The sequence below is a fragment of the Symsagittifera roscoffensis genome, chromosome 4 (genome assembly GCF_963678635.1).
Source record: "Symsagittifera roscoffensis chromosome 4, txSymRosc1.1, whole genome shotgun sequence".
Lineage (NCBI taxonomy): Eukaryota > Metazoa > Xenacoelomorpha > Acoela > Convolutidae > Symsagittifera > Symsagittifera roscoffensis.
Window position 1 is genome coordinate 12,048,597 of NC_087065.1, and position 144,179 is coordinate 12,192,775.

The 144,179-nt window shown below is 36.2% G+C and overlaps 8 protein-coding genes and 2 non-coding genes across 19 annotated transcripts in view; 7 read left to right on the forward strand and 3 right to left on the reverse strand.

Moving 5' to 3' along the window:
* LOC134845071 (uncharacterized) overlaps positions 1-6,183 on the forward strand; it is a 9,201-nt gene extending 3,018 nt beyond the window's left edge. Inside the window, exons 2-3 of the mRNA XM_063861915.1 lie at positions 3,020-3,163; positions 5,965-6,183. Of these exons, the coding sequence (XP_063717985.1) occupies positions 3,020-3,163; positions 5,965-6,158 (338 nt within the window). The 3' untranslated portion in view covers positions 6,159-6,183. The remainder of the gene's footprint in view (positions 1-3,019; positions 3,164-5,964) is intronic.
* An 11,794-nt stretch (positions 6,184-17,977) lies between these two features.
* On the reverse strand, positions 17,978-49,481 carry LOC134844741 (centrosomal protein of 162 kDa-like). The gene is made up of 11 exons (XM_063861554.1): positions 49,462-49,481; positions 48,843-49,280; positions 47,977-48,137; positions 39,237-39,334; positions 38,119-38,316; positions 37,737-37,848; positions 28,511-28,804; positions 22,721-22,923; positions 22,106-22,330; positions 18,958-19,107; positions 17,978-18,388 (listed from the first exon to the last, which is right to left on the reverse strand). The coding sequence occupies exons 1-11, from the start codon at positions 49,479-49,481 to the stop codon at positions 18,080-18,082; spliced, it is 2,208 nt and encodes a 735-aa protein (XP_063717624.1). The 3' UTR covers positions 17,978-18,079.
* LOC134843963 (uncharacterized) lies at positions 29,428-33,390 on the forward strand. 2 transcript variants are annotated; one of them, XM_063860345.1, is made up of 6 exons: positions 29,428-29,528; positions 29,759-29,887; positions 30,094-30,963; positions 31,265-31,664; positions 32,007-32,454; positions 32,742-33,390. In XM_063860345.1, exons 2-6 carry the CDS (start codon positions 29,760-29,762, stop codon positions 33,284-33,286), a joined length of 2,391 nt encoding a protein of 796 aa, XP_063716415.1. In that variant the 5' UTR covers positions 29,428-29,528; position 29,759; the 3' UTR covers positions 33,287-33,390. The 2 variants fall into 2 exon arrangements, with proteins under 2 accessions (XP_063716415.1, XP_063716416.1); XM_063860346.1 differs by lacking the exon at positions 29,428-29,528 and adding an exon at positions 29,533-29,631.
* Positions 43,577-43,649, forward strand: Trnak-cuu (transfer RNA lysine (anticodon CUU)). Its single transcript has one exon. It is a non-coding gene; the product is annotated as a tRNA-Lys (tRNA).
* A 3,826-nt stretch (positions 49,482-53,307) lies between the features above and the next one.
* LOC134844149 (uncharacterized) lies at positions 53,308-57,582 on the forward strand. 4 transcript variants are annotated; one of them, XM_063860685.1, is made up of 4 exons: positions 53,308-54,715; positions 55,311-55,411; positions 56,373-56,715; positions 57,281-57,582. In XM_063860685.1, the coding sequence occupies exons 3-4, from the start codon at positions 56,501-56,503 to the stop codon at positions 57,579-57,581; spliced, it is 516 nt and encodes a 171-aa protein (XP_063716755.1). In that variant the 5' UTR covers positions 53,308-54,715; positions 55,311-55,411; positions 56,373-56,500; the 3' UTR covers position 57,582. The 4 variants fall into 4 exon arrangements, with proteins under 4 accessions (XP_063716755.1, XP_063716754.1, XP_063716756.1 ...); XM_063860684.1 differs by having other exon boundaries at positions 53,308-55,411; positions 56,393-56,715; XM_063860686.1 differs by lacking the exon at positions 55,311-55,411.
* A 1,066-nt stretch (positions 57,583-58,648) lies between these two features.
* On the forward strand, positions 58,649-62,785 carry LOC134844150 (uncharacterized). 2 transcript variants are annotated; one of them, XM_063860688.1, is made up of 6 exons: positions 58,649-58,923; positions 59,154-59,282; positions 59,489-60,358; positions 60,660-61,059; positions 61,402-61,849; positions 62,137-62,785. In XM_063860688.1, the coding sequence occupies exons 2-6, from the start codon at positions 59,155-59,157 to the stop codon at positions 62,679-62,681; spliced, it is 2,391 nt and encodes a 796-aa protein (XP_063716758.1). In that variant the 5' UTR covers positions 58,649-58,923; position 59,154; the 3' UTR covers positions 62,682-62,785. The 2 variants fall into 2 exon arrangements, with proteins under 2 accessions (XP_063716758.1, XP_063716760.1); XM_063860690.1 differs by lacking the exon at positions 58,649-58,923 and adding an exon at positions 58,928-59,026.
* Positions 62,786-67,098: 4,313 nt separating this feature from the next.
* LOC134844742 (centrosomal protein of 162 kDa-like) lies at positions 67,099-108,747 on the reverse strand. Its single transcript, XM_063861556.1, has 17 exons — positions 108,726-108,747; positions 102,805-102,949; positions 101,978-102,243; positions 101,540-101,793; positions 100,872-101,123; positions 100,384-100,527; positions 100,027-100,311; positions 99,345-99,614; positions 98,706-99,151; positions 96,249-96,362; positions 95,715-95,943; positions 95,270-95,414; positions 78,262-78,699; positions 77,396-77,556; positions 68,631-68,728; positions 67,513-67,710; positions 67,099-67,242 (listed from the first exon to the last, which is right to left on the reverse strand). The coding sequence occupies exons 2-17, from the start codon at positions 102,895-102,897 to the stop codon at positions 67,099-67,101; spliced, it is 3,537 nt and encodes a 1,178-aa protein (XP_063717626.1). The 5' UTR covers positions 102,898-102,949; positions 108,726-108,747.
* On the forward strand, positions 72,987-73,059 carry Trnak-cuu (transfer RNA lysine (anticodon CUU)). The gene has a single exon. It is a non-coding gene; the product is annotated as a tRNA-Lys (tRNA).
* On the forward strand, positions 82,543-90,532 carry LOC134844520 (gamma-aminobutyric acid receptor subunit rho-2-like). 5 transcript variants are annotated; one of them, XM_063861237.1, is made up of 8 exons: positions 82,543-84,134; positions 84,729-84,829; positions 85,791-86,133; positions 86,699-86,976; positions 88,489-88,704; positions 89,211-89,446; positions 89,877-90,038; positions 90,332-90,532. In XM_063861237.1, exons 3-8 carry the CDS (start codon positions 85,919-85,921, stop codon positions 90,461-90,463), a joined length of 1,239 nt encoding a protein of 412 aa, XP_063717307.1. In that variant the 5' UTR covers positions 82,543-84,134; positions 84,729-84,829; positions 85,791-85,918; the 3' UTR covers positions 90,464-90,532. The 5 variants fall into 5 exon arrangements, with proteins under 5 accessions (XP_063717307.1, XP_063717305.1, XP_063717306.1 ...); XM_063861235.1 differs by having other exon boundaries at positions 82,543-84,829; XM_063861236.1 differs by having other exon boundaries at positions 82,543-84,829; positions 85,811-86,133.
* A 568-nt stretch (positions 108,748-109,315) lies between the features above and the next one.
* On the reverse strand, positions 109,316-121,400 carry LOC134843711 (probable tubulin polyglutamylase TTLL9). Its single transcript, XM_063859950.1, has 8 exons — positions 121,069-121,400; positions 117,689-117,850; positions 116,257-116,403; positions 115,592-115,749; positions 113,607-113,798; positions 112,927-113,113; positions 110,472-110,598; positions 109,316-109,931 (listed from the first exon to the last, which is right to left on the reverse strand). Exons 1-8 carry the CDS (start codon positions 121,297-121,299, stop codon positions 109,696-109,698), a joined length of 1,440 nt encoding a protein of 479 aa, XP_063716020.1. The 5' UTR covers positions 121,300-121,400; the 3' UTR covers positions 109,316-109,695.
* Positions 121,401-144,179: the final 22,779 nt, after the last annotated feature.

Here is a 144,179-nt window from a genome sequence, read left to right on the forward strand (position 1 = left end):
GTTTGTGCAGATATGGATCAGCACCTCTTCGGCTTAAACCTCAGATTCAATAGAGAGCTCCTGAAAACATGATGAATCTGATTTTGGTCTGTTGCGGATCCCGCTTACAAGGCACAGAAGGCACAATTTGGCCTCGTAATAAACAATCAATCTAAACTTTTTTGAGGTGGATTAAAATGCCGCCTAAGCAGCCCGCTTACAGAAGACCAAACGTTTTTTGCTATTGGTTTTTCCCAAATTGGCCAAATTTACCATTAAATTTCAAAAAACGTTCGAAGCTAAAATATTTCGTCTCAGCCCGAGATTTACATAGCTTACAGAACGCATGCTAAAACTCCAGACTGAAAATCCTCAACAATGTTTCTCCAAGCTGTTTCACAAAAAATTAACAAATAACAAGAGGGGCGGATCTAGAATGTTCTTGAGGGGGCGATTTGCAAATACTTTGTCGACCTTTTTTTTAGATCGGCTCAATTGATTTTCTGAGCACTCCCAAAGCCCCAATTGGGCCCCATTTTGGCCAAAAATTTGGCGCCGAAAACCCTAATTTGTAAAAAAAAAAAATTGCCAAAAAAGGCGTTTTTAGACAAAAATCGTGTTTTCTCGGCGCGCGCTCCCCCTCAAAATTGGTACATTTTGGTGCCAAAGGCGCCCTTAGAAACTTTTTAGAGTCCGTCGCCAAAAATGGATACCACAAGATAGTACAAAGAGGGAACCTTTGGGTCGGCAGGGGGTCGTATCCCTCCGGAGAAGAGTCCCCCTAAATCCGCCCCTGAATAAAATCTTTCCAGGAATCAAAGTTACAACTGAGAAGGCTTCAAATGATACCCATCTGTATAGTGTACAAAGAATAATTAATGTAAGCAAAACTGCTCATATCAGGGCAAAGCCCTGAGTGTTGCGATTGCCTTTTAAGGTCTATGGGGCAATAATATGATAGAAAAATTAAATGTAATAAAATAAACTGAAAAAATATAAACAAAGAAATTGATGTTTTTTTGTGAAAATCATTTCCCCACATGCATTATAAAGTACAAAATTATAATTTTTGCTCCTTAAAACAAACCAAATATGACAAGTAATTCTTTCTCAGCCAATTTGGAACGATTTCTAAGACGGATTATATCTCCGCTTAGGCGTTAATAGCGCGAAATAAATTGCGCGTTGATTGTCCCGAATTGACCAAAATGGCAACCGTTAAGCCCCCTAAATTTTAAGAAAAATGATCTTAAGTTAAAAAAATTCAAGTCTAACTGACGCAAAGTCCTGACTGAAGCATTCAATATCTTTTCATTACACAGTTTTTAAATGGTTCAGTGCTTCTGGGGCTATTTTCAGCTCCTATCAGGATGAATTAGGTAACAGTTTTTTTATATTGAAAAATTGATCAACTGCAATAGTGGTACCACGTAATAATTACAAACGCAAAAAAAAAACAGCCTTGAGTTACTTAAAAAGGAGCTTCGCGCACTTAGCCTGGCTGATGGGATGAAAGCGAAACAGTCTGTTCTTATGCGGGCTGAATATTTTTTCCAAGATAATTTGCAAATCGCAGAAAGCACCAGTTTTTTATGATTTTTTTAAATCTTTATTGAATTTTCAAATGAAAATTGCGTTTGTTTCATTTTTGTTACCAAAATTAGAGTCTAAAATTGGCATCACTCAATAGTAGAAGCGGCGAAACTACAATTGAGTTGTGATAGGTTTTATGTTAGCAAAAACAACATGTTGTTCCTCTGCTTAGGAGAAAAAAACAAGGTTTTTCGTCAACTGCGAATTGAGACTACCATCAATTTGCTTTAAACATTATATTCGCCCATCGGATTTATTCAGAGACGCACCGAAAGCTCTTATTTCTGGCAAATGTAATAAAATCACAATCAAAAACTGAAAAATCATCCATCTAGGTTCAAAATTTGATATTTCACTTAACAAAAATAAATTTTTGATATTAATTTTTTTATTTTTTTTCAAAACGCGGATTGCTTTTCAAAACTGTCAAATGACCATTGCATAACAAAACTCAGTAACACCCAATCAGGCTTATATCAGCAGACGCCAGCAGATATATTACCGCGTAAAATGCTGGTCTATTTAGTCATTCTTTTCATCGCAGAGAAAGGTTTTAGGAGCAGAAACCTTTTGAAACTTTTTGAAAAATAAAAAACTTGTTTAATGGTTTGTAATTTTTAACCAATTTTTTGCCCAATCATTTACGTGCATCGTTTTACAGATATCGATCAGCCCCTTTTCGGCTCAAACCTCAGATTCAATAGAAAGCTCCTGAAAACATGATGAATCTGATTTTGGTCTGTTGCGGATTCCGCTTACAAGGCACAGAAGGCACAATTTGGCCTCGTAATAATCAATCAATCTGAACTTCTTTGAGGTGGATTAAATTGCTGCCTACGCAGCCCGCTTAAATAAGATTGGACGTTTTTTGCGTGCATTGTTTGACAGAAATGGATCACCGCCGTTTTGGCTCCAACCTCAGATTCAATGGAGAGCTCCAAAAAATCTAGTCATTTTTTTCGCCACCTCTTCAGAAGTCGAGTTAAAACCTTCTTTTCTCTCTCTCTCTCTCTCTCTCTCTCGCTCTCTCCTTGCCTTGCCTCTTCTCCATTGCTCTGTCTCTATTTGAAGTTTATAGTTTCTGCCTGATTTTGTTTTTCCTGTTTCACGGTCACAAAAATATCATTTACTTAAGGTGGTCTCAAGAAACCAGAGCTGCAGAGGCGAAAAAAGGATGTTTTTTTTTTCCTTTTTTGTGAATTTTTTCTTTAAATTTTTAAAAGTTTCATCAATTTTAAGGGGCAACAAAACAAATTCAGGGCCAGTAAAAAAAATTCAGGGCCAAAAAAAAATTCAGGGCCAGTAAAAAAATTCAGGGCCTTGCCAATCTTGTTATTGTTCAGCGATAAAAGTAAGCAAAACTATTCGAAACAATTATACCCAATTGATGTTTCTGCATTTTTGTAACAAGAACCCACAGCGCATTTGTGAAACCTTTTCGATTTAGGCATAATCGTGATCGGATTATTCGGTCTGGTGCTCGGCCCCCTCTGCTTCAGCAACCCTGGATCCCCAGACAGTATCTGCAAAGTGGTCAGATCACAACTAGTCGCAGCAGCCCTTCTTTCCATTGGAGTAACTGTCGCAACAGGTACAAGTATTTAAGATGTGCTGGCCAACTGTAAGGAAAAGTATATGGCTTCTTATCGACAAGCATTGGCTTTTTACGCCTTAACACGCTATGATTTTAAGAGTTTTATAAACGCCATAGTAATTCAAAATTGAAAAATTAGACCTCGAAAATTAGAAACTGCATTACTTAAACGATGTTTCACCTAGAAATTCGGAAATTGCATCTTTTAAGGTAGGGCGACAATTCGTCACAGGCGACAATTTGTAACCGGTGACAATTTGTAACGGGCAATAATTCGTAACAGGCGACAATTCGTAACAGGTGACAATTCGTAACAGGCGATAATTCTTAAAAGGCGACAAGTCGTAACAGGCGACAATTTGTAACAGGCGATAATACGTAACAGGCGACATTTCGTAACAGGTGACAATTTGTAACAGGCGACAATTTGTAACAGGCGATAATATGTAACAGGCGACAATTCGTAACAGGCGACAATTTGTAACAGGCGATAATATGTAACAGGCGACATTTCGTAACAGAGGACAATTTGTAACAGGCGATAATATGTAACAGGCGAAATTTCGTAACAGGGGACAATTTGTAACAGGCGACAATTTTTAACAGGCGATAGTTCATAACAAGCTACATTTCGTAACAGGTGACAATTTGTAACAGGCGATAATTCGTAACAGGTGACAATTCGTAACAGGTGACAATTTGTAACAGGCGACATTTCGTAACAGGCGACAAGTCGTAACAAGCGACATTTCGTAACAAGGCATTGGCAAGTAGTATACGCTTGCTCTGCAGCGCTTATATCCGGCACGAGAGGATTACTTCGCGTGAATCAGTGTTCAACGCTTAATCTGCTGTTACGAATTGTCCCGTATTATGAATTGTCGCCTCACGATCTCTCAATCTGCGTTTTTAATACATGAATTTTTGTCGGCTTAATATATGAAGTTTTGTACTGCATCAGTTTTTGGAAGAGTGACCTTGAAGGACGAATTAAGATCTGAAATTAAATATTTTAAGGTGCTAGATCTAATTTTCGGTTCCCAAGCCTATCATCCCGCGTTTTTTAACCCCTTCTTCTTAACCCGCTCTCATATAACCCCGCTAAAATTTAACCCCTTTCTATTACAATTGCTAGAATCAAAGTGAAATATACTTGAAAGGAATTCGGAACCATAGCATCGGTAAACTTCAAAGCTTTAATTGCGAAAACTTTTTCCTTCTTGTAAAGTAGGGGGTGTAAACACAGGGAGTTAAAAAACGTGGGGTTCAAAAGTGGGGTCCAAGTTGTTTTAATTTATCTTTGTGCACGAAAAGACGTGAGCGGCCAAAAATCATTTCATAAATTTTCAGTGTGCTTAAAAAGTTTGCGTCTTGGGGAGTTTTGTTTCACTGGTTAGTTATAATGCCCATTCTGAGAACCAGTTATTTTTTCAATCTTCTCTAGGATTGTGACAGAGCTCAAAAATTAGAAAACTTTGACCAAAAATCAGCTGTTTTTTTTCACCTTTACTTTGTATAACTATATTATTATACATGTCCTTTTGTATTAGTCTTGATTGTCATCATCGTCATGAATGAATTCCATAACCTTTCGAAACACTTCAGTAGTTTTTCCATTAATTTTTTCATCGTTTTTTTCTATTCTCTTTGAACTTGTCTGCTGTCAAGAATTGTATGATTCAACATTTTTTTCTACTTCATCATCACCATCACCACTGAAATTAGTAAGCGCAGATAAATTTCTTTTTCGAAGATTTGGTACTACATTACTCAGGGTTAAAGGAATAGGAGATATTGGGTTTAATGGTGGTGGAGACAATTTGTAACAGGCGACAATTTGTAACAGGCGATAATTCATAACAAGCTACATTTCGTAATAGGTGACAATTTGTAACAGGCGATAATTCGTAACAGGTGACAATTCGTAACAGGTGACAATTTGTAACAGCCGACATTTCGTAACAGGCGACAAGTCGTAACAAGCGACATTTGGTAACAAGGCATTGGCAAGTAGTATACGCTTGCTCTGCTGCGCTTACATCCGGCACGAGAGGAATACTTCGCGTGAATCAGTGTTCAACGCTTAATCTGCTGTTACGAATTGTCCCGTATTACGAATTGTCGCCTCACGATCTCTCAATCTGCGTTTTTTAATATATGAGTTTTTGTCGGCTTAATATATGAAGTTTTGTACTGCATCAGTTTTTGGAAGAGGGACTTTGAAGGACGACTTAAGATCTGAAATTAAATATTTTAAGGTGCTAGATCTAATTTTCGGTTCCCAAGCCTATCATCCGGCGTTTTTTTAACCCCTTCTTCTTAACCCGCTCTCATATAACTCCGCTACAATTTAACCCCTTTCTAATACCAATTGCTAGAATCAAAGTGAAATCTACTTGAAAGGAATTCGGAACCATAGCGTCGGTAAACTTCAAAGCTTTAATTGCGAAAACTTTTTCCTTCTTGTAAAGTAGGGGGTGTAAACACAGGGAGTTAAAAAACGTGGGGTTCAAAAGTGGGGTCCAAGTTGTTTTAATTTATCTTTGTGCACGAAAAGACGTGAGCGGCCAAAAATCATTTCATAAATTTTCAGTGTGCTTAAAAAGTTTGCGTCTTGGGGAGTTTTGTTTCACTGGCTAGTTATAATGCCCATTCTGAGAACCAGTTATTTTTTCAATCTTCTCTAGGATTGTGACAGAGCTCAAAAATTAGATAACTCTGACCATAAACCAGCTGTTTTTTTTTTTTTCAATTTTAATTTGTATAACTATATTATTATACATGTCCTTTTGTATTAGTCTTAATTGTCATCATCGTCATCGAAGTGTATTCGAGGAATTTCGCCCCTCGTGAAGACGGAATGAGTGGCATGCTCGTCTACAAGTCGCCTCTGAAGTTTACAGATGAAGAAATAGGTGAATTGAAAGGCAGCAACTTTTGCACAAATTTTGAAGTTCGAAAGAAGGAGAATAGAATTGGCCTGCCTTCATAAGAACTCCTTTTATCTTCTACCGTCTCCCCACCTTCATTTTTTGCTATTTCTGTTTTTTGTTCATGGATTTTCATACACAACTTCGAAAAATCAATGTTTACACCGTAAAAATTTGAATCTGGTGGGCGAAAACGATAGAAAAACTGAACTTTTTACATGATAGATTATTAGAATTAATCATTCACTACAAATTGTTTTTAAAACAAAAGGTTCAGAGTTGAAAATGTAGGTGATCAGAGAGGTGGTTGTCCTCGATTTGCTTCTAAAACTGGGATACAAATGGCAATTTTTTGTATTACAAAATTGATGACGTTTAGCAGAGGGAGCCTGAGACGAAGCGATTCTTACTGAAAAAAATCTAACATAACAAGAAAACCCACCCCCCCCCCCCCCTAAAAAAGGAGGCTTTGGCCGTTTCGAAGCTGGATCTGCAGCAGGCTTGATGGCTTCTACCTTGAAGCAAAATATATGTATAGCGGTTTACAGAAATGTATAACATGAGTTTTCTTGAATTCCATGGTTTCCTTTTCTCGAGAAATGGATCATCGCAAGCTGTATTTGTAAGAAAAGCAATCGCGCTGTAGGGAGATCATTGGAGCCATGTTAGTAGGGCAGACGACAGCGCTGACAATAGGTCTGAAATGAAGTAGTTAGTTCATAGGTCCAAGCTTTTAAAAGTAATGACTGGCCATAATAAAACGAAGTTTGAGCAAGGTTCCGATATATTTTTTCCAAAAAATTTGCTCCGTGTACATAAAATTTCTTTGGTGCCAAAGCAACTGAAATTGAGGGGGAGCGGGTCAGAAAAACCCATTTTTCGGTAAAAAATATTAAACAAGTACTCAAAGCGTCATTTTTAAACAAGCACTCAAAATCGTTTTTTTACACTATACTTATCAGCTTCAAATGTACTAAGTTCGATGATTTAATGCTTGTAGAAAAACTAGATTCAAAACTGGCTTACGATAGGTCAACTGCCGGCATACTTCGAATGAAACTTGGTGATTTGTTCTTCCTACCATTGAAAAGGGTGAAGAACTATGTATTCGGGTGTGTTATATATATATTTTTGGCTCTTTTCCAGTCCCCCCTTTCAAAATACCGAGTTTTATGTTTGTTTTACGTGCTATTACGGCTAAATGCGTAATGTTACGCTGTTAAGTATGAAGAACAAATCTGTTCAGAATTGTCGATTTGTTCACCACGCCAAATTTCATTGCATTATGACAACGCTAAATAAGCTTTTCAAAATTGAATTTGAAAGGTGGGGGGGGGAACTGGAAAAGAGAGAAATTTTTTTGTTTTCCACACAAAATCAATTACCACAAATAATTTTTTCACAGTGTCAAGAAGAACCGGCCTGAAATTTTTGATTTTTGATCTAGATTTGTGCTAATAATGTGACCGTGTAAGGCTTATAACAGCTTACTTAAAAACTCAAAAAGACATGAAAACTCAAAACATTTCTGCTAAAAAAATGTGAACATTTTTTTGAATTTTTTCAAATTTTTTTAATTTTTTTTAGTTTTTCTCAAAAATTGGTTTCTAATTGACATATTTTACTATGATTCTCAAATATGCCTAAACTTTAATTTTTTCGTTCAGATCTTTTTAGCACAACATGCAGAAAAAAACGACACGAGTTTGAAAAAACTTTTTTTTATAATTTCTAGCACTGTGGTCGGAACATTCTGTGCTACTTGCACATCAACCGGCTATCCTTGTTTTTAGTGTTAGCTTGTTAAACACCGTTCTTTTACAACCAACCCAACTTGAAAAAGTTGGGGGATGATAGTTAAAATTGGCCCAAGTGTTATAGAACGCCCAAATACTTTTGTGGTATTAATTGGTAGTGCGTTTCGACGGAGATACTATTGTATGAGAAGGACCGAGTAGGCCAAGTACTTAATCAATCAGATTTCATTTCTCCCATAATTTTTATTTGTTGAATCAAACTGGCGGAAGTATATCTGTTAATCAAAATAAATGAGCTGATTTTGTTTTCAACACAGTGCGACTCGCCAGCATTGAGCACTCATTTTTGCGCTTTTTTTACTTTGCATGGTTAAAAAGAAAGAGAGATAGGCAATTTTCAAAACACTCTCAAAATAAGAAAAAATGTGCATTAATGATATAAGTAAAAGAGTGAAGAGAGGTTGGGGGATGGTGGGAGACCCCCATGTTTTAAGAAAAGGAATAGAACATCAGGTCTCCCAGCTATGTAATAACATTAGGTATAGAGTCCAAAAGGTATTAAAATAGGTTAAAAAAGTTGGTAAGGTTTCATGCTTTGTGAAATGGTAAGAGAATGGAAAAAAAATAGTGTTTTTTGGTTTTTCTAAAGTTTTTTGAAAAAATTTTGGCGCGCGTTAGCTAATTGAAAAGTATCAATATTTAATTACATGTGGATTGTAGAACGAAGGTATTATATTAATTTTTTTAGTTTATGGTAAGACAATGCTAAAAATTTTTGCACAAAAGATGAGACTTTTTATCAAAAAATTGAAATTTTTCCAAAAAAAATCAAAAACATGATTTGATCTAATTTATGCAATGACTTGTTTTTATATGATATTCTCAAGCTCGACCTAGCAGAAACCTGCTGAAACTTCCAGTAACTTAAGTATTTGAAAAAAAAATTAAATTTAACAGATGAAATAAATCACTGCATTGAATTTAGCTACTTTGTCAGTTATTTTACAAGCTCAAAGGTTTAGTGTGTATTCTGTCATCCTAAACTAGCTTTTTCGGGTAAAAATAGCCCAACCCCTTCTTTGTTTGCTCATAAGTAGCAATCATGTGATTGATAGTTCTTAAATCTCTGTTTGTTGATGTCAAGTAGATTGCTTCGTTGAGTATTTTCCTGTATTTTGCTATAGGTCCATCGCCGGAACCCTCTAGAACCCTTTTTTCAATCTTTTGCTGCTAAACTTCATCGTATTTGGTTTGTTCTCATGGCAACGGTAAGTCTTTCTCCATAACAATAACAACTCCGTACACCTGAATTTTTCTTCAAATAGTCCAGGCTCTCGTTTAATGTGTTTCTTGTGAACGCTGCAACATGTTCATGGAAAAAAAATCGCCTTTGAAGCTGCTTTAAATGAATATCTGCAATCATTTTCTCCCAATTTTTCTTCTGGACAAATACAATCATACAGTTTTTTCTCAATAAGAGGTAAATACAGCGAACGCGTGTCCATTTCTAATTTCTCAGAATTATTTACATCACAAAACTTGTCAAAAAAATTAAAAAATATGAAGCTCCAGCATTCTCAGCTTTGCATACTGCAGAATGAAAAACCGACAATTGTGAGTTCTCTGTGCTCAATTGTTGAATTTAACAATTCAATCTCGTACAAATTGTTTTAAGCAGTGTTCAAGCAATTAAAGAGTGGTTTATTAATTGCTTTTTGAGTTGACTCGTCATTTATTTTAATAACTTATGATTGTATGTCTCGATATGTCTATTATCTGGTAATCATAGGATGAGTTACCCAAACATTTCATAGTTTCTGCAACAACTCCGGATAAAAGATCTCATCTCCATCCCTTCTAGCATCAACAACTGAGTGAAAAAACTTGTTAAAAAAGTTTCGAGGAGAGCACTCAACAAGGCGCTAAGCTTTTGTAAACTGTAAACCAAGTTCCATATAAAAATTGAAGCAAGGAGTAATGATAGAACCATTTTCTAGTTTAAAGCTAGATAATAGCATTTTTTTGGGATGGCATAATTTCGCATTTATTTCCCGATATCATTCCGTCAGCTTCTGTATTTTTGAAAATTAGAGGAAAATTAGCAAAATTGGCTTTCATTTCATTTGGAACAACTCACTCACACTGAATATAGCCAGAAAAAGGATCTTTTGTTTTTTCCATAATGATTCAGTAGAGAGAGGTCTGATGTACAGAAAGTTGGTTCGAATATGATTTTTAAAATTTTTTGTTTGTTTTGAAGTTTTGCCACCACTCACATGCCCACATCTCTTCAGTTTTGTATCCTTTTAAGGTTTTTATTCCCGTCACAAACCATCCTAGTCTCCTCTTTTGTTTCCCCCCTAAAAATCCTCATCACTCAATAAAGGTCGAGTTTCCTGACAGGGACAGAGGTGGTAACAGCATCATACAGCTTCAAACACTGTTTTGCAGTGATCGCAATATCCGCTTACATTGAAACCGTCATTTTTTTAAATTTCCAGATGTGTGAAACTCTCAACTGTGTCATCTGGTCTGTTTTCTTGATAAAAAAACATAACCATATTCTCGAAACTGCAAAGTCGATTATATCTAGCCTTAAAATTTTCGCATATCGAAATCAAATTCCTATTTTGTGTACAGTCCCGACTGATTTGTAGATATTTGATGAACTCCTGATAAATGCTTTGTCCACAACAGCTTTTCGCGTGAACACAATTGATGGTCCACCCGTCATCTCTCCTTAAATTTTTTGCACAAATCTTCATCATTTTCACAAAATGGGTACCATGTTTAATGGTTGATATGTGCAGACAAATCTTTGCCAGATTTGAAAGAGTACATTTAAGTTTTAGCACATTTTCTTCGTTCTGATGATCAAACTGAACCAATTTTTGCATTGCTTCAAGGGTTGAAACAAAATCTTTGTTGGTAATCCACTGCAAAATTCTTCAAGGAGACTCATTTCATGTTTCTGCCAAGTCTCCTGTGAATATTTGTAATTATTTTATGCAGATGCAGCTACTGTCTTGATTTGAATTTTTTTAAAGTGCTTATTGCTCATCAAGTCCGCTGGATCTTAAGGTCTGATAATTTATTAGAGTCTTTATCAAGTGGATTTTTTCTCAGCTTCTTAAAAAGGGCTTTGTATGGAGATAATTCTTGATTTTCGAGCTTGTCTGCACTGTCAAAACACTCGTAAGGGAAAAACTCTTTTGTCTCACTTGTTTTATAGATTTTGAGAAAGGAGTCTAAAGGTGTTGCTCCGCCCAAAAACTTCATGATTTCTAAAAACTGTATGTCTCCAAAGTTGAAGGACTTGAAATCGTTAGCTTTTTAATAACGATTGGCTCAGCTTCTTCATGATTGATTAGGTAGCAAAACAGACAGGACTTGATCAAGTTTAAATCATATCAACAAAAAATGATCTAAGTATTTAACCAAATTTTTGTTCAGACCGTAAAGAATAGTAGGAACATTTAGGGCCTTGCCTTGATGCAAGCCGCCTTGATACTGTTTAGACGACTTCTCAGAGTAATCGCAAGCATCCAAAAATGTATATTCTCAAATGTACAAATACATATTTGGGCTGCAATTCCGCACTGATAACCACACCCCCTATTTGGGGATTCGTTACCAGGTATTAAATTCACATATGTCTCACCATTGAATTATTTTTTATACTTTTATCAGGGTGGCAATTCGTTACTATAGGTACCATCGGGGGGATATTTAAAAAGATCCATGATAATTTTTTTTCATCATAAATGTTTTTGGCTTTTTAATGTTTTAATAATGTTTTCCATGATTAATGCTTTTGGTTTTTTTCGACCCCTCCCCCTCCCCACCTTTGAATTTCAATTTTGAAAAACTATTGTAACATTGTTTTAATGCAGTGAAACTTGGCCTGGTGATTCTAACAATTGTAAACAGGTTTGTTTCTCTTACATGAAATGGAAACTGTACGCGTTCTGCCATTATTGCATTTAAAACAACAATAAAATTAGAAAATTTGACACAAGGAAGGTAGGGAAGGGACATTTTGTGATCAACAAGGGAGACTTAGTAAAAAAAAAGGCAGCCAGAATTGAAGGGAGGGCAGGATGTTAAAATGTATGAGAAACAATGTTGTTGACATTTTGTTACTTTTTTCACCATTCCACGTTTCATTGAATTATGACTGAAAGGTTGGAGGGAGGTGGGGGAATCGCATTTTTAAATTGAACAGTTTTTTAATTTTTATAATACAGTTCGCAAAAAAATGATGAAATGGAAAAATTAATTTTTGAAAGTCATCGCACCACACAATATTTAAGGTAAAAGGTGCTATATTTAGCGTATAGAAACGTATCAACTACAGTGTGCTTTCAAAACCCGTTTTTTATGAATCATTTCTCATCTCACAAATTTTTGTGTTATTGAAGTGATTTTTTCAGCAGTTATAACAAACGGATCAAATGAACTAAAACAGAACTTTTAAACACGTTGTTCTCAAATTGGGTATATTTGGTCGAAAAATGACAAGTACATAAAGTTCTTGAAATTTCAAAACTTTTACGGTGCATTTTTTTGCTAAACTTGGAACCAAAGATACACCTTAAAAACGGGTCATTTCAATTGGTTCAAAATTATGGAGGTAAACAGGGTCAATGTATTGTTACATAAATTATTCAAGTTTATCTCTTTAATTTTGAACCAATTAATTGACCCGTTTTACTGGCGTTTTGTTGGTTCGAAATTTTTTGAATTGTTCTTTAAATTTTTTTGTCCCCACGGAGTTCATAACTTTGGCTGAAAATATTCAAACCTCCAAGAAGTCAAGACTGTTCATAGCGAAATATTTTTTTTAGTTTTGAGCTCCAAGCTTCATACAGACAATATTCTGTCTACTCAAATGAAAAAATATGTCAAAAATTCGACTTTGAAATAATCAAATAAAGGGACCTTGGACTCCTTCTGGCAGTGCTATTTTAATGAAATCCAAAAATCACCAAAAAAGTATCAATTGGCACAAAGAAAACTTCTCAGCGTCGCTAATTGACGATTTTTGATGGCCACACTAATCCATTCATTTATCTTTTTCTGAGTTTAATATTTATTGAATCAGGTGTTTTCTATCGCTCCAACTGAAATATTTGTCAGAAATATATTTATATTATAATGAGAACAGCTGAGGAAAAGTAATTGCAGAATTACTCCAAACTCCATATTTTCTTCAATCAGGTTCTCTGCCCCATCACGAGCCTTCGAGAATGCTTTCCATTTTTCTGAAATTTCTCGTCATACTCACCGACAAGGGCGCAACTTCTCGCACTACAAACAGGTTGACTACAAGTTGATTTTACAATTCTTTTAAATATATTTGTTGTGAATTTTTTGAAACTCACCTTTTGAAACTTTTCAAACTCACCTTAACATTTTGCCAAGAAGTTTTAAGAAAAATTGCGTGCTAAACATGCAAATTTTGGTGACCTTTTTGTAAACTCAGGCCAAAAAGCCATTTTTGTGCACTTTTTGGATGATTTCGGTCGAAAAATAGCATTATTTCGAGCTTCCCTCCCTCCCCTCAAAATTGGTATATATTGGCGCCCAAGGCTCCTTTAGAAAAAATCCAGGGTTGGTCGGCCGAAATGTATGTCGTAAAATAGTACCATAGGGAGTTCGAGGCAAAGGAGGGAATCGAACCCCTCACCACCCAAAGGTTACCCCATTTGGTACTATTTTACGACATACTTTTTCGGCCGATAGGCCCTGAAAGTTTTTAAAATCAGCCCCTGCAAGCACCCCATGAAAATTTTTGGGCAAAGATTGACGATAAAAGCAGATGAACCGACAAAAAATCATAAAGCGCTCAATCTAAATCTGATTGAAAAAAAAAACCTTCGTATTTTTTTCATCTGTAACTGTTAATTTTAGAAATTTATAATTTTTTACAGATAAATCTAAATATATGACTCGGTGATCTATACGGTTGTAAATATGTCAAAAAAAGTATAGTTTCTAGTTTTGTTTGGTGAAAAAACTACCTAGAGCACATGTTTTCTATTATTTTTTCGATACATCATTTTTGCAACTCAAATCCATACATGCTACGCAAAGGCAGATTTAGGGGGGGGGGGGCATTACCTTCTACCAACTCAAGGGCTCCCCCTTTTAGTACTATTTTAAACATCCATTTTTTGCTGACTGATCCTAAAATGTCTCATAAGGTGGACCTTGTCGCCACCATCTACTAATTTTGAGGATCAAAGTTTTCCAAAGAACGCCAAAAATTCCGCCTTTTTAAAACTTTTCAAATTAACCGCAATGCAGAAAATGTAATAAAAAAGGGCCACTTTAATGTTTTGAGAGCTCGGAAAGTCAATTTGGTCGACCTAAAAATAGATCAATGAAGTTTTCGAAAGTTAAAATCCAACTCCGTTCTCGAGAAAATCTTAGATCCTTCCCTGATGCTACCGGCAAAAAAGTTTATTGGAAAGCCAATTATCATCTGCATACCAAATATTGCCAATAAAGTTAATGCTAATTTTGGAAAAGACCCGCCATTTTTCCAAATTCACAGTTATCACTTTTTAGAATAGTGTTATTCGACGAAGTCAAGGTCGACCAGCGGCTATTCGGCTTTGTTTCCCAGAGTTATTTTGCCACACACAGGCCACTTTGTGCTCAACTATGCAACTCAGAGCCATCGTGCAAATCTCTCAATTGGTGTTTTGGTGGTCTCTGCGAGCTGAACGCGGCTGATATCTATGACGTCGAAGTCGAAAAAAGAAAGGAATATATGGACCATGTTCTATCAACTGCGAGAGGATGCTTATACCTGGGTATGAAGAGACACTCTAAACCCCTCTGTTTTGATGGTGGAAATCAAAACAATATTTCTGATGACTCATCTCTCGACACTTGTCAAGTGAAAAAGAAGAGAGAGGACAACGAATGGTCAGAATGGGTTGGGTTTGAACAAGACAACATTACCGACTGGTACGAAGCTGAAGAAAGAAATTGTTCGAATGAAGTATCACACGGCGGTTTGCAGCGATGCTCTTTTGGAGTGAAACAAGTTCACTATCTCAGGTGGTTCAAATGGGTAAAATACACAACACGGGATTTCAACAGTGCTCAAAAATATTGCGAAGATGTTTCGGGCGAACTTTTCCACAATTTCGGATCTGAATTAGTTCCCGGTTTTCCACACTGGTCCGAACAAATTATGTTTCTGATGCGTCATATGATGTCAAATGAATCTGGATACCAAAAGCTAAACACTTTCTGGATTGCTTACAAAACAAATGCTGAACGGGATCTGGAATCTCTCAAAATTTTTGATATCGATGGTAAACATGAACAGAAGCTCCAGTCTTTTTGGAATGATAACCATGATACTCGTGAGGGGTTTGTTGTCATTCTTGGTGATCTAGAGAACACGCCAATGTACAAAGCGGTCCAGGACATCCCAGGTAATCGACAACAATACTTTGTGTGTTTCATTACCGATTTGACTGTGACTGTAAGTGAAAATCTTTGAGCGACGCATTTTATTAATAAAATAATCAAGTTCGAAATAAATTATCAGAACTGATAATGTTTTGAAACGGGGCAAAAGTCGAGCGTAATTTATTTTCTTTTGAGCTGCCAAAAACATTCTCCTCGCCACCATTTCAGATTTCAGAATTAAATGACACCTTCTTAGATGTGTTCTTGTTTTAGTGGTTTGAAGCGAGACTTTTTTTTAAAATTTCAAATGTACGATGTGGTTCATTTGTACAATGAATGATGGTTACGTGGCAGTAAGAAGAAAATTGCCTATTTGCACTCGTCCGTAAAAGACAATTACTTTAAAACCCAATCAGGTTTGAAAAAAGAAATTAATGAATAATTAAAAATAATTTATTGGATTTTTTGTCTTGTCTCAATTCTGATTGATTAACATAGTATTTTTCTATTTACAGTTCGCACACGATTTGTTCAACAGATCATCTTCAAAACTCTTTATCTTAGGCAACAGGACGTATTTTAATAAATAGTTCACCCTAAACTAAAATGAATTGAAACCTGAAAAAGCAAGTCAAGATAATTTGCTACGAAAAACATCAAGCAACAGTAAAACTGATTATTTACTGTTTTTATTTATGCGGGTGAATATTTTAGTAGATATCGTAGGAGGAGAGAGAGTTTAAATCCAATAAATACCAAAGATAATAGGCCTAAAAGCTCTTTGAATTTCAATATATGTTTTTGAATGTATTTTTTTGATAAAAAAAACCCAATTTAAAAAAATAGGATCAATAATTAAATGTTTCATTCCGCTGGGAAATTTAAATCCTCTTTCGAAACTGAAAAAACTCAAGTTTTCTTGCGCTATTTCGGCTTGCCTAAATGACCAGCACAATTGAATTTCTTTTTTAGCAGTCGAGTTTGAAGTCAACTTTAACAGATATCAGAAGTCCAACCGCAAAAAAAATCAAATTTAGTGTGATCAAACTTTTGAGTTTCGAAAAAAATTATTAGCACGATCTATATACGTGTTCTCACTACGTTCATTGACAGTTCAAAAAATCCGAAGTCAAAGTGCAAAACACCATATTTCAGCATGAACAGTTTTTCAAGATTTTGTGCTAAAAGGTGGAAAAAGTTTACACGAACTGCCAAAGCTTCTTCAATTGACTAAAAAGAAATTACAACTCTTACTTTCAAAAGAAAGTATTTTCCTTAACATCTTCGATAAGAGAAACTTTTATGATTGAGCTTTTACAATGAGCAAATTCATTTTGAAAAGCCTAACTATGGCCGAATTATTACACAGGCAAAGATTTGCTTCACAAACACAAACGAAAAAAACGCCAATAAGTTTTCAGAAAGAGAAAAATGAAAAAAAAAACAATGAAAATTTACAAAATCTTGAAGGGAGTTCAATTTATCCTTGTACATTTAAGTTTTACCGTTGACTGCCCTGCATATTTGCCACTGACGCTTAAAGAAACCAAAGACAAGCGGGAAAGCAGCTAAACAGAGTTTTAAAATGCACAAACTTTGCGTGTGATAATTTGAAATGAAAGGAACTGAATTAAGACTGCAACTTGGCATGTAACAAAATGGAAAAAAAAACAATTAAGTATAAATTATGCATTTCAAAAGTTTCCGGAAAAATTCTAAGTTAGAAAATTTCTGAATTGGACTTTTTACACAGAAGCGAAGCTGTACTTTGCAAACACTAGCAACAAAACGACTAAAAAGCAGCTCTATAAGTGAAACAAGAAAAAAAAAGAAATAAGCCTCAAATTACTAACAGGAGCTACACGACGGCTTCGAACCAGCAACTTCGAGACAAGAGTCTCGCGCCGCTCCAACTCGACCATGAACGCTTAACAATTTTCGAAAACTAGCCTCAAATAAAGCATTGAATAGATGCTTTGAAGTTTCCACTGCTACAGATCGTAATTATAGCAAAAATGCCGCTAAATGAGTATGAAACAAAGTTTTCTTCAGTTTATTTGTAGATTAAAAAAGCTTCAACTGTGTTAACTTATTAGTAATCAAATGACAAAACCAAGCTATTTCCAATTTAGCCTCCTGCTTGTTAAGTATCACTAACATTTGTTGGACTCAGGTTGGAAGAAAAGAAGCCTTGTATGACATTACGTTGGGCGTATGTAAAAACCCACCCACTCTCGGCTTCATTTTCACGGTTTTCGCATTTCTTATAAGAAAAACAATTTGCAGCAGGTGAAATTGAAGATAATTACATAAAAAACAAAGATCGAACCCCAGCTATAATAAAGAAAGAGACGTTTTGCTGAATAAAAAGACAGACGAATCGCTAAAAAATTTCTTGCCTTACAATTTACAGGTTTCAGTAACAAACAAAGTGGCAGCAATTATCTCACCGATCTCACGATGTCTTACGTAGTCGCACTAACATCCAGATTGGAAATGAAAGTCAACGGCGTTTTTCTAAACCATTTGTCGTGTTGTATCTGGATTTGTCGTGTTGTATCTGGAGAGCGTAATTTGCCGCCCATTTGATAAATGAATTAGTCTGTGAACTTCAAAAAAATCAAGTCAAATTGAAAAAAAAAATTAGAACATTTTTGGAAAAACCGGAAGATTTCGCGGTGAGTCAAATTAGATAATGAGAATCAAACTGAATTTACAATTTTAACACTTTTTACAAATCACTCTATAGACTAAATTCACAAAGACAACCTAGAATTAAAATCGAAAATCACCAGTCACGTAATCATTTTTGTGTCCAGTTCTTGTTCTTTCAACCTGGCTAAACTCATCGGCAATTTCACATTCTGAGTTTTCAGTGAATGCAGTAGTTGCAACATTGTGTCTAATTCGACCTTGAACTTGGCCGTCTCTTCTGATTTATGTTTGAGTGCCACTTTCAGCCTCTCATTTTCCTTTGCCACTTCTTCCGTGGCTGCCAAGTGGCTATTCGATGACATAATCGCCTTCAGTTCCCGGTCACGTGAGTCGTACTTCTTCTGGAGAGCGTCCAGCTTGTCCAGCACTTTCTCGTACTGCTTTGAGCCCTATATTACGCAACAAAATCATTCAAGAATCTTTTATTCAAAACCAATGATACTGAAAAACTCAATTTCACAGAGGCGAAGTTGCATACACATACACACTTCACTTGAATAAATAATCATTTGAAAAATCTCAAAATCTGATTTGAAGTTGCTTTTGAAGTTCTCGAACCAATCCCGGTTCAATCCTCTCATCGACAGCCAAATGCGGCCAAAAAGTAACATACTTTAGTTTAGCCGATATGTAAAGGCTATATACAATCTCGAAACAAAAACTGTACAATAAAACAGTGCAACAAAATGTGCTACTTGTAGTGGAAAAAGTCTATTAATAAGTTGGGTTCGTTTTCTCTCAAAAGCAATGTTTGGAACTCTTTTTCATCGCAACCATATCAGTGTAAATCCATATGTAAGAAAATCGTGCAATATATCATTAGACGAGGCTAATTTCTGCAGTTCTTACAAATAGCATCCTGCAGATCCATTTTAAATAAAATGGCGCCACTTGTTACTAGGAAATCTCTTAAAACTCATGAAATTTGTTCACAAACTTCACTTGAGTTGGGACTAACAGGTGTCTGTGCCTCCTTGATCCGTGCAATCTGCCCTTTGAGAGTGTTCATCTTCTGTTCCATCTCCTTCTCCCTATCCTTGTACATGGCCACCTCACTCTCCTGGGCTGCAGAGGCCAACATTTGTTCACGCAAGTGTTTGATCAGCACCTAACGCACACATGCTCACACTGTATGTTAAAATTTGTATCTTAAAGTTACTCGAGTTTCATTGTCGTCTAAATTATAGTGCGAATTTTCTTAATTATGCCCCCTATGGTACCTACTAACGAATTGCAAACTCTATAAAAGACCAATTCAGTGGTTAGACGTATGCAATTTTTGTACCTTTTGAAATAGTGGGGGGGGGGGGTATTTAACATGGTTCCATCGTTCTTCCCATTTTTAGTTCACCAATGTTATCTATCATGCAAGAAGTTACTTTTTATATGTAAATAATTAGACTAGACGTCGATTAGCAGCGTAGAAGAAATAAGTAAGAAGAAAGGGCGATGTGAAGTGAAGTTTCTCGCATTTGCTATCTGTCCTTAAAAATACGTGTTCGCGAAACATAAAAAAAATAGAATTTGAATTTGATCACTACGAAAAGGCCTTCAAGACCAAACCATCGAAACATCCACAAGAGTAAATTTCAAACACAGATGCAAAACTTCGCAACACTTGTGATAAAAAATGAATGAATACCACTACTGGCAGATGAACCAAATCGGAAAACTAACTAACTTCAAAAAATATTGCAAAAATCGGATATCTTGGAACTGAACTACCTGCATCATTATAAAAAATTACAAACAGAGGTGAAGCGAAGCTTCGCATTAGTTGCGATACCACAAATACATAGCATGACAAACTAACCGACAGAATAGAGATAAATCCGTAGAAAACAATTGGAATTTGTTTTAAAAATATCCAAAAAAAATTGATCTACCAAAAACATTTGTCTTAATTTTCACTTGCTTAACACTCCTTTCAGTAAAAATGCCAAGAAATAAAACAATTGAACGTTAAAAAGCATCGAAACAAAACCTACAAAGCAGAAACAAAGGCAACAATTCATGAGCAGACACACGTTGCGCCGAAACAAAAATTATTGTAAACTTTGAAATTCAAAAAAAATTTTAAGTCGAGTCAAAGAGGCCTCTTAGCCAATATAATAAAATTCGAAACATTTTAAGCCGAAGAAAGAGAAAAGGAGGCATAAACAAGAAAAATATGACTGATATACTGAGCTATAAAGTTTTAAGAATTTTTACGACCCATTGAAATACATCGAACATAAAATTGTGCTTTGCCCTCAAAACTACGCAAAAAAGTAGAATATTCCAAAATCATAAACCTAAACCGTTTATTGGAAAGAAACGAACAACAAAAACAAATAAAACTACATGTATTTGAAATCAGACTTGACAAACTCACAAATTACAATTATAGAAAGAACTGTTTAAATTTAAAATAAAACTCATGCATAAGAATTAAGCCAAAAAAACCAAACCATATATTACAAATGACATTTACTGACAAGGATAACCGGTTACTGTGCAGAATGTTCCGACAAGTCTTTAAAAACTAACAAAAAATTTTTTTTTCAAATTAGTGAAGTTTTTTCTGCGAGGTGTGATACAAGGATCTGATGTATAACTATAATTTAGGCATCTTCGACAGTCATAGTAATATAGGCCAATTGGACAAAAAAATGTTCTAGAAAAATGACCAAAAAAAGTTTAAAAATCAAACTTTTTTTTTCAATTTATTTTGCAGAAAATGTTTGAAATTTTCTGAAACTTTCGGTTCTCAAAATGGAATTTAAAAAACTCCAAAAACTAAATTTACTTGCTTGAAACTTTTAGGCATTAAACTAGGCACAATTAGGCTCTTGCAAGCCTGATTTCTCGCTTTATTCGCTCGGAATAAAACGAAAAATAAAAAAAATCAAACCAATTTTTCTCGACATTGGGGAACTCGTTTGGCAACTTTTAACGTTGTTCGAATCACGACTGTAATGGCTTTAACATGATATATCACTCAACCCAGTCCGATACTTATTTGCGGTACCTGCTTTCGCGTGGAAAACAAAAAGAAACAAAACTAAATCACAACTGAATACTAAGTTCCTCCCCATTTTCAATGGTCGGAACAAAAACGGAAAATGAACCAACGAAAAGCACGAAACCGAAAAAAACTCAAAATATTTAAAAAAAAAACATTTGAAAAACAAATTATTGCCTGAAGCGGACTCCAACTAATTACTACCTAAATGATACTAGCTTAAATTATCAAGAAATAGCATGTCAAGTATTGAGGCTGAAATTCACCATTCCTGCTAAAATAGACCACTCTGTAAACAAAGTCTAGTACGCGGCAAAAAAGTCTAGTGCCCGATTGCAAAACCCTTTTTTATTGCACGGGTAACAATGGTAATTCGGAACTTCCAATGGTGCAGAAGAAATCATTAATTGCAAACACAAGCAAGAAAACGACAAAAAAGCACCTCTATAAAGTGAAATAAGGAAAAGAAGAAATAAACCTTTTTTAGTAAAACTTTTTCTATGTATCGCATTCGAACCTAAAATCTCGAGATTTGTAATCTCACGTTCACGCATCTGCGCCAGGCGCTCTTGAAATTTTGCTGACATTAGCCACCCTGAGGAGGCGGATGACACTGATATCCCTCCAGCCGTGACCGCAGCGGGATTCGACCGCATGACCCTCGTGTTGAGAGATATGTGCCAAACCCACTCGACCACAACTGCTCCGATACGCTTCGCAACACTCCGCTAAGATTCGCAACACTAGCGAAAAAAGGACCAAAAAGCAGATCTGTAAAGTTAAATAAGAAAAAGTAGAAAAAAGCCTCGAAACACTAAAACTTTTGCTACGTGCCGGATTCAAACCTGCAACTCCGCGATTAGGATTCTCCCGTCTTTCCATCTCATTTACGAACGCTTGTCCTTCCCTCTCAGTCACGGACGCTTAACTATCGGCAAACACTAGTAGCCGATAGTTAACAAGCCTCAAATTAAGCATAGAACAGATTCTTTGAAATTTCCCATGCTAAATGTCGTGATTATAGCAGAAGTCAACCCAAATAACCACTTTTATTTGCGAGTTAAGTTGGAGAATCAGAGTGTAATTATTGTTGATGATTCACCTCTTGAGTGGATACTTTGCTCTGCATTTGTGCCATTTTACTAGTGCTGTAGTCTGATGCATGTTGCAACACCAGTTGTTTAATTTGAGCCTCGTGGGCTGCCATCAAATCAGAGGCTTCTTTCACTCTCGTCTGCTGCTCATTGGCCAGTTTCCTCTCAGTCTCGGCCAATCGCGTTTCGAGAAGTTTCAGTTGGTCTTGATATGTGTAGTCCAGTTTCTCAATCTATGCATTACACACACAACTAATTTTCAGATAGAAATTTCAAGTTTAATTTTTTAAGTTAAATATCAAAATGAGGCTATTCTTCGTCATAACTTACGCGTCTGAGAATTACCAAAAATTACTTATAAAAGAGCATCAAATTTAAAGCAAAAAACATGACTTGCAACTTACAAGACTTGCAAGTTCACGCAGTTTCTCTATTTCAAATTAGCTGTCTTAAAATCAAAACAAGTTTTAAAAAAGCCATCACTTTTTTCATAAAGCTCAAGTAAATTTCAAAACTCTTGAAAAGCGCATTCACAGTTCATAAAAGGTCATCACAATTTCATCATATATTGTTGTACGCGCATGTCGAAACAAAGATCAGCTGAAGAACTAGACGACACTTACTTTCAATTTCAATTGTTCGTTCTCGGTCATCAGTTCATGTGTAGTAACAGTAGCTCCTGAGAACTCGGAGGGGTCGTATGTTTTGTTAGAATTGGGCTGATCTTCGGACAACAATGGAGCTATGGCTTCATTTGCAGTTCCATCCTCTGATGAACTTAAGGCCTCTAACTGCAACTGTTTCGACTCAGAGTTCTTCAGGATTCCTGCAATCATATCAAATTTTAACTCGAAAGTTCTTTGTCAGAATTAATACCTCCAACTCCATTGTCATTAACGGCTCTTAGAGGTCGAATGATATCAGTAAATAGGTCATTGAGTTGTCTTTTTTGCTCAACAAAACACATGCACTGCCCTTTTTTCTGCTTAAAATGGGATAATCGTAGGTATCAACAGATCCTGTTAACAACACTCCTTATCGTTACTCATAGTTTAATTCGTAAACGAATAAAAGATGGACTAGCGTGTAACGCACCTCCGGTGCTTCAAATAGATTAGTGAACATGAAAGCTGCTTATGCATAAAAAAAATGAAAAACATCGAAATGAATGTAACCGAAAATAAGACGAGGAAATACAACAACGCTTTTAATTTCATGAACGATAAAATACAATTTTGACTTCAAGGTTGAAATCTCCATAACTACTGATTTTCAGATCGTCGTAAACAAAACCCTAAAACAGCCAGCATACAACTGCTTTTTCCAAACTGAAAAATTGAACCAATCAATTGCAAAATCATCTATTTCATAAATGGGATTCATAAACCTTCGTAATTAATTTTAAAATATAAAATTTTTTTTCTTTCATTAATATTAAGTTCAATGAAAAAAATTGAGCAGTTATATCAGGATGAGAGGCCCCAAATTTTTATAAACAATTTGAAAAAGCATAAAAACGGCATATCTCAGAAAAAAAAGATTATTTGAGCAATCAAACTTTGAAGCAAGACCTCCAACCTCTGAGAGTACCCAGAGAACAACCCAGTGTAGGGCTGGGAATTTCTCATTCTGAAACATTTTTTTAAAACTCAAGTCTTTTTTCGGAAAAATTTGAAAAAACGTCATATCTCGGAAACCAACAGCATTCGATTAGTTATCTTTTGAGGAAAGATTTTCAACCCTTGAGAGTACCTCGACAGCACTGTTGGCAACTTCAAATTATGTGGAATTTATTGAATCTAACTTTTCTGAAAATTTCTGAAAAATCATTAAAAAGTCTCATCTCGGAACATCAAAAAATTTTGAGCAGTCACATTTGGATGCAATATTTGCAACGACTGAGAGTACCCTGAAAACCACTCACACTATAGAGTTGAGAATTTCAGCTTTTAATAAGTTTTTTAAATCTAAGTTATTTGAAATTTATTGAAAAAATCATAAAAAACGTCATATTTCGGAAATTAAAATGATTTGAGCAGTCATTTTTGAGGCAAGATTTGTAACCTCTGAAAGTAACCTGACAGCACCCAAGTACAAGGTTGAGAAATTCAATATATGTTGAATTTTTCAAATCTGTTTTCAGAAAATTTTCGAAAAAGTCAAAAAAAAATCTCGTAACTTAAACTGGCGTAACAATGAGAGGATCCAATTTTTGGGTTGCTAATTTCAGACTTGACAAAAAACACTGAATTCAAGCTGGAAAATTGAAAGAAAAATCTTAACCATTGCAATATATGAAACAGCTTTCGTTAAAAATTCTTTCGTTAAACATGCAAAATTAATACGTTGAAAAAAATTAAACATGGTAAGATAGTGAAGCCGGCTTTTAAATATATAAACATAGCCAATCGAACATTGGAAAAGAGTAATGAATGCAAGTAAACCAAAAGAAAACCCTGACTTTGTTGAAAAAATCTCAACTTTCGAATTTCAAAGAAAAAAAAGATGCCCTTTAAGCTCTTTGAATTTCTAGAACAATTTATGATTGGCGCTTTTTTGATAATCTGAACCCAACTTGAGTAAACTGGATCAATATGTAATGTTTTTATTCCGCTGGAAATCTAAAATTTAAATTCCACTTTCGAAACTAGAAATCGTTCACGTTTTTTCGCGCCATTTCCACGTTCATATTTGGAGAAAGCTATTTATGTCACTTTCAGGAGATGAATTTCAATTGAACTCAATTAAGACTTTTACTGAATAAAAAAAATCAGCAAGACCTACATGAGAGCAATGTGGAATTTCGCACCACTTGGGATGCATCAGAAACGTAGCATTGCAAGTTAGCAGACTTGCACGGAGAGCTTGAATCGATAAGGCCCGTTTCTGATTATGTTTAACCATTGGATTGTATAACTTGCATGCAGGATGTTCGGGAGATATTTGAGACATGTTTTTGGAAGACCACAATAAACTATCCATCAAACTTTCTACAGATTATTTATATTGAATTTAAGCAACCTCCAATTTCCCTCCCATCCACCAACAGATAAACTAATTACACGTGAACACAGAAAGGAAGCAATGAGAAACGTTTTAGATCATTTCAGCCTAAAGTGATCAACCGATACGTCTTCTAACCTCAATATTTATTAGCAAAATCCACAAGTACTCAGGGATCACAAGAACCATTTGGTCCATCGTCAGACTACATCCTTTTATACATTGAAAACACCAATCACATTATCCGCAAGAAAAGTACTTAAGAAACCTTACAAACAATAATCTTTGATTAATTCTAATTCAACTGAGACATTTCAAACTTAATGGAGATACACTTAAGTTCAAATTAACGTCTTGACCGATAACTTTTAAGAGCATCAAATATATCAACTATTCCAAACAGCTCAGTTCAGACAAACAACAACATCAACATTCACAAACGACTCGGCATTTAGTGCGTCGACATGGCAAAACTGATCAAAATGTTTCAAAGATCAAAAACATTTTCCAGATAATTTTGATCCAGTAATTTTGATATGACCGTAGAGTTAATTTTGGACTCAATTCCAGGCATTTGAATCCAGGCGATATCATCAGTCCAATTTATTCCGACTCTGTCTACAAATTCGGTCGAGAATTTCAATAAATCTTCAGCAATTATTTCCTCATCACCAGGACCAAAAACTATACTATTGAGTCATTATTGAAGGACGGTTACCAATTTTTTTGCTCCTATCATTTAAATCAGTTTGATTTCCGCGTGTTCATTGTCTTTCTTTCGACAATAAAACTTCGCTTATATGAAATTTAGAAAACGCTGCAGAAAAATTAAATTTCTATGAGTAAACAAGCGAAGCCAGACTAGAACAGTTTTGATACTTCTGAAGAAATGGAATGCTCAATGGAAAGCAGTGGGACATTTGGAACCGAAGGAGGGTCAAATAACACTCCAACCAGCAGTAAGAAAACTAAGAAGAAAGGAAACACGAAACGCATGCTATCTCTCACTGCTTACTTCATCGGAAGAAATCACTTCAACCACAACAAGTAAGACAAAATCTTTTCAAAAAACGTTTGAAAATACAAACTAAATTTATGTTTTTTTTTTTTAAAATTTTCGAAGAAAAAATAGCTCATCTTTAAGCTCTTTGAAAGCTGAAATTCTCGGAGTGAGTGATTGGACTTATATTTAGCAACTTATATTGAAATGAATTAAGAAGAACTCAGAAGTTAAAACGGGTTTAAAAAACTGAAGATAAACCTAAAAGAACAAAAAACCACACGACCTAAAATCAGTGCTAGCTAGTTAAGCGCCACCGAAATTAGTGATTTAGCTACTAGTGGTTTCAGAATTGCAATCTCAGATACCTGATATAAGAAAGCACTGTTATTTTTGCAACTTTCGAAGAAAGTGCGGATTATGTATGGTTATGGAGGTTGTTGTTTATCTACTAAAAATAAGTGAGAAGATAAAATTAATTTTGCACATAAAAGTTTTTGGGTGTGGAGCTTGCTTAGTTGTTTCTCTACTAAAATAAGAGTGAAGTTACATTCAATTTTTCATTAACACATTCTTTTAACAAATAACTAATGACTCACCGCTTCTGTTGTAAAAATTCTCTCGCAACCGGTTCTTTCGATTGAACTTAATTTCAGATTTCATAGGGTAGTTTTTAAGTTAAGAAGTTTAAAAAAACGGTCAAAGTTCAACGGTCAAAAACGTTTTTAAAAAACGGTCAAAAACGTTTTTAAAAAACTGTCATAACACTTGATTTTCCGAAATCAATTTTTTTTCTGCAATAGGAAGGCCGTGGCCGCTTAAGCAGAGAAGTTTCCCAAAACTGGTTTTCTCGATTGAAACCGAACACTTAACTTAAAAATGTGCAGGATAAATTTGGAGAAAAGTCACAAGGTTTCCAAAAATCGGTCAATATATCAAAACTTGAATTTTTTGCGAATCAAACCTTTTCGTGTGAAAAAAATTTGGGTGTGGCCGCTCATGCAGAAGATATTCACACAATCTGCTTTTTTCGATTGAACGCAAAAACTCAAGATTTGGGAGGGTAGTTTTCGAGAAAAATTAAATAGTTTCAAAAAACGTAACAAAAACCAATTATTGACTTTTCCGAAAGCCAAATATTTTATGTAATAAAACAATGGACGTAGTAAATTGTGCAGGCGAACTTACCGCAACCCGGTAGTTATCGAGCAAAGTCGAAGAATTAAAAAACGGTCAAAAAATCAAATATTTGACTATTCCGAGGACTATTCCTTCAGAACGATTTGGGTGTAGCCACTCAAACAGGGGAACTACTCATAACCATTTCTGTCAATTGAACTTAAAATCTCAGATTTGGGAGAGTAGGTTTGAGAAAACAAAAGTAAAAATGAGTCAAACATTACCCCGCAGACTTTTTCGAAGACTGTAGACAGTAGAGTAAAGTAAAAAGAGACTAGATGTTTATGGCGGCATACAGGGGAGTAAGCGGTCTTTCCATTGTTACGGCTTTTTTTTTAAATATGGTAATTTTCTACTGAACTATAACTTTTACAAGTGTCTCAAAGAAGTTAGAAAAAACCCAATCCCATACAACTTCATAAAACCTAACTTTGTCAAACAGGAACTTTTGGGCCGCCAAAACTATACAAAATAAGTTGACTAAACCGCTTCCACATCAGCCGAAACCATTTAGTCGAAAAAAAAAAACGAGTAAAAAAATTATTCTAAATCAGACTTGGTAAAATGACAAATTACAGAACATCCAATTATATCTATAAAAACTCGAATCAAAATAAAATCTACATTTTACAAAATAGGCCGATGAAAATTAGTACCGGATAACAAAAATGATAATTTAAAAAAACGGAAAATGAACCAACACTGACGGAAACTAGGCAGAAAACCAAGTCTAGTACCCAATTGCAATGCCCTTGCTGATCAGAAGGGTAAAAATCATTCGAAAAATTGTATTGCCATTAGCTCGAATTTAAAAATATATTTTATCTATGCTCTATTTTATTTAAATCATGGGGTTTAAATATTGCCAATTTGGGACAATTAACGCGCGATATACTTTGTCCTATTTGCGCATACGCGGAGATTTCATCTGTCTTAGAATTCGTCCTAAATTGTATTGAGGCATGCTATTTGGTCTGTTGAATTCTTTGCATGCGAAATATATAACTGTTGTTTACAAAATAGGGAGGATGATTTTCAAAAAAAACTCGAGAATATGAGTTTTATTTGAAAACTTTACCGACTTTGTTTTGAAATAAGACTGCGAAACACTACTCTATAGAACTTAAAGAGCTGTAGGAAATTCAGGGCTTCGCCCTGATAACAAGCTGTCTCATTTCAAAATTAAACGTTTTTGATGCGAACTTTCAAAACTTCACGGGAAAACCCTCACCTTTCAAAGCCTGTTTCTCCGCTCCTTTGCTGTAAGTCTTCCCGAGACTCCCATTCGATGGCAGTTGCCTTTCGGCTAACGGAACCATCGGCTGTGTAGAAGCATAACAAGTTGAACCAGACTGAGCTCGTTTCAATTGTATTCTTAACTGGGCAATTTCTCTGTTTTTTGCTTCTAATTCGCCCAATAGCGCCCTCAGTCTGTTTTCCACGTTTTCTATCCGTTTCTTTTCAAATTGGGCACTTTTGCTCGTGTACAAATTTTCGCTCGATTGATCGGGCTGCTTACCCGCCTCTAAAAAAACACACAAGGAAACTTTGTGAATATGAAAAACTAAGCAAAACCAAAAAATCCTCAAAAAAACGTCAAAATCTACTAGATTTTTTACTATGCCCAGCTCGATTATTCGTCGTTCAAACCACGAAAAATGATTTTGAATGTTGCATGGGTTCTCTATCTGCGTTTTGTTCAGCCACAAATCAAAAGCGACATCATAAAAACCTTTTTCAAAGCTGGCACTGGTGAGTATTTCAGTACTGGGAACATTTTTACACAATGCTCATCCGAAAAAAATAATGAACAATTAAATATTAATACATGCAGATTTTTGATCCGATAACATCTGCTGCAATGGCCTTTTTAAAAGTGTTGTTTTGAGCATGGAACACTTCAAAACTACTTAAGTGGTATTTCAAACCTTTTTTATCGAGACTTCACTTTAAAATTTACAATACACCATTACTCGTTTGGTCTAATGAACGGCCAGTCACGTTTACATGACAGGCAGTAGCAAACAATAGAACTTATGATGATAAAAACATCGACCATTATCAAATTTGCCATTCACCTTTTTGGTGTCCACCAAAAACCACATAACAACAAAACATTACAAATCGCAGTTGAGCCTTCAGTTTTTATTGACTATTGTTTGATGCTGTAAAATGGCGGATACTCGATAAAATTCTGGCATGCCTTCAAACATTTGATTCAATGTACACAACTTCAAACATTCAATTACGTAAGCCAGTTTGATTTCAAAAATGCCACATTTTTGATTAAAAAGTATCTCTATTTGTCTCGCTCGAATGAAGTGACTAATAATTATTAGTAGATGAAACCATGTAAGTTTTCTCAGTTTCTTACCAATGTAATGTGTTTGATACTCGTGTTTGCTTTACTGACTCAAACTTCTAAATTTACATTATTTTCATAACTTCAAAAATTTATATAGCCACTGCATGTTTCTAGAATGGACAGCGGAACTGCACGTCCAAAACCCGAGATAAAAACGGACTCGAAAGGAGGTCGGAAAAACACCGACTTCATTGACCGCATCTCTCACATACGACACATGTTGACCACGCCTCAAATGTACAGGTAATGGGACTCCCTTCCACTCCGTTCCCCCATTTGTAATTTTTTTGGTTGGACCACAGATTTTCAGAAAAAACGCGAGGCCAAACGCAAAATCAAAACTGGAAAGAGGGTATTGCACTAATTTAATCTACCTTTTTCCCCCAATTTCGCACAAGTTAGCTGAAATAGTTTCATCCTAAACTGCTTAAAGTAGAACCCATGTTTAGGTTGCGGAAAGAAGGCCGCAGTACGACTGTGCGTCCCGAGAGCGCACATGCCGAGATCGACGCCACTCCAGTTAGACCTGGAACATCCGTCGGACCCTTTAAGTGCAATACCGCATTTGAGCCAATCAGAAAGATAGAGCAGTCACGCGAGGCAATCAATGTATTCCAACCAATTTCAGAGAACATAAACCCACAAGAAGACGAAAGTCCACCGAGCCGAAGAGATTCCAAGAATTCGTTCAAAATTCGGGACTCCAGGAAAAGCCAATCAACTATACTACGCAAAAGATCTTCCGGAAATATTATGAACTTCGAAAGCAGTGATAAAAATTCCAATAATAATGTCATGTTTTGCCAGTCTAAAACTGGAAGGAATCTGAGCATATCAACGTCATCATTTATGAAATCTGGATGCACAAATTTGGATAGTTTCGAAAATTCAACCTCAACCTTTGACAACAGCGGCACCAGCGACAACAACTCACGAAACTATCCCACCCTTCGAAAACCAATTTTCACGCCTGTCCGTCCTAAAAGCGTGAACAATTTAGTACCTACAAACACGCAAGACATGACATCTGCGGTTAGTAACTTGAACACTTCGGGGACGATGCTGAGTTCGACTAGACATCTCGGAGGAGTGAGTTTGCAAACTAGGAAAATAATGGGTCGGCTGTGTAAATCGAAAGACAGTCTGCACAACATGTCTATGACCGAAGACGACATCAGAAGTGAGAGAGGAGAGGATAATAAAAAGCATCGGAAGCACTCTCTAGGAGTGGAGCTCACGACTCTCAAGAATCCGAAAAACATTACTCAAGAGTCAGAAGCGTTGGAAAGTTCAGATGATGATAGCGAGTCCTCCAAAAGGTTAGAAATGCATTGTCAAACAAGTGAGTTCAATATCAAAGACTCAAGGCATCCGGTATCGAAATTTGAGTTCAAACCAGTTACTACAAAAATCGAAAAATATAGAGCAAGTTTTGTTTTTTGTTTCTATAATTTTCAATGACAATCATCAGCTTGTTCTATTGTCATAACTGTCCGAGCCATTCATATTTCAACTCCAACTTTAACCCAGTAGATGATTCATGATCGCATATTCAATGAATTTTCTTCGTAGACAGTAAGCCGATAACCTCATCTATTGTTAAATTTAGTCTCTATTTAGCAGAGAAAAAGTAATGGAATGGCTCAGTGTGCAACAGAACGTGGTCACACCCGATCTTCTAGCCCATTGCGAGCCCATATCGAGCACAGTAGCAGAACAACCTTCAACTAGCAACGATCAGACTAAAATGGGAAAAACAGTAGCATTTAAACCAGGTACCGTCATAGCCCCAACACTGACAACAACAGGTGTTGCGGATGGAAACAATAGTGAAGACGACTACGAGAGGGCGTTAGCGCGGCAGATGAGTTTCAGCGGGTCGACAACGGTCATTCCCAAGGAGGATGATGAAGTCGTGGGGGAGACTGATATAAGAGTGAACAGATATGAGCAGTCGTTAGTGAAGTACATTGAGCAATTGCAGGGCAGATTTGATCATCTGGAGACAGAAACCAACAGGGTATGAATTTCATCATGGGATATTTTAAGTCTTAATGGTAAGAAAACACTTGCAGCTCTGAATAAGAAGCATCCAAGACCACAACCAGTATTGTTCATTTTGAAAACCTATCAAGTTGATATAAATATTTTTTCGACGGTAAAAAAAACTTTTGCACAAAATCCTCAGCAATAAATTTTTAAGAGCAAAGTAGCTCATCAATTTCACGATAGCATTAGTTGGTTATAAGAATATAAGAAAAAATATTGGCTGGGAAATATGTAGAATACCGTAATTTTAAGCGAAGATTACTACAAATCCATACAACATCGGCTATAATATATTGAATATATTTTTCTTCAGGTAGTTTCTGAGTTTGAGACTATGAACAAGAAATGGGCGCTAGACAAAGAGCGTCTCGAAATAACACAGCAGGAGCGAATCATTCTCGGTGAGCGAAATGTATTCATGCGTCGTCAGCGAGATGTCGACAAACAGCGTCTACAAAGCGCACTCAAACAATACCATTCCGTTCATCGAGATACCAGTAATGTATCACGTTTGAACCCTGGATTCGGCATTACGTCACATGATGTCAGAAGTGACGTCAGACTCAGTGGGGCTGCGTCATTGGATAGTAGAAACGACGTCAGTGATATGGATGATGCAATTACCCAGGTGGAGACTTTGTTGATGAATTTGGGAAGGATTTCGCATTCTTCTGAATGTGAACAAACAATGGGAATGGGTGATCGAAAAAACGATGGAAATAAGCGATGCTCCAAACAGGAGAACAGTGAATATTTACAAGGCTAGTATTTTATTGCGTTTTCAAGAACTAAAAAAATGGAATTTTTTGAAAAACGGTATTTCAAATGCGTTTTAAAAAACTAAGCTACTCCAGCCAAAAAGAAAGAAAAAGTTGTTTTCAAAAAGATTAAAGTTACCATTGATCAGCCGTTACTTAGGTTCACATCATTACTCAGGGTAGCTATCTATTAAACAATTGAGAAAAAAGATACTTAAAAATTATATGAAATGATTTGGTGATAGTTTCGTCATTCTCTAATTAACATAACGCCATAACGTGCTTTTCAGACATGCACGACGAGTTGAATAGCACGCGGTTATCGCTTACCATGACTGAGAATCGAAACCATTACCTGTCACAAGAGATAGCCAGTCTAACCATCCAGCTCAAAAACTCCAACCGCACAATCGAAAACCTACGCAAACACCGCGACGAACAAAAGCACGCAATCAAACAAGTCCTCGAAATGAGCAACTTCAAAACACGCAACGAGACCAACGCTAGTTTAGGTCATGGCTCATGTGACGAAAGCTCAAGCGTTTTAACACAAACAATTTGCTCGCGAGTTAGCAAATCGGATTTCTTCATCAAAGATCTGGAAAAACTCCTGGCGCAAGGCGAAGTCACAAAAATCAACTCACATGAGCTAATTGATGACATTACGTCATTGATTGATGATTATTATGTAACAATTCCTGGACAAATTGGCGGCTCTGATAGCACAGGCACTCCAGTTATGAGTCATCGCAGAAGACAGAGTTTAAAGAAAGGTGTTGAAAATGGAGAAAAACTCAAACGAATGTTAACATCACATCAATTAGACTTCATCTAATATTGCAATTCTAAACCAATAGTTATATGTAGTTTCATAGATCAGTTTTCCACGTAGAGAATAAAATCAATTCTGTCAACTTTGGATATGTAAGCCTTTTTAATGAGAAAACGATTTGACCTCAAGATTTGAACAAAGTCGAAGTAATCTGCGCGAAAATAGCGATACAGAAATAAGTTATAAAAACAAATCTGACGCTAAAAAAAACAAATTATACGCAGAGGCGAAGCTGCACTTCGCAAACACCAGCAAGAAAACGCTAAAATTAAGAGAAAAAAACAGTCAAAATAAAAAACTAATCAATTTTGAAAAATAAATGCCCTCAGCTTGAATAAATCTGTCCTGGAACATCGAAATTTTCCAGTTTACGGCTCAACCTAACTGTACCACTGACGCTTATAAAAAGCGTAGAAATGGAGCTACACAAAAGTATAAAAACACAAATTTAGGACGCAATTGATTGGACTGTTGTAAGTTGAAGGCAACTACAGTAATTAACTTGAAAGCAGACATCGAAAAATTTTATATTCGAGAAACATATTGGGTTCGAAATTTTCTGAAAAAGATTTTTATTGTATTGTTATAAGAAACTTATAGCTTTCTTAGTTTCATTTGATTAATTAAAAACGGATCAACTGTGTTAGCATATTATAATTAAATCTCATCATACATGGTATTAAAAAACCAGCTAAGCCTTCTGCTTAAAAACCACCAGAAATAGCACTAATATTTGCAACAAAGGTTTGGCAATACAAAAAAGTAGCCTTGTAGTTGTTTTGTAGTATCACACTAAGATTCATTTGCGCTGAAATTAAATTGAAAATGTACTTCGCATACTAATCCCAAAAGGGAAAAATCCTCAAAAAAATAACGATGTTGAACATTCGTTATTGGAGAGCGTTATTTGCCCACCTTTGAGCAAACTAATTTGAATTGAACTTCGCAAAGACAAGCATCAAAAGGCATCAAAGAAATAAATCTAAAAAGTAGCTTTCGGAAATTAAATATCGGAAAAATTGTGTTTTAACAAAAACGATAGCCAACAAACAGTTGGAACAGAGCCAATGAACAAATGTAAGCAGAAAAAACTGACTGAATTGTTTTTTTGAAAAAAAAATCAACTTTCGATTTTCCGAGAAAAAACAGATAGCTTTAAAGCTCATTGAATTTCTAGCTCTTTGAACAATTAATGAATGACACTTTATGATGAAATTAACCCAATTTGAGAAAACTCAATCAATATGTAAAAACTTTATTTCTCTAAAAAATCTGATTACTTAACTCCATTTTCGAAATTAGAAGACACCATTTTCTAAATTAGAAGTCAATCACGTTTTTCGTGATCTTTACACTTTCGCTGGTCGATAGTGGAGATTTCAAAAACTTTCGCTGGTCGATAGCGGAGACTTCAAAAAAACAAAAAAAAATCATCGCGACATATATGAAAGCCTAAGCTACGTTCATTGACTCTTAATAGTTAACAAAACTATCAAAAAAATGCCTCACTTTAGAGCTAAAAAAATAATTGATATTGAAATTGTTTGAACAGCACATAGCTATAATATAGTAAAAACTGATTGAAAAAATAACAAAACTGACTGCTAAAAACTGCTTCCACTTTCGAAATAAAAGTATAGCTCAAGTTTTCTCAAATAACATGTTTCATAGAAAAGTTACTTTACTTCAAAGCTTTTATTAATAATTTTTTTGATTAAGCAAATCCAATTTCAGAAAATTGAATCTTGGGAAACAACTATTGCAATTGAAAACACAAATAAATCAAGGAGACTGGAAAACAGAACTGGCTTTTCGGAGACATTTTTCAATTGTTGAGTTTCAAAGAGAACATTGGAGCTTTATTTTTTTAAGATAAAACTAACCCAAGTTAACTAAGTCAAAAGGTTAAAACCACTTTCAAAACTAAACATCGATTATGTTTTCTTGCTCTATTTGCACTGTCGTTTTTGGAGAGTCTCAAAAAAAAGCTTCGCTCAAGAAAATAGCTCTGGAATGTGGGGAAATAATACAAACGAAAAATGCTTAAACAGGTCTGAAAACCTTTCATAGATCCTCTACGAATAGCAAAAACCACAATTATTACCTTCAATTAAAAGCCAACTTACAGTTGGAAAAGAGTAATGAACGCAAGGAAACTTAAAAAAACTTGTTTTTTCAAGAGCCTTCAACTTTTGAATTTCGAAGAGAAAAATAGCTGGCCTTAAAACTCCTTGAATTTGTAGAACAATTTTTAATGGGCACTTTTTTGTTACAGTAATTAATTTGAAAGCAGACATCGAAAAATTTTATATTCGAGAAACATATTGGGTTCGAAATTTTCTGAAAAAGATTTTTATTGTATTGTTATAAGAAACTTAGAGCTTTCTTAGTTTCATTTGATTAATTAAAAACGGATCAACTGTGTTAGCATATTATAATTAAATCTCAACATACATGGTATTAAAAAACCAGCTAAGCCTTCTGCTTAAAAAACCACCAGAAATAGCACTAATATTTGCAACAAAGGTTTGGCAATACAAAAAAGTAGCCTTGTAGTTGTTTTGTAGTATCACACTAAGATTCATTTGCGCTGAAATTAAATTGAAAATGTACTTCGCATACTAATCCCAAAAGGGAAAAATCCTCAAAAAAATAACGATGTTGAACATTCGTTATTGGAGAGCGTTATTTGCCCACCTTTGAGCAAACTAATTTGAATTGAACTTCGCAAAGACAAGCATCAAAAGGCATCAAAGAAATAAATCTAAAAAGTAGCTTTCGGAAATTAAATATCGGAAAAATAGTGTTTTAACAAAAACGATAGCCAACAAACAGTTGGAACAGAGCCAATGAACAAATGTAAGCAGAAAAAACTGACTGAATTGTTTTTTTGAAAAAAAAATCAACTTTCGATTTTCCGAGAAAAAACAGATAGCTTTAAAGCTCTTTGAATTTCTAGCTCTTTGAACAATTATTGAATGACACTTTATGATGAAATTAACCCAATTTGAGAAAACTCAATCAATATGTAAAAACTTTATTTCTCTAAAAAATCTGATTACTTAACTCCATTTTCGAAATTAAAAGACACCATTTTCTAAATTAGAAGTCAATCACGTTTTTCGTGATCTTTACACTTTCGCTGGTCGATAGTGGAGATTTCAAAAACTTTCGCTGGTCGATAGCGGAGACTTCAAAAAAACAAAAAAAAATCATCGCGACATATATGAAAGCCTAAGCTACGTTCATTGACTCTTAATAATTAAAAAAAACTATCAAAAAATTGCCTCACTTTAGAGCTAAAAAAATAATTGATATTGAAATTGTTTGAACAGCACATAGCTATAATATAGTAAAAACTGATTGAAAAAATAACAAAACTGACTGCTAAAAACTGCTTCCACTTTCGAAATAAAAGTATAGCTCAAGTTTTCTCAAATAACATGTTTCATAGAAAAGTTACTTTACTTCAAAGCTTTTATTAATAATTTTTTTGATTAAGCAAATCCAATTTCAGAAAATTGAATCTTGGGAAACAACTATTGCAATTGAAAACACAAATAAATCAAGGAGACTGGAAAACAGAACTGGCTTTTCGGAGACATTTTTCAATTGTTGAGTTTCAAAGAGAACATTGGAGCTTTATTTTTTTAAGATAAAACTAACCCAAGTTAACTAAGTCAAAAGGTTAAAACCACTTTCAAAACTAAACATCGATTATGTTTTCTTGCTCTATTTGCACTGTCGTTTTTGGAGAGTCTCAAAAAAAGCTTCGCTCAAGAAAATAGCTCTGGAATGTGGGGAAATAATACAAACGAAAAATGCTTAAACAGGTCTGAAAACCTTTCATAGATCCTCTACGAATAGCAAAAACCACAATTATTACCTTCAATTAACATAGCCAACTTACAGTTGGAAAAGAGTAATGAACGCAAGGAAACTTAAAAAAACTTGTTTTTTCAAGAGCCTTCAACTTTTGAATTTCGAAGAGAAAAATAGCTGGCCTTAAAACTCCTTGAATTTGTAGAACAATTTTTAATGGGCACTTTTTTGTTAAAATTAACCCAATTAGAGAAAACTGGATCAATACGTAAAACTTCTATTTCGCTGGGAAATCTGATAATTAATTTCCATTTTCGAAATCAGAAGTCGATCACGTTTTTCGTGATCTTTACACTTTTGCTGTTCAATAGTGGAGTTTGCCTTCCTTTTAACAATGTAAATACACTGATTTAAAAAGAAATCAAAGTCAAGCCGCGAAAAATCAAAATTGAACGTGAACAAATTTCAAGACTTTTTCCCTACAAAAAATATCATTAAGACCTATATAAGAGTACTCAGTACGTTCATTACTCTTAATAACTGCCTCAACTTTGTTTATCAACACTTAAAAAGCCAAACTTCGCTTTCAAAACTAAAAGTCAAGCTTCCTTTTTCCTCCACTTTTACTTACTAGTTTTTATGGGTTTATTTGATGCAGTCGACTGGTTCTTCAACTGTCGCTTCAAATCAGCCACTTGAGCTTCCAACTGAGCCACTTTATCATTCGCCCGCTGCCGTGTCGCCTAAAATTATTAATTCATTTCTGACCATCCCGATCTGAAATATCGAAGCTGCTGCATCTGCTCTTCCGACAGATAGTATGTGAAAAAACTACCAGTAGCTTACAGATATCTATTATCACCAAGTTCAAAAACATCACTTTGAAAATTTGTCTAATCTCATCAGTTGAACAATGTCGAGAAAAATCTCATTTTTCGTGTGGCAGATGTTTAAAATTCAAATCGCAGAACTATTATAAGAAGCAGCAAAACGTTTAAATCCAGTGCGCTTACCTCCAGCTCCTGTTCGAGATAGACACTGTTGCGAGGTGACTTGCTCCTCGCTCTCTTCCCTTCGTCCATCTCCAGTGATGTCCGTACATGGTCCTTGTCCAGGTCCTTGTGGTTGGGTCCCAGAGTTGCAGCTGCTAACTCATTCCTCGCCACGCTCAATTCAGATTCCAACTTCTTCACTTTGAACTCGTATTGAGTCTGCAAAACAAAAAAGCTAAACATTTGATTTTTTAAAAATCCAAAACTTAAGACGTTCTTTGAGTTAAACCTTTGGTATTTTCAATAGACCTCTTCTAAGAACCTAAAATGGCCAAATCGAACTTCGAGTAGAATAAATGAATCTGATTGCTTACATGAATCTACTGGCAACTGAATTTGACGCATGAGTATACGTTAATCCGATCTCAAAATTAGGGGAGAGTAATCGAAAAGACCTATTTTCCATTTTTCCGAAATGAACAATAATTCCTCATTCAATTCCACCATAACCTTTCAGCATCTCATGTTTTTCTGTATAGCAGGATTGAAATTTCACATTTATAGGAATACCTTATATACTAATCTATCAATCCCATATGTACATTGAAATAGATAAACATTAAGAAATCGACAGTATTAGCCATCTTCAGAAGCCATATTGAAAACAGCTTGGATGTTACTGAAACAAAATCGCTCTTGGCCGATCAACCTACCAGCCTTTAAGCCATGCCCACCCGTCAATACCTCCATTTAATCTATATCTCTCGGTTAAAAAAACCTGTATACCCAGTTCAGCTGCGCAACACTTTTCATTTACTCCGCCAAAAAAATTGTAATCCTCCGCAGCTCTTCTCCCGTTTCTTCCCAACAAATTGCAATTTTTTAAGTAAATTTGTTCGCTGGTCATTAAAATTGGCAACTGACTTAATTACCGAATTACAAACACATTTTTTGCTCATATACAGTCACTTAAAATAAATGGTTATATCAAAAAGTTGATGTTTATATCTTTTAGGGGGAGTGGGAAGGAAAAGAGCCGAAGCAAGTTTCCAATAAAGTTTGGTATTTCGTTAGACCTATCACGTGAAACGCTGGAGAGACGCATGGCGAGCCAATCGGGATTGACTGGCAAAACTGACCTTGACATTAGCATACTTCTGATGCAGTGTCTTCACAGACTCGCTCGCCTTCTCCTCCTTACACGCCAGCTCGGTCTCTAATCGATGCACCTTGTCTTCTAAACATGTCAACACACTCAACCAAATAAAGCAGTCAACTTATCGCCGGCAAATAGCGGGGGAACTATTGAACAGCAAAAACCTGTTTGTTACAAATTTCAGTAAGCTTCGCCGACAACAGGGTTGGCCTATTAACTATTGTGATTTCAAATAATGGTGCTTTAAACGATTTTTCAAGTTTTCAGATGATAATTTTTTCAAATTTCTTAGAGCAAAGAAAAGCATCAAATCAGAATTGGAACAATTTTGTGTTTTATTTGATTTTCAATAATGTTTTAAACATTTGTAATCAGTTTGAAGTTTTAGTGCAATTCAAATTCCGATGCACCCTTAGTTTAACAATGCACCCTTAGTTTAAGCGTAATTCGTGATTGACTGAAAAAAGCCAAAAAGCAGGGTATTTTGGTTCAAAATTTCCAACAGATATTCGAAAAAGAAAATTTGATCAATAATTTTGATGAAATTCTCTGCAACTTCTGTTGTCTTCGCGGATCTTTTTCCTTTAACCAACACCGGCGAATCTTTGACAAACTTGGCTTTTTTCCACTTCCCCACTCCCCCTCCAGATTTTTAAGTTTCAATTTTCTGTTGTCCTAGGAAATAAAAGTAGATATTTATTCTTTGATACGTTTGTTTTTCTCATCTCGATTCCAATTGGTTTAAGTTTGTAATTGTCTACTTTTTGATCGCACTCCATGAAGAAAATATGTATTCACAGTAGCTTATTTTTTATCATGCCAAGTTTTATAACATTTGACAACGTAAAATTAAGGTTCAAAAGTACAATAGCTGTGTCCCAGGAAAGAGCAAGTATGAAAGATGGGTCTCATAATCTTTGTTAACATTTCAAAGATACACAATAAAACAAATGCGCACTATTTGTCCTTTACCCCAGCTACAATTTTTTGCAAGTAAAATGATTGTTAACATCATTCGATAGTAATGAAAATAGACAATTAGACTAATTAAGCCCTGACAAGCATGTTTGAGCTGCATACTTATCCTTGTAAAACCATGGTTTACACCATAAAATTGATGCTCATGCGAGGTAAGAGAGAAAGAGCGCAAAAGCGAATCAGGTTTTCGAATGCCGAAAAAAATTCTTCGAAGACCAATCTAAATTTGAGTGACCCAAATATCATATTTGAACCAAAAAAAGTTTTTCAAAACTGAGAACCAAATGTTGGAGGAGGGGGCAAAAAACCGTATGATTTTGTTCATAATGTCCGTTATTCGCTAGACAAAGCCAATCGAAGATTGGAAAAGAGTAATGAACGCAAGTAAACAAAAAACACTGAATTTGTTGAAAAAATGTAAACTTTCGAATTTCAAAGAAAAAAATAGATTCGCTTTAAGCTCATTAAATTTCCAGAAATATACATGATTGACGCTTTTTTGATAACACTAACCCAACTGGAGAAAACTAGATCAATAGGTAAAGTTTTTATTCTGCTGGAAATCCAGAAAAAACTGAATTCCACTTTCGAAACTAGAGATTGTTCAAATTTTTTTGCGCAACTTTCACGTTCGTAATTGTAGAGTGCTATTTACGTAACTTTGAGCAGATGAATTGTATGTATGAATGCACATTTGTAAATTTTAGAGACTTTTAAAGACTTTTTCCTAAAAAAAAAACAAAAAAATCAGCGAGACCTATATAAGAGTCTTCACTACGTTCATTACTCTTCACTAGTCATGACAAAAAAGTTCTTCGTCACAATTTTTGGTTAAACCTCCTACTTAAACTATTAAAAAAGGATGCTTATGTGAGCTTGGGGAGGGGCAAGATACGTCATCGCTTTCAGTCTAGTGTAGCGTTATATTCACGTTTGAACCAACGGTCATTTGTATCAAAATAATAAACGAAAATTGAACTATTTCAATGGATCATAGCCGAGAGTTAATATGTGTGCTCGACAAGCGAAAAGTCGGGGTTAGAACCTCAGCAGGACCTGATATTTGTATGATCAGATCACAAACAAATTTAAAAACAATCTAGGAAAACTGATGGAAAATTACCTTTTAGCTTTTCATAATTACAAAATAATTACGTAAGTGCAGGCCAAATTACGAAACGTTTATTCATATTAATTAAACTTTGACAGTTTCGCAGCTTTATTTTAGTCTCCCGCCGGATGACAACTCTCCTAATGAACTATTTTTTTTATCAGCTAATATTGAAAATCAAATACAAGTAATTCAATCGCAGAAAGGGAAAGCTGTTATTTTCAATAAAAATCCTTATTTAAGGCATTCGACAAATTCCTGAGCTGTTTTTTACATTGTATGCTGTTTCGTTCGACAAAATGAAAACAACGAATATATTTAACAGCGCTTGGTAAAATACAATTGCAGTACTATTTCACAGTGCAATATGTATTGCAATACTTTATGGACTCGCTATACTTATTTTGATTCAAAAAATATTGCAATAAGTATCGCAATTATTGCAATTTATTTCGCAATACTTCAATTTTTTCTTGGTGAAAAAAAACAAGCTCAGAGGAAACTTTGCATTGTTTCAACGTTCCAGAATGGTGCATTAACATGAAGGAAGAGAAGCCTCTCTAGATGCAATGCAGTCATTGACTTTCTCAAATTAGTAGTAGTCAAATTTTCTCGACTAACAAAGCCGTTCCACAATATTATTGGAACTTTACTTATGATCGTTTCATGTGAACACAGGGGTCTTTGCGCAAAACGGCCCAAAATAAGTATTTTTACATCTTGATCTTAAGTTGAATCTTCTTGGTTCATTAGCCAATCAAATGCACTCAACATGGTCCAGCATTTCAATTAAAATTTAAGGCACATAAATTATTGGCCGAAATGACCAAAACGATTGAAACTTTTTCGCGTTGAAACCATTTTACTGAACTTTTTTCTTTAGGTATAACTTCACAAAAAACATGAAATTAGTTTTATTGTTTGACTAAGGTTCACATTCTCAATTACTTCGGCAAATATTTTTTTTTCTGCTGGAACAGTTGATTGGCATGCCTGACCATGTTGCTTGAGTTTGATTGGCTAATATTAGCCAATCAAATTCTGCCGCGTTTATTTTTGCTAAAAGATCTAAAGATTTTGATTTTGGGCCGTTTTGTGGTGCGTATTCATAGGTTCCAAATTGAAAAATCAGTCCCATAGACCCCAAAATAAAAACGCAGTCGCATATGTCCCAAATCTTTTCAATTGGTCAAAAAACTGAATTAGCCGAGTCTTGGTTTAAGGTCGCCGGTGGGCGCGCTACGCCGCTTCGCGGCGATAACCGGCTCTAAATTTCGTATTGAGTCCTACCCTTTGGTGGCAAGCTCGCAACACGTTGGCACGGCAGCGGTGGTCACTATTCTGCAGCTTGAGTTTATGCTGGTTGAACAGTAAACAATCAATCCATAAATTCGTTGGCTCAAATTTCAACCAATCAGAATTCAAGAAGATAAATTTTGGAACTTATGCGACTGATTTTTTATTTTGGAACCTATGAATATTGGAACCTATGAATATTGGAACCTATGAATATTGGAACCTATGAATATTGGAACCTATGAGAATTCACCCGTTTTGAGCATAAGACCCGAAGACAGATACTCTTCACGGTGAAGTCCCATTTGTACCAACGTTCATTTGTACCAAAATGAAAAATCGGTCCCATTTGTACCAAACTTATTTATCTCGTTTTCTGATTGGTCTAATTGTGAGCCAACGAATCATTAATTTAACTTTCAACTGTTCAAACAGAAGAACACTAAGCAGCAGAAAAGCGATTGACGCAGTCGTGCCAACGTGTTGCGAGCTTGCCAACAGAGGGTAGGACTCTATACGAAAATTAGAGCTGGTTATCGCCCCGAAGCGGCGACGCGCGCGTAGCGAGCCAATCGGCGACCTTAACCGAGACTCGGCTAATTTAGTCTTTTGACCAATTGAAAAGATTTGGAACTTATGCGACTGCTTTTTTATTTTGGAACCTATGGGACTGATTTTTTATTTTGGAACCTATGAATACTCACCGCTGTTTTGTCCGGTGTGCTCAGCATAGCATTGTACTGGTTACATGTCAGTATTTAGACAACCTCGTATTCAGACTGGTCAGTATTTAGACAAATGCTGTTTCAACTCAGAATCGAGACAAAGATTGTATTGTATATGTATTATTTTATTATTACTGCTTTACATGTAGTATCTATCTTGTACCAAGTATTCTGTCCGAGCGTTGATATTACGCTATTCATTCTTCATCGACAGCCCGGCTAGCTCAGTCGGTAGAGCATGGGACTCTTAATCCCAGGGTCGTGGGTTCGAGCCCCACGTTGGGCGAGCTTTTTTTGAACAAAACTTGAACTTAGAAACACTGTTTTTCTCAAATTGTGTGAAGATTAGACAAAAAAAGAAGAGAACAAAAGTTGCTTAGATTTTCATCAGAATTAATACGGTGCAATTCTTTCTCCGAAATTCTCAACCAAAATTGTACCCCAAAAATGGGTAATTTAGGCTTTTTTCAATTAATCAAAAATTCCGCTGAAACTACTTTGTTAATTGATGAGGAATATATATCACAAGCTTGGGGGGGGGGGGGGGGTGTGTGTGGAAAAGAGCCTATGAAAAACATTTTTAGTCCTCACACTTATTCTGGTAAAACCTCTCGTGGGAGATGTGAGGTGCGGGGGGGGGGAGAGAAGAGTTCCAAACTTGGATATTCGAAAAAAAAGGCATTGATGCTTGCTTACGTGAGGTAGAAACAAGAAAATCTCTTCTTATTGTGAAGAAAGAAAGAGAACCTAATCTAATGATTTCCGCACCAACTGCTTTAAATATTTTTCATATGGAAGATATTTCGGGGAATTGTAGCACAGAAGTTCCGTCGGAGAGACTACGATCGAAAGATTGTGGGTTCGAATCCCTGGCTATCGGTAGGGCTGATTGGTGTGGAGTAGTTGAAGCCCTGCGCTTGAGACGTCCAAGTGACCCTCTACATGCCTAGATCCGAACAGCCCTATAATGCGGTTGCGAAGAGCCCAGTCATACCCGCTCTTACAAATCAAGAGACTACGGGGTTCAAGGTCAAGAGACTGAGGTGTATGACTGTAACCAAGTGCTGTACCGGCGCTCGGGTCAGGGATACGATTCATACTGTGTTGCAAAGCCCCCATGTGGGAATGGCAGTTGTACCTGCCCTTACAAATCAAGAGACTACGGGGCAAAGGTCAAGAGACTGAGGGGAAGCTGCTCCACATGGAACAACATTTTTAACAGGGTTTCCTGTTTTATTTTCGTGGCTCTTTTTCCTTCCCCCCATCTCATCAATAAGCATCAATTTTATGGTGTAACGAGGGGTGAAGACCAAATACGTTTTTCATGGGCTCTTCCCCCCCCCCCCCACCCACCTTCTACGATCATTAATTTAATGGTGTAACGAGTGGTTTTACAAGGTTAAATATAAAGACCAAATGTGTTTGGCACATCCTAATGGAAGCGTTTTACAGTGCCGAAGTACAAAAGTGCCGAAAAAGGCGGGAAAACTTGAGAATTATTTACACGCATTTTTAAAGAGCGGGAAATTACTGACGCTTATTATCAGAGAAAATCGCTCCAATTTTGGCGCCAATATGTATGCAACTGCAAATTAAACAATTATTTTGCCGCCAAAACGTCTAAATTGCAAATTTTCTCGCTCAAAATCTTAAAGTCTTACTTAAGATTGCAAACGATCGCTGTTTAATTTTTGATTGCCGCACTGGGCTCTTTTTCCTTTTCCCCCCACTTGCAATTTTTTACATGTAAATTTGTTGACCACAATGTCCGATTGTTATGAAAAATTACATACAGACCAATAAGGCCACGACAAACATATTTGGTCTTCATACTCAACCTCGTAAAACCACTCGTTACACTAATATATTGAAGCTGGTGTGAGGTGGGGGGGGAAGGAAAAAGAGCCAAATTCAATTTACATACACGCATCTACTTAACAATCACCCTCCCTTTGTTTGGTGTTTACTTATAAATTGCCACCCCTATTAATAAAAGCAGTAAATTAGCGCTAGAGCTTTGTATTGAGAATTCTAATTTTGCTGCAATCTGATTGGTCAAAAATGCGTTACATTAATCTACTTAAGAATTGCCCCCTCCCCCTTTCTTAAAGAGGGGGGGGGGGCAATTATTAAATAGATCCACATACACTACCTGCGATACAACAAGTATAAGAGTAAAACAGCAAGAGACTAAAGAAATATCCAAGAGGACTTCTAACGCTGTTACTGTTGAAGAAATAACAAGTAAAAAAAATTCTTTTGTTTAAAATCATGCAAACTTTTTGAAGAGTTCCAAACGGGGTTGAAATTGAACATTCGCAAAACTGAACTTGGGGTCACAATCTTATCGTTTTCATAAACAAAGAAGGGAAATTTGTAGGAAACCAAGTACTAGGTAAACAAGCCAGTCAGAATTAAATCCGACAGCTAATCAGCTTAAACTCAAAGCTCAACTAAATATATTCGGCTAAATCGCATTGGAAAAAACATGTACTGCCCAAATGTACTGAATGAAAAATGGTTTACACAAATCGGAAATTATACCGAGAGCTTAATCGACGACCATAAAGCCAAAAAACCATCAGCAAAAATTAATACCGGCTTATGTCCCTCTTTTAAGTCCCCTAAGTCCCTCTTTCTCTCATAAATTACTCAAACAAAAATTTTTTCGTCATCAAGCGACGCAGTAAGAGGCCACAAGGTCAATATAAAATAAGCCGAAACTGATTAAGTCGGAAAAAACATGATATATCTAGTTGGTAAAATAGCAACTAAGGTAAAAATCGTTTTTCGACTTTTCCGAATTTATTAAATGCTAAAGATAACAAGCAATTACAATGAAAATCGTTTATAGTAAAAACAAACTATTCTTAGATGTGGCAACTAAGCAGGCAATACAAAAGCAGACAAAAAGTAGGCCGACAATTTTTCTTGAAACAGATTACTTCACGTTTGGAAAAAAAGAGGTCCCAGTCAAATCGGAACCCAGGACCTTTTGCCATCCCAGGTTTTTTCGTAACTTCTAGGCTAAGTGTGCAGGATACACAAAAAAATTGATTTCCTTATGAAGCAATGTACCATTAGGAGTCCAGATGACTCATGTGAACAAAGCTATTAACGGAAAAACTCTAGTATCCGATTGCAATACCCTTTCTCACGCAATGGTAGAAAAAAATCTTTTTGACTTCTGATGTTTAAAGCTGCAATAAATGTTGCCAGCGTGAACTAGTTAACAGAATGTTAATACATTTCTTAAATGCAAATTGCCGTATTCACAATTTTGCAAATATTTCATTTAGTAAATTTCACAGGAGACAGGAACAGAATCAAAACTTCAGATTTGTCTTGATCTATATAGAAAAACATTCTGTTCGAAAACAGAAACATCCAAAAGCAACTGAATGCAAAACAAGCATCTGTTAAAAAAAGCTTAGCAAGCAGTAAAAAGCCGAAAATAGTTGAGCATACACCCGTTCAGCCCAAAAAAGTTTTAATAGCACCGGCAGAAAAATCTAACACAAGAATCTATTTTCGCTCATCAAATGTCGTAAAATCAGGCAACTAAACCAATATAATCCACAGTTATTGCAAGGGTAACACAGAGGCGAAGCTGCGTTTCACATTACTTGCAATACAAAATAAGAGAGACGCTAAGTCGAAAAAAGAGAAAAAGCCGAAAAAACGAGTCAGGCTTATTTTGAAACAAAAAAAACTACCAACAACGAAATTTGAAAGAAGCAACGGAAGAAAAGTTTATAAGCGGCAACATAGCCGAAAATATCTTAGCAAAAAAACTTTCACTCGAAAAAAACTCTTAAAATACTTGAAAACTATTTAAAAATTGTTTAAGCCCCCTCCTCATTACACACGCAAACAAATAATTTATCGCTCAACAAACAACAAAATATGAGGGCAATAAGTCCATATAGTATAGGAAACGACAAAAAAAATTGCTCTGATTAAAAAATAAGCCCTGAAAATCAAACATCTAACCTACAGATTACGATTCCACGTCTGCGCCACACAAACTTAATTAAAGGCAACAACACATCAAATGAGATAGAAACATAGCCAACAGGCAGTTGGAAAAAATTCAAGTAAACAGAAATAAACTTACTTTCTGCAAAAATTTCAACTTTCCAATTTCCAAGAGAAAATAGTTAGGCTTAAAGTTTTTTTGAATTTCTAGAACGATTTACGATGGGCGTTTTTTTGATAAAATTACACCAATTTGAGAAAACTTGATCAATATATCAATTTTTTAATTCGCTGGAAAATCTGAAACTTAAATTCCATTTTGGGAACTAGAATTCGATCACGCTTTTCGCGACCTTTACACTTTTTTTGTTCAATACTAGATTCTGCCTTCCTTTTACTTTTACAAAAAAATGAATTGAATTTAAAAAGAAAACCGCAAAAAAGTAAACTTGAGCCTGAACAAATTTAAATACTGAAAAAAAATCATCGAGGCTTATATAAGAGTCTGAACTACGTTTATCGACTCTTAAAATATGTCATCAATAAACACAATGCTCACTAGCTCGCTTGTGTAAAAACTGAATCATAAGTATCACCTTTCTGTTGAAGAAACTCAAAAAGTATTAAGCACTTACCAAGCAGGCTGCCCACTGTGACTGGGTGGCCTTTGGTGGGAGAAGTGCTTCTTCTCGTGGAGTTATTGGTCGTCGTTCCCCTCATTAGGGCGGAAACAGAGTCTCTGTTGGCATTGAGGGCCCACCTCTTCTCCAACTGCGTCAGCTGCCACTGCAGTTCCCTAATATACAGAAAAAGGTAGTATATAATTAAGCCAACCGAAGTATAAACCAGTCAAAAAATATTTAATTGTTATTAAAAAGTTCAGTAACAATTATGTAACAGTTACAAAAGTCTAAAGTTTAAATCAAATGTTATAACTTTCAGTTGGTTTACATGTTCTGCGAATTTTCGGATGGTATAAATATACAATTTCGGCTTGTATATTTATGCTCAGACATCACGCCACATATTACGAGCTCAATTTACATTTCCTTGATTTCGGTTTTACCAATCCATTCCTAAATACACAGTTCGAATAGCGGGTGGCGAAACACAAGTAATTTTGGCGAAACGAATTCACATTCAAGTCATTTGAACAAAATTATACACACTGGGGCTTAAATAGTACTTACGGTGTATATCAGCGATGTCCAAGTTGGTTGCTGTGTATGTCCAAACTATTAGGGTCAAATATTTCTAAACTTCTCATGTCAAAATTGATAATTTGTGTCCACTGATCAATTTAAAAAAAAAACTTTTCCTCATTTCCATTGTATAGAAAAGATGTAAAAACAAACTCCAGAAGCCAAAGAGTCTTCTATCTTATTCTTAGGACTCAGGATGCAAGTATTAAACTTCGAATGAAGATTCGCAGCGCTGACATTAAAAACAGCAGACAGTAAAGGGAGAAACATTCTAACTTGTAAATTTAGTCTCAAACTACCTGATATTAGCTGCATCCTTGTCCTTCTGAGACATGTGGCTGCTCTTTTCAGTGGCTACTTCATGCTCCAACTCCTGAATTCGACCTTCGATTCTATCGATGTAATCTTTCTTCTCTAGCAACTCCAGCCTCATTTTTTCAACTGTTCTATTATTCACATATGCTGATACTGGAGAACTAGTTGTACTAGTCCTCGCCAACTTCGCATTGGGCGAGGGCGATAGCCTTGAAGGTGAAACTGATGAATTTTTCTTGTTTTGACCTGAGTTGACCTCTGCAGGACTTTTATGAGTATTGATTGGCACGTTTGATTCTGCTTTATGATTGGCTGTCGTGGGTGAAGATGAGGGTGAAAATGGGTTGCGCATATTGTTGTTATTGTTAGCCATCATCTGCTGTAAACCACGCAATTCGGTATCCCGGTCATCTAGCAGATCCCTAGATCAACATTAAAGAAGTGCCAGTGAACTCAAGGAAACCGAATACAATTCTTTATGAACATTTTTCAACTTACAAAAAAATCCATCATGTTAAAACTCTTTGAATTTGAAGAATCCTTTGAGCTTGACGCTTTTTTCATAAAACTAATCCAATTAGAGAATGTTGAAAATTAAAGTACCTTTTGGAAACTATGCACATTTTTTCACGCAACTTCCACTTTAGCTAATGGTGGGCGTAATTTGCCTTCCTTTTACCAAATCAGCTAAAAGTAAAAAAGAATCCAAATTTCAAACTGTGAAAAATCAGGTTTAAGCGTGAACAATTTTTAAGACAATTTCCCAAACGCCGCACGACCAAAATAAGTGATATAATCGAGAAGTAAGCAAGTAAACCCATTAACAGTTAAAACTTGAGTTTGAAAAACTGAAATTGAGATATCCAGGGTCTTATCAGTTAAAAACGAAAAAAAAAATCATTTCTGCGAATCGCAGAGGATCAATCACAGTCTATATACCCTTTAACAGAAAAACTGATAATTTCATCTACAACTACCACCTGCCAAGGGTTACACGCTTCGACATCTACAGGCAGCAATTAATGAACTTTAATAAAGTGAATATAGCGCATGCTCTTTGATAGCACATCTTCGCAACATTATTTGTTATAAATGTGGTAGTTACTTTCTATTTGTAATATTTTGTATATAGTTTGTATAAATTTTTTAAATGTCGGCTTTTTCGAAAAAAAAAATCCCGATTTTTTCATTACTTTTCTAGCCCCACCAATTCATTGTTGATTTCTTCCAAAACATTTGGAAGACCTCAGTTAGCCAATAAAAATTAGCGCCCAATCCGCAAACAAAAACTCTGATAACATATGCCAAAAAATCCTGCTTTCGCATAGTTTATGCGACGTTTGGAACACAAGCCGCGTCTTTTTGACAAACGCTATCCCCTTGAACATAGTATATTGGCGCCAGAGGCTCCTTCAAAAAATTAGGTTGGCCAGCCAAATACGGATTTTGTTAGATAACAGCACAGCCGCGAAGATTAGGGGGCTAGTTCATTTGGCAGGTCGACCTTTTAGAAGGCTACTAAATCAATGGAAAACCAAATGCGAACTTCAACTTCCGCATGGGCTAGTAGCAAAAACTTGCTCGACTGCGCTCACACTGAGCGCGAGTGGCAGAGCTAGGGTCTATCAGTGTTTGCTTCTAATCTATTCTTTATAAAAATATTTTTTTTTGACAAATTCGGAGATATTTATATAATTGGTTAAATGGGAACTCAAGCCTTCCGCACTCGAATACCAAATAACTGGACTTTTAGAAGAGTACCGAAGAAAAATTGTTTTACGATTGGCTAAAATGAACTATTTATGGATATATTTAACTTCATTCCAACTGTGTTATGGATACAACTTTGGGTTTGTTCAAATTTTAGAACGAAAAAGAACGAAAATTGTGAGGCTATTTTGTTAATTACTGTAGTAATTGAAGGGTGTAGCAATAAGCATGTGTGCCTAATAGAATCCTAAAATGCTTCATTGGGCGTTAATTCAGACAACGAACAAATTAGCTTAAACTTTCGATTAACATTTCGAAAGGCACCCTAATCTAATCAGCAAAATTGATAAAAAAACAAAGCTTGAAATAATGAGTGAGTCAACTGCATTCTTTTACATAGCTTTGCCGGAAAAAGGTTTGACTACAAATGAGGAGAGTAGTTTGTCTATTTTGCTGAAAGACAGTAACAATAAACAAAGTTTACGTCTCTTTTTGTCTGATATTTAGTTTGCGCAGCTTTATCTTTTCTTCATCAGTGTGAATAGTACAGCAAAAAATCAAGACATATAAGCAGAGACACATAGATGCAAGGAAACAGAAAAAATTGACTACTTTTTGAAAAACTTCAACTTTCAAATTTCAAAGTAAAAAATCAATGGCCTAAACTCTCTCTAAAAGTTCCATTTGAGAAAACCGGATTAATGGATAAAACTTTACTCCGCTCGGAAATCTAAAAAATTAAATTCCACTTTCAAAAGTAGAAGTCGTTAACGTTTCTTCGCGCCTTTTCCACGTTCATAATCGGAGTGCAGTTTACCTAAATTTCAGCAGCTGAATTTAAATTGAACTAAAAATTAAACTAGATGCATCAATATGTATGAATGCTTATTTGTCGTTATTAGAGCATGTTAAGACTTTTTCCTGAAAAAAAAAGAAAAAAATCACCAAGACATATTAGGAGTGCTGAAAAAAATCACCAAGACCTATTAGAAGTCTTCACTATCTTCATTAATCTGAAAAATATAACAATTTGCAACGATAATTGTTTGTTCAGAAAAATTTATAACGCCGCGCTTGGGAAAATTTTGTTTGTTTAACAAGCGGCATCAATCAAAATGGCACTTTTGTCTTTTCAACTTCCGTACATTTGAATATAATTACTTAACGTCAGTGATTTGGGATGAGGAAAAACAGTATTGACAATAACTTTTAGCACTGTTTAACATTTTGCTTTTCGGCAGTTGTACTTGGGCTATGTTGTAATGCCACTGTAAAACAAATTTAAGCAATTTTATCGAAGAGTTCGACATGATTTGAATTTCATTTCTGAATTAATTACTTCTAGCTATCCAAGTGAACGAGCATGATGAAGAGACCGAATGTTGGAAGTTTACTTTTAGTCAGTTTAAGCCAATTAGAATTGATTTTTCAAAAATCTGAGAAATCTCGACCTCAAAGAAAGCGAAAAAATCTTGGCTATTAAAACTAATTGCGAAATCGAAACCGGGTATTGAAAAAATACCTAAAACCGATTTCAACAAAAAAGAAAAAAAAATCGTTTATCTACACGAATTGTACAGCAAAACTTTGGTGTGGTGCTATAATTCGTTTCCAGTGTTTTCAGTTAATAATGACCACGGTTTTAAGTAATTCAGCCAATATAACTGTCTAACAATTCTGATTGGTCAAAACTTTTCCATCATTCGGTCCATCCATCATGAGACTACCCTCCCCAACGATTATTCACGGAAAATTGAAAGGCAAATTGAATCAAAGTCAACAGCAAAAATGCTGAGCTCTGTTGGCTGCAAAAAATTCTTTATCCAAATGAAAGATCCCCTCCCCTAATTGGTTTAGGTTGATGTTACACACTTGGGCCTTTGCGTTAGCATTGAATGCTTTGCCAATATTTTCACCTTACAGCGATGATTACCACGAAAACGTCCACACAATTAAACAAGACTTTTAACAATTTCCACGGAAAACAAGGATAGCTGGTTACTGTGAAAGTAGCACAGAATGTTCCGAACATAGTCTTTAAATATCTACAAAACACTTTTTTTCAAATTAGTATAGCTTTTTCTGCATGGTGTGATAAAAGGATCTGAAATAAAACTATACTTTAGGGATATTCGACAGTCATAGTAATATAGGCAAACCGGACAACAGTTTTTGAGAAAAAAATGACTAGAAAAACAAAACAAAAATCAAAAAACAATTCAATTGTTTTTCTTTTTTTTGCAGAAATTTTTTGAACTTTTGAAGTTTTTGATTACCCAAATGGCATTAAACATCTCCAAAAACTAATTTTACTTGAGTAATATTACATTTAAGCATCATTAAGCTATTGTAAATTGCCTATATTGAGAATAATTAAGCCTGCTTGTGAATTTTTTAATGTGGTTCAAATTCAGACTGAAAGGGCTTTAATTTGATGTATCACAGTCCGATGATTATTTGTGGTACCTGATTTGCGTGAACAAGAAAAAAAACTAAAACACACCCGAATACAAAGTTCCTCCCCATTTTCAATGGTCGGAACAATAAACAAGACCCAAGGGCTTGAAAATTAGAACTTATAAAAAAAACTCAAGGAAAAGCACTTAACTGCCATCAGACCACAGCTTTTGAGCAGCCCTTCCTTTGGTAGTATACTGCAGGTTACATATAGGCTTGAATCTGATCTGAATCAATTCAGGTGTAATAACCTCTTCGGTCTTTTTATTCACACCGGCTCAGGCGAAATCACAGTTCACTTTATATTCAAGCCACCCCCTCTTGTTTCATTAAGCACATTCTACCTTTGAAAGTAATCCCCCAATCCAATATCATATTTCAGGTGCAACAGTCCAGCCTAAATTCGGACGGATGTTCAACTAACTGCCATATCTTGAAGCCCAAATTACATCAGAATTACGTAAATTACATCACAATTTATTAACAATTGCGTAACAACAGTGACAATCTGTTATTTTGGAGCATAACAAACTTAATTTTCGGTTTGTTGGCCCTTCGGCGTTTTGGCCAGCCTACCACCTATATTCAATATCTGTCACTGGGCGTTACTCTCTAATTCAATTTTGTCGGATTAGAACGAACTATACCAGATTTACAAAAAAAAGACACATTTATACGAATTCTGCAATTTTGGTAGTTAAGAAATTTGAAGAATTTTAAAAAAAGTTTATCTACTATGAAACGGCTAGCTCTTACTTACAGCTCTTTTCTTTAATGATTTTTGCCAGCTGCGCTTTAAAGCGACAGCAAAAGTCCACGGCTTCATCGCGAAATAAAAGCGCTCATAAGTTAGCATTAGTTGTAATCTAATTTGCGAAATACTAATATTAGTACTATTATCAAATATTAGTATTTTCAGTTCATTTGTCCTGAATTATTCACTTTAGAAATCTTTTTCTGCCAATTTTTCATACGGCCAAGCCAAAACTATGATCTCCACCTTCCAGAAAAAGAGAGTCAGAATCATTTCCAATAACATACCGAACTGAAAGGAGTCTCCCTCAACTCCAAGGAAAACAAAGACAGAAGTGTCTGGAAGTGGGATTTCCAAACACCTCCAATGACCCAAGAGAGCTATAGAAATGAAGCCATGTTTATCATTCACCCTTCATGAAGCCACAAATCACTTACAACTAGATTAAACTCGACTTAACTTTTTTCTCATTTTGAACAATAAAAGTCAAATTTCTTATGCCAATATAGTGCAATCGTGAACCAGCTACATACCAGATATGAATACCTAATGTTTGGACCATTGATTATGTTAGATTTCTGTCTTTTTCACAACTTGTAGTTGTCAATCTCTTCCATACAAGTCTTTAGATTAAGAAATCGAACAGGCAAAGACGTAAAGCATTAGAAACTAAACAAGATTAACTTGTAGCAAATTTCCAACATTTGGGAAATAATTCGCTTTTTCGGCGAAGTTTCCTCGATATTTCCTTGGTGGCTTAAGTTTCTTATTACCAGCATTTTTGTTATTAGGGAACATTTGTTATCTCATAAAACGTATCTTATCCCCTGAAACGGAACAAATGTTTAACTTCAACTCCTATTCCATTCACGCCAACTTAAGTTCCTCGCATAACGAGTTTATCTAGATTCAGCTTCATTGCGTTTCCAATAACAAGTAAGTTAATATTAATTCCAAAGAATTAAACATCAAAAAAATGTCAAATTAAGTACACTTAAAAGCATTACAAGCTGATGACTATAAGCTTTAAAAAAAGTCCAGGTCATAATTGTAAAAAAAAAAGCTGTCTAATGCAAACAAAACCTGAATTGAAAGCATTTCCATTGAGAGAAAACCCACCTACTTGGCACAGATAATCGCCGATAACGAACTCTTGCTGGAGATAGTTTTTTCACTCGAGCATACTTCACTACGTAGAAATTTAACCGCCCCCGGCTCCTAATTGATTCAAGAAAATTTCAGAAAAACGCTGACTGATACATAACATAGCGGATCAGTTGAAATTATCATCGGAGTTGAATTGCATATTTCACATCATTATTTTGTATTGTTCGGGGTTTTTTTTTACCCTAGGGGAGAAATTGTTGTAACTTTCACGCGACATTTGATTAAGAAAGAGTCCATATTCCATTATTATATTTCGCCAAAAATTATTCGAATGAATTAGGAGAGTTACTCAAGAGAGGCTAGGAGGTTCTTTAACTTTTATCCAGCTATCTTTTTACAATCGATATGTTGCTTTGTTCATAAGTCGTAGTGGCCTATTGATCTGTCTGGAGATTTGTGAAGCGATATTCAGAGAGCTTCGGAATTACGAATTCCAGCTGACAGCAGTGCAATTGACTTTTTGAGGTAAGTTGAAAAAATGCGCCAAAAAAGTCTGCTTCACATTTCAAAAAGATACCACAAAATAACAAATACAGAAAAGGCCATACAATTCAGCCAAAGACAATTCAGCTGATATGAAATTCAGACAACTCAGCCAAAAATATAAAGACAATTCAGCCAACATGACAAAAATTAGAATTTCTTCTTAAATTATTTAATAGTGACCGCTGCAGTCGCGCCAACATGTTGTGAGCTTGCCAACAGAGGGTAGGGCTCTATACAAAACTTAGAGCCGATTATCGCCGCGTAGCGCGCCCACCGGCGACTTTAAATTGACAATTAACTCCAATTCCGACAAAACCAAGGCAAGTTGTTCAAATATAAAAAAGAAAGACGTTAATTTTCCCTTTGCATCCTGCCAGCCTTTGCCCCGACCCCGGCCTGAATCCTTCAATTTTTTTGCTTCTTAACTAAATGGAAGGAAATTGAACATAATGGATGATTTTACATCTCTTAATTGATTTAGTAATTCGATATAATTACTTATATTGAGAAATAAATAGGAGTAATAGGGTTCATTTAACCCCTCGTGGAAAATTTCTTATTAGTTTCAATTTTCAAATTCAATTTAAAGACGACTAAGTCAACATACATAAGTTTCATCCTCAAAACCAGACGAAACAGCATTAATGGAGTGGTATGCGCCACATTTTCATATCTAGTAGAAGGACATTTTCTCGTTCGCTTTTCATAAAACTGAGATAAAAACTTAACTTGAAACTTAACCCTCAAAATGGATATTTTGACGTGAAAAAAAATACAATTACACTTCCAAAGTTCGAACAGTATAATATTTGTGGTTAATTTTCAGCTAATTTTACACACAATTTGTATTTTTGAAGCTATTTTAAAACTTCAGAGCCTTTTATTGGTGAATCAAAACCTAATTCGTCGTCTCATTTCCACTTTCTTGTTTCATCTGCAGTTATTTTCACCTGTTGCCAGTTTTCCGGACCAGAAACTCAATCACCAGCCATTCAATTAGAAGTTAATTATCTTTGACAATCAAAATCAACTGCTGTCACACCATCAAAGGCTACAACGTCATCAATCATGTCAAATGTTGCCGCGCTTGTTATTATTGCTCTTGCCACGTTGCTGCCACTATTAAACATGGTTGCCGGCATGGACCGAGTGGAGTTCAGAAACGAGAACGATCAGCGGGGATCTATTGTGGAGATGCAAAGAAGAGACGACAACTACCTCAGAGCCACTAAGTCTCTGCCCAAAACTGCCACTCTGCCCATGAATGTATCCGTCACTATGAGGTACATTAATTCTGAATAAACTAGGCGAAAAGTTATATCATATGAATGAAATCTGTAGAACTTATGTAACTGTTACATAATTGTTACATAACTGTTATATACCACTTACGTATTTAGGGGGCTGGTTGATACTACGGCTGGTTTACATGCCACCAGGTACAGTTGCCAAGCGTAAATTGAAGCATTTTGTTGAAACTTAGTTTTACGAGCGTCCATTGCTGGCGTATAATGTACATAAAAAAATCACGTATCGAAAGCACCGAAAAATTGAACAAAAAAGACTTTCTAAAATAAATCAAAGATCAAGTAAAAATGACTTCACTGTTGAAGAAGTAATGCTGAACATGAATGGGTAGTTGAATTTTGTCACTAACTGTCCAGTTGAATTAACATTTTCATTAGTTAATCAGTGCTGAAAAAACCTAGCACCGGGGAAAAAAACCAGGCTAGAACATCGACCCTTCCCAAATTTATCACACGTTACTGAACAAAAAATGCTAAACGATTGATTGAAAAAGTCTCCCTTAGCTCTGATTCTCAAATTTTGAGCCTACCGTATTTTTAGTCTGGAAACAATCAGTGAGATCCGAACAACCCATGCGGTTATTGACCTCTACATGTCCGAAATGTGGAATGCCGGTGAGACCATCTCAGGACACCCTCCTCAAAAGCAAAACAACACAAGCTCCCCCTCCCGCCACCCCAAAAAGGTCAAGTTGAGTGGTGAGGGGAGTGATACATACACGTGGACTACAGACACTTATTTCTTGTTGGCCAAGCATGTCAAGTATTACACTGAGTCGCAGTATTTGGTCATCAAATCAGACGGAAACATACATAGAGGTAAACATAGTCTGGTCATTTGAATTCTGGTTAATTATTAAAACATTGGAAAAGAGCAGGAAAGCCAACAGACAGTTGAACAAGAGTCATAAAGGAAACAGAAAAAAGAAGCAAAATTGACTTAATTTATGGAAAAACTTTAACTTTCGAATAAAAAATCATGGCCTTATAACTCTTCAAATTTCAAGACCAATTTATGATTGAAAGTTTTCCATAAAAAAAGCAAGTCGAGAAAACTGGATCACAAGATAACTTTATAAATCCGTTCGGAATTATGAAAATTAATATTACTTTTCAAAACCTAGAGTCATTTGCGTTTTATCACGCCATTTGCACTTTTGCAATTGAAGAGGGAAATGCGTTTTCCTTGTAGAGTGAGAATTTGAGTTAAAATTTGAAGAAAATTCAAAAATCAAACAGCGAAAAAAAAAAAATTGGACTTGAAAAAAACCACACGACCTCAAGGAGTGTCTTCACTTTATTCATTGACACTTAAAAAATTAAAAAATGGTTTCAAAAAGCTGACAAGCAAGTATGGAGAAGATGTAACAATGCCCGATTTAATTTTTCACAGAGGCGAAGCAGAGTTTCGCGTCACTTGCGATACGACACAAAAAGAGCATTGCATGCACAAACGCCGGCTTTAAATAAGTCTTTAGAAACACTTATCGAGCTGCAACGAAGCCGAAAAAAGTGTTATCTCCCGTTTAGACGGAAGCAAAATGTAGAAGCAAAACTTTGAAAGGAAACATTACATTTTTACACCCCACCCTTCAAAAACACAGAAGGATAAAAATCTGTTTATCCTTCTGTGTTCAGCCACAAATCAAAAGCGACATCATAAAAACCTTTTTCAAAGCTGGCACTGGTGAGTATTTCAGTACTGGGAACATTTTTACACAATGCTCATCCGAAAAAAATAATGAACAATTAAATATTAATACATGCAGATTTTTGATCCGATAACATCTGCTGCAATGGCCTTTTTAAAAGTGTTGTTTTGAGCATGGAACACTTCAAAACTACTTAAGTGGTATTTCAAACCTTTTTTATCGAGACTTCACTTTAAAATTTACAATACACCATTACTCGTTTGGTCTAATGAACGGCCAGTCACGTTTACATGACAGGCAGTAGCAAACAATAGAACTTATGATGATAAAAACATCGACCATTATCAAATTTGCCATTCACCTTTTTGGTGTCCACCAAAAGCCACATAACAACAAAACATTACAAATCGCAGTTGAGCCTTCAGTTTTTATTGACCATTGTTTGATGCTGTAAAATGGCGGATACTCGATAAAATTCTGGCATGCCTTCAAACATTTGATTCAATGTACACAACTTCAAACATTCAATTACGTAAGCCAGTTTGATTTCAAAAATGCCACATTTTTGATTAAAAAGTATCTCTATTTGTCTCGCTCGAATGAAGTGACTAATAATTATTAGTAGATGAAACCATGTAAGTTTTCTCAGTTTCTTACCAATGTAATGTGTTTGATACTCGTGTTTGCTTTACTGACTCAAACTTCTAAATTTACATTATTTTCATAACTTCAAAAATTTATATAGCCACTGCATGTTTCTAGAATGGACAGCGGAACTGCACGTCCAAAACCCGAGATAAAAACGGACTCGAAAGGAGGTCGGAAAAACACCGACTTCATTGACCGCATCTCTCACATAGGACACATGTTGACCACGCCTCAAATGTACAGGTAATGGGATTCCCTTCCACTCCGTTCCCCCATTTGTAATTTTTTTGGTTGGACCACAGATTTTCAGAAAAAACGCGAGGACAAACGCAAAATCAAAACTGGAAAGAGGGTATTGCACTAATTTAATCTACCTTTTCCCCCCAATTTCGCACAAGTTAGCTGAAATAGTTTCATCCTAAACTGCTTAAAGTAGAACCCATGTTTAGGTTGCGGAAAGAAGGCCGCAGTACGACTGTGCGTCCCGAGAGCGCACATGCCGAGATCGACGCCACTCCAGTTAGACCTGGAACATCCGTCGGACCCTTTAAGTGCAATGCCGCATTTGAGCCAATCAGAAAGATAGAGCAGTCACGCGAGGCAATCAATGTATTCCAACCAATTTCAGAGAACATAAACCCACAGGAAGACGAAAGTCCACCGAGCCGAAGAGATTCCAAGAATTCGTTCAAAATTCGGGACTCCAGGAAAAGCCAATCAACTATACTACGCAAAAGATCTTCTGGAAATATTATGAACTTCGAAAGAGGTGGTAAAAATTCCAATAATAATGTCATGTTTTGCCAGTCTAAAACTGGAAGGAATCTGAGCATATCAACGTCATCATTTATGAAATCTGGATGCACAAATTTGGATAGTTTCGAAAATTCAACCTCGACCTTTGACAACAGCGGCACCAGCGACAACAACTCACGAAACTATCCCACCCTTCGGAAACCAATTTTCACGCCTGTCCGTCCTAAAAGCGTGAACAATTTAGTACCTACAAACACGCAAGACATGACATCTGCGGTTAGTAACTTGAACACTTCGGGGACGATGCTGAGTTCGACTAGACATCTCGGAGGAGTGAGTTTGCAAACTAGGAAAATAATGGGTCGGCTGTGTAAATCGAAAGACAGTCTGCACAACATGTCTATGACCGAAGACGACATCAGAAGTGAGAGAGGAGAGGATAATAAAAAGCATCGGAAGCACTCTCTAGGAGTGGAGCTCACGACTCTCAAGAATCCGAAAAACATTACTCAAGAGTCAGAAGAGTTGGAAAGTTCAGATGATGATAGCGAGTCCTCCAAAAGGTTAGAAATGCATTGTCAAACAAGTGAGTTCAATATCAAAGACTCAAGGCATCCGGTATCGAAATTTGAGTTCAAACCAGTTACTACAAAAATCGAAAAATATAGAGCAAGTTTTGTTTTTCGTTTCTATAATTTTCAATGACAATCATCAGCTTGTTCTATTGTCATAACTGTCCGAGCCATTCATATTTCAACTCCAACTTTAACCCAGTAGATGATTCATGATCGCATATTCAATGAATTTTCTTCGTAGACAGTAAGCCGATAACCTCATCTATTGTTAAATTTAGTCTCTATTTAGCAGAGAAAAAGTAATGGAATGGCTCAGTGTGCAACAGAACGTGGTCACACCCGATCTTCTAGCCCATTGCGAGCCCATATCGAGCACAGTAGCAGAACAACCTTCAACTAGCAACGATCAGACTAAAATGGGAAAAACAGTAGCATTTAAACCAGGTACCGTCATAGCCCCAACACTGACAACAACAGGTGTTGCGGATGGAAACAATAGTGAAGACGACTACGAGAGGGCGTTAGCGCGGCAGATGAGTTTCAGCGGGTCGACAACGGTCATTCCCAAGGAGGATGATGAAGTCGTGGGGGAGACTGATATAAGAGTGAACAGATATGAGCAGTCGTTAGTGAAGTACATTGAGCAATTGCAGGGCAGATTTGATCATCTGGAGACAGAAACCAACAGGGTATGAATTTCATCATGGGATATTTTAAGTCTTAATGGTAAGAAAACACTTGCAGCTCTGAATAAGAAGCATCCAAGACCACAACCAGTATTGTTCATTTTGAAAACCTATCAAGTTGATATAAATATTTTTTCGACGGTAAAAAAAACTTTTGCACAAAATCCTCAGCAATAAATTTTTAAGAGCAAAGTAGCTCATCAATTTCACGATAGCATTAGTTGGTTATAAGAATATAAGAAAAAATATTGGCTGGGAAATATGTAGAATACCGTAATTTTAAGCGAAGATTACTACAAATCCATACAACATCGGCTATAATATATTGAATATATTTTTCTTCAGGTAGTTTCTGAGTTTGAGACTATGAACAAGAAATGGGCGCTAGACAAAGAGCGTCTCGAAATAACACAGCAGGAGCGAATCATTCTCTGTGAGCGAAATGTATTCATGCGTCGTCAGCGAGATGTCGACAAACAGCGTCTACAAAGCGCACTCAAACAATACCATTCCGTTCATCGAGATACCAGTAATGTATCACGTTTGAACCCTGGATTCGGCATTACGTCACATGATGTCAGAAGTGACGTCAGACTCAGTGGGGCTGCGTCATTGGATAGTAGAAACGACGTCAGTGATATGGATGATGCAATTACCCAGGTGGAGACTTTGTTGATGAATTTGGGAAGGATTTCGCATTCTTCTGAATGTGAACAAACAATGGGAATGGGTGATCGAAAAAACGATGGAAATAAGCGATGCTCCAAACAGGAGAACAGTGAATATTTACAAGGCTAGTATTTTATTGCGTTTTCAAGAACTAAAAAAATGGAATTTTTTGAAAAACGGTATTTCAAATGCGTTTTAAAAAACTAAGCTACTCCAGCCAAAAAGAAAGAAAAAGTTGTTTTCAAAAAGATTAAAGTTACCATTGATCAGCCGTTACTTAGGTTCACATCATTACTCAGGGTAGCTATCTATTAAACAATTGAGAAAAAAGATACTTAAAAATTATATGAAATGATTTGGTGATAGTTTCGTCATTCTCTAATTAACATAACGCCATAACGTGCTTTTCAGACATGCACGACGAGTTGAATAGCACGCGGTTATCGCTTACCATGACTGAGAATCGAAACCATTACCTGTCACAAGAGATAGCCAGTCTAACCATCCAGCTCAAAAACTCCAACCGCACAATCGAAAACCTACGCAAACACCGCGACGAACAAAAGCACGCAATCAAACAAGTCCTCGAAATGAGCAACTTCAAAACACGCAACGAGACCAACGCTAGTTTAGGTCATGGCTCATGTGACGAAAGCTCAAGCGTTTTAACACAAACAATTTGCTCGCGAGTTAGCAAATCGGATTTCTTCATCAAAGATCTGGAAAAACTCCTGGCGCAAGGCGAAGTCACAAAAATCAACTCACATGAGCTAATTGATGACATTACGTCATTGATTGATGATTATTATGTAACAATTCCTGGACAAATTGGCGGCTCTGATAGCACAGGCACTCCAGTTATGAGTCATCGCAGAAGACAGAGTTTAAAGAAAGGTGTTGAAAATGGAGAAAAACTCAAACGAATGTTAACATCACATCAATTAGACTTCATCTAATATTGCAATTCTAAACCAATAGTTATATGTAGTTTCATAGATCAGTTTTCCACGTAGAGAATAAAATCAATTCTGTCAACTTTGGATATGTAAGCCTTTTTAATGAGAAAACGATTTGACCTCAAGATTTGAACAAAGTCGAAGTAATCTGCGCGAAAATAGCGATACAGAAATAAGTTATAAAAACAAATCTGACGCTAAAAAAAAAAAATTATACGCAGAGGCGAAGCTGCACTTCGCAAACACCAGCAAGAAAACGCTAAAATTAAGAGAAAAAAACAGTCAAAATAAAAAACTAATCAATTTTGAAAAATAAATGCCCTCAGCTTGAATAAATCTGTCCTGGAACATCGAAATTTTCCAGTTTACGGCTCAACCTAACTGTACCACTGACGCTTATAAAAAGCGTAGAAATGGAGCTACACAAAAGTATAAAAACACAAATTTAGGACGCAATTGATTGGACTGTTGTAAGTTGAAGGCAACTACAGTAATTAACTTGAAAGCAGACATCGAAAAATTTTATATTCGAGAAACATATTGGGTTCGAAATTTTCTGAAAAAGATTTTTATTGTATTGTTATAAGAAACTTATAGCTTTCTTAGTTTCATTTGATTAATTAAAAACGGATCAACTGTGTTAGCATATTATAATTAAATCTCATCATACATGGTATTAAAAAACCAGCTAAGCCTTCTGCTTAAAAACCACCAGAAATAGCACTAATATTTGCAACAAAGGTTTGGCAATACAAAAAAGTAGCCTTGTAGTTGTTTTGTAGTATCACACTAAGATTCATTTGCGCTGAAATTAAATTGAAAATGTACTTCGCATACTAATCCCAAAAGGGAAAAATCCTCAAAAAAATAACGATGTTGAACATTCGTTATTGGAGAGCGTTATTTGCCCACCTTTGAGCAAACTAATTTGAATTGAACTTCGCAAAGACAAGCATCAAAAGGCATCAAAGAAATAAATCTAAAAAGTAGCTTTCGGAAATTAAATATCGGAAAAATTGTGTTTTAACAAAAACGATAGCCAACAAACAGTTGGAACAGAGCCAATGAACAAATGTAAGCAGAAAAAACTGACTGAATTGTTTTTTTGAAAAAAAAATCAACTTTCGATTTTCCGAGAAAAAACAGATAGCTTTAAAGCTCATTGAATTTCTAGCTCTTTGAACAATTAATGAATGACACTTTATGATGAAATTAACCCAATTTGAGAAAACTCAATCAATATGTAAAAACTTTATTTCTCTAAAAAATCTGATTACTTAACTCCATTTTCGAAATTAGAAGACACCATTTTCTAAATTAGAAGTCAATCACGTTTTTCGTGATCTTTACACTTTCGCTGGTCGATAGTGGAGATTTCAAAAACTTTCGCTGGTCGATAGCGGAGACTTCAAAAAAACAAAAAAAAATCATCGCGACATATATGAAAGCCTAAGCTACGTTCATTGACTCTTAATAGTTAACAAAACTATCAAAAAAATGCCTCACTTTAGAGCTAAAAAAATAATTGATATTGAAATTGTTTGAACAGCACATAGCTATAATATAGTAAAAACTGATTGAAAAAATAACAAAACTGACTGCTAAAAACTGCTTCCACTTTCGAAATAAAAGTATAGCTCAAGTTTTCTCAAATAACATGTTTCATAGAAAAGTTACTTTACTTCAAAGCTTTTATTAATAATTTTTTTGATTAAGCAAATCCAATTTCAGAAAATTGAATCTTGGGAAACAACTATTGCAATTGAAAACACAAATAAATCAAGGAGACTGGAAAACAGAACTGGCTTTTCGGAGACATTTTTCAATTGTTGAGTTTCAAAGAGAACATTGGAGCTTTATTTTTTTAAGATAAAACTAACCCAAGTTAACTAAGTCAAAAGGTTAAAACCACTTTCAAAACTAAACATCGATTATGTTTTCTTGCTCTATTTGCACTGTCGTTTTTGGAGAGTCTCAAAAAAAAGCTTCGCTCAAGAAAATAGCTCTGGAATGTGGGGAAATAATACAAACGAAAAATGCTTAAACAGGTCTGAAAACCTTTCATAGATCCTCTACGAATAGCAAAAACCACAATTATTACCTTCAATTAAAAGCCAACTTACAGTTGGAAAAGAGTAATGAACGCAAGGAAACTTAAAAAAACTTGTTTTTTCAAGAGCCTTCAACTTTTGAATTTCGAAGAGAAAAATAGCTGGCCTTAAAACTCCTTGAATTTGTAGAACAATTTTTAATGGGCACTTTTTTGTTACAGTAATTAATTTGAAAGCAGACATCGAAAAATTTTATATTCGAGAAACATATTGGGTTCGAAATTTTCTGAAAAAGATTTTTATTGTATTGTTATAAGAAACTTAGAGCTTTCTTAGTTTCATTTGATTAATTAAAAACGGATCAACTGTGTTAGCATATTATAATTAAATCTCAACATACATGGTATTAAAAAACCAGCTAAGCCTTCTGCTTAAAAAACCACCAGAAATAGCACTAATATTTGCAACAAAGGTTTGGCAATACAAAAAAGTAGCCTTGTAGTTGTTTTGTAGTATCACACTAAGATTCATTTGCGCTGAAATTAAATTGAAAATGTACTTCGCATACTAATCCCAAAAGGGAAAAATCCTCAAAAAAATAACGATGTTGAACATTCGTTATTGGAGAGCGTTATTTGCCCACCTTTGAGCAAACTAATTTGAATTGAACTTCGCAAAGACAAGCATCAAAAGGCATCAAAGAAATAAATCTAAAAAGTAGCTTTCGGAAATTAAATATCGGAAAAATAGTGTTTTAACAAAAACGATAGCCAACAAACAGTTGGAACAGAGCCAATGAACAAATGTAAGCAGAAAAAACTGACTGAATTGTTTTTTTGAAAAAAAAATCAACTTTCGATTTTCCGAGAAAAAACAGATAGCTTTAAAGCTCTTTGAATTTCTAGCTCTTTGAACAATTATTGAATGACACTTTATGATGAAATTAACCCAATTTGAGAAAACTCAATCAATATGTAAAAACTTTATTTCTCTAAAAAATCTGATTACTTAACTCCATTTTCGAAATTAGAAGACACCATTTTCTAAATTAGAAGTCAATCACGTTTTTCGTGATCTTTACACTTTCGCTGGTCGATAGTGGAGATTTCAAAAACTTTCGCTGGTCGATAGCGGAGACTTCAAAAAAACAAAAAAAAATCATCGCGACATATATGAAAGCCTAAGCTACGTTCATTGACTCTTAATAGTTAAAAAACTATCAAAAAATTGCCTCACTTTAGAGCTAAAAAAATAATTGATATTGAAATTGTTTGAACAGCACATAGCTATAATATAGTAAAAACTGATTGAAAAAATAACAAAACTGACTGCTAAAAACTGCTTCCACTTTCGAAATAAAAGTATAGCTCAAGTTTTCTCAAATAACATGTTTCATAGAAAAGTTACTTTACTTCAAAGCTTTTATTAATAATTTTTTTGATTAAGCAAATCCAATTTCAGAAAATTGAATCTTGGGAAACAACTATTGCAATTGAAAACACAAATAAATCAAGGAGACTGGAAAACAGAACTGGCTTTTCGGAGACATTTTTCAATTGTTGAGTTTCAAAGAGAACATTGGAGCTTTATTTTTTTAAGATAAAACTAACCCAAGTTAACTAAGTCAAAAGGTTAAAACCACTTTCAAAACTAAACATCGATTATGTTTTCTTGCTCTATTTGCACTGTCGTTTTTGGAGAGTCTCAAAAAAAAGCTTCGCTCAAGAAAATAGCTCTGGAATGTGGGGAAATAATACAAACGAAAAATGCTTAAACAGGTCTGAAAACCTTTCATAGATCCTCTACGAATAGCAAAAACCACAATTATTACCTTCAATTAACATAGCCAACTTACAGTTGGAAAAGAGTAATGAACGCAAGGAAACTTAAAAAAACTTGTTTTTTCAAGAGCCTTCAACTTTTGAATTTCGAAGAGAAAAATAGCTGGCCTTAAAACTCCTTGAATTTGTAGAACAATTTTTAATGGGCACTTTTTTGTTAAAATTAACCCAATTAGAGAAAACTGGATCAATACGTAAAACTTCTATTTCGCTGGGAAATCTGATAATTAATTTCCATTTTCGAAATCAGAAGTCGATCACGTTTTTCGTGATCTTTACACTTTTGCTGTTCAATAGTGGAGTTTGCCTTCCTTTTAACAATGTAAATACACTGATTTAAAAAGAAATCAAAGTCAAGCCGCGAAAAATCAAAATTGAACGTGAACAAATTTCAAGACTTTTTCCCTACAAAAAATATCATTAAGACCTATATAAGAGTACTCAGTACGTTCATTACTCTTAATAACTGCCTCAACTTTGTTTATCAACACTTAAAAAGCCAAACTTCGCTTTCAAAACTAAAAGTCAAGCTTCCTTTTTCCTCCACTTTGACTTACTAGTTTTTATGGGTTTATTTGATGCAGTCGACTGGTTCTTCAACTGTCGCTTCAAATCAGCCACTTGAGCTTCCAACTGAGCCACTTTATCATTCGCCCGCTGCCGTGTCGCCTAAAATTATTAATTCATTTCTGACCATCCCGATCTGAAATATCGAAGCTGCTGCATCTGCTCTTCCGACAGATAGTATGTGAAAAAACTACCAGTAGCTTACAGATATCTATTATCACCAAGTTCAAAAACATCACTTTGAAAATTTGTCTAATCTCATCAGTTGAACAATGTCGAGAAAAATCTCATTTTTCGTGTGGCAGATGTTTAAAATTCAAATCGCAGAACTATTATAAGAAGCAGCAAAACGTTTAAATCCAGTGCGCTTACCTCCAGCTCCTGTTCGAGATAGACACTGTTGCGAGGTGACTTGCTCCTCGCTCTCTTCCCTTCGTCCATCTCCAGTGATGTCCGTACATGGTCCTTGTCCAGGTCCTTGTGGTTGGGTCCCAGAGTTGCAGCTGCTAACTCATTCCTCGCCACGCTCAATTCAGATTCCAACTTCTTCACTTTGAACTCGTATTGAGTCTGCAAAACAAAAAAGCTAAACATTTGATTTTTTAAAAATCCAAAACTTAAGACGTTCTTTGAGTTAAACCTTTGGTATTTTCAATAGACCTCTCCTAAGAACCTAAAATGGCCAAATCGAACTTCGAGTAGAATAAATGAATCTGATTGCTTACATGAATCTACTGGCAACTGAATTTGACGCATGAGTATACGTTAATCCGATCTCAAAATTAGGGGAGAGTAATCGAAAAGACCTATTTTCCATTTTTCCGAAATGAACAATAATTCCTCATTGAATTCCACCATAACCTTTCAGCATCTCATGTTTTTCTGTATAGCAGGATTGAAATTTCACATTTATAGGAATACCTTATATACTAATCTATCAATCCCATATGTACATTGAAATAGATAAACATTAAGAAATCGACAGTATTAGCCATCTTCAGAAGCCATATTGAAAACAGCTTGGATGTTACTGAAACAAAATCGCTCTTGGCCGATCAACCTACCAGCCTTTAAGCCATGCCCACCCGTCAATACCTCCATTTAATCTATATCTCTCGGTTAAAAAAACCTGTATACCCAGTTCAGCTGCGCAACACTTTTCATTTACTCCGCCAAAAAAATTGTAATCCTCCGCAGCTCTTCTCCCGTTTCTTCCCAACAAATTGCAATTTTTTAAGTAAATTTGTTCGCTGGTCATTAAAATTGGCAACTGACTTAATTACCGAATTACAAACACATTTTTTGCTCATATACAGTCACTTAAAATAAATGGTTATATCAAAAAGTTGATGTTTATATCTTTTAGGGGGAGTGGGAAGGAAAAGAGCCGAAGCAAGTTTCCAATAAAGTTTGGTATTTCGTTAGACCTATCACGTGAAACGCTGGAGAGACGCATGGCGAGCCAATCGGGATTGACTGGCAAAACTGACCTTGACATTAGCATACTTCTGATGCAGTGTCTTCACAGACTCGCTCGCCTTCTCCTCCTTACACGCCAGCTCGGTCTCTAATCGATGCACCTTGTCTTCTAAACATGTCAACACACTCAACCAAATAAAGCAGTCAACTTATCGCCGGCAAATAGCGGGGGAACTATTGAACAGCAAAAACCTGTTTGTTACAAATTTCAGTAAGCTTCGCCGACAACAGGGTTGGCCTATTAACTATTGTGATTTCAAATAATGGTGCTTTAAACGATTTTTCAAGTTTTCAGATGATAATTTTTTCAAATTTCTTAGAGCAAAGAAAAGCATCAAATCAGAATTGGAACAATTTTGTGTTTTATTTGATTTTCAATAATGTTTTTAACATTTGTAATCAGTTTGAAGTTTTAGTGCAATTCAAATTCCGATGCACCCTTAGTTTAACAATGCACCCTTAGTTTAAGCGTAATTCGTGATTGACTGAAAAAAGCCAAAAAGCAGGGTATTTTGGTTCAAAATTTCCAACAGATATTCGAAAAAGAAAATTTGATCAATAATTTTGATGAAATTCTCTGCAACTTCTGTTGTCTTCGCGGATCTTTTTCCTTTAACCAACACCGGCGAATCTTTGACAAACTTGGCTTTTTTCCACTTCCCCACTCCCCCTCCAGATTTTTAAGTTTCAATTTTCTGTTGTCCTAGGAAATAAAAGTAGATATTTATTCTTTGATACGTTTGTTTTTCTCATCTCGATTCCAATTGGTTTAAGTTTGTAATTGTCTACTTTTTGATCGCACTCCATGAAGAAAATATGTATTCACAGTAGCTTATTTTTTATCATGCCAAGTTTTATAACATTTGACAACGTAAAATTAAGGTTCAAAAGTACAATAGCTGTGTCCCAGGAAAGAGCAAGTATGAAAGATGGGTCTCATAATCTTTGTTAACATTTCAAAGATACACAATAAAACAAATGCGCACTATTTGTCCTTTACCCCAGCTACAATTTTTTGCAAGTAAAATGATTGTTAACATCATTCGATAGTAATGAAAATAGACAATTAGACTAATTAAGCCCTGACAAGCATGTTTGAGCTGCATACTTATCCTTGTAAAACCATGGTTTACACCATAAAATTGATGCTCATGCGAGGTAAGAGAGAAAGAGCGCAAAAGCGAATCAGGTTTTCGAATGCCGAAAAAAATTCTTCGAAGACCAATCTAAATTTGAGTGACCCAAATATCATATTTGAACCAAAAAAAGTTTTTCAAAACTGAGAACCAAATGTTGGAGGAGGGGGCAAAAAACCGTATGATTTTGTTCATAATGTCCGTTATTCGCTAGACAAAGCCAATCGAAGATTGGAAAAGAGTAATGAACGCAAGTAAACAAAAAACACTGAATTTGTTGAAAAAATGTAAACTTTCGAATTTCAAAGAAAAAAATAGATTCGCTTTAAGCTCATTAAATTTCCAGAAATATACATGATTGACGCTTTTTTGATAACACTAACCCAACTGGAGAAAACTAGATCAATAGGTAAAGTTTTTATTCTGCTGGAAATCCAGAAAAAACTGAATTCCACTTTCGAAACTAGAGATTGTTCAAATTTTTTTGCGCAACTTTCACGTTCGTAATTGTAGAGTGCTATTTACGTAACTTTGAGCAGATGAATTGTATGTATGAATGCACATTTGTAAATTTTAGAGACTTTTAAAGACTTTTTCCTAAAAAAAAAACAAAAAAATCAGCGAGACCTATATAAGAGTCTTCACTACGTTCATTACTCTTCACTAGTCATGACAAAAAAGTTCTTCGTCACAATTTTTGGTTAAACCTCCTACTTAAACTATTAAAAAAGGATGCTTATGTGAGCTTGGGGAGGGGCAAGATACGTCATCGCTTTCAGTCTAGTGTAGCGTTATATTCACGTTTGAACCAACGGTCATTTGTATCAAAATAATAAACGAAAATTGAACTATTTCAATGGATCATAGCCGAGAGTTAATATGTGTGCTCGACAAGCGAAAAGTCGGGGTTAGAACCTCAGCAGGACCTGATATTTGTATGATCAGATCACAAACAAATTTAAAAACAATCTAGGAAAACTGATGGAAAATTACCTTTTAGCTTTTCATAATTACAAAATAATTACGTAAGTGCAGGCCAAATTACGAAACGTTTATTCATTTTAATTAAACTTTGACAGTTTCGCAGCTTTATTTTAGTCTCCCGCCGGATGACAACTCTCCTAATGAACTATTTTTTTTATCAGCTAATATTGAAAATCAAATACAAGTAATTCAATCGCAGAAAGGGAAAGCTGTTATTTTCAATAAAAATCCTTATTTAAGGCATTCGACAAATTCCTGAGCTGTTTTTTACATTGTATGCTGTTTCGTTCGACAAAATGAAAACAACGAATATATTTAACAGCGCTTGGTAAAATACAATTGCAGTACTATTTCACAGTGCAATATGTATTGCAATACTTTATGGACTCGCTATACTTATTTTGATTCAAAAAAATATTGCAATAAGTATCGCAATTATTGCAATTTATTTCGCAATACTTCAATTTTTTCTTGGTGAAAAAAACAAGCTCAGAGGAAACTTTGCATTGTTTCAACGTTCCAGAATGGTGCATTAACATGAAGGAAGAGAAGCCTCTCTAGATGCAATGCAGTCATTGACTTTCTCAAATTAGTAGTAGTCAAATTTTCTCGACTAACAAAGCCGTTCCACAATATTATTGGAACTTTACTTATGATCGTTTCATGTGAACACAGGGGTCTTTGCGCAAAACGGCCCAAAATAAGTATTTTTACATCTTGATCTTAAGTTGAATCTTCTTGGTTCATTAGCCAATCAAATGCACTCAACATGGTCCAGCATTTCAATTAAAATTTAAGGCACATAAATTATTGGCCGAAATGACCAAAACGATTGAAACTTTTTCGCGTTGAAACCATTTTACTGAACTTTTTTCTTTAGGTATAACTTCACAAAAAACATGAAATTAGTTTTATTGTTTGACTAAGGTTCACATTCTCAATTACTTCGGCAAATATTTTTTTTTCTGCTGGAACAGTTGATTGGCATGCCTGACCATGTTGCTTGAGTTTGATTGGCTAATATTAGCCAATCAAATTCTGCCGCGTTTATTTTTGCTAAAAGATCTAAAGATTTTGATTTTGGGCCGTTTTGTGGTGCGTATTCATAGGTTCCAAATTGAAAAATCAGTCCCATAGACCCCAAAATAAAAACGCAGTCGCATATGTCCCAAATCTTTTCAATTGGTCAAAAAACTGAATTAGCCGAGTCTTGGTTTAAGGTCGCCGGTGGGCGCGCTACGCCGCTTCGCGGCGATAACCGGCTCTAAATTTCGTATTGAGTCCTACCCTTTGGTGGCAAGCTCGCAACACGTTGGCACGGCAGCGGTGGTCACTATTCTGCAGCTTGAGTTTATGCTGGTTGAACAGTAAACAATCAATCCATAAATTCGTTGGCTCAAATTTCAACCAATCAGAATTCAAGAAGATAAATTTTGGAACTTATGCGACTGATTTTTTATTTTGGAACCTATGAATATTGGAACCTATGAATATTGGAACCTATGAATATTGGAACCTATGAATATTGGAACCTATGAATATTGGAACCTATGAGAATTCACCCGTTTTGAGCATAAGACCCGAAGACAGATACTCTTCACGGTGAAGTCCCATTTGTACCAACGTTCATTTGTACCAAAATGAAAAATCGGTCCCATTTGTACCAAACTTATTTATCTCGTTTTCTGATTGGTCTAATTGTGAGCCAACGAATCATTAATTTAACTTTCAACTGTTCAAACAGAAGAACACTAAGCAGCAGAAAAGCGATTGACGCAGTCGTGCCAACGTGTTGCGAGCTTGCCAACAGAGGGTAGGACTCTATACGAAAATTAGAGCTGGTTATCGCCCCGAAGCGGCGACGCGCGCGTAGCGAGCCAATCGGCGACCTTAACCGAGACTCGGCTAATTTAGTCTTTTGACCAATTGAAAAGATTTGGAACTTATGCGACTGCTTTTTTATTTTGGAACCTATGGGACTGATTTTTTATTTTGGAACCTATGAATACTCACCGCTGTTTTGTCCGGTGTGCTCAGCATAGCATTGTACTGGTTACATGTCAGTATTTAGACAACCTCGTATTCAGACTGGTCAGTATTTAGACAAATGCTGTTTCAACTCAGAATCGAGACAAAGATTGTATTGTATATGTATTATTTTATTATTACTGCTTTACATGTAGTATCTATCTTGTACCAAGTATTCTGTCCGAGCGTTGATATTACGCTATTCATTCTTCATCGACAGCCCGGCTAGCTCAGTCGGTAGAGCATGGGACTCTTAATCCCAGGGTCGTGGGTTCGAGCCCCACGTTGGGCGAGCTTTTTTTGAACAAAACTTGAACTTAGAAACACTGTTTTTCTCAAATTGTGTGAAGATTAGACAAAAAAAGAAGAGAACAAAAGTTGCTTAGATTTTCATCAGAATTAATACGGTGCAATTCTTTCTCCGAAATTCTCAACCAAAATTGTACCCCAAAAATGGGTAATTTAGGCTTTTTTCAATTAATCAAAAATTCCGCTGAAACTACTTTGTTAATTGATGAGGAATATATATCACAAGCTTGGGGGGGGGGGGGGTGTGTGGAAAAGAGCCTATGAAAAACATTTTTAGTCCTCACACTTATTCTGGTAAAACCTCTCGTGGGAGATGTGAGGTGCGGGGGGGGGGGGGGAGAGAAGAGTTCCAAACTTGGATATTCGAAAAAAAAGGCATTGATGCTTGCTTACGTGAGGTAGAAACAAGAAAATCTCTTCTTATTGTGAAGAAAGAAAGAGAACCTAATCTAATGATTTCCGCACCAACTGCTTTAAATATTTTTCATATGGAAGATATTTCGGGGAATTGTAGCACAGAAGTTCCGTCGGAGAGACTACGATCGAAAGATTGTGGGTTCGAATCCCTGGCTATCGGTAGGGCTGATTGGTGTGGAGTAGTTGAAGCCCTGCGCTTGAGACGTCCAAGTGACCCTCTACATGCCTAGATCCGAACAGCCCTATAATGCGGTTGCGAAGAGCCCAGTCATACCCGCTCTTACAAATCAAGAGACTACGGGGTTCAAGGTCAAGAGACTGAGGTGTATGACTGTAACCAAGTGCTGTACCGGCGCTCGGGTCAGGGATACGATTCATACTGTGTTGCAAAGCCCCCATGTGGGAATGGCAGTTGTACCTGCCCTTACAAATCAAGAGACTACGGGGCAAAGGTCAAGAGACTGAGGGGAAGCTGCTCCACATGGAACAACATTTTTAACAGGGTTTCCTGTTTTATTTTCGTGGCTCTTTTTCCTTCCCCCCATCTCATCAATAAGCATCAATTTTATGGTGTAACGAGGGGTGAAGACCAAATACGTTTTTCATGGGCTCTTCCCCCCCCCCCCCACCCACCTTCTACGATCATTAATTTAATGGTGTAACGAGTGGTTTTACAAGGTTAAATATAAAGACCAAATGTGTTTGGCACATCCTAATGGAAGCGTTTTACAGTGCCGAAGTACAAAAGTGCCGAAAAAGGCGGGAAAACTTGAGAATTATTTACACGCATTTTTAAAGAGCGGGAAATTACTGACGCTTATTATCAGAGAAAATCGCTCCAATTTTGGCGCCAATATGTATGCAACTGCAAATTAAACAATTATTTTGCCGCCAAAACGTCTAAATTGCAAATTTTCTCGCTCAAAATCTTAAAGTCTTACTTAAGATTGCAAACGATCGCTGTTTAATTTTTGATTGCCGCACTGGGCTCTTTTTCATTTTCCCCCCACTTGCAATTTTTTACATGTAAATTTGTTGACCACAATGTCCGATTGTTATGAAAAATTACATACAGACCAATAAGGCCACGACAAACATATTTGGTCTTCATACTCAACCTCGTAAAACCACTCGTTACACTAATATATTGAAGCTGGTGTGAGGTGGGGGGGGGGGGGGGAAGGAAAAAGAGCCAAATTCAATTTACATACACGCATCTACTTAACAATCACCCTCCCTTTGTTTGGTGTTTACTTATAAATTGCCACCCCTATTAATAAAAGCAGTAAATTAGCGCTAGAGCTTTGTATTGAGAATTCTAATTTTGCTGCAATCTGATTGGTCAAAAATGCGTTACATTAATCTACTTAAGAATTGCCCCCTCCCCCTTTCTTAAAGAGGGGGGGGGGGGCAATTATTAAATAGATCCACATACACTACCTGCGATACAACAAGTATAAGAGTAAAACAGCAAGAGACTAAAGAAATATCCAAGAGGACTTCTAACGCTGTTACTGTTGAAGAAATAACAAGTAAAAAAAAATTCTTTTGTTTAAAATCATGCAAACTTTTTGAAGAGTTCCAAACGGGGTTGAAATTGAACATTCGCAAAACTGAACTTGGGGTCACAATCTTATCGTTTTCATAAACAAAGAAGGGAAATTTGTAGGAAACCAAGTACTAGGTAAACAAGCCAGTCAGAATTAAATCCGACAGCTAATCAGCTTAAACTCAAAGCTCAACTAAATATATTCGGCTAAATCGCATTGGAAAAAACATGTACTGCCCAAATGTACTGAATGAAAAATGGTTTACACAAATCGGAAATTATACCGAGAGCTTAATCGACGACCATAAAGCCAAAAAACCATCAGCAAAAATTAATACCGGCTTATGTCCCTCTTTTAAGTCCCCTAAGTCCCTCTTTCTCTCATAAATTACTCAAACAAAAATTTTTTCGTCATCAAGCGACGCAGTAAGAGGCCACAAGGTCAATATAAAATAAGCCGAAACTGATTAAGTCGGAAAAAACATGATATATCTAGTTGGTAAAATAGCAACTAAGGTAAAAATCGTTTTTCGACTTTTCCGAATTTATTAAATGCTAAAGATAACAAGCAATTACAATGAAAATCGTTTATAGTAAAAACAAACTATTCTTAGATGTGGCAACTAAGCAGGCAATACAAAAGCAGACAAAAAGTAGGCCGACAATTTTTCTTGAAACAGATTACTTCACGTTTGGAAAAAAAGAGGTCCCAGTCAAATCGGAACCCAGGACCTTTTGCCATCCCAGGTTTTTTCGTAACTTCTAGGCTAAGTGTGCAGGATACACAAAAAAATTGATTTCCTTATGAAGCAATGTACCATTAGGAGTCCAGATGACTCATGTGAACAAAGCTATTAACGGAAAAACTCTAGTATCCGATTGCAATACCCTTTCTCACGCAATGGTAGAAAAAAATCTTTTTGACTTCTGATGTTTAAAGCTGCAATAAATGTTGCCAGCGTGAACTAGTTAACAGAATGTTAATACATTTCTTAAATGCAAATTGCCGTATTCACAATTTTGCAAATATTTCATTTAGTAAATTTCACAGGAGACAGGAACAGAATCAAAACTTCAGATTTGTCTTGATCTATATAGAAAAACATTCTGTTCGAAAACAGAAACATCCAAAAGCAACTGAATGCAAAACAAGCATCTGTTAAAAAAAGCTTAGCAAGCAGTAAAAAGCCGAAAATAGTTGAGCATACACCCGTTCAGCCCAAAAAAGTTTTAATAGCACCGGCAGAAAAATCTAACACAAGAATCTATTTTCGCTCATCAAATGTCGTAAAATCAGGCAACTAAACCAATATAATCCACAGTTATTGCAAGGGTAACACAGAGGCGAAGCTGCGTTTCACATTACTTGCAATACAAAATAAGAGAGACGCTAAGTCGAAAAAAGAGAAAAAGCCGAAAAAACGAGTCAGGCTTATTTTGAAACAAAAAAAACTACCAACAACGAAATTTGAAAGAAGCAACGGAAGAAAAGTTTATAAGCGGCAACATAGCCGAAAATATCTTAGCAAAAAAACTTTCACTAGAAAAAAACTCTTAAAATACTTGAAAACTATTTAAAAATTGTTTAAGCCCCCTCCTCATTACACACGCAAACAAATAATTTATCGCTCAACAAACAACAAAATATGAGGGCAATAAGTCCATATAGTATAGGAAACGACAAAAAAAATTGCTCTGATTAAAAAATAAGCCCTGAAAATCAAACATCTAACCTACAGATTACGATTCCACGTCTGCGCCACACAAACTTAATTAAAGGCAACAACACATCAAATGAGATAGAAACATAGCCAACAGGCAGTTGGAAAAAATTCAAGTAAACAGAAATAAACTTACTTTCTGCAAAAATTTCAACTTTCCAATTTCCAAGAGAAAATAGTTAGGCTTAAAGTTTTTTTGAATTTCTAGAACGATTTACGATGGGCGTTTTTTTGATAAAATTACACCAATTTGAGAAAACTTGATCAATATATCAATTTTTTAATTCGCTGGAAAATCTGAAACTTAAATTCCATTTTGGGAACTAGAATTCGATCACGCTTTTCGCGACCTTTACACTTTTTTTGTTCAATACTAGATTCTGCCTTCCTTTTACTTTTACAAAAAAATGAATTGAATTTAAAAAGAAAACCGCAAAAAAGTAAACTTGAGCCTGAACAAATTTAAATACTGAAAAAAAATCATCGAGGCTTATATAAGAGTCTGAACTACGTTTATCGACTCTTAAAATATGTCATCAATAAACACAATGCTCACTAGCTCGCTTGTGTAAAAACTGAATCATAAGTATCACCTTTCTGTTGAAGAAACTCAAAAAGTATTAAGCACTTACCAAGCAGGCTGCCCACTGTGACTGGGTGGCCTTTGGTGGGAGAAGTGCTTCTTCTCGTGGAGTTATTGGTCGTCGTTCCCCTCATTAGGGCGGAAACAGAGTCTCTGTTGGCATTGAGGGCCCACCTCTTCTCCAACTGCGTCAGCTGCCACTGCAGTTCCCTAATATACAGAAAAAGGTAGTATATAATTAAGCCAACCGAAGTATAAACCAGTCAAAAAATATTTAATTGTTATTAAAAAGTTCAGTAACAATTATGTAACAGTTACAAAAGTCTAAAGTTTAAATCAAATGTTATAACTTTCAGTTGGTTTACATGTTCTGCGAATTTTCGGATGGTATAAATATACAATTTCGGCTTGTATATTTATGCTCAGACATCACGCCACATATTACGAGCTCAATTTACATTTCCTTGATTTCGGTTTTACCAATCCATTCCTAAATACACAGTTCGAATAGCGGGTGGCGAAACACAAGTAATTTTGGCGAAACGAATTCACATTCAAGTCATTTGAACAAAATTATACACACTGGGGCTTAAATAGTACTTACGGTGTATATCAGCGATGTCCAAGTTGGTTGCTGTGTATGTCCAAACTATTAGGGTCAAATATTTCTAAACTTCTCATGTCAAAATTGATAATTTGTGTCCACTGATCAATTTAAAAAAAAAACTTTTCCTCATTTCCATTGTATAGAAAAGATGTAAAAACAAACTCCAGAAGCCAAAGAGTCTTCTATCTTATTCTTAGGACTCAGGATGCAAGTATTAAACTTCGAATGAAGATTCGCAGCGCTGACATTAAAAACAGCAGACAGTAAAGGGAGAAACATTCTAACTTGTAAATTTAGTCTCAAACTACCTGATATTAGCTGCATCCTTGTCCTTCTGAGACATGTGGCTGCTCTTTTCAGTGGCTACTTCATGCTCCAACTCCTGAATTCGACCTTCGATTCTATCGATGTAATCTTTCTTCTCTAGCAACTCCAGCCTCATTTTTTCAACTGTTCTATTATTCACATATGCTGATACTGGAGAACTAGTTGTACTAGTCCTCGCCAACTTCGCATTGGGCGAGGGCGATAGCCTTGAAGGTGAAACTGATGAATTTTTCTTGTTTTGACCTGAGTTGACCTCTGCAGGACTTTTATGAGTATTGATTGGCACGTTTGATTCTGCTTTATGATTGGCTGTCGTGGGTGAAGATGAGGGTGAAAATGGGTTGCGCATATTGTTGTTATTGTTAGCCATCATCTGCTGTAAACCACGCAATTCGGTATCCCGGTCATCTAGCAGATCCCTAGATCAACATTAAAGAAGTGCCAGTGAACTCAAGGAAACCGAATACAATTCTTTATGAACATTTTTCAACTTACAAAAAAATCCATCATGTTAAAACTCTTTGAATTTGAAGAATCCTTTGAGCTTGACGCTTTTTTCATAAAACTAATCCAATTAGAGAATGTTGAAAATTAAAGTACCTTTTGGAAACTATGCACATTTTTTCACGCAACTTCCACTTTAGCTAATGGTGGGCGTAATTTGCCTTCCTTTTACCAAATCAGCTAAAAGTAAAAAAGAATCCAAATTTCAAACTGTGAAAAATCAGGTTTAAGCGTGAACAATTTTTAAGACAATTTCCCAAACGCCGCACGACCAAAATAAGTGATATAATCGAGAAGTAAGCAAGTAAACCCATTAACAGTTAAAAGTTGAGTTTGAAAAACTGAAATTGAGATATCCAGGGTCTTATCAGTTAAAAACGAAAAAAAAAAATCATTTCTGCGAATCGCAGAGGATCAATCACAGTCTATATACCCTTTAACAGAAAAACTGATAATTTCATCTACAACTACCACCTGCCAAGGGTTACACGCTTCGACATCTACAGGCAGCAATTAATGAACTTTAATAAAGTGAATATAGCGCATGCTCTTTGATAGCACATCTTCGCAACATTATTTGTTATAAATGTGGTAGTTACTTTCTATTTGTAATATTTTGTATATAGTTTGTATAAATTTTTTAAATGTCGGCTTTTTCGAAAAAAAAAATCCCGATTTTTTCATTACTTTTCTAGCCCCACCAATTCATTGTTGATTTCTTCCAAAACATTTGGAAGACCTCAGTTAGCCAATAAAAATTAGCGCCCAATCCGCAAACAAAAACTCTGATAACATATGCCAAAAAATCCTGCTTTCGCATAGTTTATGCGACGTTTGGAACACAAGCCGCGTCTTTTTGACAAACGCTATCCCCTTGAACATAGTATATTGGCGCCAGAGGCTCCTTCAAAAAATTAGGTTGGCCAGCCAAATACGGATTTTGTTAGATAACAGCACAGCCGCGAAGATTAGGGGGCTAGTTCATTTGGCAGGTCGACCTTTTAGAAGGCTACTAAATCAATGGAAAACCAAATGCGAACTTCAACTTCCGCATGGGCTAGTAGCAAAAACTTGCTCGACTGCGCTCACACTGAGCGCGAGTGGCAGAGCTAGGGTCTATCAGTGTTTGCTTCTAATCTATTCTTTATAAAAATATTTTTTTTTGACAAATTCGGAGATATTTATATAATTGGTTAAATGGGAACTCAAGCCTTCCGCACTCGAATACCAAATAACTGGACTTTTAGAAGAGTACCGAAGAAAAATTGTTTTACGATTGGCTAAAATGAACTATTTATGGATATATTTAACTTCATTCCAACTGTGTTATGGATACAACTTTGGGTTTGTTCAAATTTTAGAACGAAAAAGAACGAAAATTGTGAGGCTATTTTGTTAATTACTGTAGTAATTGAAGGGTGTAGCAATAAGCATGTGTGCCTAATAGAATCCTAAAATGCTTCATTGGGCGTTAATTCAGACAACGAACAAATTAGCTTAAACTTTCGATTAACATTTCGAAAGGCACCCTAATCTAATCAGCAAAATTGATAAAAAAACAAAGCTTGAAATAATGAGTGAGTCAACTGCATTCTTTTACATAGCTTTGCCGGAAAAAGGTTTGACTACAAATGAGGAGAGTAGTTTGTCTATTTTGCTGAAAGACAGTAACAATAAACAAAGTTTACGTCTCTTTTTGTCTGATATTTAGTTTGCGCAGCTTTATCTTTTCTTCATCAGTGTGAATAGTACAGCAAAAAATCAAGACATATAAGCAGAGACACATAGATGCAAGGAAACAGAAAAAATTGACTACTTTTTGAAAAACTTCAACTTTCAAATTTCAAAGTAAAAAATCAATGGCCTAAACTCTCTCTAAAAGTTCCATTTGAGAAAACCGGATTAATCGATAAAACTTTACTCCGCTCGGAAATCTAAAAAATTAAATTCCACTTTCAAAAGTAGAAGTCGTTAACGTTTCTTCGCGCCTTTTCCACGTTCATAATCGGAGTGCAGTTTACCTAAATTTCAGCAGCTGAATTTAAATTGAACTAAAAATTAAACTAGATGCATCAATATGTATGAATGCTTATTTGTCGTTATTAGAGCATGTTAAGACTTTTTCCTGAAAAAAAAGAAAAAAATCACCAAGACATATTAGGAGTGCTGAAAAAAATCACCAAGACCTATTAGAAGTCTTCACTATCTTCATTAATCTGAAAAATATAACAATTTGCAACGATAATTGTTTGTTCAGAAAAATTTATAACGCCGCGCTTGGGAAAATTTTGTTTGTTTAACAAGCGGCATCAATCAAAATGGCACTTTTGTCTTTTCAACTTCCGTACATTTGAATATAATTACTTAACGTCAGTGATTTGGGATGAGGAAAAACAGTATTGACAATAACTTTTAGCACTGTTTAACATTTTGCTTTTCGGCAGTTGTACTTGGGCTATGTTGTAATGCCACTGTAAAACAAATTTAAGCAATTTTATCGAAGAGTTCGACATGATTTGAATTTCATTTCTGAATTAATTACTTCTAGCTATCCAAGTGAACGAGCATGATGAAGAGACCGAATGTTGGAAGTTTACTTTTAGTCAGTTTAAGCCAATTAGAATTGATTTTTCAAAAATCTGAGAAATCTCGACCTCAAAGAAAGCGAAAAAATCTTGGCTATTAAAACTAATTGCGAAATCGAAACCGGGTATTGAAAAAATACCTAAAACCGATTTCAACAAAAAAGAAAAAAAAATCGTTTATCTACACGAATTGTACAGCAAAACTTTGGTGTGGTGCTATAATTCGTTTCCAGTGTTTTCAGTTAATAATGACCACGGTTTTAAGTAATTCAGCCAATATAACTGTCTAACAATTCTGATTGGTCAAAACTTTTCCATCATTCGGTCCATCCATCATGAGACTACCCTCCCCAACGATTATTCACGGAAAATTGAAAGGCAAATTGAATCAAAGTCAACAGCAAAAATGCTGAGCTCTGTTGGCTGCAAAAAATTCTTTATCCAAATGAAAGATCCCCTCCCCTAATTGGTTTAGGTTGATGTTACACACTTGGGCCTTTGCGTTAGCATTGAATGCTTTGCCAATATTTTCACCTTACAGCGATGATTACCACGAAAACGTCCACACAATTAAACAAGACTTTTAACAATTTCCACGGAAAACAAGGATAGCTGGTTACTGTGAAAGTAGCACAGAATGTTCCGAACATAGTCTTTAAATATCTACAAAACACTTTTTTTCAAATTAGTATAGCTTTTTCTGCATGGTGTGATAAAAGGATCTGAAATAAAACTATACTTTAGGGATATTCGACAGTCATAGTAATATAGGCAAACCGGACAACAGTTTTTGAGAAAAAAATGACTAGAAAAACAAAACAAAAATCAAAAAACAATTCAATTGTTTTTCTTTTTTTTGCAGAAATTTTTTGAACTTTTGAAGTTTTTGATTACCCAAATGGCATTAAACATCTCCAAAAACTAATTTTACTTGAGTAATATTACATTTAAGCATCATTAAGCTATTGTAAATTGCCTATATTGAGAATAATTAAGCCTGCTTGTGAATTTTTTAATGTGGTTCAAATTCAGACTGAAAGGGCTTTAATTTGATGTATCACAGTCCGATGATTATTTGTGGTACCTGATTTGCGTGAACAAGAAAAAAAACTAAAACACACCCGAATACAAAGTTCCTCCCCATTTTCAATGGTCGGAACAATAAACAAGACCCAAGGGCTTGAAAATTAGAACTTATAAAAAAAACTCAAGGAAAAGCACTTAACTGCCATCAGACCACAGCTTTTAAGCAGCCCTTCCTTTGGTAGTATACTGCAGGTTACATATAGGCTTGAATCTGATCTGAATCAATTCAGGTGTAATAACCTCTTCGGTCTTTTTATTCACACCGGCTCAGGCGAAATCACAGTTCACTTTATATTCAAGCCACCCCCTCTTGTTTCATTAAGCACATTCTACCTTTGAAAGTAATCCCCCAATCCAATATCATATTTCAGGTGCAACAGTCCAGCCTAAATTCGGACGGATGTTCAACTAACTGCCATATCTTGAAGCCCAAATTACATCAGAATTACGTAAATTACATCACAATTTATTAACAATTGCGTAACAACAGTGACAATCTGTTATTTTGGAGCATAACAAACTTAATTTTCGGTTTGTTGGCCCTTCGGCGTTTTGGCCAGCCTACCACCTATATTCAATATCTGTCACTGGGCGTTACTCTCTAATTCAATTTTGTCGGATTAGAACGAACTATACCAGATTTACAAAAAAAAGACACATTTATACGAATTCTGCAATTTTGGTAGTTAAGAAATTTGAAGAATTTTAAAAAAAGTTTATCTACTATGAAACGGCTAGCTCTTACTTACAGCTCTTTTCTTTAATGATTTTTGCCAGCTGCGCTTTAAAGCGACAGCAAAAGTCCACGGCTTCATCGCGAAATAAAAGCGCTCATAAGTTAGCATTAGTTGTAATCTAATTTGCGAAATACTAATATTAGTACTATTATCAAATATTAGTATTTTCAGTTCATTTGTCCTGAATTATTCACTTTAGAAATCTTTTTCTGCCAATTTTTCATACGGCCAAGCCAAAACTATGATCTCCACCTTCCAGAAAAAGAGAGTCAGAATCATTTCCAATAACATACCGAACTGAAAGGAGTCTCCCTCAACTCCAAGGAAAACAAAGACAGAAGTGTCTGGAAGTGGGATTTCCAAACACCTCCAATGACCCAAGAGAGCTATAGAAATGAAGCCATGTTTATCATTCACCCTTCATGAAGCCACAAATCACTTACAACTAGATTAAACTCGACTTAACTTTTTTCTCATTTTGAACAATAAAAGTCAAATTTCTTATGCCAATATAGTGCAATCGTGAACCAGCTACATACCAGATATGAATACCTAATGTTTGGACCATTGATTATGTTAGATTTCTGTCTTTTTCACAACTTGTAGTTGTCAATCTCTTCCATACAAGTCTTTAGATTAAGAAATCGAACAGGCAAAGACGTAAAGCATTAGAAACTAAACAAGATTAACTTGTAGCAAATTTCCAACATTTGGGAAATAATTCGCTTTTTCGGCGAAGTTTCCTCGATATTTCCTTGGTGGCTTAAGTTTCTTATTACCAGCATTTTTGTTATTAGGGAACATTTGTTATCTCATAAAACGTATCTTATCCCCTGAAACGGAACAAATGTTTAACTTCAACTCCTATTCCATTCACGCCAACTTAAGTTCCTCGCATAACGAGTTTATCTAGATTCAGCTTCATTGCGTTTCCAATAACAAGTAAGTTAATATTAATTCCAAAGAATTAAACATCAAAAAAATGTCAAATTAAGTACACTTAAAAGCATTACAAGCTGATGACTATAAGCTTTAAAAAAAGTCCAGGTCATAATTGTAAAAAAAAGCTGTCTAATGCAAACAAAACCTGAATTGAAAGCATTTCCATTGAGAGAAAACCCACCTACTTGGCACAGATAATCGCCGATAACGAACTCTTGCTGGAGATAGTTTTTTCACTCGAGCATACTTCACTACGTAGAAATTTAACCGCCCCCGGCTCCTAATTGATTCAAGAAAATTTCAGAAAAACGCTGACTGATACATAACATAGCGGATCAGTTGAAATTATCATCGGAGTTGAATTGCATATTTCACATCATTATTTTGTATTGTTCGGGGTTTTTTTTTACCCTAGGGGAGAAATTGTTGTAACTTTCACGCGACATTTGATTAAGAAAGAGTCCATATTCCATTATTATATTTCGCCAAAAAATTATTCGAATGAATTAGGAGAGTTACTCAAGAGAGGCTAGGAGGTTCTTTAACTTTTATCCAGCTATCTTTTTACAATCGATATGTTGCTTTGTTCATAAGTCGTAGTGGCCTATTGATCTGTCTGGAGATTTGTGAAGCGATATTCAGAGAGCTTCGGAATTACGAATTCCAGCTGACAGCAGTGCAATTGACTTTTTGAGGTAAGTTGAAAAAATGCGCCAAAAAAGTCTGCTTCACATTTCAAAAAGATACCACAAAATAACAAATACAGAAAAGGCCATACAATTCAGCCAAAGACAATTCAGCTGATATGAAATTCAGACAACTCAGCCAAAAATATAAAGACAATTCAGCCAACATGACAAAAATTAGAATTTCTTCTTAAATTATTTAATAGTGACCGCTGCAGTCGCGCCAACATGTTGTGAGCTTGCCAACAGAGGGTAGGGCTCTATACAAAACTTAGAGCCGATTATCGCCGCGTAGCGCGCCCACCGGCGACTTTAAATTGACAATTAACTCCAATTCCGACAAAACCAAGGCAAGTTGTTCAAATATAAAAAAGAAAGACGTTAATTTTCCCTTTGCATCCTGCCAGCCTTTGCCCCGACCCCGGCCTGAATCCTTCAATTTTTTTGCTTCTTAACTAAATGGAAGGAAATTGAACATAATGGATGATTTTACATCTCTTAATTGATTTAGTAATTCGATATAATTACTTATATTGAGAAATAAATAGGAGTAATAGGGTTCATTTAACCCCTCGTGGAAAATTTCTTATTAGTTTCAATTTTCAAATTCAATTTAAAGACGACTAAGTCAACATACATAAGTTTCATCCTCAAAACCAGACGAAACAGCATTAATGGAGTGGTATGCGCCACATTTTCATATCTAGTAGAAGGACATTTTCTCGTTCGCTTTTCATAAAACTGAGATAAAAACTTAACTTGAAACTTAACCCTCAAAATGGATATTTTGACGTGAAAAAAAATACAATTACACTTCCAAAGTTCGAACAGTATAATATTTGTGGTTAATTTTCAGCTAATTTTACACACAATTTGTATTTTTGAAGCTATTTTAAAACTTCAGAGCCTTTTATTGGTGAATCAAAACCTAATTCGTCGTCTCATTTCCACTTTCTTGTTTCATCTGCAGTTATTTTCACCTGTTGCCAGTTTTCCGGACCAGAAACTCAATCACCAGCCATTCAATTAGAAGTTAATTATCTTTGACAATCAAAATCAACTGCTGTCACACCATCAAAGGCTACAACGTCATCAATCATGTCAAATGTTGCCGCGCTTGTTATTATTGCTCTTGCCACGTTGCTGCCACTATTAAACATGGTTGCCGGCATGGACCGAGTGGAGTTCAGAAACGAGAACGATCAGCGGGGATCTATTGTGGAGATGCAAAGAAGAGACGACAACTACCTCAGAGCCACTAAGTCTCTGCCCAAAACTGCCACTCTGCCCATGAATGTATCCGTCACTATGAGGTACATTAATTCTGAATAAACTAAGCGAAAAGTTATATCATATGAATGAAATCTGTAGAACTTATGTAACTGTTACATAATTGTTACATAACTGTTATATACCACTTACGTATTTAGGGGGCTGGTTGATACTACAGCTGGTTTACATACCACCAAATACAGTTGCCAAGCGTAAATTGAAGCATTTTGTTGAAACTTAGTTTTACGAGCGTCCATTGCTGGCGTATAATGTACATAAAAAAATCACGTATCGAAAGCACCGAAAAATTGAACAAAAAAGACTTTCTAAAATAAATCAAAGATCAAGTAAAAATGACTTCACTGTTGAAGAAGTAATGCTGAACATGAATGGGTAGTTGAATTTTGTCACTAACTGTCCAGTTGAATTAACATTTTCATTAGTTAATCAGTGCTGAAAAAACCTAGCACCGGGGAAAAAAACCAGGCTAGAACATCGACCCTTCCCAAATTTATCACACGTTACTGAACAAAAAATGCTAAACGATTGATTGAAAAAGTCTCCCTTAGCTCTGATTCTCAAATTTTGAGCCTACCGTATTTTTAGTCTGGAAACAATCAGTGAGATCCGAACAACCCATGCGGTTATTGACCTCTACATGTCCGAAATGTGGAATGCCGGTGAGACCATCTCAGGACACCCTCCTCAAAAGCAAAACAACACAAGCTCCCCCTCCCGCCACCCCAAAAAGGTCAAGTTGAGTGGTGAGGGGAGTGATACATACACGTGGACTACAGACACTTATTTCTTGTTGGCCAAGCATGTCAAGTATTACACTGAGTCGCAGTATTTGGTCATCAAATCAGACGGAAACATACATAGAGGTAAACATAGTCTGGTCATTTGAATTCTGGTTAATTATTAAAACATTGGAAAAGAGCAGGAAAGCCAACAGACAGTTGAACAAGAGTCAGAAAGGAAACAGAAAAAAAAAGCAAAATTGACTTAATTTATGGAAAAACTTTAACTTTCGAATAAAAAAATCATGGCCTTATAACTCTTCAAATTTCAAGACCAATTTATGATTGAAAGTTTTCCATAAAAAAAGCAAGTCGAGAAAACTGGATCACAAGATAACTTTATAAATCCGTTCGGAATTATGAAAATTAATATTACTTTTCAAAACCTAGAGTCATTTGCGTTTTATCACGCCATTTGCACTTTTGCAATTGAAGAGGGAAATGCGTTTTCCTTGTAGAGTGAGAATTTGAGTTAAAATTTGAAGAAAATTCAAAAATCAAACAGCGAAAAAAAAAAATTGGACTTGAAAAAAACCACACGACCTCAAGGAGTGTCTTCACTTTATTCATTGACACTTAAAAAATTAAAAAATGGTTTCAAAAAGCTGACAAGCAAGTATGGAGAAGATGTAACAATGCCCGATTTAATTTTTCACAGAGGCGAAGCAGAGTTTCGCGTCACTTGCGATACGACACAAAAAGAGCATTGCATGCACAAACGCCGGCTTTAAATAAGTCTTTAGAAACACTTATCGAGCTGCAACGAAGCCGAAAAAAGTGTTATCTCCCGTTTAGACGGAAGCAAAATGTAGAAGCAAAACTTTGAAAGGAAACATTACATTTTTACACCCCACCCTTCAAAAACACAGAAGGATAAAAATCTGTTTTTAATTTCAAACAACGCAAAATTGGGTCACTTAGCCGATAAACCATAAGTCCAACAACGTGAGGCAAATGAAACTTTTCGCCAAAAAAAGGAAATTGCAAAAAGTCAGATTCACTAAATTTACAAACTATAGTCACAAATTAATTTAAAAAAAAACCACTTTCAATAACAATGAAAATTGCGTATAACAGAAAAAATCCGTGATGAGGCAACTTAGACGACAAAAGATAAGCAAACAAACAATAGGCCGACAACTATTTTGAAACGGATGATTCCCGCTTGAATAAAAACAGATTCGGCCCAAGGACTTTTGCCGTCCCAAGCATTGTTACCTCCAGAACTAGTGTGCTAGAGAAGCTAAGAAATTTCAACTGATTAAAAATCAAGCTATCAAATGATTCCACTGATTTTGCTGATTCAACTGATTTTGATAATCGCAAGCGTAAAAAACGAAATGGACTGAAAAAAATCGTTCCAATCTATGTAGTTGCCTTCACTACGTTAATTGAAACTTAAAAGAGCAATTTGCGAATCTAGGCAAAAGTTTGCAGTCTGTTTCGATTGTTTCACGCATTTAAATACTACTCATAATGCAAAAGTTTTTCCAAAAACGGCCAACTCCCCAAAACCAATCAATTAACTTGAACTTTTTTTGAGTGTAATAACTCGAATTTAGAATGTTCTAATAATTGCAATGTATTTCATTTGAGATCGGAAGATCCGCATTGAGGCCCCCTGTACACTGACAGTGCTCAACTTCCCCTTCGACAACAGCCAGTGTCGCATCCTGCTGAGTAGCTATGGCTTCCACACTGAGGAGTTGAGACTGCAGTGGAGTGGGGATGCCGTGCTATTCCCCTACCAGTATGACTCACTCAAGGAGTTGGGATTTATCATGAATGGAATAGAAGTGCTCTCTTATGAAGGTAAAACTGGATAGAACGTAATTGTACAAGCCAAATGGTGTATAAAGCAAGTCCAATTTGCTAACTCTCAAGATGCACAATATTTGAAAAACATTGACGGCTTGACTACTTCGAAAACATTTCCAAGCACACTCTCAGCACGCTACTTTCAGTTGCAAAAGCTATCAGGCAACAGAAAGCAGCGGATTCCTCATCTCAATTTCCACAAAGGATAACCTTAGACAGGCTGCACAGCCGTTGATAGCTCCTCTGCGATTCGCAGAAACCAACAAAACAGCGTTTCGGATCTGTCATCTCGGGAAGTTCCTTTTGAGTCGGATCAATTGCGTATTTTCAAACCAATAGTTTAACGGGGCTTATCTTGATTTTCAAATCAACAGAAGATGAAACTAGTGGTTTGAAAAGACGCAATTCACTCGACTCAAAAGGAACTTATCGAGATGACAGATCGTGAGCTCTATTTTATTGGTTTCTGCGAGTCGAGAGGATCAATACTATTTTTTCAGCCCAGTATGGACCAGTGTCCTACGACATCCTGGAGGCCCAGCTCAGTTTCACCCGACTCAGCTCAGTCTATCTCTACCAGGTGTACATCCCAGCTGCCTCTCTCGTAGTGATGAGCTGGGTGCCCTTCTGGCTCACTGAGGAGAAGTGTGGCACTCCTGCCAGGGCCAGTATTGGGGTCATGACTGTGCTGTCTATGCTCACTATTTGCAGCAATGTTAAGAACGTTGGAGGAGCGGTAAGATCAAGTATATTTAATTGTACATTCATCCATATAATTAATTCAGGGACGACTAGGGAATCAAAACGGAATTGGAACGACTCCATAAAGCACAAATTCAAAAGCCGTTTCCAATTTTTGCTGCGTCTTCTTTCTCTAAAATTTACTTATTACTATCCCATGAGCACTGTTCAATAGACAGAGATATACCAGATTGTTTGGCCATAGCTTAAGCTCACGCGGAATATGCTTACGGGTTCTATATTATTCCCCTTGATTGCTGTTTCGCAAGATAATCAGGAAACCAGTAGAGGTCCTCCATAAAAAAATTAAAAGATTGCATGTTCGACATTTACTTTGAGGTGACATGCTCTCAACCTAATCATAGATACTTTTGAAAATATCATTGGAGAAACCATCAGGAACGAAGATTTTGACTTAATTGCAGGTGTCGCGCAATGTGAGTCTTCTGGACATCTGGATGTGGGTCAGTTTCGGACTGGTAGTGTTGGCAATGTTGCAGTTCGCAATGGCTGACTTCCACCGCACAGACGACCGCATCACCTTCCTCGGCATCGGCAGACGAGACACCGACGTTACCAAACGAAAGGTTCCAATATAACTAATTACGATATAAAACATTAAACAATCTTTAGGAGCAACGCATTTGCTCACGCATAGGCCTTTACAGACCTATTCAGAAGCTGAAAAAATGTATTTATTTTCAAATTCCAAAAAGAGCATAGGCGTTGTGTAGTAAAAAATTAGCATAGACTTGTGTCTTCTTAGAAAAGTTCAAAACTTGGGTTGTAAATTTACCACATTTTCTGATTTTCAAATTAATTGTACGGATTTACAAAACCTGCAACATCGCCAAAAGTTCAATTATTTGCTCGATTTTAGATCGACAAAGTGGCCCGCTTTTTGTTCCCAGTCGTGTATTTTGTGTTCAATGCGGGATACTGGAGCTATGTGGAGTACATCAAAGCGACGTCCAAAAAAACTTCCGTCACTGAGTCCGAATCAACCGGCTGACCATAGACTACTCTCTAAACTTATTTCGATATTCTTTGATAAATGATATAGTCTATAGAAAATTAGTTTTATAATATAATATTTTACGATGATTTCCTGTTCCAACGACTCCGTAAAAGGTAGTAGGAAATAACTTTGGCGTAGGGTGTGTTATTTGCCGATTTTCAAGAGGTGTCCCACTCTTTAACCCTACGATATTTAACCCCCTCTGTTTACACCCCCTATATCATAACCAAGTAACATGATAACCCCACAACAATTTAACCCCCTTTTAATGACGATAATTAGTTTCAAATTAAGTCCTTTTTAGAAGTACAGGGGTAGTCCAGTTAAGTGTAGTAATTGAGACCTGAAAAGCTAGTCCTAATTCACTTGATGCCTCTAGCATCTCAAAAATAATTGCATTTGGTTTACGCGTTTAAAACAGAGATAGCCTACATGGTGCTAATTGAAGGCAACAAAAGACGTTTGTGAGTCTTATAAAAAATCATACTGCCTATTTCTTTAACCATTGTTATACCACTCTATCAGATCAGATATAATGTTTGAAGCGTCATTCCACTTTACTTTATCATCGAAAGACAAACAAATGCTAGTGGTATCAGGCCACGAGTATTACCTTAAACGAAAAAACAAAACAACAACAAATTGGAACTGCTCAAAGTACCAAACCCATAAATGCCGCGCAACAGCAATTACGGATGGAGAAAACTTTATTGAAACGAGGGGTCAACATAATCACGATATTTCCACGGCAAACCTGATGCTCGACTAGTTTTGAAAACATTAAGTCCTTTTTATAAGTACAGGAGTAGTCCAATTAAGCTTACTAATTGAGGCCTGAAAAACTAGTCTTAATTCACTTGATGCCTCTAGCATCTCAACAGTAATTGCATTTCGATTAGTTAGAGAAATAATCCCTCACTCACGCGTTTAAAACAGAGATAACCTACATGGTGCTAATTGAAGGCAACAATGGACGTTTGTGAGTTTTATAAAAAATCACACTGCCTATTTCTTTAACCATTGTTATACCACTCTATCAGATCAGATATAATGTTTGAAGCGTCATTCCACTTTACTTTATCATCGAAAGACAAACAAATGCTAGTGGTATCAGGCCACGAGTATTACCTTAAACGAAAAAACAAAACAACAACAAATTGGAACTGCTCAAAGTACCAAACCCATAAATGCCGCGCAACAGCAATTACGGATGGAGAAAACTTTATTGAAACGAGGGGTCAACATAATCACGATATTTCCACGGCAAACCTGATGCTCGACTAGTTTTGAAAAACATCAAGGAGCTAAGCGATAGTAACACCCCAACCGTCGCAGTCGCAACCGCCATTCAGCCAATTACAGACAAAGAAGAAAAAATAGGAAATTCATACGATAAAATACGAATTTGCTATTTAATCTATATTGCCAAGCAATAAAATTTTTTCCAAGTTTAATTATTTTCCTCGATTTTTCAAAATTGAGATAGAGTCGATTTGAAACCGGCAAAATAATAAATACATACAAGGTGTTGACTTTTCTTTTCCCTCCGCCCAACCCTGTAAGGTTAACCCATTTATTGTACCCTTGATATACCCGTTATCATATTTACCTGAAATTCAACTTTTTTTGGGAAAATTGGAAAAATTTTTGTGCCGCCAGGGATTCGAACCTTTGATCTCTAGATTTTGAGACTAACGCTTTAATCACTATACCATCAGGCCTTCGTTTGTCATCCAAATTATTCTTCCAAATTTGGCTCTTTGATCTTTAATTAAGCCCATGTTCGAGTTTTCAAAGCGTAGATCAATTCTGTCGGCGCCAAAAGATCAAGGTCAAGAAATTCAATAGGTTTTGGACTGTTTTGTATATGCACCAATTTGAATCATGTCGGTCGGATTCGTTTTCAAGTTCATATCAAAGTCTAGACTATCGGCAAGGTCATTTCTGTTCAAATCTAAAACGCATTTAGCAGCGTGCATGTTAACTCATTTTGGTTCGCAAAGTTTTTCGCAATTAAAGCTTTGATGTTTATCGACGATATGGTTCCGAATCGTTTTCAAGTAACTTTCAATTTGATTCTAACAATTGGTTTTAAAAAGGGGTTAAATTGTAGTGGGGTTATATGAGAGGGGGTTAAGAAAAAGGGGGTTACAAAACACGGGGTGATAAGCTTGGGAACCATTCAAGAAAGCTAGTGGATTGTCAAGAGTGGTATTATATTCAAACCTCATTAGCCATGAATCAGATTTCAAAAAAGTTCTCAAAGTGTTGAGAAAAACGCGTCTGACCTTTTTCGTTTTTCAGACTACAAGATGTCTTTAATATACGTTTTTCAAGGACTGCTCGCTCATTTCATCTGCACATTAATTATTGAAACCATTGCAACAGGCAGCAAAAACTGCCGAAGTTCATGCATTCATCAAATTTTCGCTGCATTATTGGCTGAATAATCAGATAAAACTTACAAAATTAAAGTTTAAAAACTCCAATTTCTCAAATTGGGTTGACCATCGACAAAAAATAATTATGAGGACGAAAATAGCTTAGAGCTTTATCAGAAATAACAAAATTAGCAACTAAGTTACATATTTAAAACGGGAAAATTCTTCTGTTTCAAAACTATGCGGAAAAAACAGAATCATTTGAGATAAAACATCAATTAACCAAGTATTTTACCCTTATTTATGAGCCAAACGAACTGACCTGTTTTAATGGAGTAATCTTTGGTTCGAATTTTGCAATTTTAATTACACCAGAAACTTTGAAAAGTTCTAAGCAGTTTCTGTTCTCCTCATTTTTTGTCTGAAGTTAACACGAATTTCAGTTATTTTAAATCAGCGCTGTATACGCTTGCTCAGCACAAAAGGCAAAAAAACCTGTGAACAAAAACAACCCAACTTAATCAGAATTCATTAAAACGTATTATTAAAACACCCTGTAGATGTCACAAATTTATGAATGACACACGATGAGAGACCGAACTCTCTAATTAATTCTCCCAAAATAATATGTTATTTTTATTACCACCCACTCTTGCGTTTTTTAACCGAGTACAATCGCCATTTATAGAAAGAAAATAACATGTAATTTAGAAAAAAGAACAAACTTTTTTGGCCCGACCATTTTTCGTCTTAACTCGAGCGACTAAAGCGAGCGATCACGCTTATTTATGCTTAATTTGGACTGTTTACAATAGCTTATTTAAGCTTAATTTTATTTTTTATTCAAGTAAAATAAGTTTTTGGAGATTTTAAATGCCATTTTGGGAATCAAAAGCTTCAAACACTCAAAAAGATTCTGCAAAAAATTGAATTTTTTTTTGTTTTTCTAGTCATTTTTCTTCACCCTGTTTTTACCCTGTTTTGCTATATTACTATTACTTTCGAATATACCTAGAGCATAGTTTTACGTCAGATCCTTTTATCACACTACGAAGAAAAAACTGCACTAAATTTTTTCACTGCAGAAAAAAAATTAGCGCAGTTTCTTGTAGTTTTTTAAAGACCACGGTGTGAACATTCTGTGCTACTTGCGCAGTAATCGGCTATCCATGTTTCCATTTTGAATTTTGTTTTCTTCAATTAGTGGAGGTCGAAACTTTTTGTGTTAATTGCAGAGCATCCGACTATCCTTGATTTTGATTTAAAATTATACACAGAGGCGAAGCTTCGCAAAAACTAGCAAGAACACGTTAAAAGGCAGCTCTATAGAGTGCAATGAGAAACATTAGAAGAAAGCCTCGAATTAGTAAAAATTCGGCTGCGTCTAAGATTCGAACCTGTGACCTAGAGATTAAGAGTCTCACACACTAAACACTCAGTCACGGATGCTTAATAGGCACCAAACACTAGACACATAAAAAGCAGAGAACAGATGCTATGCAATTTTCAATGCTACAGTGAAACTTCCAATACAGAGGCGAAGTTTCGCTTCGCAAACACTAGCGACAACACGACCAAAAGCAGCTCTAGAAAATGCAATAAGAAAAAATAGAAATAAGCTTCGAATTTGCAAAAATTCGGCTAGGTCTAGGATTCTATAAGCGACCTACTGCAATTAAGAGATTTTGAGTCTCACGCACTAAGCACTCAGCCACGCACGCTTAACCACCGACAATTACAAGTCACGAACAAAGCAGCTATATATGCTAATAAAATGCCAATGTGATTCAGCGAAAATGGAACCAAATACAAATAGACACAATTTTGCAAGTAATAACTTGGAATTTACCAAACTAAAGGCATCCACACTAACTTTGCATGTAACAAATCGCAAAGCAAAAAGCCACATTATGTATAAATTATGCATTTCAAAAACTTGCGAGATAGATTGCGAGTTATATTGTTTGCACTAATAGCTTTTTACGGTATTTGATGAACTAAAAATGCATCAACTGTGTTAACTTATTACTTTTCGAATGTCAAAGAATATGCTATCAAAAAGCTGTAAGGGCACCCCAAAATGGGCACCAATTTTTGCTACTTAGAATAGAAAAATGAAGGTTCTTAATAATACACTAAGCTGACGCTAGTGTAAATAAAGGAACTTTAATGTAGACTTTTATTTGCGAGTTAGGTTAGAAAAAAAAGAAGGTTCGTAATAATCCACTAAGTTGAGGGCTAGTGAAAACAGCTCCGCTTGTGGGAGCTGAAGGAGGCTTTGCCCTAAGGTGTGTTTAAGGACCTATTCTAATGCCACGACTTCCTGAAGATTTCACAAAAATTCGAAGAGCTGAACATCTGAACATGCAAGGCCAGAGAAGAGAGACCTCAACGAGTAACTAAGACCAACTTAATCTACCTGAGGTTTCCAATTTCTTTGAGAAGTTTCTGGTTCTCCTTGAACATGGCTGCAGTCGCGCTCTTTTCTCTCGTCCCTCCCCCTCCCCCCTCCGATTTGAGACTCTTAATCTCCTCGTACAGTCTCTCATTCTCCTTCTGGTACCCTGTACAACAAAACACTCAAATGAAACTCCAATGTCTCCGAAACCTCAATGTCTCCCAAAAACGTTATCGCATCAAACACAATCAATCACTTTCATGTCTCGTACTACAAAGCTGTTTTCATCGAGTGATTTCAGTGGTAAATTTCATAACTAAATTTTCTTTTTAAGATGAACCATCGTTGCATCGTAAAACCAGCCCCACCCGTCTAAAAATAAGATATTTAATTTTCCACCTGTTAGTTTTTCCCTTTAAACTGATCAGAAATAGCAGAGCAATCAAAACATCAGCGTCGAATTCACCTGATATGAGGTTTTCCTGTTCTGCCAGCTGTTGCTTCAACTCCAGCCACTGAGCCTCTGTCACATTTTGGGGCAACTTCACCGCCTGGTTATGATCCCCTCTTTCGTTCAAGTGACCAGTCCCTAATTTGCCCCTAGGGAAGTTTCGAGGAGAGGGAGATGCCTGGTTGTAGTTGCGGGTGGGCGACGAGCCTCTGCCTTTGTTCAAATCGTCTAACGTTGCATGGAGCTGAAATAAAGGATACGACCAGTTGCTACTAAATTCGCGCACCAATTACGCTTTGGAAAAAATCGGGAAGCGACGCGGGCTCAAATTACATAATTTTCTCGAATGATTGATAATGCACATTTATACAGGGATTTCTGATACAGTTAAATTTCTGATGAGGCACACTTATAAAGAGATCCTCGTGTCATTGAAAATAATTTAAGAGTTATCCGTATCCCACCAATTAATTTATTGCTATTCAATTTGACATTAATACCTATGACGGGGATGACTCAGTCGCCTTTTGTGCCGTGCCCTGACCTTACCTGTGCTTTGAGGGCGAAGTTGTCCTGATGGAGCTGTTCTGTCTGTGACTGGAACTCCTTCACCAACTGCTCCTCCTTCCGCCTCCAGTTGATCTCCTTCATTCTCATTTCGCCCTAAAGACACAATGTTTAAGACAAAGATAGCGTTTGGATAAAAGGGTCACGTAGCCAGCAGCATGTAAACTTTTTTTGACCAAGTCAATTGGTCAAAGCTCGCATCAGCAAAACATTTTTCTACCCCTCATGTGAAATTTTGCCGTGAATGCTAGTCACGCGAAACATTTCACATTGAGTCCAGAGAATAAACAATTTTCGGTCATCAAACGACGCAATATGAGTCCAATAAGTCTATATCATAAAACCGAATACTTTCAAATCGAATAAACATAAAAAGAAAAAACAAGCAAAACTGAATTTACGCAAAGTTGGAGTTGGTAAGCTTACAACACAGAGGCGAAGAAGAGCTTCGCACCACTTGCGATACCACAAAAACATAAAGACATAAGAAGTCGAAAAAAAAAGTTACGAAAAAAAACTAGGTCTACCAAAATTTTAAATTTCTCGATATCTCGATAGAAATTCAACCCAGGCAAAAACCCCAGAAACTTGAATAAGAAATTAGCAACTGAACAAAACTTACAAAGAGGCAACAAAGTCAACAATCTTTATTCAGACCCAAGTCCATCCGAAAAATATAGTATTATAAAAAAATCTTAAAGCTTCAAGTCCCACCTGAAACTACAATTGCATTTGCAATCACTATGAAAGTAGCTTACAGCACAGGCGAAATCCGTGATGTGGAAACTTTGCGGACAAAACTTAAGCAGCCAAACGAAAGTCCGAAAATTCAATTTTAACCGAAACTTTTTTCTATTGCATACAAACTGAAAAAAAACAAGGTCAGGCCGAGACGCATACATCCAGATCTTAGGATTCAAAGGCGGCGGAGCTACCTTAGGCTAAAGAAACTGAAACAAGTTGAGGTTCAATATTAAAGAAAAGAACAGAGTGAAGAAGAGAAGAAATTGAGTCAAAAAACTGTTGTCATAAAAAAATTTTGAGCTGTAAAGTTTTAAAGTTCTTATGAGACACATAAAAGCATAAAAATATAATTTACCCTAGAAACTAGGCAAGATAAATTGTTTAAACTGAAGTAACATTCGCCGAAAACCGTGTAATAAAAAAAAGAAAAAAATAATCCAAACAGAAAAACATAACCCAAAATACAACTTAAAATGACTGCGCAAACAGAAAAAAAATAACCCTAAAAAGTTCGAAAAGTGAAAAAATGAGAAAAAGTCAAGACTAATGAAAATCCCGATCTATTCCGGAATCGAACTCCCGACATCGCGAATAAGATTCTCAAGTTCTATCATCTGCCCCCTGGTTACTTGATAAGAATCAAAGTCTAGCCTCTGTTACACCAGATATAATTCAAATGCACACAGAGGCGAAGTCGCACTTCGCATACACAACGAAAAAATATGACCAAAAACGCTACTGGAAACCCAGTTTTCGAGTTTATTCTTGACCTCAGAGGCGAAGCAGCGCTTCGCAAACACTAGCGAGAACACGACAAAAAGCAGCTTTATGAAGTGAAAAAAGAAAAGCTCATTTTTGTAAGTTGATCTCTCAAAACTAATGAAGTTGCTGTCAAAAGATTACAGATTAGTCTAATATATGAGTAAAACTTGGAGTCTACATAATTTCTTCAGCGACTCACGCCAATTATGAGTCTACATGATTGATTAGTGACGCAAGCCAATTATGACATTAGCAGTACGAATCAATTTGAAAAATAAATTTACAAACTAACATGCCTCAATTTATAGATCGGACACGTTAAAAACATCCAACCCTTCCAAGTTTCAAACCCTCTTATTTTGTTGAGAGTCTCCTTCCCTACCTCTACGCTACAGATTCATGACACCTTGCAGCTACAGTGCTATTTGTAATATAATAGTCTGTGTTAATATCCTTTAGCACTGGCTGTACTTAATAGCTGGTTATTGATCTTATGGATATACTGCAATAAAAGAACACTTTCAAATTGAACACTAATATTTGCGACTTAGGCTGGAAAACAAGTGAGTTCAAACGATCACACAAGCTTGGCTTAAGCAAACATAAGTAAACAAGATATAAGGCTATTGCCAAAAAATTCCACCAAATAAATGACTCTTTGCTAATTGGGTTGGAAAAAAATGAACTTCATAATATGACATTACGATCCATTTTGAAAAAATATAAAACTGCTCAAATTATGTCTGTTGGTCAACGAAAGTACAGATTTGAGAAATTGATTCGGTGATTTTCTTAAGCAAATTGTTTTTAGGGAAACAAATTCCGACTTGATAACAATTGCTAAGCACAAGTGTCACAATCAATGAGTGAAAGCTCCTTGAAGATTTTCTGTTTAAACCCTACGCTGTGAAAAACAAAAAATCTACAATGTACCTTCAGCTGATCGACTAGAATCATCTCCACTTCAGAGTACTTCACAGGTGAAGATGAAGAACCACCAGATGGACTTCTGCTACTGTGCCTGGAACCACTTATCTGTCTTTTACTTATCGATTCACCCATTCTCGGTCGAATTGGGGACAAATGGTCTAATTCCTGGTCCAGTGCCCCCTTGGTATATCCTCCATACATGTCTTCATTTTGAACATCCTTGGTTCTTTTCTGACCATAATTCCATACTTTAGGCGACTCTTTAGGAGAGCTACTACTGCTGCCCGGAGCTTGCTTAGCAGCGGGCCTGCCTCGGGAACCTGCGTTGTTAGCTCGTTTGGAAGCAGTTGGTGTCTTGGGCGAAGAGTGACGAATGACCGAGGAGTCGTTCTTACCTTGAGTGCCTTTCGTGCTACGTTTCTTTTCAGGGCTTTTGGAACCTGTGCGCTCTGAAACAGAATACGATCCTTTTGTTTGTACAATTCCCTAGACTAAACGCTAATTTGAACTCATACTAATTAAGTGCCAACAGATTTACTTTTAACTTATCAGATTCGTTTAATCATCACGAAATTCAATTTGCCTCTCAGAGATTCCTCTTTTTTAAGCAAATAGCCAGTACATGTTTTCTAGTACACTCACTGGTTTTCTTGGACTCTTTTGTTCTGCCGCTCGCAGATTTTGAGATATTTTCCGGTGATATCCCACTAACTGGGGGCTGAACGACGGACGTGGAGTTCTTCAGGATAGACTTGAGTACAAATGGCTGACTGGTTTTCGGCACTCCACCGCTGTTCTTCGGGGGCGCCAGATAATGATGGTCCAATGATATGTTTTGATCGCTCTTCGAAGTGGATATAGGACTCCTAGAGTCATCGACTGACTCGCCTCCTGCTGTAATCAACGGGACACCTACAACAATTTTTGGGCATTTATTTTTACACTACCCTAATTCGTTAATGTAGATTCGTTGAAATTAATGAAACTGTACGAATACAGCGAGCAATATTAATGACGCGGAGCTTAAACCATTTTGAGCAAAAGAGACGGAACCTCTCAAAGTATCTCTCAATCAAAATTTACCCCTTTCTGAAAGTCCCGTAGAATCACATAAACAAAAACCCATAAAATGACTTCAAAATTCAAGAAAGATCAATCAGATTTGATTTTAAGCTTCCACTGAGACGTCTTCTAGTTTTCCTTCAGCTTATAATCAACCTCAAATCAAACTCCGAGCTTAAGCCAAGAGGAGCTATCATATCAGTAGCTTTATAGTGTGGTCCATGGCGCATTTCGCAATGAGTTTATTGAAACTTTATTGAACCTGATGCCGGTAGCAGGTCGAACCCTCTCGAGTCACTCGGATCAAGGAACCGCATTGCGTTTTTCTCCGAATATTCCGAGGAACCTCTCACGTCTGCAGACGAATACACACTTCCGCCGGTCATCTGACGCGATACTAAATCTGAGTTCCTCAGAGCTCCCGTGGGGTCTTTTGGGAGGGTAGCATCGTCTGCATAAGTTGAGCCTCCAGTTTGTTGGAGTTTAATTCCTGGTTCTTGAGCATCTTCAAAAGCACGATGGATCGCTTCAAACTGAGTTGAAGTTCCTAAATCCGAGATTTTTAAGGTTTCTTCTCATAAATTCAAAAACATAATCAGTTGTTAAGTTCTAAATTTACCAGTGAGTGCAGAAATTGGCATTGTGTTTTTGTAGCTCATGGGAGGCGAGGGTCCGTCCAACTCATCTGAGCCGTCTTTTGAATTCTGCGAGAATGCAATCGACTTCTTCCCCAGAAGAGCTGATTCGGTCGATTCCAACTCAACTAAACAATTTACTAATATCTAAAGAAAAAAAAAGAATTTTTAAGTTTGGTTAGCCAATAAAGTCAGATACCCAACTATTTGTCGCTATTTGGTTTTGCTAAGTGTGCAAGTGATTACGAACGCCACGTAATTAGAAGAAATTTGATAGTAGTTTTGTCATGGTCGCTTTCTCAGCAAAGATTGCACGCTGCAACAAGTCTCAGATTAATTCCGAAATCAATGAAAAATAAATTGCCGCCATAAAATTAAACTTTCACAGTTTTTGCCGGGAAAAGGCCTAGTACAGTTGACATACTTATTTTCTATCATTTTTTGAAGTCATTATTATCAAAATTCATTATACCTCTTCCTAACAAAGTATTTCCACCGGGGGGTGGTTTCTTATTTTCTGCTCCTCCTCCTCCACTTTGACCTTTTGACCCCTGCTTTTCCGTTTTCCTTTTTGTCTTTGACCTTTCCATTTCTGCTAAGATGTCGCTGATCACATCACCTTTAGCTCCAGCTCCGAACTCGTCAGAACCTTCGTTGTTCCCATCCGAACTCAAGTTTCCTATCTTTCCTTGGTTCTCAATCAACGACTTCATCGTATCTTGGCCTTAAATAGAACAAACAGCTGATTTACTAGACAGTTAAGACTTGACACTTTACAGTTTGGACTCGCTCCTTTATTCTGCTTAAAACTGTTCCATTCTAGAAAGCTAAATCAGTTTATTTTAACCGATTAGAGAAATTCGAAATGAAGATCACTGTTCTAAATTCAAATAGTAGCAAGTTCAAGGGGGTTGTCACTCCCTCAAAACTATTATTCTTCGAATAGCCTTTCAAGGATACATTTGTAAAAACATATCTTCTATTTATCCAATGACTAATTATCAAGGCAACCATTTATAATACAAGTTGATATTGACTAAGTCTTCATTTGGATAGTCTTCTAAAATAGTTTTTTAGAAAAAGGAGGTCAGATGAAGAAAACCAGACTACCACGATACCCTCAGACAAAATGAGACTGACCTTGGATTTGCTTGTTGAGCTGGCTGAAATCCACACTATCATTAGTGTTCTCCAGTTCTTTGAAGAAGCGTGCCTTGTCTTCTATCTCCTCTAGAGTATCCTGTCCGATCCCACCACTAGTTGCAATGTCGCCAGTCCTGTCCATCGGCTTCACTTCTTCATCTTCCAGTTCGTACGAGTTTTGACCAATTGGAACTTGAATTGGAATTGCATGTGGGGATTGTTGTTTCTCTACTGGCTTATGTAGTGATGAGCTGAAAGTCAATAAAAAACAATCAATACAAATTTATATCGGGAGCGCTGACAGTTTAAAAAAATAGCTGTCAATTAATGTTCGTTTAACTCAAATTGATAAAAGAAGACATTTTTCAGGTTATACAATCACCTAGCAACAAGAAAATTCAAAAGTTCTAGAACATTCTAGATAATTGTGTTTACCTCATGCTATTGTTGGTGCTGAATGAGGCATTGATTGGGGGCACAAACAGTCCTCCGCCTTCTCCTTTCTCCTCATCATCATCACCCCTGGACTTCTTGGAAGTAGCGGATGATTTGAGGAACTGAGACCCCGTCACTCCCAACTCTTCTTCGCTGTCCTGTGACCACCAGTGGCCTCCCCCTCCTCCCTTCTTACTTCTATATTTGGCACTGCCCGGACGCTGTCTATTAACACTTTCTCTGCTTCTCGACGAGTCATCAGATATCTACACAAGCGCAATTCGACCACTCATGGAACATTACAGATATAAACTTTTGCCAAAAGCCAGAAAGGAACAGCAATTGCAGAAAAAATCGGACTAAGTTAACATCCTCCCCCCAAAGTCGTTTCTACTTAGTTCTGAGTTTTAACTTTCAGCCAATCAGAACAGTGCATTTTACATGCAGCGCTTAGCAAATTTAATTCGAATTGGGCACTGGGGTGGAGGGTCTTAACTTGGTCTATTTGGAGGAGGATGTCACCTTGATCCAAAAAAATCATACAATAAAAAAGATAAGTTCCTGAATGCCGTTCAATCTATAGAACATAACTTTCTTATATTTTTTCCATTTCCCCATGTAAGAGTTACTTGTACTCGATTCTTATTCTATTGATGATAACCTTCAAAACTACCCTTGAAAAATTTTAAGTGAAACCATTTTATATTACTTGTCTTGAATTTGCAACATAATACCAAGCAAGAAAAACCTTTATGATTCGAACTTTCAAAAAAATTGCTTTATTTCAATCACATAACCTTTTCTAAAGTCTAGCTGAGAACAATTACCTCGTTGAGGATGTTCTCGATGTCCTTCTCATCCACGTCCGAGTAGTTACTCACCGAACTAGACACCCGAGTGATCTTTGCAGAACTCATCATGCACACACAGGCGTTTGTTTTCGAGCTAAGTATAATTTGAGGTCATGTAAACCTGAAATTGATAAGTTGAATACTCGATTTAAATTGTCTTCTTCCTTTTCAACAGCGCACTAGGGATGATCCTCAGTTTTCAAAACAGCAGACACTAAGAGAAAGCTTGAAAAAAGAGTAAAAAGCAGAGTGAAAACACAAACGAGATAGACTATTATCAAAATAAACTTTACGCAAGCCTTCTTTATGTTCTATGTTCTGAAGTAAATTGCAAAGATAAAAAATCCTATTTGAATTGAAGCTTCCAAAGAAATAAGTAACAAATTAACCATGATTTTGCAAGTAAACACAATTGAACTGACTGTTGCAAAGTCAGCTCTGAATTGAAAAAAAAACTTTTCTTTCGTATGAACAAAACCAGCGAATACGAAGTGTCAAACAATATAGCTATTTTCCCAACAAGTATTGAACTGATGCTGATGATTTAATATATTTGGTATGAAAGAAAAAACAACACCGCTCTTGTACCAACACTAAAAACAACTTTGAACCATTGCACATTGGACTCAATTTTTTCTGATAATCTTAAATTAGCTCAGATAATTCCAATCAAAAAGACGGCATTTTCACAAGCGGTAACTTTAGACCCGTTTCAATTCCTCTAACATTGAGAAGCTGTTTGAGCGTTCGGTCAACAACGGCATAATTAGTTGTCTTGCAAAATTCAAACTGCTCAAGTCAAATCAGTTCATGTCAAAAAATCATTTGTCTCAAAAAAATTGAAGGAAAACAGTTCTAAGAGTGTAAAACTTGATGGGTTTTAAAAAAGCGTTTCAAATTGTTGATGATTTTACATCTGATTTTGAAGTTACTGAGTTGGGAAAACCAAGGCTCTATTCTTGGTATTTTGCACTAAATCATTCACTTAAAAGATATTAATAACTGTTGTTACTAATTTCACATTATTTTACGAACTGAGGGTCCATTCTGATAAATGATCCAGGCATCAAAAAGACCAGCGTAGAATTGATAGAAGTAATTAATCGGCTGATTGCAAACAAGTTAACTCAAAACAATGACAAAACAAAAACGGTAAATTCACAAACCACGACTTACAAGAATCATAAATAGTGTCAGAATGAACGGTAAACTTATCGAAAAGGTATCAGCCTAAATACCTAAGAACAAATAGATCGCAAAATGAATTTCAACTTAGTGGGGAAGCTGAGCTTCGCACCACTTGCAATACAGAAAAAAATAGATCTGTCAAAATGAATCAGGATTGTTTTGAAACAAAAACATGCCAAAACAATAGAATGTGAAATTATCATCGCAAGATATTGTACCCAGCGGTAACAAAGCCAAAAATACCTTTTCAAAAACCGTTTAAGCCAAAAAAAAACAAGATTTTGAAAAAGTAAAAAAACCCCCCTCACCCTGAAAACACTTCATTTTTTTTCTAATGAAACAAACTAAGGCCACTAAGCTGATATAATATAGGCCAAATCCTATTAAGTCTAAAAAAAAGCAAAAAAAAGCCGAAAAAAATAAAAAAAAAAACATTTAGACTAAAAAGAAGTTTTTAGTTCACCTCACCCTCAAAACACAGATACGAACAGACAAACTATTTTCGAAAATAGTGGAAACTATATGGAAACTAGGCCGACAAAACATAGGCAGACACTAATTAGCAGACAATTTTTTTTGAAATGGATTATTTCCCGTTTGAAAAAAGTTAGTTTCTGTCAGATTCAAACCCAAGACCTTGGCCTTCCAAGGCGCATTCATTTCCCCCAGACCAAGTATTCCGGAGACGCAAAGAAACATAGTTGTTTACGGTAACATAGTTGTTTCCGGGAAATAAAGTCTAGTAGCCGATTGCAATACCCGATTCAATGAGTAAAATGAAGCACTAGAAAAACAAGGTTTCTCCGAATTGGTTTTACCAGTTGAGAAATCCGTCTAAGACAAAAGCAATTAGTGAGAGCACACAGATTTTGCGTTCGATTAAAACTCAATATGGTATACTGTTATACTGAACAGCCAGTAAGATTTGAGTAAAATAATTGGAATATCTGGGTCGAAGGGTAGAAGAAGAAGAATTAATTTCACTTTACAATCAGAAACACTATTACATTAAACAAAGAATATTTTTTATCATAATAAATGAATCAACAGTTTACCCAGGATTGTTAAGTGAGGATACGCAAAGAGTTTTCTTCAAACCCACTAGGAGCGTACCCCACAGATTACACAAAAGAAAAGCACATCAATGAGTTATGAATAAGTGATAAATATAATATTTAGGAAACCAAATAGCAAAAAGAAAAAATTATAAGTTTTTTAGAAATTAATTAACGCCTCATCTACCTCGCGAAAAAAAGCCCTGAAATTTTCTAGAAATTTGGGCAGAGTAACGCCCTCTTTTTGACCATTTTTCAAAATTTCTTGAAATATGACTATGTCCTTTAGGTGCAAAGCAAAACAACCCAAAACTGTATACCCATACTCAGACTTGAATAGTATTAAACTATGTTGCCCGGAGACAACGCCTGGTCTTCTGAAAGAATACAGTTCGAGCCGCCTCACCCCGCACCTGAACACAGTCATATTTATAAACATAAAGCAAAAATATACCTAACAAGTTCGTAATTTTCATGTATAAACGTATCTCTTAGCATATGTGCCAAATTGTTTAGTTACCCTTCTTTTAAGTTTAAAACATTTTCAGGGAGCAAGTTATTATCTCTAAATATCTTCAACAGTTTGCATCCTCTTAACCATATCGATTGTCTTTTCGTTTTTGTCTTACAGCAAGGAGCTTCAAACTGAATACCTATAGATGTTCTGGTAAAATAAGCCGATTTTGTTTTCAGAGTGAAAAAATCGTTAAAAAATGCGGTTGAATTCAACTTGTTTATTGATCTTAAGCAAAATTTGAGAAGATCGTACACACACAGCTCATGAACTGTTAAAATTTTGTGTTCTCTAAACCTTTCCCTGATACTATCAAATTTCCTTACCTTGTAAATAATTCGAATTATTTTTTTCTGCAAAAGGAAAACTGGATTGAGATTCGAGAAGCTCGTTCCCCCATATACAAGTAATCCATATTGTATAATGGGTTTGATGTTGTAACAATAATATTTTATTAGCACATCTAGAGGTACAAACTTTCTCATTTGAGCAATAACTCCACAATGCCTTCCTAGTTTCGCTTTTACTTTTTCAACGTGCGTTCAAAATGACAGTTTTGGATCCACAAAAACACCTAGATATTTGCAATACGCCTTAGAAGTAACCATATAATTGTTAATGCACAACTGAAGACTGGAAGCACTTGCTTTATTTTGGAAACTTAGTAATATTGATTTGTCTCCATTAAGTGTTAGCTTATTTCTATTTAGCCAGTAACATATATTTTGTATGTCGTTGGTGAAGACCTCGAAAGATTCGTTTTCACAAGTGACATTGGTATCATCTGCAAATAGGTAAACGGTTGTGTCTTTTACGCAATTGGGCATATCATTAATATATATTAAGAACAATAACGGACCGATCACGGAACCTTGCGGAACTCCATGCGAAACATTCGTCCAATCAGAGTAAACGGAGTTTGTGAACACACATTGCCTACGATTGCAGCGATTATTTCGAAACCAATCATTACACAATCCTCTTATTCCGTAGTTTTCTAATTTGTGTAAAAGTAGTTCATGATCCAATGTATCAAAGGCTTTCTTAAGATCTAGGAACATACTGAATTTCATTGACTTACCACAGTACCTAAGTTTTTCTGTTAACTCAACTAATGCATCGATAGTATTGTATTTCTGTCTAAATCCAAATTGTTTTTCATATAAAAGGTTGAACTTGTTCAAATAGTTGTATAGGCGAATATGCATTAATTTTTGAAAGATTTTACTGCAACAATTTAGTAAGGAAATGGGCCTGTAGTTATTTTCATCTGTTTTACTACCTTCTTTATAGAAGGGCTGGATTTTGGAGCTCTTGAGTTGTTCGGGATATTGGCCGGATTTGAATGAGAGATTTATCAAATAAGTTAAATATGGCGCAACTACATGAGAAACTTTCTTAATGATAATATTGCTTATTTCATCTACTCCCGTAGACTGTTTCGCTTTTAGATTCTCTATTATTTCGAGGACTTCGAACATTGTTACTTTGTGTAAGAACATTGATTGTGGTGCATTATATTTTGAATAAGTCTCATGAGACTCTCTGCTATCACTTGGTAATGTTGCCAGAAGTTTTGACGCAATGTTAGCGACGTGATCATTTAAGTGGTTGGCGATCTCCTGATTATTATCTATTTCTAAATCTCCATTTTTAAGAAGAGGAACGTTTCCGCTCCTTGGACATTTTCCTATTATTTCATTCAATATTTTAAAAACCTGTCTCGAGTCTCCAATGCAATTATTGAACCTATTGTAATAGTAATTTCTTTTGCTTAGCTTAACTAATTTTTCTAATTTACTCCTCTCGGCGAGAAAATTTTCGCGCTTGGTCTTATTTGTTTTGTTACATTTCCATTCCTTATACATTCTGTTCCTGGAACTAATTGCATTTTTTATTTCTTTGCTGACCCACCCTGCCGAAGAGCAATCTTTTGCAGTGCATATACGTACAGGTGCATATTCATCAATCGTTTTTTTGAAGCAGTTTTGGAAAGATTCGTACGAGGAATTGATATTTTCATCAACTAAAAGTTGTGCTCCTTCTAATTTTACTTTAAGGGAATTCTGGAAACTAAGGATTTTAACTTCATCGTTAAGGAATTTTAAATCCCGAAATCTTTTCGTTGTATCCTGTTTACGAGATATTCTGAATTTTAGCAAAATTGGGCAATGATCAGCAAACGTATGCTCTTCCAAAATTTTTACTTCATATTCCGGAATATTTTTTACAAAGAAATGGTCGATACACGTGTTTGATTCAGCTGTTATTCGAGTTGGGGTATCACTTGTGAGAATGAAGCCATATGCTGCTATAGTATTTAGATAGTTATTTACAAGGTTACTTTGTTGTAAGATATCAATATTAAAATCACCGCCAAAAATTATAGGGCCATTATGGTTTGACAATTCTTCAAGAAACTCATCTAATTTTTCGATGAATAATCCTTTATCCGAACGTGGCTTTAAATAGGTAACAACCAAAATGATTCTAACATCCGCACTAATATTGCCTTAGTTTCTGGTAAGCTACATTTTATCTCTTGGATTTAACTAATGTTATCTCTAATTTGGATCATCGACCCACCACCTCTATTCATTTGTCTATTACAAGCAAAGGACGTGTAATTTTTCATTGTAAAAAGCTCTTTATTATCTTCCTCACTTGGCACATTGTTGATGGTCTTGTCATAATTTTCAAAAATGCTGTTACCATTCGAATCCCTTTGTACTTGCTCTGGAAATCCCAATATCTTCAAATTATCTCGCCTATTGTAATTCTCTAGCTGTTCGTCTTCGCACATGGCTTTCACGAGAGTAACCGTTTCACTATTTTTTAGTTCTTTTCGTACTTCCCCAAGAATTTCATTTTTGTTGCAGTCAGAAGCTCATTGATCACTTGTCGAATTATCCCTTTTAGATCCTCAGTCAACATTTTCACAATATCTGGAATTTTGTTTTCAAATTGCCTTTTCAATGGTTGCTTGTAGTTTATCTAATACGGGTTCTTCGTCTGGTGGGCTGAGAGCAGCACATGTCCTTTTGTTGTCGGGCTTAGCAATTGGCGTCTGGTCTTGGAATCTAAGAGTGGGTGGATCAGTCGCGGTTTCATCATGTGATTCCATTTTCACTTCTCTGAAACTATTTAATAAGTTTATCACAACAATCAGGGTAGTTCGGGTAATGTTTTGTAAGAAACATCATTTTTTGATTTGAACTATATTCAAAACAAAACTTGCATCTACATGAAGTTTTGAAGCTTTCAACAAAATTAATTCTTGGAATGAAAAGAGCACCCTATGTTCCGACACCACAGCAATGAAAAAAGAGAGCAAACCAGTTTTTTTTCTCAAAACTGTCCTTTATTGTGCACGATGTATTGTGAGCAAAAAAGCTTACACTATTAATAAATTAAGCATGGCCTCCAACAATTACTTTTGACAAACAAAAAAACAAACATAAAAAATGAGCTACATGATTCTTCAAAACCTAGATTTTTTGGTCTAACTAAGTCTTTCATAGCTTAAATTACTAATTTTAATTTTCTCGATTTTTCTCGACAACAAGAAAAGATTTTGGATGGGTGACAATAAAATGTGAAACACACTACTAGCCCCCCGCCATCCCCATACACCCATCGATTTTTTTTTTGCTAGTTAAACTTGGTGGATGACAATTTGCTGAATTGCATGATAAAGAGAAATTCAAAACTTTATCAACTTGCAGTTGTATTAAAATCTTCGGTTCAAAATTGCTATTGACAGTATTTACATCAACACAAAATGCATAATCTACAAAAAATCATGAACAATATTTTAAAATTTACGCCTATGAATATTTTTACGCTATTTTATTTACAATTTTTACAATTTACACATCGAATAATCAGTGAGCTACGGAAACTATTTTTCAATTGAAACAATAATTAGTTGTGATATTCCAAGCACCGCTAAATTGATCTATTGTCTGGGAAAGCCACAGTTACAGTTCGATGGTCGAGACAAACCCTCCAATCAATTTCCACTATCTTCGATTGCGGACTACTGGAAATAAACGGATAGTTCGAGTCAAAACTACTCTAGTTCGCAGCTACAATCAACATCCCTATTGCTCACGCCACTCCCGCAGCAGCAGATTGCTGCACACTAGTATTCTGATTAGGCTGAGTTGGGTTGTTGTGTCTCTTGGCGATGTTGGCCTGGCGCATCATCTGCTTCAACTGTTTCTGTCTGTTCTCATTCGAGCAGCCTAGGAATGAGTTGGTGCAGTGTCCAGGGGCACTGGTGTACTCCACTCCTCCGTCATTTACTAGCACTGGGCCGTCGTGCCACATCAAGTCGAAGCCACCTATCCAAATATTGAACTATTACAAAGAAATAAAACAATATGGTTTCACTGTTTTAATTAGATATCTGGTCCACGTGAAAGAACCCCATCTCGAGTATGTCCAGTGAATACTCGCCACCCAAAAACGCAAAACAAAATTAAGTATTTAGAATATGCAGTAGTTCTCTCCTGATACGAATATTGATCGCCCAAAAAATTTAGGGTGTTTATTTTCAATATACCAAAAAAGTCAATATCTAAACGACAAAAAAATACTGATAACAATAATTGGCAACCAAAGATATTCCTATTAAAGCAAATCGGGCAATCGCAGAAAGTTCGGTCACGGTTGGAGGGGTCCCTGTCTCCTCAAGGTGGGAACGGCTACGGCAAAATGAATATCCCTCTTCCCCACGAAAGAATTACCAAAGGTAGAAAGAAGGAAGCAGGGCCGGGGGCTAAATAGAAAAAATGCAAGAAAATCTTCGCTTCGGCTACTTGGCGAGTGAGATAGTAGGAGGATTACAACTTGATCCGGATAATTTTTTTATTTGTACTGACCGATGCGTTTCTCCTTTCCAGTGAGTCTGTTCTCCATGTCGATCACAGTGACCATGTCGTCCAGTAGTCTGTACTTCAACTCGTAGTCCTGTGGTGAGGATGCGGTCAGGGAGGGAGAGGCATTGACCTTGAAAAAGTTGAGTGTTTTCGACCACTTTTCAATTTAGCTACACGAGATTTCAAAATTTGGTAATTTCCTGATCGTCTTCCAATTTGCTTTTTGAAGAATTTTGAAAATATTTAGTATTATTTCACTCCTAGAAATTAACCAACATATAAAAAATGAAACGAATGTTTGATTTCAGAACAAACTTTTTACAAGCTTTTGATGACATAAATTGTATATGATTTCAGAGTTTCAAAAATTTATATCACCAAAAGCTTGTAAAGTTTCAAAGACTCGCACTTTTTTGATAAATTTAACCTAGTTTGAGAAAACTAGACTAAAAAGCAAGACTAGTGAAAAACTGAAACCTTTTCACATTTTCACGCGCCAGTTGCACTTTTGATATCGAAATGCGTCCTTTTCGTTGCATTTTTTAGATGAACTTTGAAACACAGAGCGAAGCAAGGACATAGATGCACCGAAACAGAAAAAAAAAACTAAATCCTTTTGGAAAAATTTCGTCTATCAAAATTCAAAAGTATAAAACATATGGGCTTACCCCTTTCTGATATTCAAAACGAATTTAAGATTGATAGTTTTTTGATCAACTAACTCCATTTGAGAAAACCGGAAAATCGATAAAAATTTTATTCTGCTTGGAAATCTTAAAACTAAATTCCTTTTTCGAAACTAGAAGTCAAGTCGCTAACCTTTCTTCGCGCCATTTCCATGTTCAAAATTGGGGTGCAGTTTACCCTAAATTTCAGCAGCTGAATTTAAATTGAATTTAAAAATTAAACTAAATGCATGAATCTGTAGTTATTAGAAAAATTTAAGATTTTTTCCTGAAACGAAAACAAAAAAAATCACGAAGACCTATATAAAAGTCCTCATTGACACTTAAACACAAACAACAGACAGTTTGAAAATAGCAACAGACAGTTTTGAAAAAACTTCACCCTCAAAGAAAAGAGTTTAAAAAAATGAATGGTCAAATTAACTATATTTGAGCTAACTAATTTGAAAATTAATTCAAAGCTCTTTAGAAAACTTAACCAATACGAGAAAACTGGACCAATAGGTAAATTTAAAACTTCAATCGGAAATCTGACACAGAGGCGAAACAGAGCATAGCATCACTTGCGTTACAACGACAGCCCATCATTGCAGGCTAGCGAATAGAAAATGAGACGAAAATTACAAAAACTAAACTAGTATCAGAAAAACACAACCACTTGGAAATCTTGCAACACTTGGAAATCTTGCAAACTTGAAAACCTTGCCTTTGAAGTGACAAAAAAAGATAACTTAATTTTTGCCTTTGAATGACACAAAAAAAGGTAACTAAGTCAATAAATTATAAGCCGAAACCGTTTAGGCCGATCAGAACTTTTAATCAAAAAAAAAGATAACCAAAGAAAATATAAAATTAATGATGAAAGTTACATAAGTAAATCAACCAAGCCGACAAAAACTGAGCAATCAAACAAAAACAAAAAATTTTTCCAGGAAAACAATGATCTCAATAGACTAAAAATTGAATTTTTCCGAGAAAAGCGTCAACTTCAAGTGAATAAAACTTCCAATGTGTACCGTAACAGCAGTAGTGCAGTAGTTATTTTTTAAATTCAATAGACCTGAAAAAATCTATTTTTGATTTGATAACTCTTGCTTATCGCGATCGTAGAAAAATCTCGAATTGAAAAAGAAAAAGCAGAAGTCAAAACACTAGAACAAAAATCTTAACTTTATAAAATTTCAAGAAATTTTCCTGTGAAACATCAAAAAAAAACGCAAGAGCAAATCAAGTGAAAATTCTTTTAATTCGTTAAAACTTAAAAAAAACAGCTGCATTAAAGAAAAAATTGCGGAAAAAGGATACATTGAAAAAAAAGAATTTCACTTCAAAGTAAATATTTAAATGTTCACCATGCGGTATGAACCCTATGTTTAAGAGTTTCATAGAAGAGAATGATCTATAACTACTAAAAACACGTTGGCCAATAAAACTTCAGCTAATTCAATAGCTAGTTTAAGCTTAAGTACATCGTTTTATTCAACAGATCCTCTACTTATCAAGCGCAATTATCCAAGTTCGTGTTCAGTGCAAGCTAATTTATGAATTGAGTGCGTATTTAAATGCTACATATTGCCTTATATCAGTAAAACATAACCGCTGCTCCGCCTGAGGTCATTTATGGGTCGAATCATGAGTAGAGCTTACTTTATTTGAAAATTTTTGTCCGGAGAACTTTACCTACGTCGTTGTTTCACCATGTTGAACAACTGTTAGCAACCCAGTTTATGCAGTTCATCAATATGCCTGATCAAAAGTGAACAAACACCCACCTCCAACAGCCATGGTTTCATTGCAGTGTCCAGCATGATGTCATAGCCGTATAGTTCGAAGCAGTGCTTGTCATTGATGATGATCTTCTGTACACTCTTGAGACTGTAGATGACTAGTTCGTCAATTTCTCTCATCAGCTGGGCCACTTCTTCATTGCCATGCTTTGCAGTCAGGTATCTCTTCAAGCTGCAATACAATATGTTAAGACTCAGCACCCAAAAACGGAATTAACGACAATTAAAACTGAAACATCACTGAGTCTTAACACAATACAACACATTTCATGGCAAAGAACATTGAAACTATTGTAAAAAAGTTCAAGTGCTCAATCTGATTCCACTACGGCATGCATCTGCAAAATTATTTAAAACTATTTTGAACACAATGTAACAGGAAAAATTAAATCGTTTTTCAAATAGTGATCTGTAATGTTCAGTTTTCTGAGTTTTTCAAATTTATAAACTTTGTGACCATGGTTTTGTTTCACAACGACTCTTTCAATACTTTGAATCTTTCTTGACACTTTTTGCTGTAGGCTGCAGCAACATTCTCCAGTACAATGTAGGTCTAAATAGAGGGGTGAACAGTTTGACTAGCAGTGACAATTTGAACAGGTCCTGTTTTAATATTTCCCATCGTAAATAAACAGCCTTAAATATCACTATGTTGTTTTTTATACCTGGCGAAACTCCATTTGCAGTCCCTCTCTGGGTCATAGTCTGGAGCCAACTTTTGGATGGCCACATTGGTCAGGTGGACCACATTGTCCTCAATGCTCTCCAGATTGTATCTTACAGTTGAGAAGCGGGCAAATGCCTCCCTGTACAGCCACACTTTCAGAGGCGCATAGCAACACACCAGCACATAAAACCTATTAAAAAAAAACGAAATTGAAACCTCGAAAAATCGAAATTTTAGCGTGAACAAATCTAAATTTTTTCCAGAAAGAAATTGAGACTATTTATATGCACCTTGTGTTCAGAAGGTATCAATAGTAAGAGTATTGTTGTGATGTAGACAGCTGATACCTTCTGAACACAGGGCTGAGATTCAAATTGACCGGACAAAATTTGAAATTTCAAACCGTTTTTTTTTTCAAATTGGGTTAAAATTAGCCAAAATGTGAAGAGAACAAAATTTGCTTAGAATTTAACAAGAATTAATATGGTGCAATTTTTTTCTGAAATCTTTGGCTGAAAACAAATTTAAAACGTTTTACCCTTCTAAAATTTTGTTGGGCTGTGCAGGAGGTTTCTTTTGATATAACTTTCTTATCAATTAACTAGGTAGTTTCAGGGTAATTCTTGATTGACTAAAAAACAATACATTAATTTTGACGCTAAAAGTTTGGTTCAGAATTTCGTGAGAAAATTGCACCATATTACTTCTGGTGAAACTCTAAGCAACTTTTGTTCTCTTCCTTTTTGTCTTATTTTAACCCAATTTGAGAAAAACCCCGCGTTTGAAAATTCGTTTTGAAGTTTTGTTCGCTATGTCCGGATAATTTAAATCAGTACTGCATACGTTTTTTCATTACGCTAGTAGACAGCTGCATTTTTTAAAGCACACACCATCGTAATTTAACACCACTCGGCTGAACTCACTTACCAAGCAATCACATAGACCTTTACCTCAGGAAACCGATTAAGAAATGAACCAAAAATTACGGATTGACCCAAGGAATATTTCCGATTAATTAGTTTGAATATTAGCACACATCAGTTACAACAGTAATCTTGGTGTTTTGGGGGCGCAAAAAAAATTTTTTTTTTTAAAGTTGATCGGGAGCCAAAGCAGGGTTGGCATAAAAAATGTTATAATAAACGTTTACAATATGTTTCAAAATATTTTTCACACGACAATTTAATTTTTATGAGAAAACGAATTCCAATAACGACATTTTATTGATTGCAATCATCAAGTATTCAGGAGCAAAAAGCAGTTGACTGTCAAAGTAAGGTCCAGTGAACTGCGATTTACACTTCTGGCTCCCAGTCACTTCTCGTCCAGTTATTTCCGCCCCAAAAACACAGTCATTTCCGCCTCAAAAGCATACAGTTCCGGAAAGAACTGCTTTTGGGACGGAATTGACTTTGTTGTTAGGGCCAAAGTGACTGCGGCGGAAATGACTGGGGGCGCAAATGACTGGTCACGATACTTCTATATCAAAACAAAGCCAACTGACAGTTGCAAAAGAGTAATGAACGCAAGTTGACTTGGTTGAAAAAATCTCAACTTTCGAATTTCAAAGAAAAAAAATGCCCTTTAAGCTGTTTGAACCTCTAGAACAATTTATGATTGGCGCTTTATTGATAACATTGGCCCAACTTTTTAAAACTGGATTAATAAGTAAAGTTTTTCTTCCGCTGAAAATCTAAAAATTAAATTCCACTTTCGAGATTGTTCACATTTTTTGCGCCACTTTCACGTTTGTATTTGGAGAGTGCCATTTACGTCTTTTTCAGCAGATGAATTTCAATTGAACTCAAAAAGTGTTAAGCCAATCAAAAAGTGTCAATCAGAATAAATGCAGTAATATGAATGAATGCACATCTGTAGTTGTTAGAGCATTTTCAGACTTTTTCCTAAAAACACCAAGACCTATATAAGAGTCTCCACTACGTTCATTACTCTTTCTAAACCTTCGAAGTTAAGTCGACTGACCTGACATCGAACTTTTTGTTTCCGACTAGGTATGGGTTGTCGATGTACTTGCACACCACGTATGTCTCCACTTGCGCCTCCTTCTCCCCCTGACTGTCCTGGTGGTTCTGCTGAGAGGCTGGCTTGTACACACTGTTCTTCTTCCAGTCTGTGATATCCTACAACAACATCACAACAATACTCTTACTATTGATACCTTCTGAACACAAGGTGCATATAAATAATGTCACATCGCTGCCAATTTACTCAATGTTGTTTTAGTGGTATCGGTGAAAAAGGGTGTTCGTTTTCACTCCACTAGTTGATTTTAAAAAAACAACGACAATTTTGATATCGGCAAACAAAATTACATCAACAAAATACACATTTGGAAGCAAAACTGTATTTGTATAATTTTTTCATCTTTCTCCAGCTTTCTGCCAGCTTGCATTTTACTCGCAGTTAATTCTGATGTTTCTGACGGAAGTCGAAAAAAGTTCGAAGCAAGTATTAGCAATGATATCAATGAGACTTTCACACCGTGGCAGTACTGAGACCAGATAAGCTCACTGCAGCCTGACTTCATTCCAAGTAACTGACTTCAATTATACCAACAACACAAGCTACGGTCACAAATATGCGTCTGATCCTGTAACAATAAACTTTAACTTGACAAACTGACTGACCTTGAGTTTTCGGAACAGGAATATGCCCTTGCCCTGGCTCTTCGCAGCTGGCTTCATAATCCAAGTTGCACTAGGGTGTTTTTTAAACTCCTCCACAAACATGTGATACTCGGTCGGCAACTCAAACGTCGGAGGGTAGAAGTCCATCTAAACATTCTCATGGACCATCATTAGACACAGAGATGAAGCTGCGCTTGGCACCACTTGCGATACAAAACAAGAAACAAAATTGAAAAACAAATCAAAGGCCGAAAAACTAGATCTGTCAAAATGAATAAGGCTAGTGTGGAATAAAAAAATACCAAGACAATAGAATGTGAAATAAGCATTGGAAGTACTCAGCTGTAGCAAAGCCGAAAATACCTTTTCAGAAACCCTTTAAGCCGAAAAAAATCAACAAGACTTCAGACTGCTGAAAAGTTAATAGGTCCACCTTACCCTCAAAACACACAAACACCTTTATTTGCTCGTCAAATGAAACAATATGAGGCCACTAAGCCGATATAACATAGGACGAAACCTATTAAGCACAAAAAAGAACAAAAAAAGCCGAAAAACTTCAAAAAAATCAAAGACTAATACAAAGTTATTAAGTCCCCCTCAGCCTCTTAACACAGACACGCACACACGAAACCTTTTCCCCTCGTAGAAAGACGCAATATGAGGCCAATAAGGCGATATAATATCGGCCGAGACCTATCAAGCCGAAGGAAAAAATAACAAAGCCGGAAAAAATTGTTATCAAGAAAATATGAACTATAAATATATTAAGAGCAATCCAGAGGTGAGCATAAACAATATGCTTTCGTTGAAACGATTCAAAATTATGTTACTTAGCCGATAACATAAAAAGTAGGCCGAAAAAAGTTTTTAAACGAAAAAAAAAATATGAAGTCAATTTTAGCAAAATTACGAACAACAGGTAAATCAGCACACTACAAGCAACTATAAAGTCAAAAAACTTTTAGAAAAACAAATCTACAACATGGCAGCTAAGCCGACAAAACACAAGCATACAATATAAAGCCAACAATTCATTATGAACCAAGATACTAATTGATTGAAGTGATCCTGTTAAACAAGTTGTTAACCCGAAAAAAGTCTATATTGCGATTTGATAACGCTTGCTATTCGCAAGCGTAAACATCCTCTCCCATAAATCGATGAAAACAGGAGATAGGAGATAGTATATCCATTTCGACAATTGAAAATCCAGCATTTTGTTCCTTTTCTTCATTTTTTGTCAGCGTATTAAGAACGCAATGATAACTATTCATCTTCAAAAAAAACTGAACTGTTTTAAACACTATCTTCATTTTGAGCCTAAAATCTGCAATCGATACTATTCTTACACGAGGATCTGATTGAACTATAAAATATACTTTTTTAGTACATTTGCTCTCACAAGAGAAATAGTAATACTTAAACCAACCTTAAGAGCCTCAGACTTTCCTCCAGCCGTTGCGGCCTCCCTTTCAAGTTGTTTGCGGTACCGCTTGAAGTTCTTTACCATCAGGTTCTTCCTAGTCAACTCATAGTGGTTCCGGAAGTGACAGATTCGAGCTCCCTCATCCATGTAGCAGTGGTCGAACACCTGTAAAGAAATAAACCTATTCTGGTACTAAAATATTCTAAGGAGAGGAAACACAATGAGCAGAAAAAAGTTGCTTTAGATACGGTCAAACTTTAGAAAGTTAGATTGTTAGTTTTTGTCTTTGAAAAGAAAACAATCGTTACTGTTGAATTGCAGGAGTCTCACCCCTTTTTTTTCAGGAAAAAAACCCTATCAACATCTTTCGGTTCTTTTTGTACAACATCAACTTCACTAAGAACACAATCTGAACACAGATGCAATACAAAAATGACACTGCGACTAGGAGCAGATAAATCCACAAATCAAAATCCAAAAAACTCACAGAATCCTTTTTTCTAAATTGAAACTCTCTTACCTGCACCATTACGAATTTTACAAACGGCATTTGAAATGCCAAAAAAACTGAATCATCAAAATCCAAAAAACCCAAAGAATCCTTTTTTCTAGCTTGAAACTCTCTTACCTGCACCATAACGAATTTTACAAAGGGCATTTGAAATGCCAAAAAAACTGAATCATCAAAATCCAAAAAACTCACAGAATCCTTTTTTCTAGCTTGAAACTCTCTTACCTGCACCATTACGAATTTTACAAACGGCATTTGAAATGTCAAAAAAACTGAATCATCAAAATCCAAAAAACTCACAGAATCCATTTTTCTAGCTTGAAACTCTCTTACCTGCACCATTACAAATTTTACAAACGGCATTTGAAATGCCAAAAAAACTGAATCATCAAAATCCAAAAAACTCACAGAATCCTTTTTTCTAGCTTGAAACTCTCTTACCCGCACCATTACGAATTTTACAAACGGCATTTGAAATGCCAAAAAAACTGAATCATCAAAATCCAAAAAACTCACAGAATCCTTTTTTCTAGCTTGAAACTCTCTTACCTGCACCATTACGAATTTTACAAACGGCATTTGAAATGTCAAAAAAACTGAATCATCAAAATCCAAAAAACCCAAAGAATCCTTTTTTCTAGCTTGAAACTCTCTTACCTGCACCATTACGAACTTTACAAACGGCATTTGAAATGCCAAAAAAACTGAATCATCAAAATCCAAAAAAACTCACAGAATCCTTTTTTCTAGCTTGAAACTCTCTTACCTGCACCATTACGAATTTTACAAACGGCATTTGAAATGTCAAAAAAACTGAATCATCAAAATCCAAAAAACTCACAGAATCCTTTTTTCTAGCTTCAAACTCTCTTACCTGCACCATTACGAACTTTACAAACGGCATTTGAAATGCCAAAAAAACTGAATCATCAAAATCCAAAAAACTCACAGAATCCTTTTTTCTAGCTTGAAACTCTCTTACCTGCACCATTACTAACTTTACAAACGGCATTTGAAATGTCAAAAAAACTGAATCATCAAAATCCAAAAAACTCACAGAATCCTTTTTTCTAGCTTGAAACTCTCTTACCTGCACCATTACGAATTTTACAAACGGCATTTGAAATGTCAAAAAAACTGAATCATCAAAATCCAAAAAACTCACAGAATCCATTTTTCTAGCTTGAAACTCTCTTACATGCACCATTACAAATTTTACAAACGGCATTTGAAATGCCAAAAAAACTGAATCATCAAAATCCAAAAAACTCACAGAATCCTTTTTTCTAGCTTGAAACTCTCTTACCTGCACCATTACGAATTTTACAAACAGGATTTGAAATGCCAAAAAAACTGAATCATCAAAATCCAAAAAACTCACAGAATCCTTTTGTCTAGCTTGAAACTCTCTTACCTGCACCATTACGAATTTTACAAACGGCATTTGAAATGCCAAAAAAACTGAATCATCAAAATCCAAAAAACTCACAGAATCCTTTTTTCTAGCTTGAAACTCTCTTACCTGCACCATTACGAATTTTACAAACGGCATTTGAAATGTCAAAAAAACTGAATCATCAAAATCCAAAAAACTCACAGAATCCTTTTTTCTAGCTTGAATCTCTCTTACCTGAACCATTACGATTTTACAAACGGCATTTGAAATGTCAAAAAAACTGAATCATCAAAATCCAAAAAACTCACAGAATCCTTTTTTCTAGCTTGAAAGTCTCTTACCTGCACCATTACAAATTTTACAAACTGAATTTGAAATGTCAAAAAAACTGAATCTTCAAAACATCTGTTGTGTGAACTAAGCCTATCAAAATAAGCATCAGACGAAGCCGAACATTTTCAGTCTGCAAAAAAAGTCCCGGTCCGACTCAAAATTTATACTCATGTCGTCTAAAGAATGGGTTTTAAAACAGCGCCCAGATACGCCAATTAAAAACAAGGATAGCCAGTTGCTGTCCAATTTGCACAGAATGTTCCTATCACAATCTGAGATATTTTTTTCTTTGTTTTTTAAATTGACGTCTTTTCTTATGCATCGTGTGATGATAAAACTATAGGAACGTGTAGAAATTTAGTGAATTCGGCATAAACAACTCCAATTGTCTTCAAAAAAATAAATAATCAAAAAATGAAAAAATTCAAAAAAAAACTTTACTTTTCAATGTTTTGCAATAAAATGTCGTTCGTATCACGACTGAAAGAGCTCTAATACGGTATATCATTCGACTCAGTCCAATTATAATGTGTGATACCTGATTTTTCGTGGAAAACAACAAAAAGAAAAAACTAAAACACTCCCGAATACAAAATTCCTCCCCGTTTTCAATGGTCGGAACAAAACTAATTTAATGTTACAATATGGGTCCACGCAAGTTAAACGAAAGATTTCAACTTAAATAAAAAAAATTCTATCCCACGCCAAAGTACTGGCTTAAAAAATATGATAGAAAAACACCTAACCAGCAACGCTAACTGGACCTGTTTGACACCGAGCCTAATCGAATATGTACTGATTTAAATCGATAAGTACAGATAATGCAGCAATGTTGCTCATTGTATCACAAAAAAGAGAACTTCCGAACTTCGGGCACAGTTGCTGATGATGAAAATATCGATGACATATCACGAAGACTAACAGAACTCAGAAAAATTAAAATTGTTTCAGAAAAAAATTAAATTTTAAGTTAAATTTTAATTCAAATTTAAATAATTTTATAAATGGACATCACTGACTGCGCCAAATACCTAAAACGTTTCACTGAATTTGACTTTTTTGTTAAGCAACTTGAAGCACGTGTACAGTTTCACCCTTCCTTAGCGTAAGGTAACTATAAACTCAAAATCGGCATGACTTTACCTCTCTCATCCAGCCAACATCACACCAATAGAAGTCCCAGTCTGCCCCCTCCTCAGTCACGTGGTTCCAGCCTCTGTTCCTCAGCACATCCAAGATGGTATTTGTGAACCCACATCTGAACCGGATCACCCTATTAGCATTCCCCTGGCCTCCTTCTCCCAGTCCCGCCCCTCTTCTGGTCCCGCCTTTGCCCCCTCCCGCTCCGTAACCAACAGCCGCTCTTTTGTTCATATTGCTGATGAGAGATTCAAAAGGTACATAACTTCTCTAATTTCATCGCTACACTAATTGAATCCTGAACCTTCATATAACGTGTCATGAGAAATCTAGAAAATATGAACCTTTTAATATGCATAACTTGATCTAATCCTCGGAACAACATTTAATCCATTTTAGATGGAACTAACACTAAAGGAAAACCATTTTTTCAATAATTATCTGAAAAAAATAAATTAAAAAAGGAAAACCAAATTTTACAGAGGCGTAGCTCAAGCTTTCAAGCTTTGAAAAAAATGAATTCGCCCCAACGGGATTCAAGCCTTCTACCTACAGATTTAGAGGCAACCTCTTGACAAAAGCGCCATAAATAAAACGGATAAAACACTCCCAGATAAAACCCATGAGCAGTAAACAAATACTGAATATGAGCACTTTTTCTGAGCACCAATTTTTGTGTGGTTTAGGTTAGAAAAAAGAAACTCGTAGGGTAACAAAAGGTTTCTCAAGCGTAACAAGTGGACGTATTGAAAAACACGTTTGCTTGTGTAAAAAATCACAACCTTAAATTAAACACAGAGGCGAAGCTGAGCTTCTCGCCACTTGCGATAGAAAAAGTATAGGATTAAAAACAGCAAGACACTCAAGAACTATCAAAGAGGACTTCGAAAGTTGTAACCGTAGAAGAAACAACTATATAAACAAAAAAAACGAAAATCAATTTTTTTATCTTTCAATTTATTAAAAAATTTTAAAGAGCCCCAGGTGAAAATAATGCACACAGAGGCACCAGGTCGCAGACCAAGAGGAAGACCCAAGAAAACCTGGAAAGAGTGCCTCAAGCAAGATATGGCAGCCGCTGGTGTACACGAGACTGCAGCTGAAGACCGAGCTGAATGGAGAGCTGTCATAAACCGTCTAACCTCTTCAGAAGAAGGGACAAGAAGACGCTAAATGGAAAAACAAAACAAAACAAATCCCAGGTGGGGTTGAAATCGAGAATGCGAAAAATTATATTTGGGGCCAAACTCTAAGCGATCACGCACATAATATCGAAAATTTGTAGGAAACAAAATATTAGGTAAATAAACCAACAGAATTGAAGCCGACAGCAAAGTAGATGAAACTGAACCAAGAGCTTAATCGAAAGCCGAAAAATCATCAGCAAAAAAGTAATATCGATGTTCTATACTTATACAAACAACCAAGCTATCAAAATGAATTAGGATGGTTTGGATAAAAACATGCCGAGACAATATAATGCAAAACTAGACTCGAAACAAAAGTACCAGGCGGTAACAAGACATAAAATCAGCCGAAAAAAAATCAAACAACTCTTTATAAAAAAAAATGAGTCCCCCTTCTCAATAAGTCGAACCCGATTAAGCCGAAAAAAGAAGACAAAAAAAAAGAAAAAAAAACTACAACCAAGTAAAAGGCAGATTTCGTATTCGTTATCTCCAGGCTAAGTGGGCAGGAGAAAGTAGGATAATTGGATTTTTTATGAGCCAGGGTACCACCAGAAATCGATGAGTCCTGTGAACAAAGGTGTTTGCAGGACAAAAAAAAATCTAGTACCCGATTGCAATAACTCTTGCTTATCGCAAGGGTAAAAACAATTTTATTTGCAACTCACAACCTTAGAACGAAAACAGAGGCAAAGCAGTGCTTCAGATCACTTGCGATTCAACTCAAGCGTAGCATTGGAAGCGAGCGAAAATATGACAGAAATCCCTTAGCCAAATATATGGAAAATAGCATATTTAAAAAAAAAATAAACATTCAGAAAAGCAGTCAAGAAACAAAATCATAACATTGATTCAGCTTTTCGTATCATTTAGAGAGCGGCAGTTCAGTCGAAATAAATTAGGTAAAAGCCCAATAAGCCGCAAACAGAAAAAAAAGCATACGCATTGCAGTCATAAAATATATTATTATTTTTTTCGAAAACAACGTCATAACAAATTTCTAACAAAATTTTGAGCGATTAACATTTGGAAATTGAAATTTCTACACCAAAGCATTTCTCAATTGCTTTACAAACAAATCAAACGACAAAAACCGTTGAGCCGATAAAACCAAAGCCGAAATCATTTCAACCGAAAAACAAAAAAACCGAGACGCTAAATTGACGAAACAATAGGAAGGTTGTCAATTAGAGTAAGAGCGGGACCCTAACCCGGAAAGCAAAGCTGCAGCTTCGCAAACATGATCGAGAAAACGACGAGCTTCAAAATGCACAAAAACACAAATATTGCGTGTAATCAGTAGCGGATTTAGAGGGGCGGACGACACCCCCCGTCAGGGATTCGAACCCCAGCCGACCCAAAGAGTACCCCTTTGTACTATTTTGAGATATCCTTTTATGGCCGACTGACTCTAAAAAATTTCTAAAGGCGCCAATATACACTAATTTTGAGGGGGGAGCATGCGCCAAAAAACGCGATTTTTTGGTTAATATTTTCCAAAAATTGCCTAAAAACGCCTTGTTTGGCCTCCTTTTGCAAAAATTTGTCTGCGGCGCAGAAAATTTGGTCAAAATGCGGTCTTTATATTGATTTGAGAGCTCAGTAAATCAATTTGGTCGATCTAAAAAAAGGGTACACAAAACTTTCATTTTTTTTAAAAATCCGCCCCACCCTCGAGAAAATCCTAGATCCGCCCCTGCGTGTAATAATTTGGAATGTAAGCAGCTAAAGGCAACTACACTAACTTTGCATCAAATAAATTGGAAAGTGTAATCCAAATTTTGCTTAAATGATGCGTTTCAAAAACTTCGCTAAATAAATTGAGTTGAAAAATTTCTGAAAGGAATTTTATTATGGTACTGTTTTATGATAAAAATTGCTTTTTTCGCTTCAATTGATGAACTTAATAAGTTTTAACTGCGTTAACTCATAGCAAATCAAATGTCAAAGCACATTATAGCTCTTATACTTGCGACTTGTGTTGGGAAAGAAGTTGCACCATATTATTAAACTAAGCTGCGCATGTGTAAAAAGGGTCGTAAGAAATCGGCCAGAAAAACACACCCTGCGCCATAGTTTCTTCCCCTTCTACGCCGGTGTTTGCAACAATCAGACGCCTGATTATTTAATGTCCGAAAAAGCTTCGTAAAGCTAAAATATCTCAAACCCAAAAATTACTCACGACCCAAACGAAAATGGTGATGATGTCGCAAAGCTATGTGATCAACCAGTTTGGCCTATGTGAAGTGCTTATAATTTAAATCTTTGAGGCTTTGAAAATTAGTCTAATTCCCAATCAAAATTAAAAATGCTATAAGAGTTTGCACATGTAAACTTTGACTTCTTCTTCAGACGCTAAACTCCGACTGTCCTTTGAAGAAGGTGTAGAGTGCACAGGAGGTAATATAGGCGGTGGTGGAGGTGGTGGCGGTTTAATAATGGAGATCGAATTATCAAGCAGCTTTTCGGAATTCGAATTATCAGAAGACTTTTCAGCTGCGCTCGTATTGTTAATTCTATTAGCCATATTTTCGATAACATTAGAATCTTTTTCCGTTTTCATTGTGCCAAATAATTGCATCAGATTTGAAATTGCGGAATTTTTAGAGCCATGAAAGAAATTAATATATTTTTCCGGACAAATGGCATATCCGAGATGTTCGTAGAATGACTGCTTGTCCGTGGTCGCTAAGTACAGTTTCTTGTAACCCCTTTTTCGGCTTTCCTCTTCCACGAAAGTCATTATCCTTTTACCGAATCCCTTTCCTCTATATTTACTTCCAATTATCACACTTTCTACGTACAATGAATCAGATTTATCAGGTACGAGGCACAAACGAGCATGGCCAATGACTGATTCCGAATAAACGTTACTTAAGATAAACGAAAGAGGATAATTTATAGATGATTTCATCAACCAATCAGGGCGATTAGATTTTGGCCAATGAGAATTAAGAAGAAAAGCAGTCTGATCAATTTCGTCTGGGTCAGCGCAGTTTAGAGGACGAAACTGAAGACAGCGTTGGATGAATACTTCTAACAATTAACAGTTTACGACGTCAAAATCATACTTTTTCGGTCGAAAATTTATTAAGAAAATACCTATGAAAATTCTCATTTAGAAAAGTCACGTCAAGTCTTTATCTTTGACTGAACAAACACTATAGATAAAAAAACGCATAACATTGCTTTATATCAATATAACTTGGACTCAGAAGCAGAGGATGCTGAAAATGTTTCTTTATGTAGTGAAAAATTCGCACTTGTTGCTTGAAAAACCAGATTGAAAACAGGAAAAATAATACGCTGAATCAGGCAAATATTTTTATGTTACCCTATCTTGAGTCGGTGCGGCAAAAATTCATCCAACCCTGATCGAAGGCTCATTCTTATAGTCCTCCATAGTTTTGAAGCCACATAAGCCAATCTGAAAACTGACCATGATCGAAAAACATCACAAGAAAAGCTTCACGTTCTTTTTTAAAAACAAAAATGAGACAAGAAAATGTGAGTATTTTAGACAGAGATGAAAAGCAAAAACAAACAACGGCAACACAGTTGGAAAAGTATCATAAACGCAAGGAAACAGAAAAAAAAAGCAACCTTTTTCAATAAAAACTTCAACTTTACAACTTCAAAGTAAAAACATACGACTAATAAATTCAATACAGTCAAAAATAATTATTTTTCTTTTAAAATCAAATATAGGAGTTTTAAGCTCAAGAAACATTTATGAATGACAGTTTTGTGGTAAAATTAACTCAATTTGAGAAAACTGGATCAATAGGTTAAGTTTTTAGTCCGCTGGGAAATCTGAAAAATAAATTTCACTTTAGAAACTAGAAGCCGACACAAAGGCAACGCGAATCTTCGCAGCACTTGCAACACAACGGAAGCACAACATTGCAAGCTAGTGAATAGAAAAGGAGACTGAAATAAAAAAAATCGACAAACACATATTTTGGAAAAGAAAAAAATTTCAGAAAAATAGACAAGAAACAAGCTTTAAAAAAATCTTTAAGTTTTTTTACGAGGGGCTAATTAGCCGAAATGCGTTTAATGAGCCAAAAACAGCCGCTCTAAGACGCACATTGAGCCGAAAACAACAAAATGTCATAAAAAATAGTTGACAAAATACTTTTCACCGATTAAGTTTTAAGACTGAGCTTTTGCAAGACACGATTTTTTAAATCAATCAAATTTTGACCTTAAAGTCACACAACACCAGGTGACTTAGTCCACAAAACAAGAGCCAAAAAATTTAGGCCGAAAGAAGCTTTTCAGCGAAACAAAAACAACAAAAACGAAAATATACAAAAAAAGGGCTACTAATTTTATAAATCTAACTAATTTTATAAATCCGACAAAAATTGCTGACCGCAAAAAAAATCCACACTGTGGCATCTAAGCAGACAAACAAAAGTCCGACAAATCAAGTTTTCACGGATTTTTTTTCTAATTATTTCATACATACTGAAAAAAAACAAGGGCCTATAGGCCAAGAGGGAAGCAGTCTCGGAGTTGCTAAGATTCACCAATAAATAAGCTTCAATGTCAACTTCAGATGTAAGAAAACTTGTTTACGGTGAAAAAAGTCTAGGTCCTGATTACAAGACACTTGCTTTTCCAAGTGTAATAACGTTTTTCGTGACCTTTGCTCTGTTGATGTTCCATAGTGGAGTTTGCTTTCCTTTTAACATAGGAAATGAAGTGATTTTTAAAAAGTCCAACCGCAAAAAAGCACCTAAATCTATATAAGAATAATTACAACGTTCCTGATTCTTAATAACAAGCGAAATCTGGTTAAAATAACAAAAATCATGGAAATAAGCCATTAAAGATATTACAAGAAGGCCAAAAAGAAAGTATTACAGGTTGCAGGAAATATACCGTGGCTGAATTAATCAAAAATCGTTTGAAATTTCCTCTGGATTTAAGATAAGGTTTGCTTCAGATTTTGATTTAAAAAACTATCGACATTTGTTAACTGCTGTAGTAAAAACTGACATAATTTAAAAAAAAAATACGAACTTACTTGAAGCAAACATAAAATTGAACTATCGTGTCACTCTCCTCAATCAATTCAACTTCAACGTTTTTCTTTTAAACTAAAATGGTCAAATACACACAATAACTGAATTTCAGATCTTAGTATTGATAAGTATCGAACAAATTCACAAAACAGCAGACAGCACTCAAGTGCATTTTTTTAAAATTAAACACTACTGAAACAATTTCAATTGCAAAATCAATTATTTCATAAATGAGATTCTAGTTCAAGTTACTTATTCTTTTTCATTAGCCTGTACGTATATGAATTGCTCCCATCAATCGTTTAACCAACCATATCTTATTCCAAAACATCAAAATCCATTTCTGAAGCCATAATAAATATCTTTATCTTGAAAACTAAAAACTTTAATCAGTCGTAATTAGAGACCAGATGTGCATCGCCTGGGAGCACTATCATTTTACTACAACATAGGGTAGGCTAATGAAAGGATTTGAGCAGTTATATTTGAACGCCACATCTGCATTCCCTGGGAGTAAAATGACATCTGGTCAGGCCGCCATTGGGTCGCGAATTAAAAAATTTTAGAAATACTTTCCAAATCTGAGATTGTCGAAAACTTTTGAAATATCACATAAAACCGTCAACTTCAGAAGCTTAAAAAAAGTTGAGCAGTAATTACTAGGCCAAACTGTGCACTGGAAAAGCGCGCAAATTTTGTGCCTGGATGTTCCTGAATTCCAGAGACAAGTCGTTAAATACGTTAAAACTTTGTCGGAACGATCAAACAGAATGAAGAAACAAACGAAGAACAAATTTCGCAGCCTCTGCGAGTACTCTGATAGAACACTACAGTTTTGGAAAATTTTTGAAAAAATACGAAAGTTAAAAATACGAAGTTGAAAGATTCATAAGTGGAGGCCAAACTGGCCACATCTGGGAGAACCCCACTATAGATCTGTTTATTTCAAAGTAGTTGAAATAATACCGACTGAAACTCAAAAACTGAAAAAAAATCAGCACTATAATGCACGAAATAGTTTTAACGTGAAAACCTCCTTTCGTTAAACCTGCAAATATAATACATTAAAAAGGCTTAAACATGGCGAGATAGTGCTGCCCGTCTTTAAATATATAATCGATTGGGCCGCCGCATCGGGGTTTTCTATTTCATTCATTAAACGGTTTATACAGTCAACTTTCAGGCTATTTTTCAACAAAATGATGATATCCCTAAAACTACTGTGTTTCTTCAGATATGACGATTTTTAATAAAGACCCCATAAATTTTTTATTGAAACTGTTCATAAAAACTGGAACTAATATACCTCCAATAGACCCTTAGAAGGTGCAATCAGAAATTTAGAAGAAAGCTGAACCTTCAAAAAGCATTGGACTAAGGAGACTAAGCCGGCTAAAATTAACAGACGATCGTCCCAAAAAGCAAAAAATTTCAAGCGAGCGAAAAAACGAGTCCCATTCCAATCTCACGGGTCTTAAGCAGGTGTGTTGCCTGTACGCCAGATGCGCTGAATGGTAGATTGAAATTGAAAAGCTCGTTGAACGTAAGAGCTTCCTAAAATAGAGTCAATTTGCAGGTTTTTTTCCACAAAATGAACACTTCTCTAAAACTCCTTTATTATCAGATATGTAAATCTATGTAAAAGAGTGACTTTTTTCATATTGTAGTTTACAAAAATTGAAAAAAAAATTATATTTTGACACTGTACTTGAAAAACTAGAAGAGAAGCCAAACTTGCCGAACCTAAAAGTACCCTGACAGAAACGCAATATGAGGTTGAAAAAAATCTTTTGAAAACCTTGAAATTTGAAAAAAAAATTGAAAAAAATCATCATAAAATTGAAATAATCATAAAAATTGAAAAAAACAAAAAAAAATCGTAATATCATATCTCGTAAACCAAAAGGATATGAGCAATACTATTTGGAGACCAGATTTGCAACTGCTGAGTGAGTGTACATTGACAACACCCTACCTTAGTTTTTAGACATCCAAGATTTTCAAATGGACACTGCTACGAAAAGATTTTAAACGTTTGCATTGCAAAAGAAAGGAAAAACAATTTAGTTGAAGCGTTCATGCTTCAACAATTGTGTGGGTAGGATCGTAGATGGGCTTGTTAATAAAAAATACTTCGATCAATAGAACATCAGTAGCAATTTTTTGATATTTTTAACACTGTTTTACTTGTTTAACGGGCTAAGAATTTTTAACACTGTTTTACTTGTTTAACGGGCTATTTTTTGATATTTTTAACCCCCGCAGATTCATTCACAATCATTTTACGACTGGGCTAAGAATCTTATTTACAAAAAACTTTACACAGAGGCGAAGCTTCGTTTCGCAGAAACTTGCGAGATTACGACAAGAAGGCGCTCCAAAACGTAAGAAAAATTATAAATGAGCCTCGAATTAGTAAAAATTCGGCTACCTCATAGACTCCAACCTGCGATCAAAGAGATTAAGAGTCTCACATACTAACCACTTAGCCACGGAAGCTTAATAGACACCAAGCACTAGCCACAACAAATAAAGCGAGAACAGATGCTATGAAGTTTCCAAGTCTACAGTGAATTTTCCAAACAAATGAACTTTTTTTTATGATTATTTGGGTGTTAGGTTACAAAACTGCACATGTGTTAACACACACTGTCAAGAACTAAAATTAGTCCCATAATCAACCAATTCTATGACCAAATTTTAAAAAAAAAACTTGAGAAACGCCACTTCTCCCTCGCCTTAACTTCAAAATTATTACAGCTATTAGATAGAACTTGAAATACATCTATGAAACAGCTTCCTAATCATTCTAAAAATCAAAAAAAGACGCACTATAGAATCTCGTTCTGATTATTTTTTAATCCTGAGAAACTACGTAATTTTCATTCAATTTTTTACACAGAGGCGAAGTTGCACTTAGCATACACAAGCAAAAAGATCACCGACAACGCTACTGGGAAAAATTGAATAGTAAAACTTTGAGTCTACAAAATTTCTTAAGTGACGCACGCCAATTATGAGTCTACATAATGGCTAAGTGACGGAAGCCAATTATGACGCGTTAGCAGTACCAGTTAATTTGAAAAGAAATTTACCAACTAACATGCCTCAATTTATAGAGCGGACGCAATTTAACTAGCATACGAAAAAGTTTATTTAACAAATGCGACCCTGCTGAGATTCGAACCCTCTTATTATGCTGTTGGTCTCCTTCCCTACCTCTACGCTACAGAACCATGACACCTTGAAGCTACAGTGCTAATTGTAATACAATATTGTGTGTTAATATCCTTAGCATTTGCTGTACGTAATCGCTGGTTATTGATCTAATGCATATACTGCAATAAAAGAGCACTTTCAAAAACAGCACTAATATTAGGTTGAAAAAAAAGAAAGTTCGTAATATCACACACTAAAAAATCAAACTATCTGAAAGATATCAAAGCACAGTTTTCAGAGCTGTTCTGGGTTTTTCTTGAATGTGCTGACTTTTGACAGTGATGATGACAAAATTGCTTATAAATTTACCTGGATAAGAATGATTTAATTTGCAACGTTCGGGTCCATAATCTCACTTAGTTTTAAAACTTCTCTGTTAGTTATGATTCAATGTACATCAAAACGGCCATCAAATCTTCAGAAGTAACACAGAAGACAAGCGGAGTTTCGCACCAACTGCTCTAGCACACAAACAGACATTCCGAGCTACCAAACAGAAAAAAATTAACTACAAAATTTTAACAGAAAAGATAGTCTATTTAACGAAAAAACGCCCAGAAACACAATGGGCGTTTTTAAATAGTCTTCAGAAAAATTTATCAAGCGGCAGATTGGTCGGCAAAAGCTGGGTAACTTGCAGTTGAGCCAAAAGCAACATTTTTCTCGAAACTTTTCTCAAAAAGTCTTAAAATTTTGAATTTTCACGCCCCAGTCCAGAAATACAAAATGTTGAGTCTAATTTTCTCCTTGAAACGACGCTAAAATATGTCAAAAAGCCATACGTCATTATGTCGAAAACAACATCAGTAAATTTAACCAAAACCAGTAAATTTACAAATTACAGGAATAGATTAAAAACGTTTTCAAGAAAATTGCTTGCAGCCCAAAAAATCAGCGGTGTGGCATCTAAGTCGACAAAACAAAAGCAGACAAACAAAAGGCTGAAAATTTTTTGCTGCCTAAGGCCTAGTCGTTCTTCTCTAAACCAATTGTGCCAGAAAAGCTACGAATTCTGTATTTACTGAGCCAAGCTTGCATTTATTATAATCAAATTATTTAACTGATTTTGTTCAAGAAATGTCACATCTAAAAAAAGCTTTCCGATTTAATAGCGCTTGCTAATAGCAAATAAATAATAATTTCCTGATTTTTAAGGCCAAGTCTGAAATTCATTTTGATGAAATTAGTTTAAGATTAACTGGGTGATTTCTGTGTAAATTTCATTCAATAAATCGAAACCCGAAATGGCCCGTTTGTTTCAATGTGAGATTTTGGATTTCATTTTCGCAAAACGAATTGCGCAAAACGAATTGCGCGACTAAAAATTTAAGCCAGTTTAGTAGCTCAAGCGGCGAATTAATCCAGTTCAATTATCATTCCAAATTGATTTAATGCTAGCTAATTGGTCCAAGTATTGCGTTAGTTGAACCGAGAAGCGTTACTGTCCAACACAAGTTGCACTTCAGAGAAAGATAACAAAGGAGCATTTTCAACAAAAAATCATTGAATGAATTTTTTTAACAGAAATTACTTTTGTACTCAAAGACCTTTCCTCTGAAAGCTAAAATTTGCAATCCACCCGCTGTTCCCTCAATCAGCGATATAAAAACTCTAATCTCTTGATACTATTTAGAAAACATTTTTCAGTTTATCGGATCAGAGGTTGACAAAAAGTGAAAATAAAACTGAATTGATCTAATTTGAAAGTGGGTTTAACCTTTACAACAAAAAGCCTTTAAATCAAACATGAAATTTATTCAGATATTACCTTAATCCATTTGAAATTACCTAAGGCAGCATGAATCAGTCAATTAGATTTAGAAAGCGTAAATTGATTGAGTTATTATTAAAGTTTTTCTCACTCCATTTCAGAGAGCATCGTCTTCTGCAGATGGAATTATTGGCACTTTAGCCAAGGTTGTCGTCACTTTTATGTCACTTCCACACGTGTCTTCGACATGAATCACTTGTCCCTTATCACAGTGTCTGCGCACACTGACCATCGGGGGGATTCCCAGACTAGGGTAGGAGAGAGTCGATGTCCAGGTTTTGGTGGCTTCATCGTATGAACAAACAGCCTCCGCTTCAACCCCGTCTGTTCTCTTATTCACAACTGCAGTTCCGTCCAACTTGAACTCGACAACGTGTCGGTACACGGGTTCTTTTCTAATTATGATGTAATACGTATCTGGTTTCACCACAGACTTCTTTATTCTCGTGATTGGTTGGTGCTCGACGCCCTTTGCGAACTCCATTCCCATTCTTTTCTGGATTTCTTCCGGGATTTTGACCATGTCTGCCAGCTTCTTTCGCTCCTTTATTTCAGCCTCATCGGCCACGACGTTCGGTTGCCAAGCGTGACAGAAGGTTTCTTCAAATGACATTTTAAGAGTACTTTTGGTTTGAAATCAGTGTACTGATCGCGAAGAAAACAATTGAATTGAATGAAATGATAGCAAGATCTGCACAAACTACGATTATGTATATATATGCTTACGAATACGGAATAAATAAAGTCAAGGTATTATATTTATTTTATCGTTGCTTCCGGTCCAAAATTAATCACATCATAATGAACTTAAGAAGCATCGTTCCATCAAAACAATCGAGCGTGGAAAATTCCGATGAACTTTGAATCACGATCAAGATCGGTGAAATGTCAATAGGTTGGGGTCAGATTAGTAGATATAAATTTAAACAAAAACATTGAAAAATTCAAATCATAGATAGAGATTATTGGATCAAAAAACAAATTAGGCTCGTCATAGATTCTGTATCTTAACAGCAAGTATAGTCAGTAAAGTAAAAAAATATAATCGACAAAAAGATAATTTATATAATTTTATACAAATTTTTAGATACAAAGAATCTTCTTTGATGTAGATCATCGTGATGCGTTGAGTTAGCCTGCACTTTCTTGGCCATTTTTTTTCCAAAATGCGACAAAAAATGACAATTCCAATTAAAAAAAACATTGAGTGCTAAACAAACTTAATCCCGACGTTCCTGTGGTTGATCAATTTTGAGGTGTGATATTGGCTTTTTGACACCAAGCCTGAAATTACCCACCAACTGAGATTAACCACCAACTTGTCTTCCGATTAAACTTTATTAGATACTTAAGATCATCTTTGAAAAGCTTCATTAGTACCAAAACATTTTTTGAAAGACTACATATTATCAAATCACGGATGACAACATGAATTAGCATTAACCCTTTTGTCATCATGAAAAGTTTGAAATATCGCAGTAAAATAACTTACAATCAATTCTTTGACGACAGCTAAAATGAGTCTGATCCACAGAAAGATTCGATTGTTAATGACATTGGTTGAACGGTTCATTTTTTTGTCCAGCTCAATATTTAAATACAACTGTCAACCAATTAAGTTGTACATAAATCAGCCAGCCTCCTCACTGCCTAAAGGGTTTCCCGTTAGTACATTTTTGAGACATTTTGGACCGATCTACCCTACAGGATTCTACGGCTCCAATTGTTGTTAGTTGGAACGCAAACAAAACCTTTGTTTCGTGTTTGTAAAAGAAACTGAATGTAAAAAAGAAATAAAAAATTTATATGCAAATAAACCACACGGACCTTCTGATCTTCCAGTCTGGGCTCTAGAAGATGGGTGCGATGAAAACTATCCAAACTTAACATTTCTTATTAATGAACTTATTAAATACAATTCATTTCTAACTAGACTCAAAAGAGCGATTGTTTCCCCAATATAAAGAAAATATGACCCAGAAATAGCAGAGAACTTTAGACCAATCTCCATAACAGGCGCACTCTCCAAAAATTTTGAGAAACTACTTTGCTTAAAACTCAATGAATAGTTATTTTCTAAAAACCTGCTTAGCAACACTCAATTTGGTTTTAGAACCTCATAATCAAAGATGGACGCCATCTATTAATGCACTGAGTTCTTCCATAAATGAATGAATGAAAACTATAATGTTGCCGTATCTTTATTAGATCTTTTAAAATCTTTCGATTCTATCAACCACGAACATTTGAAAACTAATTTGAATTTGAGATTTTCTGAGTCGGCAACTTAACAAAACATTCTTTAAAACTCAACACAAAGAAAACTTGAGTTGATAATATTTAGCAAAAAACATCAAGGAAGAAACCACAATCCAAAGTTCAGTATAATGTTAGATATTAAGAAAAACAAGAAATGTTACATATTTTGAGGTAACTCTAAATCACTTTTTAACCTTTAAAGGAAAAGTTTTAAGGTTAATGAGGAAAAGAGCATGTTTGATCGAAACATTACAATCGATAAAAAAACCACTGACAATCAAAAACTGATTAATTTTTTTGAACGCTTGTGACATTCGACCAGAATGGCCAAAATGCAATCTCTGCAGAATTCGGAATTTTAGCAGTAAGCCTTCCGGATTGGTGGTTTTTAAGAACTAAGGGCGTTATTGGAACGTTTAGCCAAACGGTGAGGGCTAGAATATTCTGGTATTTTAAAATTTCAAAAATTCGAATGATGACGTCACATTTCTGAGAAATGCTGAAACGGCCATTTTAACAAAGAACGAGAGAGAAAACACAACAACAACATTAGTTGCGCTGACGAGAACAACTTTATCGAAATTGAAGAAATCGAAATTGAAGAAAACGACAACGAATAGCAGAGGACGTTCCGAGTTGCAACTATTGTGCTGCTACAATAGTTGCAAGGCCGTTGCGAGCAACGGTGAAGGGGAAGAGACAGCCTTCCGTGTTATTGTGAAATCGAACTTAAGGAGCTTGATTCAGTGGATTCACAAATCCGGAAGGGTTTCGGGACTGAAACTTTTAGCCTATTATATGAACTTTTAGCATCCTGTCATGTCCTGACTTGAATTTAATTGATATTTGGATTAGTTTTGACAAGGATGAGGTGCTAGGAGTTGGGGGAAAGGGTTGATCCATCTTCGATGGAGATGATGATTTTTATCTACTGAACAAAAACAATAGTAATATAATAAGTAGTAGCCCTGTTTTTAGGAGTGACCTCGTGGTCTGGGGATACTGAGACCCAGCCATGAGCACACTATTTGCATGTAATTAAGTTAATTTGAGCGTTCTGGTCGAAGCCGGAGAACAGTAACGTTTTTGTCGACCCGATGTTGGAAAGACCACCGAAAAGTACTGGCTTGGTAGAGACGGTGAAAAGCATGCAAAGCTCTGTTTAGATGCTAGCCAGTCGTCTTAAGACTTAGTTTTGTTACCCGTCGATATGTATCTTCCGGGCGAATGTTACATACATGTTTTTATGGCGCTCCTGGGTGTTATTCTTTTTAACATCATGACCGGCAGAACCGTTAACGAGCAATCCGCGCCGAGCGGATGCTCACAATAAAGCCCTTAATAGGCCTAAATTGCCGGGGCGGAAGGGTAGTTCGGAACGCGGAGGCGTTCCGGATTGCCGTGAATAGTTTTTTAACCCAGTTAAGACCGAAAATTCACGAACCAGGAAGGGTGGGGGGATCGGCCGTCCCCTCGTCCCCTGAGTGGTTTGTGACCAAAAACACTTAAAGATATAAGTAAAACCAAACAAAAAAGAGTATAGTTCCCAAGAAAAACAAAAAACATAAAAAATAACCGAAAAAACCAAAAACAGTAAAAAAGTAAAAAAAATCAGTAGAAATCATCCCCCAGACAAGATGTGATCCAACCCCCCCGTTTGTTGTTGATAGATATATTGTTGTTACAGGCATTTGTATCAGTCAGGATTGTTACGATCAATTTTGTGGCCCGTTTGTGAGGCTTGTACTGTAGGGTTATTTGAGCATTTAAGCACGTTAATGATAAATTGCGCTCAATCCGGAAGGGTCAGCTGATTAGCGCTCAATTCGGAAGGGTCCTGGGTGAAGACCGATCCGGCAAGCAGTACAAGGAGCAACAAGAAGGGGCTCAGCGACAACAACAATCGACTGTTGGGTATCGTTAACAAGTTTTGTATCCCTTTTGGTAAAAGTAAGATAGTAATCTGTGGGGGGCTCGACAGTGCTGCACTGTAGTGACCCTTCACCGAACTGCGAATATCCGAGTTAAGCACCTTAATTCGGATATTAAGGAAACCCGGAGGGGTATAGTATTAGTAATATTATTATTTATATAGCCTATATTTATAGTCTTATATTGTTTTTCAGCGAAAAACAACGAAAACAGACCGGTTTTTAGGGTCAAAATAGCGATATTTTGATCCCCCCACAAGTCGCGATTTTTGAGATATCGATATTTTTTGAAACGGAAAAAAGCGCTAAGTTAGTGTGTTACATCGTAACTGCACTACTGTAATAAGTAGAACCGGTTAACTTTAGTTCGGAAGTGGTTGGAACTAGTTTGGTACCAAAAACCAAATTTTCCCATTTTTTGATAGTAAGAAACACTATAAAATCAGAAATTTTTTTGAAATATTTGAGTTAGGGCAGTAAAAATAGTTGTTCGGACAACGTCCACTAGTGAATCTACGAGTTTTAAAACCCGCGACCCGAAAGCCTTCCGGGTTGCAGAGAAATCGAACATAACGTGTTTGATTTGGTGGATTCATCAATCCGGAGGGGTCCAGGTAGCATAGTTTTTCGCAAATTTTTTCTACAAAAGCGTTTTAGATCGGGTCTTTTGCATTGAACGAGAAGGGCATAGGCCTTCTGAGCTCGGATCAATAATTTTTAGGTCGAAAGGACCAGAATTGCGGAAAAAGTTAGGTGGAGCCTATAAGCGAGAAATTTTTTGAGTTTGCAAGAAAGACGTTTTAGTTAATAACTTTAGAACTACTGAGCATATTGAGTTGATCTTGGTACCAATAGATCAGAAATTAGCTGAGCTTACTGATAGGGTCAGAAATTTTTTTGGAAAAGTAGGCGAGAAAATTTTTTGAGATTGTTTTTAGCAAATTACACAAATCCGGAGGGGTACACCCTTCACGTTTTATAAATTTTTCTGAAAAACCCTTAGACCCCTACCAAAAGGTAATAGCGGTTGAATAAAGTAACTTTAGGCCATTCTAGACCAAAAGGGAGGGCTGAAGGCACGAGACAACCATAATAGAGTCGAAATTAGGCAAGTGATAAGACCCTTCACCGTTAGTGTGAATTGTCAAATAAGTGCCTTAACTTCAATCCGGAGGGGTCTAGGAAAGTACCCTATACCCTTCCCAGTTAATTCAAACAGCATAAAAGCAACGCAGAACGTATCAGGAGGGGTATAGGTTGAAAACAGGAAATCTCCGAAAAGCTACTTTTTACAAATCCGGAGGGGTCCGAATCCGGAGGGGTCTTATAGTTGCTAATTCGGAGGGGTCCAAATCCGGAGGGGTCTTCTTTTAACCAACTCAGAGGGGTCCAAATCCGGAGGGGTCTAGATTCTATCAATCCGAAAGGGTCCTATTTGTGCCAATCCGGAGGGGTATTATTTTATTAAGGACTTAGGTAGACGAAAGAAAGACTAAAAAGTGAGAGGTATTAGGTTATTAGCACACAGGCTAGGTATCAGTGACTGCACTGGTAACTTGCCTTTCAATAAGAACCAGACTAATACAAAACAGGTCCGAACTCGGATATTCGCGACACTAAGTCTAAATTAAAAAGAGCGTGATTCATTGGTGTGGATTGAAACATAATACGTTTTTGGGAAAAGTGACTGCCCTGAGGATTTTAGTAGGTCTAGCTCGGGCAGTCCGAAGGCAGATAGGTAACACAGTACTCGGTGGGTGCAATAGACGCCCACTTGAGAAAATTACTGCCTTCAAAGTTTTGTCTGTTTGGTGCAGCACCTAGCAGGGAAAACTTTTTCTTTAAAAGACAGGTTCGACTATTGTACTGCGACCGACTAAGAGTACAAGACACATACGTTTTTTTTATATAATACATTCATATTGTGTCAATATATATTATTTGTTTTTGATTTTAAATCAACATAAACTGTGCTTGATCCCGTAGTGAATACACTATCTTTTAAATTGACTGATAACATCATATTGTGCTAGTTTTCAAATCTTACCACCGATATTCGGTTAGTGTGAATAAATTTTATACAATCTGTACTCTGACAACATACAGGGATTCTTGGTCACTATTTAATAGAATCTTGTGGAATTTATTGTGTTGTGTCATTATTATTGTTAATAAAACTATAAAGTCTCTAGCAATCGAGTTAAGTATAGGTATTAAAAAGTGACAAATAGAGAATGAGTCTAGACAAGTCAAGGATACCAAAACGAGGTAATAGCTCTAGGAAATTCATACCTGAAAAGCAAAGAAAAACGATGACCGATCCTTTTGTGGATTGGATCAAGCGATCACGTTCCGATAAAGAGGAGACGGTTTCAGGCAGAATGGTTGAAACGAGAAGTCAGAAGACCTCAGAAGAGCGAAGAGAACTGTTAGAAGTGGAGGTCAATACGGACCATACCATGAGCGACAACCAGGAAGTAAATGGACTGGAAGGGAGAGGCAGACGGCTGGCGAGTGAATCTACTCCGATAGAACAAGGCCACGATTTTGCCACTTCCACCGGGACATTGGATCGGGAAGAGATGTCGGAACTGTCCGACATCTCAACTGAAGTAGCGACAACTAGAAGATCTCCGACAGACAACACTATGATGGCAAGCGGAACTGGGAAGCAAACAACGTCGTCATCGTTCTCAGAAAGAATGAAGAACACCTTAGGAAACTTCTTTCCATTCAGCATGGGAGGAGGAGCAGGAAACGATGGTGAGTCCCAGGAGGATGAGGAAGATGAAGAAGAGCAAGGGGACTTTGGATCTCAAGTCAGCCTCAATAGTTCGATCCAGGAGAGTGAGGCACACGTCGGAAGAGAGACTGGAACCATGGACAAATTTGGTGTAGTGACAACGATAAGCAAGGAGGCAAACACACCGGGCCAGTCAAAGGACTTCGCGATTAGGACAAGTTCGGAGCCACAACCTGAAGAGAGTAGAACCAGAGGGCTAGGCAATGCGTTAATGGATCCTGAAATAAATAATGAAAAGACGTTGAAGCAGAGAGTCAAGGCCCGGATCTCGACAAGCACGAAGTTACCTGGGACCGACAGGGTTACACCGCCACTAGTGACGCCACTCGTGGATAACGGGGCAGCACTAGAGGAAGCCTTAAACAACATACTGGGCAGTTTAGGAGAACAAAATGAACAGATGTCGATAAGGATGACTGAACTAGAAAGAGCAGTTCACATTGAAAGAGAAAGTCTGCGGGAAGAAATAAACCGCAACAGACAAGAAGTTGGCAGGAGCGAAAAACGCTTGAAAGAAAGAACGGACGAATATATGACGAGGAACTTGTCGCGAATGACAAGAGAGGCGGAACAGAGGGAGTAACGCTTAAGAGCCGACATGGAGAAGTTAAGAATTCAGCAAGAGCAGTCTCTTGGGTCTCTTGACACAAAGATAGACGCGATGATGGAGAGGCGAACTCAGGCTATCATGGATAGGTTGGACGGGCTACTAAGCAGCAAGAGTGGACCAAAAGAAGGAGAACCGAACTCGGGAGGTCCCAGCAGGGAACCGAGGGTGAACTTCAATGAACATCAAAGGAGGAAGACATATGGATCCACTAGAGGCAGGGGCAGTTCATCAGGCTATGCCACAAGGGGTAATACAGCATGGGGCCCGAACAGTAGAGCAAATTCAACGGGGAACAGACAGACCTCTGACGAACGACCAACGCAAGGCACACATGCGACTGGGAGAAGTGATTCCGGCAACAAGGGGCATGCAAGCCCGAAGAGGAGTCATGCAGGTCAAGCAGGAAACGCTCATGGTGATTCGGATTGCAGGGATGCACCGCACACAGAGCCTTCGACAAGGTGTGAGGACACTCAAGCGGGACACTCAAGGGATGCTATGGCAATGGCCACAGCATTTGAACCCCTGAACAGGTCTTTGGAGACATTCCTGACGAGGTTATCTAGAACCAATGAACGCAGTGAGAAGTCCAGAAGAGTCTTTAAGAAGCCAAGATGCTACAAAGACGAATCTGATGGCTGTATTGATACCTCGATAGAGGTAATGAAGCTGCATTTCGAGGAAGAGGACTTGTCGGAGAGACAGGAATGCAGCGCGCTCACCAGCAACTTAGAAGGGACAGCCCTGAACTGTGTCATGGCCAAGAAACAGTATCAACGTGACACTGCTGAGAAAATCTTCGAAATCTTGTTAAACCGTTTCGGATCAGGGGTGCAGGGGCACCAGGCGATGATGCGCTTCGAGAAACGGAGGCAACGAGAAGATGAAACAATAGACAAGTTTCTCGATGATTTAGAAATGCTGAGAAGACGCAGCCAACCGGATGAGTCAAACCGAAGGATGAACCTGGCCGTAGCCTCAAAATTCATCGATGGTGTGAAAAATGATGAACTTCGTACGATGCTAGCAACGAATTACACACCACTATCAACTAATGCGCCAACACCGGAGGAGTTGAGGCTCAAATCAAAAGAGTATCTTTTGTTGAAACCTCCTTCGAGATCTGGATATTACAAGAACAATTATGGAAATTTTAACAACGGACCAGCAAACCAAGGGAACAATTGGTACAAACCGAGGGATGATATGGACAAGAGACGTTCTTGTGCTAATTGCAGTTCAACAGACCATCATGTGTCAGCATGCCCAGCTTACAAACAAGGCATGAAAGCAATAGGCTTTAGCCTCGAGGACGAAGATGCGTCAGAGTTGGATCATGAGGATTTCATGAGAGGAGTAATTGCGAAATTCGGCCCGAGGTGTTTCTTTTGTAACTTGGAAGGTCATTTTAAATCAGATTGTCCGCAATTCTGGGATGCAGTGGCAGACATCAAGCATCCAAGACATGAAGAAGCTTTGTCAGGAGTGAAAGCCAGCAAGGCTCGACTTTTGAGTGAAGCGGAGGCACGCAGAAAGGATAAACCTCAAGAGCTGGTAGCAAAGAAGATGCAAGCGGTAACAGAAGAAGCACGTGAACCGGAACCAGCAACTGCGGCCGATGACTTCAAAATCGATTATAGGGCAGCTGCGAGGGATGCTATAAATAGAGTACAACAGGAACTAGTGACGAAAGAGATTGAACAAAAGGTGAAACTCAAGCTGGAGAATGAAAAATTACAGGAGCAATTGAACGCCTTCGAAGCAACGGAAGTTGAAGAGGCAAAAGCACCAAGCAGCTTGATTATGAAACTTAATGTTATCTCTGGTCAGAGGTTCGGTTTGGCACCGCAAGGAAGTAAAATACAGTCGATAATCTCGGTGGCAGGGCATCAGGTAATCAGAAATCTGAGTGAGCCGTCTGAGTTCACTTTGATGCATTTGGACACATATGCAGACTATCTGAGGCAGATGGAGCCACGCACCGAGTCGAGGGCTGTGAGGGCACTACTAACGACGGGTGGCCCTCGCACGAAGAAACTTCATGGACGCTACCTAGAAGTCTATGGGCCGTATCAAGTGATGCTGAACGTGGATGGGATCAGTATCTACACCAGGACTTATGTAACAACGGATGATGACCAAATAGGGCAGATCTATTTGGGAGAAGAGGAACTCAAGGTCCGCAGGATAGGCCATGACGCCATGATGGAACAAGACGCAGTACACATTGGATATGAAGCAGATGTGACAGCACATCTGCTCGACACCAACGGAACAAAAATCGGAGTCACAGGGCTTCTGGACACAGGAGCGGTAGTGAGTGTGATGCCGATAAAAACTTGGGAAAGAATGGGCTTCACGCGGGAAGATCTAATTCCAACGAATCTCCGACTGCCCGCAGCCAATCGAGGAGCCATCTACGTAGCCGGAAGAACACCGATAACGGTCCTTCACATGGGAGGACGAGATCTTTGGATGAGCTTCCTGGTGGTAGAGAATCTGGACGATGCCGACCAATTCATCTTGGGCAGAGATTTTGTCAGGAATTTTGACGTGATGATTGATTTGAACAACGGTCTGATACGGATTAGAAACCCGGACCAAAAGTATGTTAAGAGACCAATAATAGGATAATAACAGACGAAAGCAAGGTACCAATTTTTTTGGATAGAAAAGTAAAATTACAACCAGGACAAGCTGTAGTAGCAATTTTTAGAATGAGAAATTTAAATTCGTTGAGTGATTGTAAACAGGTTTGCTTGGTACCGAATCCAAATAGTCAGAGTTCGGTGATTTTAGGCCGGAGCTTCTCGGTAACGCGAAACGGACTGTGTGTCAGTGTGTTGTTGAACACACTGGACACCACGGTTTCAATCCAGCGTGGAAAGAAGCTTGGCTACGCTTTGCCGATGAGGACCGACTATGAGGAGACACAAAACTTGAAGAAATATAGTGTGAAAGACTGTCCTTATCATGCAAATAAAGATAAAATTTTAAAGAGAATCAATGAATTAAAATCTATTCATAAATTGTTTTCAATGAAATCCGAAACGGACGACGGCTTATCAAGCTGCTCGAATTTTCCGGAACGCCCCTCGTCATGTGAACTAGATTCTGACAAAACGGTTTTGCCAGAAATAGAACATTTAAAAGGGAAAATAGGTGATGGAGATTTTGAAAAATTGCGGGACCTCCTAAATCGGAACGCTGATGTATTTTCAAAACATAAGGCGGACATCGGTTGCTGTAACTTCGTCGAACACGAAATCGAACTAGAAGAGGGCGCCGTTCCCCATAGGGAAGGCGCAAGGCGAATGACGCCACATAAATCGGAAGCGTGCCGAGCGGAAATAGAAATGTTGCTTGAATACGACATGATAGAACCCTCGAAATCGCCATGGGCTTGCGGAGTAGTAATGGCGAAAAAGAAAGGGGGGCAGCTTAGATTTTGTTGCGACTTTCGTTACTTGAACGCGGTAACGATAAAAGATGCGTACCCGATACCGCGAATAGACGAGAGCCTATCTAAACTTGGTGATGCCAAATTCTTCACCACATTGGACTTAGGTTCTGCCTTCTGGCAGGTTCCTTTGCGGAAAAAGGATAGGGAAAAAACCGGTTTCGCGTGCGAATTGGGGTTGTACCAGTGGAAGAGGATGCCCTTCGGCTTGTGCAATGCAACAGCAACCTTTCAAAGGCTGATGGCTCAGGCTTTGACAGGAGTGACCAAAAAGTACGGGAATCTCTTGATGTGCTACGTGGATGACGTAGTCATAGCGACACCGACCCTGAAGGATCACATTGACCGGCTCGATGAGGTCTTCGGATGTATGAAAAGAGCAGGCTTGAAATGCAAACCATCGAAATGTGAAATCCTTAGGGATTCGATCAAGTACCTGGGAAGAATGGTGGACAGGCATGGTGTGAGGCCAGATCCGGAAGCAGTAGAGGCTGTGCTGACATGGAAGGCTCCGAGGACGGACACACAGCTAATGAGCTTCCTGGGGTTTGCCAATTATTACCGTGAATTCATTAAAGGATATGCGGATATGGTGTACCCGATGCAGAAGCTGATGCGCAACAAAGGAAAAAGTTCGAATGGAACGATGAGGCACAGGTTGCTTTCGAGAACATAAAGCGGGAACTGTGCGAAGCGCCAGTGCTGGGCATGCCTACAGAAAAGGGCATGTATGTTCTCGACACAGACGCATCGGTGGTGGCCATCTCAGGAATCTTGCATCAAGAGCAAGAATGGAACGGAAGAACGGTTCTCCGTCCCATTGCATACGGCAGCAAGGTCT

Bases quoted from the DNA above. Each gene is read 5' to 3' on its own strand.
- LOC134844742 (XM_063861556.1), bottom strand. From the start codon at position 102,897: ATGATGAGTTCTGCAAAGATCACTCGGGTGTCTAGTTCGGTGAGTAAC. The intron at 95,415-95,714 runs GTGAATTCGACG...TTTGTTGTACAG, and splicing joins ACAGGAAAACCTCATATCAG to GGTACCAGAAGGAGAATGAG. The intron at 67,711-68,630 runs GTCAGTTTTGCC...TTTGTTTTGCAG, and splicing joins AGAAGTATGCTAATGTCAAG to ACTCAATACGAGTTCAAAGT.
- LOC134844741 (XM_063861554.1), bottom strand. From the start codon at position 49,481: ATGTGCATAGTTTCCAAAAG. The intron at 48,138-48,842 runs GTAGTTTGAGAC...TCTGTATATTAG, and splicing joins AAGGATGCAGCTAATATCAG to GGAACTGCAGTGGCAGCTGA. The intron at 18,389-18,957 runs GTTAGTCCCAAC...TGCGTAATATAG, and splicing joins TCAAGGAGGCACAGACACCT to GGCTCAAAGCAGTACGAGAA.
- LOC134844150 (XM_063860688.1), top strand. From the start codon at position 59,155: ATGGACAGCGGAACTGCACGTCCAAAACCCGAGATAAAAACGGACTCG. The intron at 61,060-61,401 runs GTATGAATTTCA...ATTTTTCTTCAG, and splicing joins TGGAGACAGAAACCAACAGG to GTAGTTTCTGAGTTTGAGAC. The intron at 61,850-62,136 runs GCTAGTATTTTA...CGTGCTTTTCAG, and splicing joins GAACAGTGAATATTTACAAG to ACATGCACGACGAGTTGAAT.
- LOC134844520 (XM_063861235.1), top strand. From the start codon at position 85,919: ATGTCAAATGTTGCCGCGCTTGTTATTATTGCTCTTGCCACGTTGCTG. The intron at 88,705-89,210 runs GTAAAACTGGAT...CTATTTTTTCAG, and splicing joins AGAAGTGCTCTCTTATGAAG to CCCAGTATGGACCAGTGTCC. The intron at 89,447-89,876 runs GTAAGATCAAGT...ACTTAATTGCAG, and splicing joins TTAAGAACGTTGGAGGAGCG to GTGTCGCGCAATGTGAGTCT.
- LOC134843711 (XM_063859950.1), bottom strand. From the start codon at position 121,299: ATGAACAAAAGAGCGGCTGTTGGTTACGGAGCGGGAGGGGGCAAAGGC. The intron at 115,750-116,256 runs GTCAGTCAGTTT...ATGTTGTTGTAG, and splicing joins TCCTGTTCCGAAAACTCAAG to GATATCACAGACTGGAAGAA. The intron at 113,799-115,591 runs GTCAGTCGACTT...TTTTTTTAATAG, and splicing joins AACAAAAAGTTCGATGTCAG to GTTTTATGTGCTGGTGTGTT.
- LOC134843963 (XM_063860345.1), top strand. From the start codon at position 29,760: ATGGACAGCGGAACTGCACGTCCAAAACCCGAGATAAAAACGGACTCG. The intron at 30,964-31,264 runs GTTAGAAATGCA...GTCTCTATTTAG, and splicing joins GATAGCGAGTCCTCCAAAAG to CAGAGAAAAAGTAATGGAAT. The intron at 32,455-32,741 runs GCTAGTATTTTA...CGTGCTTTTCAG, and splicing joins GAACAGTGAATATTTACAAG to ACATGCACGACGAGTTGAAT.
- LOC134844149 (XM_063860684.1), top strand. From the start codon at position 56,501: ATGTCAAATGTTGCCGCGCTTGTTATTATTGCTCTTGCCACGTTGCTG. The intron at 56,716-57,280 runs GTACATTAATTC...CCGTATTTTTAG, and splicing joins AATGTATCCGTCACTATGAG to TCTGGAAACAATCAGTGAGA.